At 41.3% G+C, this 135,729-nt stretch overlaps 1 protein-coding gene and 1 long non-coding RNA gene across 3 annotated transcripts; both read right to left on the bottom strand.

Moving 5' to 3' along the window:
- Nucleotides 1–24,646: 24,646 nt before the first annotated feature.
- Nucleotides 24,647–131,661, bottom strand: LOC109417294 (myosin heavy chain, non-muscle-like). Of its 2 annotated transcripts, XR_009999010.1 has the most exons (4): nt 131,051–131,661; nt 126,669–127,170; nt 25,092–25,369; nt 24,647–25,034 (listed from the first exon to the last, which is right to left on the bottom strand). XR_009999010.1 is itself a non-coding variant. In XM_062858788.1 (2 exons), exon 2 carries the CDS (start codon nt 124,753–124,755, stop codon nt 123,163–123,165), a length of 1,593 nt encoding a protein of 530 aa, XP_062714772.1. In that variant the 5' UTR covers nt 124,756–127,170; nt 131,051–131,661; the 3' UTR covers nt 122,798–123,162. The 2 variants fall into 2 exon arrangements, 1 of the variants encoding a protein (XP_062714772.1); XM_062858788.1 differs by lacking the exons at nt 24,647–25,034; nt 25,092–25,369 and having other exon boundaries at nt 122,798–127,170.
- Nucleotides 109,926–120,457, bottom strand: LOC115270423 (uncharacterized). Its single transcript, XR_009999009.1, has 6 exons — nt 120,047–120,457; nt 119,917–119,987; nt 119,247–119,844; nt 111,225–111,336; nt 111,095–111,165; nt 109,926–111,022 (listed from the first exon to the last, which is right to left on the bottom strand). It is a non-coding gene; the product is annotated as an uncharacterized LOC115270423 (long non-coding RNA).
- Nucleotides 131,662–135,729: the final 4,068 nt, after the last annotated feature.

The following is a 135,729-nucleotide window of genomic DNA, read 5'->3' as shown; positions in this document are numbered from 1 at the left end:
TGCTTAATTTCGCAATTTGGTTCTGAGATTGAAATAACTTGGTATGGTCCTAAATAATGTGAATCAAACTTTCTTCTATTTTCGTTTTTTAACCCTCCATCAGTCGCATCAAAAAAAGTTACACGAGCGGTCGCGTCGTGTACTCAGTACACGGCATACGCTTTCAATTATGGTTTATATGCTTTACTAGATACAATGTTGGTGTCTTCAGCAAAAATGTACAACTGGATAATGCGCGTCTGATAGTGGACATGTGGAACCGGTCAACACGATCTGGTCCTGTCCCAGGTGTCGGAATGGCCCTCGCGGGAACCTGTTTCGTGGACATTTCAGTTATGGCACCAAAACTAGGCATGCGACGGCTCTATCTTCATGATTTTCCATATTCATTATTTTGGTAACTATGAAAATGATCAGTGACCTCCCTGGCCAACCCGTGGCCACCGGAATGTGCCCTGGAGAAACCTGTTTCGAGGACATTTTGACCATGACACCAAAACTAGGCATGCGACGGCTCTATCTTCATGATTTTTCATATCCATCATCTTAGTAACCATGAAAATGACCAGAGACCTCTCTGGCTAAGCCGTGGCCACCGGAATGTGCCCTGGAGGAACCTGTTTCGAGGACATTTTGAACATGACACCAAAACTAGGCATGCGACGGCTCTATCTTCATGATTTTTCATAACCATCATCTTAGTAACCATGAAAATGACCAGTGACCTCCCTGACCAACCCGTGGCCACCGGAATGTGCCCTGGAGGAATCTATTTCGAGGACATTTTGGCTTTGACGCCAAAACTAGGCATGCGACGTCTTTATCTTCCTGATTTTTCATATCCATTATCTTAGTAACCATGAAAAGGACCAGTGCCCTCCCTGGCCAACCCGTGGCCACCGGAATGTGCCCTGGAGGAACCTGTTTCGTGGACATTTTGGCTTTGACGCCAAAACTAGGCATGCGACGGCTCTAGCTTCATGATTTTCCATATCCATCATCTAGGGTAAATCGCCAATTGTTACACACCTTAAATACTCGCCAATTGTTGCACACCTCATAAGAAAAGCATGGAGTGTGCAACAATTAGCGAGTTTCCAAGGTGTGCAATAATTGGCGATTTACCCTAAGTAACCGTGAAAAAGACCAGCGCTCACGGTTTCTACTCTGTATGGGGCGGTGTAAGGTAAAACCTTATCACTTTTTCTCATTTAGTAACAAGCTTGACAAATCCAATTCCACAATTCCCACGACATAACAAAATCATACGAAGATCATGAAACACAAGACCTGACAAGACGAACATGTTCTCACGACAATAAATTAACATGAACCCGCAAATGCTTAAACCAAAACCATGTCAGAAATCTGAGAAAATGCTATTAGCCTTTTCTAAAGTGCAAAATAATATTTTCCAGAACTGATTTACAAATCCCAAACACCTATTTCTATCAGTTCACACGTTCCATTCCAAACCTCTTATTTGCTCACACAAAACGGACAGTTACAAGTGTCAACGACCATAAATTCTAGACACCGATCATATTTCTACATACATGCAATAACGGAGTGATCGACTTGAACCGATCGCTTAACCGGCACCAGCAAGCACACCACCGACGAGCAATATTCCCACAGCTTAAAGATGCACCCCCGCGACAAAGCAATCCTCTCTTTCTTGCACTCAGTGCAACGAACGAAACGACAAAAGCACGTGACGATAACCGAATAGACAACGAGACTTAATTACGCCCTTTTTCCCTCTCTTCACAAAAAAACACTCTCAATTTCCCTAACTATGATGAAGTACCAGATTAAGTGAAAATTAACAAAACCAGTTTGATGAATAATAAACGCGGCAATTTTCGGGACTGATTCAAATCGAATGGTTCTTCTTTTCGACGTTGATGACAAATCCCTGTAGTGAAAGAGAACTTGTGACATGGCGACAAGTGGCAGTTGCTAAGTATTTGACTTAGCCGAAAAACAAAGTGTATTAGGCTCAGAACAAGTCAAAAAAAATCAAAGTGCTAAGTTTATCACAAGATGTGAACAAGAATAATTAGTGCAAGTGGAAAACAATTCGAAGAAAATATTCCAGAATAATGTGAAAACCAGCAAAAATCTTGAAGAATAACGTATAGATTCAACGTACGCAACCCAACTAGTGGAAGTGCAACGTCAATTACAAGAAAATTTATGATCCACGAAAAACAGTGAAAAAAAAAGAATTAACAAAATGGGATTTTTCTCCGCGGATGAGATTGTGGCAAACAATACCACGGAAAATACCGTGATAGCAGCAGCACTCGTGATGATGGTGGCAGTGCTCATCATTTTAGTGATCGCGAAAATGTACTTAAAATACATTTCGGGACGTGTTCAGGAAACCACCCGTCGTGAAATCCAATTACATAGCATGCGACAAGTGTAAAAAAAAAACAACTTTGCGGCTACTATCTTGCCGATAAAAAAAAAAACAAACAGAAGAAACTTACGAAGAAAACAAATACTATTATGGTTGCTACCTTGCCGACAAGAAGGTAAACAGTGATAAAAACTAACAAAAAAAAAATGATATCTACAACGTGACGAAGTGCTACGAAAAACGAAAGGATCGCAGTATCGATCGCAAGCTACGCAGCGGAATCCATCGCAGTTACATGAGGAGCAGCTAGCAGCAGTGCGACTGACAACAAGCTAAGTAACACCAATTTTTATTTAATTTTCTACGTGCAAAAATTTTTTTTTTGAGAAAAAAAAGATATACCAATAATAAATATTTAAAATGGATGATCCAATTAGCCCAGAACTATGGAACATAATTGATGAATTTTTAGCTACCGTAGTTGTAACTAAACAAAAATAATCAAAAAAAATATAAATATCTAATTTCATTATGGAGGACGAATGGGAAGAATTTTTGAAACTTTTAAAAGAGATAAGTGAGGGTAAAGGTACAGGATGTTTTGAGCCCTTTGGCAATAATAGAGACCCCAAAACCTGGGAAGAAATGATTACAAGAATAGAAGATCTTCCCGGAGATGAGCCAATAACCTGGCAACCAATTGATAAAAACATATCTTCAAAGGAAAATTAATCGCAATACACAATCTCTCCTTACAATGAAATGCAATCATATTTTGAGTTACAACAGCTCCATCGCTATTTCAAGAAAGCTGTAAATACTAAATTATCACACGAATTATTGAAACAAAAGGAAAAACTGAACAATTACCTTAAAACACAAATTGAACTATACCTACAACAAGAATATAAGGACACAGAAGATTCCGAGTTTCATAAAATCGTCAAGAATACACGATTATGGAGTTCGGAAATACAAGGAATAATAAATCATAAACTTGAAATTCTCAATCTACACCTACATACTGCAGTACACAAATCGAACCCAACACACACTTTAAGGGGCATTGCTAAGACTACGACCACGTACGAGCACCCTTATAAATTAAATAAACAATCACAAATTTCACCTAAAAACAAAACCATTGTCACTATAACAATGTCTGGATTTGATATGAAACAGGCGACAGCCATTGTACCTATGTACGACGGCTCAGCTGACAATTTAGATGCGTTTGTTGACGCCATCAGCCTATTGTCAGAATTAACACCAGCAGATCAATTAGTTACTGCAGTAAAATTCATTAAAACAAGATTAACTAAGAAGGCAAGATTAGGACTACCAAACAACCTAGCTACAATACAAAACATAATTGATGATTTGAAAACACGTTGTAAAAGTCAAGAGAAACCAGAATCTCTCATTGCTAAATTGAAGCAAGTAAAGAAGAGGTCAACGACTGAGCTTTGTGATGAAATTGAAAATCTCACATTACAGCTAAAAAGTCTTTATATGGAGCAGAAAGTACCAGAAAACGTTGCAAATACAATGGCAACTAGAGCTGGGTTGGAATCCCTTATAAGCGGAATTTCTTCCCACGAAACAAAGATAATATTAAAAGCCGGCAATTTCACAAACATTAAGGATGCAATCCAAAAGGTTAACGAAAATAATGAAACACAAAATGCTCAAGTACTGTTTACTAATTCAACAAACCAATATAACAAACAATTCAATCAACCGGTCCGGCATAATTCTCGATTTGGCTCATACAACAATTACCAACGCGGAAATTTGAATACCCGTAACATAAGAGCAACATTAACGGCGGCTACTATTCGAGCAACCCGCGCAGCGCTTCCATTTTGACTTAACCACCCTTTTCCACACCGGTAGCAATCAAATTAGTCACCCTCATTCGTATCGGGAGGGCTGTCATATTCCCATAGAATTTTTAGCAGCGCAACTGTCCCGCTACTATATTTGGTCACCCACCCATAGCGCTACTATTTTGCGAGCGCATCCAGCAGCGACCGGTAAAGTTTGCTGCAATGATGGAGGGCTGCCAAACAGGGTATAGAAGCGCACCGTTAAAGGTGCTCTAAGAGGCCGACAATCGTTCAACCACGGCACGCGAAATTTCCAAAACAATAATAACTATCGTCCACATCACCAACGCTACTTTAACTACAAACAGCAAAGGGGAAGTCATGTTCATATGACTAACCAAAACAATCCACATTTCAGAAGAGTTTATACAGGGGCAGCGACACAGTTACCCAACGCTCCGCATATTAACGCGTTCGCTGACTTGCAGTCTGCTCCCCAAGCACAAAATATGATGAGCCAACCAAATTTGACCGACTCATCTAATGCAAATATGAATCACCAGGTAGCACATAACGTACAACCAATGACACACTACCCACATTTTTTAGGGGGAAATCCGAACCTTCCTCAATTTATGCAATGAACTTAGGAGCTACAAACTTCATTAAATTAAATGTGCAAATGACCAACTCCCAATGTTCATTCATAATTGACTCAGGCTCGGACATTTCAGTTTTCAAGAAAGACAAGGTATCAACTTCGCAACAAATAAACCCAGCGAAACGATTTAAAGTAACAGGCATCACAGACGGTGTAACTGAAACCATCGCTGAAACTGAGACAACATTGCAATTCAACAACGGTTTCAAACTTAAACATAATTTTCAACTTGTAGATAGTACATTTCCGATCCCGACCGACGGTATACTTGGTCGTGATTTCTTTTGTAAATATAGATGCACTATCGACTATGATCAATGGTTACTGAAATCTTTAATTAATAACTATTTAGTAGAAATACCCATAGAGGATAATATAGACAACGGATTCATTGTACCTAGTAGATGTGAAATCATTAGAAATATTAGTACACTTAAAATAAATGAGGATATGGTTGTACAATCAAAAGAAGTCCATCCTGGAATATTTTGTGCTAACACCATTATCTCTCCAAAAAACCCTTGTATCAAATTTGTAAATACTACCAACAAACCAATGTATATAAACAATTTTAATCCAACTTTGGAACCACTACGCAATTATCACATTCTTAAAAGAAATACAAAGAATACCAACAACAAGGAACGTTTTGATGAGATAATTAATAACATAGATATGTCGAATATACCGAATTATGTTAAGAATGATTTTAATGAACTCATTAAATCGTATGCAGATGTATTCTGTTTACCAAATGAAACGTTATCAACAATCAATTTTTATTCACAAAATATTAATTTAAGTGATAATTCTCCTGTTTATATTCCCAATTACAAAACAATACACGCACAAAGCGACGAAATTCAAAATCAAGTAACTAAAATGCTTGAAGAAAATATTATACAACCATCGGTATCACCATACAACAGCCCAATTTTATTAGTTCCCAAAAAATCAGACAATGACACGAAGAAATGGCGTTTAGTTGTCGATTTTCGACAATTAAATAAGAAAATTTTAGCAGATAAATTTCCACTACCAAGAATTGATGCAATTTTGGACCAACTTGGCAGAGCAAAATTTTTCAGCACCCTTGACTTAATGTCAGGTTTCCACCAGATACCACTGGATGAAAATTCAAAAAAATATACCTCTTTTTCAACACAATCAGGGCATTATGAATTTACAAATTTACCATTCGGACTTAATATTAGCCCGAATAGTTTCCAAAGAATGATGTCAATAGCAATGGCAGGTTTGACACCTGAAATGGCATTCATATATATAGATGATATTATCGTGGTAGGTTGTTCGATGAAACACCACTTGTCAAATTTATCCAACGTGTTTGAAAGGTTAAGTAAATACAATTTAAAATTTAACGCGAAAAAGTGTAAATTTTTCAGCACTGAAGTAACGTATTTAGGTCATAAAATAACCGATAAAGGTATTTTACCAGACAGCTCGAAATATCAAACAATTTTAAACTACCCAATACCAAAAACCAACGATGATATAAGACGATTTGTTGCATTTTGCAACTACTATCGCAAATTTGTGCCAAACTTTGCTACATTGGCATACCCTTTGAACCAACTGTTGAAGAAAAATGCTCAATTTAATTGGTCAAACCAATGTCAACGAGCTTTTGATACGCTTCGACAATATTTGATGTCACCAACAATACTACAATTTCCAGATTTTTCGAAAACTTTCATTCTTACCACCGATGCATCCGATGTCGGATGTGGAGCGGTACTATCTCAAAACACAAACGGCTATGATCTTCCAATAGCATATGCAAGTAAAACTTTCACCAAAGGCGAAAAAAATAAAGCAGTAATTTTGAAGGAATTAACCGCTATCCATTGGGCAATTAACCACTTCAAGGCATACCTTTATGGTAGGTCATTTTTAGTAAAAACAGATCACAGACCTCTAGCTTTCTTGTTCGGAATGAAGGATCCAACATCAAAACTAACTAGAATGAGGCTTGATCTTGGAGAATATGATTTTAAAATCGAATATATAAAGGGCAAAACAAATGTAGGCGCAGACGCTTTATCACGTATTATAACCTCGTCCGATGAATTAAAACAACTAAGTGTGCTCATAGTCAACACAAGATCTATGACACGCAAACATAAACAAAATTTTATAAACAATCAAGATGAAACTACTAGCGAGACTGATCACCCCACTATGTACGACATCGAGAACCAAACAGAAACTAGATATTTACCGAAACTTGCAGTAAACATACAAAAAAATATAATTCAATTTACGATAAGCTATGGTTTTCGACATAAAAAACCAATATACGAATTTAAAACGCAAATATGCAACGGAATTCAAACACTAGAGTTTGCTCTTTCGAAGCTTGATAACGATATGAAAATTATGAACATAAAGGAAATAGCGCTCCCAAATAATGACGAAATGTTGAAATTAATGCCGGCCGGCCTTTTAAAACAATTGTGTAACAAGATACTTAAAAATATAAAAATCATCATATTCAAACCAGCAAAGTTCATAAGTGACCCTTGCGATATCCGTCAAATTTTAAAAGATAACCATGAAACACCACTTGGAGGACATATTGGACAGCACCGACTGTACAGAAAACTTCGAGAATGGTATACATGGAAAAACATGAAAAAGACTATTGCGCAATTCATAAAGGCCTGTGAATTGTGTAAAATAAACAAAGTTACAAAACACACTAGAGAGAAGTTAATCATTACGAACACCCCGTCAAAACCTTTTGAAGTAATTTCTATCGACACGATAGGACCACTTCCAAAATCCAACAAAAATAATAGATACGCTATTAGTATACAATGCGAACTATCAAAGTATATTGCTCTTATCCCAATACCAACTAAAGAGGCAAACGTGATAGCAAAAGCCTTAGTTGAAAATTTTATACTCATTTATGGGACATTTTTGGAATTGAAATCAGATCAAGGAACAGAGTATAAAAACGAAATCCTTGATCAAGTGTGTAAATTACTACAAATAAAACAGACTTTCGCTACAGCATATCATCCTCAAACCATGGGTTCACTCGAAAGGAATCACAGATGTCTCAACGAGTATCTGAGATCTTTCGTCAATGAACATCATGCGGATTGGGATGATTGGCTTCAATTTTATGCATTTAATTATAACTCAACACCACATACAGATCATGGGTATACACCTTACGAATTAATATTTGGAGTAAAACCCATTACACCATATTTACCATGCTTACATACTGGGAAAGTTGATCCAATATATAATTTTGAACTATATACAAAAGAACTAAAATATAAATTACAGAAATCACATGAATTAGCAAAACAGAAACTAAAAGAACAAAAAATTAAACGAAAAGAAATAATTGACAATACAGCCAACCCATTGAAATTAAATCCTGGAGACATTGTGTATTTGCAAAGTGAAAACAGACGTAAATTAGATTCATACTATAAAGGACCCTACACGGTGAGAAAAATAGAAGAACCCAATTGTGAAATAACACATAAATTAACAAAACATACATTCAAAGTACATAAAAATAGACTTATAAAATTTTAGAGAAACACAAAAACCTTTTTTTTTTTCAGCAGAGGAACTCATCAACAAATCTTGTTCTACTCAAACCAAAAAAAAAAAATAAATAAATAAAAAAAAAAAAAAATTTGCAATTCCCGTACATCAAAATTCTAAATTATATCAAATTATCGAGCATAATTTTAAAACACCACACATTGTAAGAGAGAAAAAACCCTTCCATTTTCACGATTTAAAACCAAATGTTGACAACAGTTGAACGATTTCACTACGTTACATCCTTCAACCTTTTTGGGGAGGAAGATGTAAGGTAAAACCTTATCACTTTTTCTCATTTAGTAACAAGCTTGACAAATCCAATTCCACAATTCCCACGACATAACAAAATCATACGAAGATCATGAAACACAAGACCTGACAAGACGAAAATGTTCTCACGACAATAAATTAACATGAACCCGCAAATGCTTAAACCAAAACCATGTCAGAAATCTGAGAAAATGCTATTAGCCTTTTCTAAAGTGCAAAATAATATTTTCCAGAACTGATTTACAAATCCCAAACACCTATTTCTATCAGTTCACACGTTCCATTCCAAACCTCTTATTTGCTCACACAAAACGGACAGTTACAAGTGTCAACGACCATAAATTCTAGACACCGATCATATTTCTACATACATGCAATAACGGAGTGATCGACTTGAACCGATCGCTTAACCGGCACCAGCAAGCACACCACCGACGAGCAATATTCCCACAGCTTAAAGATGCACCCCCACGACAAAGCAATCCTCTCTTTCTTGCACTCAGTGCAACGAACGAAACGACAAAAGCACGTGACGATAACCGAATAGACAACGAGACTTAATTACGCCCTTTTTCCCTCTCTTCACAAAAAAACACTCTCAATTTCCCTAACTATGATGAAGTACTAGATTAAGTGAAAATTAACAAAACCAGTTTGATGAATAATAAACGCGGCAATTTTCGGGATTGATTCAAATCGAATGGTTCTTCTTTTCGACGTTGATGACAAATCCCTGTAGTGAAAGAGAACCTGTGACAGCGGTCATGCTTATAACACAGACAAACAGACGTATCACTTAGAACAAAGTGCGATAAAAATCATCGTCACGCAAACATAATCGCCCAATGCTAATTTTTCTGTGGTACGCAAATCCACTGAGTAGATGGCGGTAGTGAGCAAACGTCAAACAGGAGCAAAAATGATGCGAGCGCCATGAGCGAGAGATTTGCGAACTACGGAATATTTGAATAATCTGTTAAAAAGGGAAACGATGGGAAGTAAGTAGAGTGAGACGTCTGTTTGTCTGTGCTTATAATTTTCACTTATAGCATGGTGAGTCCGTTAATTTGATACATATTTGCTTCCCAAAGTGTTATTGTATTGTATAAAAATATGTCCAATCTAGTTTTGTAATTTTCGAATAGAAAGAAATAAAAAATAGTTTTGTTTTGCTTCACGGAGCCGAAATTTTTTGTTTTGTGAATTTGATTACCAACTGATTTGTATACAGTCATACCTCGGTATAACGTAGCCTCGATATTACGTAACTCAGTATAACGTAACTTTTACCTCGATATAACGTAACTTTTTTATGGTTCCAATGTTTTGCTATTTGAATAATAAGCGTGATTCATGGAATAGTCTTTATGATATAACGCTCCTCCTGGAACCAAATCTGCTAACCAGTTTAGCGTTATACGACCACTTTCGCAGTTATATGATAGTTTTCGGTGTCAGTAATTTTGTTTAACTGCTAACTGCAACAAGTTTACGTTTCACTTAACGAATGAAATTGAGTAACTGCAACGCCTGACAGATGTCATAAAGCCATCAATTGACGTAAAATGAACGTAAACTTCATGCGACTGTTCATAGGCCAGAGGAACTTATTCACCTAGCGTGAATAAGGATGAAGCATCAGTTACTTCTGCATTTCGTTATATGAAGATCCTGCTTTTTCTCTTCGTTTAATTCATCCACATTCATTCAATTCCTCCAGCCTATTAGGGCAAACATGGCACATCATTTTGACGTTTGGTGGTGCGATAACTCCAAATTTGTTGAACTTACCGGACTTACAGGTAAAAAGCATTGCAGTTAAACCGTTTGCACCGACCGAACGTCTACTGTACTTATTCTTGACATATCATTCCTACTGAAACATAGCCTTCCAACTCCAAAAGACATGACAGTAGACAGCAGTGGAAGCAAATTCGGTTTCATGCGATACTGCGAGTTATAACGCCGGGGCAAGTCCGCCTAGTCTTAGAACAGTGGTGCTCGGGCTGAAGGATTCCGCGGGCCAAATTTACAATTCGGGATCGATCGGCGGGCCGCATAGAATATCGATGAACAAAAAAAAAACAAAAATAATTATTTTACAACACATTTATTGAAAATCTAAACCGTTCAGAACTAGTATAAGGGTCAAACTTGCTTCATGTAGTTTTTATTTTTCGTTAAGTGACAAAAATTGACTAATAACTGTGGTTCTACAATATGTTTAGCAGAACTTTAAGTTTTTTTTTCGTATTTTTAGAAAAACAAAACACAATTTAGATTCATAGGCTTGCTTTAGAAAAATGTTTGAGTTTCAAATTGAAATTTAAACAAACAATTAGGAGCCGCCTCTAGATTGCCTTGAAGCACTTCAGAAATTTCCCATGCAACTTTTATATGAATTTCTTCTGAATCGCTCCAAAAATGCTGAATCTTCTTTCGCACTTTATTCTGGAGTTGGTCCAGAAGATTTTCAAGCAATTTCTTTAACAGCTTATCTTGAAATTGCTTATTCAGAAAATTTCCTGGAGTTTCTTTTAGTATTTCTAGAATTCCCTTCGAACGCCTCCAAGAACTTTTCTTGGATTTACCTTTGGAATTGCTCTTTAAGTTACTTCACGATTTATTTATGAATCTTTTCCAAGTATTTCTTCTAGAACAGCTTCCGGATATTTCCCGAAGCTTCTCTAGAAATTTTCCTGGGTCTTTCGAAGATTTTAGTAAAGTATTTCCAAAAGTCTCTTCTAGAGTTGCAGCTAAAGATTTTTATTAAAGTCTTTTAAAAATATCTTGAAGTTTTCTATGAACTTCAACATAAACCAGAATGTTTCATAAATATTTCCCAAAGTGTCTCCAGGAATGCTCCTATAATGCTATTGAAATTTATCCTAAAGATGCTCCGGATTTTTTCTGATTGAGATTCTTTACAATTATTTCTGATAGTTTCTTAAACAATTATCTTTTAAAGTTGCTTCAAGATTAATGTTCAGATTTTCCTCAGGCGGTGCTGCAATTGATTCTGAAATCTAGTTTGAAGTTTTCAGAATATATTTTGTTGCTCCAGGAATTTCTTCTAAAGTTGTTTGAGATATTTCAGCTATAGTGGCACCGTGGCACCAGAACTATTTTTTTCGTGACTGGTTTTGTGGCTTAGCTATACGACGCCGGAATATTTCGGAGTCGTGAGTTCGAATCTTACCGGAACGGATTGTTCTTTTTGTATTTTTAACATTTCATTTGTGTTTAATGCTGGAAAAATTGATCAGATAAACTTTTTTATTCGATTTCTTAAGAACTGAACGAGTTATTCCATAAAATCGTTCAAAAATTTCTGTACGTTGAAAAGTACTCCGCGGGCCGCATCTCAAGGCTTGGAGGGCCGCATGCGGCCCGCGGGCCGCAGGATGAGCACCACTGTCTTAGAAGAACCCTGCAGAAAATCGCTCAAGAAATTCTCTGATAAATCCCTAGAGAAATTTCTTGATAAATTTCTGGCGAAATTTTGTGATATATCCCACGGATGAATTGTTTCGGTGGAAATATTGCAAAAGTATTCTATTCTTCCTAAAGGAATTCATGGAATAATCACATGAAGAATTTATGTACAAATGTCACGTGAAGTACCAGAGGGAATTTCTGGAGGGATTCAAAGCAAACTTCTAGAGGAATCACAGCAAAAATCTATGAAAAAGGGGAAATTCCTGAAAGAATCATTAAAAGAAATGCTTTGAAAGAGAATGAGGCATCCCTCTTACCAAGGGCTGAAAGTCTGTTTAATAAAGGCAAATCAATCAATGAGGCATCCCTGGAGTAATTCAACAGGGTTTCCTGGAACCAGTAATCTTTGAATTGGTCTCTGAAGAAATTCCCGGTGGTTTTGGCCGATATCCTGAGTTTTCGGAAGAATTACCGGTGAAATCCCTGAAAAAAATTTAAAAAAGAGTTCAAAATGTGCAGAATAAGTACCAGCAGGAATTACTGGGTGAGTCTCAGCAAATACTAATTGAGCAGGAAGGTATAAGAGCATTGCAGGTATGAGTGGGAGAATCCCAGTAGAAATTTTAACGGGAATGGCAGGATGAATCCTTGCAAAAATCTCTGGAATCCCATGGGTAATCCTAGAGAACCCAAAAGGAAATTCCTGGAGGAATCATATCGAGAACTTTTGGAGTAATAGGACAGATCGGTGAAGTACTAGATTTGTAGTAATGAGCTGAATTTTTGTATGGTGAGAAGTTCAATTCTCCGTTTCTGCAATTAAATGGTGCAAAAAGCGTGGGTACTATTATTCCTTGCCTAATTTGATGCAGTTTGAGCAAAAATTTGGGTAACAGTGTTGTTGTTTTTTCCATTTCTTGCAACATAAATAACATAGTTATCCATAGTTTTGCTCAAACAGCATCAAATTAGGCAAGGCATAATTATACTGCACGCTTTTTGCACTATTTCATTGCAGAAACGAAGAATTAACCTTCTCGCCATACACAAATGCAGCTCATTACTACAATTCTAGTACTTTACCAATTGTGTCCTATTTCAAAGCCCTTTTTTAGAGGAATCCTAGCAGATTAAAGCCAGTAGGAATAAATGGAGGAGTTTGAATCCTTGAAAAAAAAAAATCTAGAGGAACTCCTTCGAGAATTTCAGGATAAATTTCAGAAGGTATTTCATTAAGAGATTCCTGGGTGAATTCCCGAGTGAATTTTGGAGGAATTTCAAGAGGAATTCTAGGAGGTATTATCGTATAGGAAACTTTGATTTTTCCACTGCTGAAAATGAAATGATGTACACTCCAACGCTACCTGCTAGGGGATTTGTTACTTTTAATTACATGAACAGGTAACGTTTGACGCTTGAGCAGTTCGGAATGTAAAAATGAAAAAGAATCTTGTTTTATGCGATATTGGTTCAAATAGTTAGATATAAAAAGGTATACTATAAAGTTGACTTTTGAAGATAGGTATATAAAATACATCAATGAAAAAAAAAACATTTAAACAAGGCTAAAAATCATTGTTGAGTGAATAACATAATGAGGGGGGGGATCTTTTTTAGCTTCGATATAATGTTACTTTCATATATCGTAACGAGCATAAAAATGTTGTTACGTTATATCGAGTTGCGAATGTATACTAATATTAGTTTGGGCGATCCACGGTACTCACAGCTGCTTGAGAATAGTGAAATGTAATGTATAAAAATTACTACTGAATTCGTCAGTTCAATCATTGTTTAATATTATAGGAAAGATTTATAAAAAAAAAGTCCGAAGAGATCGTAAGGGGAAACATTTTTTGAAAAATCATAAACCAGTCACACTTATTCAAATAAGATGATAAAGTAGCATCTAAATTTTACATTTACATCGTTTTCAACTATATAAGAATTGAACACAATCAACTAAATACATGTTGGATGGTAGAGTGATGAATGCAAACGACTGAAATTAGAAAAAAAAATCAATAAACTTTATGTTACCACAACGATATCACAGTTGATTGTAGTCAAAGATTTAGACCTATGGTGGAACCACTGTGCAGCGTCCTTGCATTATAAGAAGTACGCAGTTCGCAAGCTTTTTTGGCCTATCTCGATGCGTGGAAAATTCAGGTAAGGAATCGCTCGAGAAATGAGGAAGCTTTTGATTCTTCTTGACTCCAGTACGGAACTGAGAAGATACGTCAAATCAAATGAAGCTCTTTGTGTTGAAGTTCTTGACCATTCCGGTAAAGAAAAAATAATGAACTGAACGGAAATTACTTGAGCGATACCTAGCATAAACCAGGTGAAAAAACATGAGGAGCCATGGGCAAAATGTGTTCGGAACAGGTTTCTTCAGAGCAAATTCCAGTGGCCAGAGGTTAACCAGAGAGATGACTGGCACTGTTCACAGTTACAAAGATGATGTACATGAAACATCGATTCTATACCATTACCCGGAAAACCGTTACCCGGAAAACCATTACCCGGAATGCCATTTACCGGAAAACCATTTACCGGAATGTACTATTTACCGGAATGTACCATTTACCGGAATGTACCATTTACCGGAATGTACCATTTACCGGAAAACCGTTTACCGGAAATATGTTTACCCTCAAGTCACTTATCACAGAAGAGTCACGGTGGCGCAGAGTTTTGTTGCACACAAGTCATTGGGACTTCTAGCAAGTAAGTATCTATATGTAAGAAGTATGTCACAATGACTTCTGCGCAGCATAACCCTGCGCTGCCATGACACTTCTGTGACAAGTGTGTTATTTAGGCTGTCTACCTCCGTTGGTTTGGATGACACGTCATGCAAACCAACGGGATTTATTTTTAATTTGAGCTTCTAGTAACTCTGTGGGCATAAAAAAACACACTCATGGAAATCCTTTTTGTTGTTTTGTTTTGATTCTGTGTTTCGTTTCACCCCGTTCCCTGAGTAAAATGAAGTTTGAACAAGTTTTAGTTTGAACGATGTACATATTAGCGGGGGTCAAATTTAAAATTGTTCAGATTAGATGTGGTCGAACCAACGAGGGTGGACGGTATTGAAATGTACATTTCCAGAAAAAAAATGTTTATGAGAACTTTTCTACTATACTGTATACCATATGGTCTATATTAACTCATGTACATAGTAACTACTTCTGAATGCCAATCGAGACAGGAGGTTTAGTTCTTAGTCCGAGGATCATTACATGAAGCATTTTTTTTTATTTCGTGGGTGATTACCCAGGTAACCATTAAGCACTGTTATAAGCGTTATATAGGCCGTTGACCAGCTTTTCAGTGTCAACAAGCTCTGTAAAAGATTTCCAAATGCTTACAGGCCCTGTCAATCGTAAGCCCTAATATAGGCCGTATATCGGTATATAACGCTAACTTGTAGTGCTTGTTAACCCTGTGCCTACAAGCCGAATAAGAGGGCTGTCAGTGTTGTTGGCCGGCTTAAACTACCTGACAATCTTGTCAATCAAAACTGATTTCAACCAAAACAAACTGTGGGGCAATATTGAATGTGAATGAAGTTCAGCGGAAAGGTTAGAAAACAAAAATTATTAGCGAGTACCACCGCATTCAATCGACCACGTATGTTGCTGTTTCCCTAAACGCTATTATTTATCTGGAATTGTCATTTCCAAATGTTTGTCTATTCGTTAAAAAAAAAAACAAAATACAGCTCATATTTCTCCAATATTTCTCCTCTATATGCTACGGATTCGCCTCCTCTATCTGAAACCCGCAAACCCCACTAGAACATAATCATGTTTGCTCCGGACAAAGCAACGATGGTGATCTCTCGGATTCCATCAGCTTCCCACTCGGTTTCTAATAAAACTGTTTCCTCGGCCCTCACCTCGGCCGATGCTACTGCTTTAAATTCGTCGGCTTTAAATACGGGTTTAAGAAAGCGAAATCCATGATGCGTTGGTGGAGCAGATGGGAAGCTTGATGCGAATCGACTTAAGCGGACCTTGAGGACATCGAGTGGAATCTGGATGGAGCAGCAAAAAAATCGACAGAAGCATAAGATGCCAGAAAAAGACAGAAGATAAACAAGTCATTTTATATTTTTTTCTTTCTTCTTTGACCCACTTTTGACAGCTATCTCTCTCAGAGACTCGGTACGGTGGGTTGTAGTAGGAAGTATATCAGCCGAATAATACGCCAAAAGTGGCTTTTGAGCAGCTCTATTGGAGGATATAGAACCTATTAGCTCTGTCAATCATGTTCTATATTCGACTATAGAGCTGACTTAATGCTATTTTTACGGCTTAATGGTTACTTGGGTATATTACATTGATTGACTATGGTTGGTAATGGTTGATTCAGATTATGTAATAATCTGGATAAATTAGATGAATCCAATTAATATTAGGCTAAATAGTCATCAGGCTAGATCAAAGTAAACTGAGCGAAAACAGGCATCGAAAGAACAGCCTGTTGCTAGGAGAAGGGCAAATATATAAGAGTGAAACTTACAGTTTGTTATTTAAACTATTCTGCAACAGGCTTAGTTGAAAGAACAACACATTTTTTTTAAAGGAAATATATCATACAAAGGGCCCATATAGCCGAGGCGGTAAACGCACGGGTATTCAGCATGACCATGCTGAGGGTGACGGGTTCGATTCCCGGTCGGTCCAGGATCTTTTCGTAATGGAAATTTCCTTGACTTCCTTGGGCATATAGTAACTTCGTGCCTGCCACACGATATACACATGGTCATTGGCAGAGGAAGCTCTCAGTTAAAAACTGTGGAAGTGCTCATTGAACACTAAGCTGAGAAGCAGGCTTTGTCCCAGTGAGGACGTTACGCCAAGAAGAGGAGAGGATATCATACAAAATTAATAGTTTCACCAATCACGTTTGCAACGATGCAACTTGATACAATTGAAGAAGGGCTGAACTCCTACATAAAAAAACAGCAGTTGCCAATAAACAACATGGTAAATAAACAGCTCTATAACAGTGTAAGTCAAAAGAACAACCCATTTTTTCAAAGAAGGAAAAAATACTAGATGAAATCAATAGATTGGTCGTCAACCATTTATGTAACGTGGAGCGGACCTGGTGTGATGGTTAGAACACTTGACTATCACGCCGAGGACCTGGGATCGAATCCCACTCCCGACAAACTCACAAAATGTGAGTTCTTCCTTCGGAAGGGAAGTAAAGCGTGGGTCCCGAGATGAACTAGCCTAGGGCTAAAAATCTCGTTAATACAGATACAAAAAAAAATTATGTAACGTTGCATGGTTAGAAATAACAGCCTATAAATTGAAGAAGGGCAAATCTCCTATACAGTAAGCAGTTCGACTGCCAATAAACTGCATAAATGAACCTAGAAGCACAATATTCGTCAAAAATGAAAAAAATGCCATATGGAAAAGCTACTGTTCATTCAGCCCAACGATTTTAGTTCTATTTTGCTAAGTGAACTGAACCGAGAATCTAGTTCTAGTTCTATAATCATGAAAAAATATTTAGAATATAGTTTTAAGGCTTGAGAAATGCAATATTTCTGAAAATGTCTTTCTGGGAAATAGTTAGAACTTTACGACCATAACAGTAAACCTACAAAGAACAGCTAATGTTAAAAGAAGGGCAAACATCTTCTGGGAATATTAGCAATCACATTCAGCACATTGTTTATAAACTCGTTGATGAACCACATGGCAGCTCCGTCGGTTAACCAATTTACTGCTAATCTAAATTTGGCGAAACTAGTGTTCAGCTAAATGACCGGGTTACCACAATAATCTAATCTAATCTAACACAAACGTAGCCAGTACAAGAAAGCATCCTGGAAAATAATTGAGTTAGATTACGCCCAATTATTTTTCTTGTCAATATTGAGGCTTGTAGCATATCAAAGATATGACACAAGCTTCAAAGCGGCCAGGCCTACTACGTTGTGTTTGCCGCAAAGATGATTCTTTGAAATGCTTCGAGGTCATGTTGCGAAAACATCGAAACACTTCTCGAATCTACAGGGAAGGAAGGATGCGTGGACATACCGTACCAAACGCTCCAAAATTCACAAGGTAAATGGTTATTTCGATGCGTTAAAATACAAGTTAGAATGTAATGAAACATGGAGCAATCTCACCCAATTTTGCTGCCAAGATTATCTTCTCAGGCCCAGGGATTTTCGTCTCGTTATGCCATCCTGGTTTATATTTTCAAGTATATCCAGCCACTTTGACGTTCAATTTTCTTTCTTCAGTACAGCAGAGATTTGAACATTAGTGCACACGGTAGGTGACACAACGAACAGCGAAAAACTAAATCTAATTCAGTTGGTGCGCACTAAAACTGTCGATCACTTCAGACAAACAGAAATCATAACACTTTCTTCGCTTCCTCACAAAGTGCACGACAAGAACGAAACGCGAAACACAACTCTTCTGCGGCAGGGGATCTTAGCCAGAACAATGGAAAAAGAACTTGTGGACAGTTTTCACCAAGGTTTTCACCGTCGACACACGAAAACTTCACGGGTCCGAAAATATGCACTAACGGTTTTCGTCCAAATTCCGCTACAGTTGATAGCATTAGCCCTCATCAGATCTGATTTCACGCAATATTTGGACGCTTTTTCAGAACCCCGGAAGCTGTGTGGAAGCTAAGATCTAAACCTTTAGTTACACTTTTCACTATATTATTTCACTTTATCTCCATACAACTTCTTTGAATATGGGTTTGAAAACTATCGGCGGAATGAAAAATAATGAAGAAAAATATTCCAACAAAAAATGACAGCCAATTTTTTTTCCTAAATGACCGGGTTACCACAATAGATCAAATATTGGTCGCAGTGGTTATGTCCCGAACAGAGCAAAAAAAATGACCAAATCATGGTTTGGGTCAAAAGATGACCGGCGCAAAAGGCATGGGAGCAAATGTCTAGAAATCGCTGGGCAATCTGGAAACAAATTTCGAGAAAAAATATTTTCCGATAAATGGTTTTCCGGTTAATGGTTCATTCCGGTCAATGGTACATTCCGGTAAATGGTTCATTCCGGTAAATGGTCTTTCTGGTAAATGGTTTTCCGGTAAATGGTTCATTCCGGGTAATGGTTTTCCGGCAAATGGCATTCCGGGTAATGGTTTTCCGGGTAATGTCGTAGAACCGAAACATCATGACGATAGAAAACCACTACAGGTCGGACTCGATTTATCCGGGTGACTCTAAAATTATTCCACCCCGGATAATCGAATCAATAGACCATTCCCGTCTGACCTAACCCCACTCTTTCATATTTTTTTTCGAAAGACAATGGTTTTTGATGATTATTACCGCTTTCAGATTTTTTTTATATGTGCTCCTGATTTTCTTACAAATTTTCAAAAATCGCGAATCTCACCACTTTTTAAAATAAAAATCACCATGCGAAGTAGTTTTTGGTTACCCTAACATGGTGAACTTTTTTTTCACCTCTCAGAAAATGAGGTACACTTGGTGACCCTATTCTGTCATGTTTGTTTACTCGGAAATGTCAAACTGCCAGATTCAACCAGGAAGGCCAGCACTCAAAAAGACTCCAAGAGAATCGGCAGCGAGGACGTCCCACGGCCACGGATTACTCAACGCGACCACCTCAACTGCCGACTGGATCTTAATTACAGTGGCGGTGCTGCATTTACCGGTGGTATCCGACGGGGAAGCTGATTTTGCTGCGTCCAACCCGCTCGCTGCTCAACCAGCAGATTGAATGTTTCAATCGTTTCAATGTGATGGAGATTCCGAAGGAAGATCGGCGGAAATGACGGGGACAGAGCAACAGAAGCGTTAAACCGGACTTTGACATCAGAACGAACGAGTTTTCTTGGCTGTTCTTGGCGGACGTCAACTTACCGGAGCAGAACTTCCCAGCGAACGAGGTGAAATTGGTGGACGTGAACATGGCTCACAGACGAAACACCACTACGCCTATGAGGGGTAAGAGGGATACCTCCCGCATGAGCCGGAACTTCCGGTGCCGATGCTGTCTGCGACTGATGCCTGATCCAGGGCGGAAACATCAAAAATCTTCTCATTGCGCATATCGAAGCTCGACGGAGAGTTCCTTCTTACGTCTTCCAGAAGAATATCCGGAGAGTTGTGATTCCGTTTAGGTCGAAGCTGTCTTGGACCGGGAGCAGTATTTCGAAGAAGGTAACTCGTTGTTCTAGACTGTGCTACTCATTTCATTACTATTTTTGCTTTTCCAGGGCAGAGAACTGTGTGCCACCGCACCTTGCACCGCACTCATCAAAAACGGAACCGTTCTGAGGAAACGTCGCAGACGTCCGCCGATGAATTTTCGTGGAACAACCCCATCTGGTGTTCGAGTGCTGGAAATCGATGGGAACGGCTGAAACCAATATCGCCAGCTGACGAATGTCTGCAGCATCAGGTCTTATACGCAGGATGCGGCCGGGGGCTCCCGCGAGTTGAGGACGCTTGTACCTAGCATTGGAAAAGGGCAATGCGAAATACGATGGATGCTCTAATCGAATTTTGAAAGTAAGTAGACAGTTTGAAAATGCTACTAGGGTAGGTGCATCTTGTTTGAGCTTGCAGGTATTCTGGCCAGAGTTACATGATACCAGAGTTTCCTTACAGACCTATTACATAATGTCAAATACTTAGTCAAGCAAGTTAAACATTTCTATACCAACATGTCAAAGTATCGTAAAATCTACAAGTTTACTTTCTGCCTTCCTAGGCCTACTTTCATTCTTTCATACAAACTTCTTCCCGCCTATTCCATTATAGTTATTTATGTAACGAGTTGCAAAAAGTTGATTTTTTCAGCACGAGTCGTACATTTATCCAACGAGGCTCGCCGAGTTGGATAAATACGAAGAGTGCTGAAAAAATCAAGTTTTGCAACGAGTTCCATACAAAATTTTATGCAATGATTTTTTCATAATGCAACTCATTTGAGTTGCATAATATTCATAATGCAACTCAAATGAGTTGCATTATGAACATTATACAACTATTTTTCATTATGCAACTCATTTCAGTTGCATAATGAACCAGTTCGGAAAAAATAGCCATTATGATACCAAAATGAGTTAGATAAAATGTTAATTATGATACTGAATTGCATAAACAGATTTTTTTCTGACGAGTACGCTAACTTTCAGCTCGCTGGTTTCAGGTGATGCCAAGGGTATTTGAAAAATATCCCCTGGAAAATATCCATTCTGGGCGTTTGCCTGGTAATTAAGCCACGTTAAATGAGCTGCCAAATTTTTTTGTCGCCTCCAGTTTGTTCCTTGTTACGGCTATGACGCAATGAGCCTCTGCTGTTATATGTTCTGCTTGTTTGCAGATTTCATTTCCACCCCTGTATGAGGTGTGGCGATAAAAATGATTTTCATTAGCATGAGCCTGAGCATAAACCACTGTACAATATTCGTAGTTTCAAGGCATCGCCAACAAATTTACGTCTAGGGAAAGGGGAAGTACGGCGTTGAGGCCCATACCACCAGTAGGTGACCAATCGATCAACTTGTTCACCATAGGTGGGTTAAAAAAAATTAATAGAATAATAACTTTTTACAATTTTTCTCATAAAATCTGTGTACATATATTTTTGTTATAAAAATCCGTTTCAGGCACTTCTGTCAACCATGGCTACCTGGAGCAGCTACTTCACCAGTCTCATATATCAAATGAATTTGTAATATATTTTTATGCTTTTGTATATATTATTAAAAAATACGGTGGGTGGGGTGTTTCGTTGGGATTTCTAAGCCTTCCGAAATTACATTGGGATTTTGACCAGGGTAACTCGTATGAATAACTAAAAGTTATAAACTATGTACTATGTAATTTTGAAGGTTATTAACCCTTTCCTTCCCAAGACTTTTTTCATAACTTTATTATCGAGATTTCCAGCTTATGGCTGGTTCATCTCCTGGGAGGTTTAGAGAGGGTTTCGCGGTGAGAGACCCACTTAGCGTTGATTTTGGCCGTTCGCAATGCTGTTTTATTTTGTAAATAAATAAATAAAACAGCATTGCGAACAGTCTTACTACAGACAGAGTTTTAAATTAGACACTACAGTCCAGTATACTTTAGGAATGATATTAATGATGCTTCGTTGAGGTTCGCAAGACTTTGAACAACCATTTCTATGCCAAATAACCGTTTATGAAGAAACTGTTTTTTCTAAAGTTATTCAAAATAATGTAATTTTTTTGAAATCAATGGACAAATTGTAAATCAATAGTTCTTTGTTTATCAATAGTACCACTTTTGAAACAAGTAATTGGCATGAGTTAACCATTGAGGGTACAATTACATTCTATTGCAACAACTATTGCATTATATATTCATATACATAATTTCGTTAATCTCAAGTTTGAAAATCAATGGTGCACTACAGCAATCATGTGGTCGGTGTTAAGTCATAGTGGACTAGGCGCTTTTTTCGGTAGGTAGAGATAAGCGAAGGAATTCGATAACTCGGAACTTTTGGACGTTATTTTGATGCAGATGTTTCATTTACTAAAAGATTAATAGTATTTTAGGAAATAATGGGCATGATTTGATATCCCAAGTGTATGTAGGATATTTTCCCAACATCATTGAAAAACAGATGGTCCGGTCTGACTTAACGCCGACCATGTGGAGTAGAGAGTAAAAGAAAAAAAAAAAACAAAGTATCAAGGCAAAGGTCCAAAGTCTCAGACTATAAATCACATGGAGGACATCATACATCAGCCTTTTGTATACAGTTCGTGGCATGCGGGTAAGTACATATACTTAAGTAAAATACCCAGTCTAATAAGTAAGTATATAATGTTATAACAAAAGGGTAGCAAACACAACATTATTCACTACCAACACAAAAAAATCAATTATATCTTGAAGCTATTCTAAAATTCTATGTGATATTCTTCCAACTTCATAGTAATCAGAAATTGTTAAGAAGGTTCACCAAGTCCTCTGAAGTTGTTTGGTGACGCACAATAAAGCTCCTAATTATCAGAACTTGTTGTTAAGAAGGTTCACCAAGTCCTCTGAAGTTGCTTGGTGACGCACAATAAAGCTCCTAATCTCCAGAACTTGTTAAGAAGGTTCACCAAGTCCTCTGAAGTTGTTTGGTGACGCACAATAAAGCTCCTAATCTCCAGAACTTGTTGTTAAGAAGGTTCACCAAGTCCTCTGAAGTTGCTTGGTGACGCACAATAAAGCTCCTAATCTCCAGAACTTGTTAAGAAGGTTCACCAAGTCCTCTGAAGTTGTTTGGTGACGCACAATACAGCTCCTAATCTCCAGAACTTGTTAAGAAGGTTCACCAAGTCCTCTGAAGTTGTTTGGTGACGCACAATAAAGCTCCTAATTATCAGAACTTGTTGTTAAGAAGGTTCACCAAGTCCTCTGAAGTTGCTTGGTGACGCACAATATAGCTCCTAATCTCCAGAACTTGTTAAGAAGGTTCACCAAGTCCTCTGAAGTTGTTTGGTGACGCACAATAAAGCTCCTAATTATCAGAACTTGTTGTTAAGAAGGTTCACCAAGTCCTCTGAAGTTGTTTGGTGACGCACAATAAAGCTCCTAATTATCAGAACTTGATGTTAAGAAGGTTCACCAAGTCCGCTGGAGTTGCTTGATGACGCACAATACAGCTCCTAATCTCCAGAACTTGTTAAGAAGGTTCACCAAGTCCTCTGAAGTTGTTTGGTGACGCACAATAAAGCTCCTAATCATCAGAACGTGTTGTTAAGAAGGTTCATCAAGTCCTCTGAAGTTGCTTGGTGACGCACAATAAAGCTCCTAATCTCCAGAACTTGTTAAGAAGGTTCACCAAGACCTCTGAAGTTGTTTGGTGACGCACAATAAAGCTCCTAATCATCAGAACTTGTTGTTAAGAAGGTTCACCAAGTCCTCTGAAGTTGTTTGGTGACGCACAATAAAGCTCCTAATCTCCAGAACTTGTTACGAAGGTTTATCAAGTCCGCTGGAGTTGCTTGGTGACGCACAATAAAGCTCCTAATCATCAGAACTTGTGATTAAGAAGGTTCACCAAGTCCTCTGAAGTTGTTTGGTGACGTACAATAAAGCTCCTAATCATCAGAACTTGTTGTTAAGAAGGTTCACCAAGTCCTCTGAAGTTGCTTGGTGACGCACAATAAAGCTCCTAATCTGAACTTGTTGTTAAGAAGGTTCATAAAGTCCTCTGAAGTTGTTGTATAACTGCACCCGCATTTTGTTCCAAGTGATACGTCTGTTTGTCTGTGATAAGAACTTGTTGCTTCACCAAGTCCTCTGAAGTTGCTTGGCAAACTCGTAAAACTCTTCGGATTTGTTAAGGAATTTTCCGGGCGACTAATTTCACCTTAAAATTTCCGGGGGGAGAGGGTCGGGGCGTTCTGACATGAGAGAAAATCGAAATTTGTGTCAGCGTAAAGCTCCTGAAAAAATCGGAGGCGCGTAGCTGAGTGAGTATCCGCCAGAATATTCCCCGGCAGATCGCGGTTTAGAATGAGTAGGAACAAGTTCTTCGAATGGAGGTTCATCTTTAATCATTAAAAGTTTACATTCAAATCAACCGGATTTTCCACTCACAGTAAATCTCACATTAATCCGGCTTCCGGATGATTAACCGTCGGCTGCCATCGTTTTTCAGCTCCAATACGATGCGCGTTCTGTTTCATCCGTCGTCTTTACGCTCGGTCCTCGGGAGCCTTTGATAGCGTGAAATCTTCAATCTTGTCATCGCCGTACTTTTTCATTTCCCTATCGTTGTTGAAGCCCATCTCCTTTACAATCCTTTGCCCATTTGAGGGTTATATTTGGCCATGAGATAGAATTCTAAAAAGAAATATCAGGTTTAATCACAAAAAAATCTTGTATTTATGCAAAACTTACCTCTTTTTCGTTCGGTAGCAGCTGAAATTTCTCCAGCTGGTCATCGGCATTTGGCTCAGGCTCAGATCTACTCTTATGTTGCCCGATAGAAGTGTTCCACATTAGCAATCGGGCGAAATCTTCTTCTGTGGTATGCCATTATTGTCCAGCAGGTAGAGGCCGCTTACCTGGTTGGCGGTCTCGTCCAGGTTGTCGTTACCTCCGAAGCGCTTTTAGGTCGCAGCCCCCGGGAGAAACAGCTTCCGACGGTTTTTTCAGGTTTTCTTGCTAACGGCTAGCTATCCAAAACAAAAACAAAACAATCTGAAAACGTCTGACAGCTGATCGGAAACTCACCACATCGCTGCGGCCACCCGTATAGGAGACAAAGGGGTTCGATGAAAATCGTGGGGAAATAAATAATAGGAGACTGTAGGGATAATCAATACTTCGCACGTTTTTTATTGTTTTTCAATAGTTAGAGGCTTCTAATCATATGAGTTTCTTGGGAAAGTATGATCAATAAATTGGCGGAAAGCCGTAGAACACATAAAAAATTTTCACGGGAATGGTCTATTAAAAACTGTTCGTTAAACATAGCAGCTAACATGCATGTCGTTATAGTACTTAAACTCAACGTCTGGTATTATTATAAGTTATTATTATAATTTATAACCATGTTTTTTCAAAATAATATTGTTGATGAATAATGTGAAAAAAACAAAACAATTTTCAAATAGGCTAAATCCTATTTGCAGGTGTTGTATTTGATGTTTATCACATTTTTCGACATATTGTAATCTAAAATTTTGTAAACAAAGCAAAAACAAACTTTTCCCCAGATAATCGAGCCATTTTTTCCGGATAATCGAGCCCCGGATAATCGGGCCCCGGATAATCGGGCCCCGTATAATCGGGCCCCCGGTAAATTGAATCCCCGGATAATCGAGTCCGACCTGTATATCCACAGTTGTGAAGGCGTGATTATTCAGTATATGCATGGTGATGGTGACAGGTTCGATTCGCGGTCGGTACTGGAACTTTTTGTAGAGGATTTTTCTTAGCTTCCTTCGTTATAGAGTATCTTTGTGCCTACCACACGCTGTACACATGCAAAATGATCATATGCAGAGGAAGCTCTCAGTTAATAACTGTGGAAGTGCTCATAGAACATTAAGCTGAGTATCAGGCTTTGCCCCCGTATGGACGTAACACAAAAAAGAAGAAGATGAAGATCATGGAGATAGAGCCCTTGCATGGCTGGTAGCCACGGGTTAACCAGAGAGGTCACTCGCAGTTTTTTTCGGTTACAAAGATGATGGATATGGAAAATCATGAAAATAGAACCGTTGCATGCCTAGTTTTGGTGTCATGGTCAAAATGTCCTCGAAACAGGTTCCTCCAGGGCACATTCCGGTGGCCACGGGTTGGCCAGGGAGGTCACTGGTCATTTTTATGGTTACTAAAATAATATATATGGAAAATCCTGACGATAGAGCCGTCGCATGCCTAGTTTTGGTGTCATGGTCAAAATGTCCTCGAAACAGGTTCCTCCAGGGCACATTCCGGTGGCCACGGGTTAGCCAGGGAGGTCTCTGGTCATTTTCATGGTTACTAAGATGATGAATATGAAAAATCATGAAGATAGAGCCGTCGCATGCCTAGTTTTGGTGTCATGGTCAAAATGTCCTCGAAACAGGTTCCTCCAGGGCACATTCCGGTGGCCACGGGTTGGCTAGGGAGGTCACTGGTCATTTTCATGGTTACTAAAATAATAGATATGGAAAATCATGAAGATAGAGCCGTCGCATGCCTAGTTTTGGTGTCATGGTCAAAATGTCCTCGAAACAGGTTCCTCCAGGACACATTCCGGTGGCCACGGGTTGGCCAGGGAGGTCTCTGGTCATATGCATGGTTACTAAAATGATGGTTATGAAAAATCATGAAGATAGAGCCGTCGCATGCCTAGTTTTGGTGTCATGGTCAAAATGTCCTCGAAACAGGTTCCTCCAGGGCACATTCCGGTGGCCACGGGTTGGCCAGGGAGGTCACTGGTCATATTCATGGTTACTAAGATGATGGTTATGAAAAATCATGAAGATAGAGCCGTCGCATGCCTACTTTTGGTGCCATAACTGAAATGTCCACGAAACAGGTTCCCGCGAGGGCCATTCCGATACCCGGGACAGGACCAGATGGTGTTGACCGGTTCCACATGTCCACTATCAGACGCGCATTATCCAGTTGGGCATTTTGGCCATAATTGAAAGCGTATGCCGTGTACTGAGTACACGACGCGACCGCTCGTGTAACGGTCTGGTTCACAAAAAAGTCACACCAGCGGTCGCGCCGGTGTACTGAGTACACATTCAAAATGTGAGGTTAGAATTACGTATTTTTCGAGTACTTTCCGTGCATTTTGTCATTTTTTTTCTGCATTACTAACAAGAAGAAGAGTGCATCTTGGAATAGGACCAACACCCGGTTCAATTTGGTGCGAATTTCGATTATTTTTTGCATTTTTCTGAGATGCGTGTACTCAGTACACGCAAGCGACTGATGGTGGGTTAAGAATACAATGTCTTTCATAGATATTGATAGTGGGTTAATGTTGTTGTCAAATTGTTCTTTTCTATGTTGTTTTTGTATGATTAATCTTTCTTTTGTGGTTTCTTGAGCTTTTCGTAATTTATATGTTAATTCATTTTTGTATAAATCAAAGTTATATATTGGTTCATTCGTGTTTTGAAAAATATCTTGTGAGAGATTTGCTTTTCTGCCGTAAACAAGTTTGAATGGGATGTAGCCATGTTCTGTATGCGGGGTTGTGTTGTACGAGAACTCATAGAATTTTATCCAGTCGTCCCAATCTGATTGGTGTTTATTAGTGAATGATCGTAGGTATTCGTTTAAACACCTGTGATTTCTTTCTAATGAACCAATTTATTGAGGGTGATATGGGGTTGAAAATGTCTGTTTTATTCGAAGGATTTTGCTAATCTGCTTCAGTACTTCGTTATTATACTCAGTACCTTGGTCAGATCGCATTTCCGTAAAGTGTCCATAAGACAATATAAAGTTTTCGACTAATCCTCTGGCTATTGTATTTGCTTCTTTATTTTGAATTGGGATAATTTTTATAAATTTTGTTAGATCGCATTGAATAGTATTACAATAACAATTGTTATTGACTGTTTTCGGTAATGGACCTACTGTGTCAATTGAAATTTCTTCGAATGCTTTTGATGGTGTTGTTGTTATCATCATTGGTTGTTTAGTCCTCTCTCCTCTCCTTGGCGTAACGTCCTCACTGGGACAAAGCCTGCTTCTCAGCTTAGTGTTCTATGAGCACTTCCACAGTTATTAAGAGGAAGCTCTCACTCTGCCAATGACCATTTTGCATGTGTATATCGTGTGGCAGGCACGAAGATACTCTATGCCCAAGGAAGTCAAGGAAATTTCCTTTACGAAAAGATCCTGGACCGACCGGGAATCGAACCCGTCACCCTCAGCATGGTCATGCTGAATACCCGTGCGTTTACCGCCTCGGCTATATGGGCCCGGTTGTTTAGTATGCTTGATAATTTTATTTCTTTTGCACAATTCGCAGGCCTGGACGAATTGAGCAATAGAATTTTTCATATCGTGCCATCTATATTTTTCTCGAAGTCTGAGGTACAAACGATGTTGACCTACATGACTGTGAATTTCTGCACTGTAGTTTTAGCTGACTGCTGCAACTTACCGAGGAGCGTGTTGTTGTGACGCGTGTTCACTGTTCGATCGCTGCGATGCGAAAGAGGACGGTCGTCGGCAGCGTGGTCTCTCGTGCCGAACTGGCTAGCGCCTTTGTGACGCCGACGACCATTCGCGGTCGCGCGTCGCGACGTCGCTGAGTCGCGATGTCTGATGGTGCCCGAATAGAATTGTCGCGATCGGGTCGCGGTGTTCGATAATGCTCGAATGCTGGCGACTTGCATCTCTGCGCGTAGGGTGTTCAACTGGTGTGCCACATCTTCCTTCTCCTCTCGACAAAAACACAAAAAAAAGGTTACCATCTCCCCATGTTTTAATTTTAGTACGGCCTTTGTACTAAGAAAAATAATTTCTTCAACTTTTTGATTTACCTGTGTTTTAGTATCCAGTTAAACTATTTAATTTGAACCTTATTTCAAAGGAAAGTGCCCTAATACCAATCGATTGATCCTAGGAAAACTCCTTCATCCGTTAGAAGTAATAATATTATGAGAGCTTCAGAGTTTTTAACGATCGTTAGAGTCGTGTGCCCATCACGTCGAAAATTGTTACTTGTAAGCCGGCAGAATTTGGTTCATCGATGTCCTGTACGTAATTTTACGAATAAACCGGAACTTATTTCTTACCTGCAGAACGCCGTGAAGCTCTGTTCGCATGATTGGAACCACTAGCATTTGAAAAGCTTGGAGCCTTTTCTCGCCATTTGAACACTTGAAAGTTTTGAACAAATTTATCAATGAGAACCTGGTTTCCATTATCCTCCTCCATTACTGCATAACGTTATAGGTCAAATCTTCACTCCTCCTATGTTGTAGATTGGTACTCGATCATAGCGGTATATCCGGCCGTTACTTTCGATGCTCGTGCCCTCTTCTCTTGTCTTTTCAATCCTTAATTGTTAATTTAACTTTCTTCGCTTTTGTAAATAAATAATTTCATGGATGAATGTCAGTATTCCAATCATTTCCCTGATAGATGATACATCCAGGATAGGAATTTAATTAACATAATCTATTAATTGATTCTAATTCGTAAGTTCATTTTTTTCAACTTTGACTATGACACTCCAAACATAGGCTAACTCTTAGACCTCGATGTACCGAAAAAAGAAATCTAATAATTTTGTATATCCAATCGGGTGTTCGGTAATATTCATTACGTTCATTTATTTTGCATAATTAGTCCTATGTATGAATTGAATTAAACGTGTTAAACCAATTTGACAGTAAATGGCATAATCAATAATTATGTACTAGGTACCGCGGCTCATTCACTTCTTGCGAAATTGACTGCCGAAAAATAAATGCTACCATTCCGTCGCTAGTCCAAATGCGGCATATACACAAAGACCATGCTTGGGTTCATTTACAAAAAGTATTAGTTATTTGCGTGTCTGACTGTTGTCATATCAGGAAAGGTCAGGTGCCTTTCTTTCGTCATTATACAAAGCTTGCCATAAAGCAAAGAACGCGCATGGATATGAAAGCTTTTCTAACCGATTTTTTTTCATTCAGGTAGTTATTCAATTCTTCCCCAATAACGCTTCATGAAATCAAGTCACAGATACACAACTTTTAATATTGCGTACAATTCATGGGAAAACTCGTAAACGTTAGCCTTAACTGTACACTTTATGTGTGACATAATTTCTAGAGTTTTTCACGATCAAAATGTCAAACAAAAGCCCATGTACTGGTTTATTGAAGGAGCGATAAATGCTATTCGACTCCTTGATTTTCAGATTTATAAGCATTGTACAGTTGAACCTTGAATTTACCTTTCTTTCTGAAGCCGAGATTCTTTATATTACGATGTATGTCCTGGCACATTCGGGACTTCAGTACACGCACACAATCGAACGCATAACCACGTGCGTTGAATTTCTTCCTAAGGTGTCGTTACAATTACTATTTGCTGTAGTCTTCACAACACGTATGGAAAGGCCTTTATATGCTCCCCCGCTGCTTCTTCTCGAATTAAAGAACTATACTTCTTTACAATATTCATGGTAGTCTGAAGCTGCGTACACGTGTCCATGTGTGGATTTAATTTTTGGTGGGTCTTCTCGAGCAAAAGAATGAGTTTTCATTTATCCCCTGTGAGTCGTAACTGCTCAACCGAAAAGACATCCACGTGCATAACTTCTTCAAGATCATAAGTGTTTTTTTTTTTAACCCATGCATTTCCGATGGCTTGCTCCGGTAGCACGTGTGGTTTTGTCGGTTGTCCTCACGCGTTCTAAATTTTCCAACTCATCAACGATTTTCCAGTTTGCGACGGTTCTGAAACCCTTATTTTTCTGCAATCCTCTCTGAAACTTCACAAAAATCCATGCATGGATTTTTTCATTCCAATGGTTCTCCAATCTTGTCCGGAACTTCACAAACGTACGTGTGTGAATTTTTCACTTTCCGACAGTACTCCAAACTCGTACGGAACTTCACACAAGTCCATGTGTGGATTTTTCACTTTCCTACGGTACTCCAAACTCGTACGGAGCTTCACACAAGTCCATGTGTGGATTTTTCACTTTCCGACGGTACTCCAAACTCGTTCGGAACTTCACACAAGTCCATGTGTGGATTTTTGACTTTCCGACGGTACTCCAAACTCGCCCGGAACTTCACACAAGTCCATGTGTGGATTTTTTTTACTTTCCGACGGTACTCCAAACTCGTCCGGAACATTACACAAGTCCATGTGTGGATTTTTTTTTACTTTCTGACAGTCTCCAAACTCGTCCGGAACTTCACACAAGTCCATGTGTGGATTTTTTTTACTTTCTGACAGTCTCCAAACTCGTCCGGAACTTCAAACAAGTCCATGTGTGGATTTTTCACTTTCCGACAGTACTCCAAACTCGTCCGGAACTTCACACAAGTCCATGTGTGGATTTTTTTCACTTTCCGACGGTACTCCAAACTCGTCCGGAACTTCACACAAGTCCATGTGTGGATTTTTTTTTACTTTCTGACAGTCTCCAAACTCGTCCGGAACTTCACACAAGTCCATGTGTGGATTTTTCACTTTCCGACAGTACTCCAAACTCGTCCGGAACTTCACACAAGTCCATGTGTGGATTTTTTTTCACTTTCCGACGGTACTCCAAACTCGTCCGGAACTTCACACAAGTCCATGTGTGGATTTTTTTTTACTTTCTGACAGTCTCCAAACTCGTCCGGAACTTCACACAAGTCCATGTGTGGATTTTTCACTTTCCAACAGTACTCCAAACTCGTCCGGAACTTCCCACAAGTCCATGTGTCGATTTTGCACTTTCCGACGGTACTCCAAACTCGTCCGGAACTTCACACAAGTCCATGTGTGGATTTTTCACTTTCCGACGGTACTCCAAACTCGTCTGGAACTTCACACAAGTCCATGTGTGGATTTTTTTCACTTTCTGACCGTCTCCAAACTCCTCCGGAACTTCACACAAGTCCATGTGTGGATTTTTCACTTTCCGACGGTACTCCAAACTCGTCCGGAACTTCACACAAGTCCATGTGTGGATTTTTCACTTTCCGACAGTTCTCCAAACTCATCCGGAACTTCACACAAGTCCATGTGTGGATGTTGCACTTTCCGACGGTATTCCAAACTCGTCCGGAACTTCACACAAGTCCATGTGTGGATTTTTCAATTTTCGACGGTACTCCAAACTCGTCTGGAACTTCACACAAGTCCATGTGTGGATTTTTTTCACTTTCTGACCGTCTCCAAACTCCTCCGGAACTTCACACAAGTCCATGTGTGGATTTTTCACTTTCCGACGGTACTCCAAACTCGTCCGGAACTTCACACAAGTCCATGTGTGGATTTTTCACTTTCCGACAGTTCTCCAAACTCGTCCGGAACTTCACACAAGTCCATGTGTGGATTTTGCACTTTCCGACGGTACTCCAAACTCGTCCGGAACTTCACACAATGTGTGGATTTTTCAATGAAAAAAATCTTATTAAACCACCCGTTAGATGGTTTTCCACGGTTTTACGGTTGATTTCAACCATGTTCCATACGCTACCAAAATTTTCCATCGCACGCGCTCAAGCAAAAGCACAAACCACGTCCGCAACTGGTGCTTTTTCCATTCCGGCCGCTTCATGGATTTCACACAAGTCCATGTGGAATATTCATCTGAATCAACACTCCTAACCTCACTTGCTTACCGGCGTCACCAGCGTTATTAGCACATTCATACTGCACAACTTTGAACCAGAAAAAAGACTTACGAGTTTACCATTTCGCTTATGTTTGAAAATGTTTTCAACTTTCACATGTTTATTTGCTGCTCAAAACTTTAAGCAGCAAACCTGGCAAGGAACGCCAATGTGAATTTCTGCACTGTAGTTTTAGCTGACTGCTGCAACTTACCGAGGAGCGTGTTGTTGTGACGCGTGTTCACTGTTCGATCGCTGCGATGCGAAAGAGGACGGTCGTCGGCAGCGTGGTCTCTCGTGCCGAACTGGCTAGCGCCTTTGTGACGCCGACGACCATTCGCGGTCGCGCGTCGCGACGTCGCTGAGTCGCGATGTCTGATGGTGCCCGAATAGAATTGTCGCGATCGGGTCGCGGTGTTCGATAATGCTCGAATGCTGGCGACTTGCATCTCTGCGCGTAGGGTGTTCAACTGGTATGCCACAATGACCTCCAATAGGAGTGTTATGGTGATTACTTAATATAGTATTGATATCATTTGTATTAGTTATAAAGATTGGTTCTTTATAAATTATTATTTGTAGATTTTTTAAAGTATTATTGCTATTTGTTTAAATAAGTTTATTGGTATCATTGCTTAACCCTCTAATACCCAAATTTTTATTTTGATCTAAATATCATTTTTCGTCATCTAAAATCGATTTAAACATGTTTTGGAAGATGATTCTTCTTAATTCTCGATTTCGTGAATTTCAGTTTTTGATTTTTCTAATTTTTATTTTTGAACATCCCCACACTTTTATATTTTTTCTGGAAGCCAATTTGGGGAACGGATTTTTTGAGATGAAAACATTTTGAGATTTTATGATTATTGTTGAAATATTATTTTTTTAAATTTTTTTCACAGAAAATTTTATTTTCCGTGTAATTTCAAAGAAAATAATTTTAGAGTGTATTCGATTCCCTTAAACTATTAAACAAGGATAGAATGATTTGGGAAAAATTTAAAATATGTTAATTGTAGCGATTCAATACAAAATAAACAATGACTTCTAAAAGGTGACTGAAACATCAATTTTTCAATGATTTTCAAAAAATATAAATACGCTTTTTAATACACCAAAAACCATTTTGAGATATACAAAACAGTCCTAAATATCAGCCAAAAATATAAAAATTTTGATTTTCCACGAAACAAAAATTACAAAAATGATCAAACTATACCCCGTCTGAAGGCGGGCTTGGGTATTAGAGGGTTAAATGTAATCGTCTGCAGACATAGCAATTTTGTTTGTTTTGAATCCTTTGGTAATTTTTTCAATTTCTAGAAGAGCATGCACTAATGCGTGACTTCCATTTCGAACATCTTCATGCACTTGTGCATGAAGTGTTTTGTTGTCTTTCTTTAAAATCATGAATCTCATTTTAATATTTTGTACTGCTGTCGACAGTCTCATTAATTTTCTTGTTTCATAGTAACTTTCTTCGGGGTAATGGCTTCCAGTCTCTTTTAATTAAAAACGGATTCTTATGCTTTCATCCGACGTTTCGGACACATTTATTGTGCCTTCTTCTTGGGATTAACAATGTTCCGTTTTATCGTAGTGTGAAAGTGGCGCGAAGCAGACTGCACCTCTTTTCTGCGAGCCGGATCGATTTCTGAAAAATCAGCCCATCCAGCCCACGGCCAGAACAAAGTGGGTGAATTGTCGGAGCATAAACCGTTGACAAAGGTGCCTATGCTGCAGGCCCTTAACGATAAAACGGAACATTGTTAATCCCAAGAAGAAGGCACAATAAATGTGTCCGAAACGTCGGATGAAAGCATAAGAATCCGTTTTTAATTAAAAGAGACTGGAAGCCATTACCCCGAATCAACTATCACAGTCGTATCTCTAAGATAGTAACTTTCGGTTTCATAGCACGAGAGGTGATCAGTCTCTGTGCTTTTATCATCATTTATTTTATGTTTATTAGATATGCCATCTAATTTTCTTGTCATAGACCTAGTATTTACTATTAATATATCTACTGCTTTATACGTGATAAAGCGTCAGCTGCCACGTTTTCATTACCTGCTATATACAGTGATAGACATTCGTTTAGCCGAGACCAATAAAAGTGTCAGGAAACTCATACAAAAGATTTTATGATAAAACTTTTTTATCGTAGTGATAGTATATCTAGTACTGTTTTATAAAAATGTGATACATTAAACTTACATATACACTGAAACAAAACCGAGGGTAAAAACCCTTCAAATGTCAGTTTTTGCCTAGACATTCGTTTAGCCGAGGTAAATGAAAAATTGGTTTTCATTAGATTTTTTGCAATTTCTTGAGTATATTTCGAGGATATACTCCAAGGCATTTAGTTTATGACGTGTTAGCAAGATAATTGACCTTAAAAGTTTATTTATTTGTGAAATTCAGAGAAATATTATAAAAAATGTCCCGATAAGGGAAGCGACGATAAACAAATTTTTTTGAGAAAAATGATTTCTGTAAACACTCAAACGTAAGCTAGATTAGAAGTTTTGAAAATATGGCACAGAATTATTGTTAGAAATATTCAAATTATTGCATAAAATGTCATGAAAAAACTAAGTATATTGGTTTTTGGTTGGTTAAACTTTAAAATGGGATTGATAAAAGCTAAAATAAATAGTTCTGCACTGAAATAAAGACGTGCTCTAATGCCTGTGGACTATACCTGTTTGATACTAGCATTACTACATGAGTTACAAGACTGCAAAGTGAAAGAACTGCAAGAAGTGTCAGATTTTTTGTTCCCTGTTTATCCAAACGCAGATGCTCATACAAAAATGCAAGATATGGTCAAACAATTGGCTTATTTCATTCAATCAGAAGAAATATATTATAAATGAGACTTAGTTGTGAACCACATTCATTTTTAACATGATTTATTTGAAAAAAATGTCTAAATTATGAAACAAGTAGTTCATGCTAGAAATTTGAATACTTTGGGTGCCATTTCTCGAAATATGAGCCGTTCAATGTATGTTATTTCAGACAGAATACAGTCTAGAACATATTGGAAGCTATTAGAAGACGTAATAGTAGTAAACGTTGTGATTTATGCAAGTGAAACCATCATGTTTCATCAAAACAATACTTAAATACGTGATTTTTTGAGGGTTTGCGTTATTTTTTTCTGTTAAAAACATTGGTTTTTGTAAATTTTCAAACTGCTTTGGCCATGAAACTTTCATTAGATTCTTTTGAAACATCTCCGATTAAAATAATTACATCAAATCTCAATTTGGATACATTTACAATATTATGACATATTTATATGAGATACATGCAAAATTAATATGGTAACACTTCCAAAAACGATCTAATTCATGATTTACAAGTCGATCTATAATGCAGATCGCCATACATAATGATTTTGTTGGATATTTTTCGAAATTTGATGGTTTTTTATCATGGAATTCTAAAAATTGTACAATTCGGCTAAACGAATGTCGAGGCAAAAAATGACATTTGAAGGGGTTTTACCCTCGTTTTTATTTCAGTGTATATGTAAGTGTGATGTATCACATTTTTATAAAAAAGTACTAGATATACTATTACTACGATAAAAAAGTTTTATCATAAAATCTTTTGTATGAGTTTCCTGACACTTTTTTGGAATTTTTTTAGCCTCGGCTAAACGAATGTCTATCACTGTATACAACGTCGAAATCAAACTCTTCTAAGTCGATTCGAATTCTAGTTAACTTTGATGTGGGGTTTTTCATCCCAAAAAGGTAAACAAGTGGTCTATGGTCGGTTTTTATAGTAAATTTCTTGCCATATAAGTAAGCTTTAAAGTAATTAATCGCCCAATGTATGGCTGTCAATTCTTTTAGTATAGTTTGTTTGTTCTTTTCAGCTGGCGTAAATGTTTTACTAGCAAAAGTAACTGGTCGATCTCCTGCTTCTGTAATCTGTGACAGAACTGCTCCGCATCCAATGTTAGAAGCGTCCGTTGTTAATATAAATTGTTTAGTAAAATCAGGATATTATAGTATTTTGGGAGATATTAGGCAATTTCTCAGAGTGTTGAATGCGTTTAGGCACTCTTGAGTCCAAATAAATTCAACGTTCTTCTTTAGAAGTTGATTTAATGGATACGCAATTTGAGCAAAATTTTCTATGAATTTGCGATAGTAGTTGCAAAAAGCAACGAATCTATGCACTTCGTCAGCATTTTTTGGAATGGGATAATTCTTGATTGTCTCATATTTTGATTAATCAGGTAATATTCCCTTATCTGTGATTTTGTGACCTAGATAAGTGACCTCTGTATGTATGTAAGTATGTATGTAGGTAGCCACCATCCTAGCTTGAGTCTTGCTCTGCATGCAGTTCCACTTAACAGTAAAGATTAAATTTCACTACCACTCTGAATTCAACATACCGCTGTATGAAGGGCCAAAAGGGGGTGTGGCGGACCCGTAAGTAGAGACACTTACGCGAAATCCGCGGGTTTATAAGAATCTCCTTCCAACAGTATGATCCAACAGGGTGAATAGTGAGATTCACATTACTTGTCAAGCTTTCTACGGGATGGTTTGTCACAAGAAGGGCGCGTCAAATCCATTGCAACTGTTGGGATAGTAGAACCCATCTACAAGGATGTTATAGTTACTTCTCACCACACTCCGGCTGGCAATCCATTCCGTCGTACAGTTACAACTTCAATGATGCCCTGATGCACCCTCCCAACTCCATATAGTTTTATAGACATTAGTGTTACTTATTATGATATATATAATGATGTAATATTGAAATATGGTATAGTCAAGATAATGAAATGAGTGTAATGATATTTAATGTAGCGAACTCAATAAGGTATCAATTAGTAAATTATTTTGAATAAGTATTAGTCTGTAACCTGTGGTTACAATTTTGTGTACTTTTGTTGTGTGCATTTTACCCACCTACACCACTGTGTTTTGGTTAATTTTAATTTGTTTTTTTTTATTTAGTTTTTTTTGTATCAAATTAAATTAGGGAAATTAAATCGTATATATTGTATCGGTGAGTCATTTCACCCCCAATCTCCCCCTCATTGCACACATCGACAGCAGCAGCAGCAGCAGCAGCAGAAACAATCGAGTGCGGTGTGTGGCTGTTTTGTTTTGATTCGGGAGAAAGTGTCGAACCACGAATCGCGACGGACGCAACATTTTTAACTCCGCGAAAGACGTGCCGGAACAATTAATTAGTGCCGTTTTCGTGTTGTCCGTATAGGCTGGATGGTTGTTCCCAGTCTCGTCGGGTGTGAAAAAGTGAACATTTCTACCCGATAAGTGCCGGCCCGTGGTTCGGGCACAGTGAAAAGTGCAGTGTAAAGTGCTGTGCTAGGGTGAGGACCACCGCCATTTGCGGTTCGCAAAGTGTCCAAAATCCCACCGTCTTCGCTACACGGGCTCAGCCAATAGAGCTTTGTCTCGCCCGGGTAGCTAATTGTCAAGGAAGACGAAGCAAGATAGCACAAAGGGGCGTGCTATTCTTGGGTTGGAAACTGCGGTTTCTGCCGGAACTGTTTACGGCGAGTAGACAGTTCGGTGTTTATACACCACCGTCGCTAGGGGGGATCCGACAAAGGAGCCTGCTCTTCCCCCTAGCTAATCGCCAAAGACGGCTGCTTTGCAGCCCATTTTGCCCAAAGAAGAAAAAGTGAAGAGAACAAGAAAGAAGAAGAAGGAAGAAGCTCCGCATAGTCCGTGCGGGAGCGAAACAAACGACGACCACCACCACCACCGTTTTTGCAGCAAGGGCCCCAACGTGTGACCAGCGACCAGTGCCTTGGGGAAAACGGGGCAAAACACTCCTAAGGTCAGATTAGAATATAAGTATTTAAAGTTGCACAATTATATATTTATCAATTAATTTCATCCGAAATCCAATATTTAGTGGAGGTACCCTGCTTAAGGCCGCCCTGCCGGGTAACAGCGCCCAAATTGGTACAGTGGGAGTGGAAAGTCTCTGCTTACAATTGGCGCCCAACGTAAATTTTGCGAAAAAATCTTCGATTTTTTCCACTGAGCGAGGGGTACTTCCACCAAAATTTGGATTTTGGGTGGAATAAACACAGTGGTGGGGACATTTTTCACAGTCGCGTGGTCGTTTAATTTATTTTACATTGTTGTGTGTTGTCCTAAATCGGTTATTCGTCTCGTCTGCAGAACGAATTGGTGCATTTTGGGTCTCTTTGTTCTCAGGGCGGGATTTTTGATTCTTCTGGGCCGATTTGGGGTAGCATTTGACGCAACCTGGTGACCGAGAACCATTTTGGAACCGTAAGTAAGCCGAAAACTGGTTCCTCACCGTATTTATACCTACGAAACAGTTGGTAAGTTTTAATTTCGTCCACATTTTGAAAATTTGTGTTGCTCATTCGTCAAAATGCCGATCGACATGTTGACGTTGGGGGAGTTCAACGTCGCCTACTTCCATTTGCGTGCCGATCACTTAGAAACTGACGAAATTGACTTTGAATTGAACTCCCGCGGTGTTGTTGTCCCTCCTGGATCGGGTCAATCCAGTTCCAAAATGCGTCGTCAACTGCAAGCGTTATTGGTCAGTGAGCAGAAATGCTCCGAGACCACTGTCCGCTCCTTTAAAGGGGATATTGACGCTGAATTGGAGCTTTGTCGTGGCAAATTTGAGTCCATGAAGGAGGATTTGGGGTACAGGTGTCCGAACAAGGAGGTTTACCGGAGCAGGTTGCTCCATCTGGGTGCTCGGCTCCAAATCGTCAAAAACTATGTCGTGGGGGAGGCCAATAAGACCTTTGCAGATTTGTTGGGCGATGTGGTAGCCCTCCATAACTACCACTTCGCAAATAGTTTGGTGCCTCCTCTCACGCCAACCGAGGAAGACAAAGAAGATGATGGTGAGGATTTGCTGGCTCAAATTGCCGCGGGAAAGGATGTTTCGCCGAAAGGAAACCAACTTCCAATCGTTGAAGCATCCTCCAATCAGGCGGTGGGCGAAGAAATTCGCGATGTCTTACTTGACATAAGGGCGGAGATAAAAAGGACGCAAGAGCAAATCAATCAAAGCGAAACTAGGACTGCATCCAGAGTGGATTCACTTGAAGAGGTAGTCAGAAAACTGGGTAGCGGCCTTGCATCCATTGGTACGATTGCATCCGGACTACAGAAAACTAACCGCGAAGTGCAAACACTTCGCGAGAAGATTTCTGAGTTACAGGACATCGTCAACAAAATCATTCCTAACGTAAACTCTCCGAGTTTGCCGGTAGATGCGCAAGATCTTCGATTGCAACAAAGTCCCGATCTACCGGATTTGCCTGATTTTGATCAGCAAACGTTAGAAGGTTTGGGTACTCCGGAGAACCTGCAGAAGCAAACTTCTAGTAAGAACTTTGGACTACCCAATCAACCATTTCATAGACGTTTTGACTCCCGTAGGGTGAATAATTCTAAAAGTTTTGAGAATCTCGGACCTTCGCTCAATTCCCAGCACTTTTACCAACAACACACTCTTCCGAATTTCGCGCTTCCGCATCAGTCGGCAAGCTTAGCATCGGTAGATTTCACCGGTAACCAGCGTCGGCCCCAACGGGTGGCCGATTGGAAAATCAGGAAGTATGCTGGGAATGACGAAGGAATGGGATTCAACGAATTTTTGGAATGTGTTCACCATTACGCTGAGTCAGAACAAATGTCCGAGGCAGAACTGTTTAGCTCAGCAATGCATTTGTTCACCGGTAACGCGTTGGCTTGGTTTCAAGCGATGCGTTCCCAGAAGCGGTTCTACAACTGGAACCACCTGGTGTGCGAGTTGAAGGCGAACTTCGTGCACCCGGAACTTGATGCTGCGCTGAGGATGAAAGCGTCTCAGCGGCGACAGCAGAGGAATGAATCCTTCCAAGATTTTTATCTTGAGATGGAGAAGATCTTCCGTGCTATGCCTGCGCCGCTAAGTTCCCACGAGAAGCTGGACATCCTCAAGCGAAACCTGAGGCCTGATTACAAACAGGTACTCGTCTTCAAGCCGGTGAACACATTGTCCGAGTTGATGCTCATCGGAAAAACTATTGATGCTTCCAAAACTTCCATTTACCAAAAAGTATTTGGAGTTCCCAAGGAAGCATCTACAATTTCAAGTAAGCCTGCATATGATGGTTATAAACAAAGCCAGCAGCAACAACAATCTCGTGACAATGGAAATGGGTACAAACCGCGGGTATTCTATAACAAGAATAGCCCTCCATCGTCACCAAAACGAAATAGACCTCCTCCTCTTCGTTTCAAAGAAACGGGAGGTCGACCCGAAAGAAATCTCCGAGAGAAGACTAGCCCAATCCCTAGATCTCCACAGACGCGACAAGAAGGCATAATATGTTTGAGCTCCCTGGTGGACAAACACCGTCCGCCACACTTGGGGGTGTGCTACAACTGCGGAATGCAGGGGCATGAACATGAAAAGTGTTCAAAGCCCAAGCGTGTTTTCTGCGTACTGTGTGGATTTAAGGGTTTTGAAGCTTCTCGATGCCCTTATTGTTTGGCAAATGGGATTAGATCCAATTAAACTTGTTGGCAATCTAATCCCTCTGTAAATCTTCAATAGAAAATTCCCGTAGCTCCTATCTGTACCAATTCTTCAAGTGTTGTTTCCATTAAATTTCTCATAACAAATGTTCCAAAATTGGTACAGTGGGAGTGAATATTAATTTTTACTTCAAAGATAGTAACATCTCCATCATTTTGATCCAGGCATCTGTTGCTTGCATATTGCTCAACGATGACCTGCAAGTAAACATCATATTCAGCGTGAGAATTGTGAGAAAATCTAGTGGAACACCAGAGTGAGTGTCCGATTTCTGAATCTTAGCGGCAGCCCAAGACTGTCAAACATTGGCTTGACAACCACGGTTGTCAATACTAGGACACTGGTTAGTACACTAGCTTTAATCACAATACTCACCTGAAGAAGAATGGTGTCGCCCACACAGCCTGATTGAGCCGTTGGAGGGTGACAGCAAATTTTCCCAAGCCAGCGTGAATATAAAATCTTCCAGGAGCTCCTCGGATCCACCATATCGACTTTACCAGGTTGCTCACTTGGGAGCTTCCGAAGATCGATGGATCCGGGAGCATCACGCATCACTTCACGCTGGAAATCATCTTCTTTCCTCAGGAGCCGACACCTAAATCTCTCGGCACCTGACAACTCTTCGAGGTTGTGAACCTCTAGGGGTCACTACCTCATTTCAACCTCAATACACCCCAACATAATCTTCCTTCCCTGACAGAAGGACTCAAACCCGACCGCCGATCCATTCGGGAGGTCATCTATGTATGCGCACCTGTACACTGAAAGTTATCTTCATGTTGATTTCCAGCGCATAGATGACAACACCATTTTTAACTTTTTTTAATTTGTTTGTTCTTCGTTGTTTTTATCTGCCAGAATCAGGGAAATTCGACTGATTCCAAACGGAATCAGTTCGTAATTGATCTGCATTCACGTTCGGTGTCTTGCTCAAGTATCCTTGGGAAAGGAATTACTTGTAGCGTAAAAGACAATACCTTGCGTTCATTGCCTGTTTGTTTTCGGTATTTTGTGTGATGTATGAGTGAGAAAATGTATTGTATGAGTGAAAATAATGAGTGAATGAGAATGAGTGAAAGTGTGTGAAATGGCGGGATGTTCATTCAAATGTCTTGTGTGATTGTGTGTACGCGTAGGCCAGTGATTGGGATGAATGAGTGATACACTTTGGATGAATGTGGATTGAATTGGAACCCCATTTGTGGAATAAGTATAAATACCGTCAGGACGGGAATAATGGACGTCAAAAAAAAAAAATCGAAAAATTAACAATACCACGACAACCGTTCCTCTGCTACGCTACTTCCAACTGGAGGCTAGCAGGGTTTTAGGAAGTCAGGTTGTTTTGAGTGTTATCCCGAATTGGTCTGGGGGAGTTGAAGGTTCTTAGCTCTCCCATTGAGAACCGGATGTGTCGAGGGTGGTCTGGTGCCGTTAATAGCGACGGGTCCCAGTCCTTGTCTGCAGAACAACCACGAGACGATGCACCGATTTAGCTTTTTGTTTTTGTTCGGTCGTTCTCTGATTGTTATATTTTAATCTGTGGAAAGTGTCTTTGTTTGGTTAGGTCAGGCAGATTTTTTATTTACTTTTTTTTTTATTTATTTTCATGTTAATTTATTTCCTTTTAATTCGTCATATATTATTATTGTTATCGGTGTTAGGTGTTAGGGCTAGTAAAAAAAAAATTGTTCACAATTTTTTTCTCCTCGGTGTGGGCGAGATTGTAACCTGTGGTTACAATTTTGTGTACTTTTGTTGTGTGCATTTTACCCACCTACACCACTGTGTTTTGGTTAATTTTAATTTGTTTTTTTTTTATTTAGTTTTTTTTGTATCAAATTAAATTAGGGAAATTAAATCGTATATATTGTATCGGTGAGTCATTTCACCCCCAATCTCCCCCTCATTGCACACATCGACAGCAGCAGCAGCAGCAGAAACAATCGAGTGCGGTGTGTGGCTGTTTTGTTTTGATTCGGGAGAAAGTGTCGAACCACGAATCGCGACGGACGCAACATTTTTAACTCCGCGAAAGACGTGCCGGAACAATTAATTAGTGCCGTTTTCGTGTTGTCCGTATAGGCTGGATGGTTGTTCCCAGTCTCGTCGGGTGTGAAAAAGTGAACATTTCTACCCGATAAGTGCCGGCCCGTGGTTCGGGCACAGTGAAAAGTGCAGTGTAAAGTGCTGTGCTAGGGTGAGGACCACCGCCATTTGCGGTTCGCAAAGTGTCCAAAATCCCACCGTCTTCGCTACACGGGCTCAGCCAATAGAGCTTTGTCTCGCCCGGGTAGCTAATTGTCAAGGAAGACGAAGCAAGATAGCACAAAGGGGCGTGCTATTCTTGGGTTGGAAACTGCGGTTTCTGCCGGAACTGTTTACGGCGAGTAGACAGTTCGGTGTTTATACACCACCGTCGCTAGGGGGGATCCGACAAAGGAGCCTGCTCTTCCCCCTAGCTAATCGCCAAAGACGGCTGCTTTGCAGCCCATTTTGCCCAAAGAAGAAAAAGTGAAGAGAACAAGAAAGAAGAAGAAGGAAGAAGCTCCGCATAGTCCGTGCGGGAGCGAAACAAACGACGACCACCACCACCACCGTTTTTGCAGCAAGGGCCCCAACGTGTGACCAGCGACCAGTGCCTTGGGGAAAACGGGGCAAAACACTCCTAAGGTCAGATTAGAATATAAGTATTTAAAGTTGCACAATTATATATTTATCAATTAATTTCATCCGAAATCCAATATTTAGTGGAGGTACCCTGCTTAAGGCCGCCCTGCCGGGTAACAGCGGGTAAGGGCTGAAAGACTCTCCTTACAAGTCGTTGGCGAGTCCTTCCACGATCTTGCGGGTAGGGTAGAAAATTGTTGTAGGAATAAAATGTCAACGCAATAGCTCATATATAATCAATGAGAGGAACATCATTTAAACGAATATACCTAGTATAAGGAAAGAAAAGGTATTATACATATTGAAATGAGTCTTCCGAATTCAGCATATCGCTGAATAAAGGTCCAAAAGCGAGCGTTGTTGGCCCCTAAGTATAGTCATCCGTAAATATACCTGCAGAATTAAAAGAATCAGATGTATGATCTAAAAGGGCATATATAACGATCTACAGCACTCGTTAGGATTTCTACGGTATGGTTTCAAAGTATTCTAGCGCATCAATCCATCCCTATTTACAACTGAGAGATTTGAAGAATCCTTCTACAATGATGTCAACGTGTCTTCTCTGCTTACTCTGGCAGGCAATTCACGTTATCCTCCGGATGAAACTCCAATCATGCCGTGATGCTAATAAGATATAGTTTAGTAGTTATATAATAATATTGATGATGCAGTATTATATTGAAATATGATATAATCATTTAAATATGGTATAACAAATAATCAATAATGATACATATTCTACTGTAACAAAATGAAATAAGGTATTAATTTGTAGATAATTTTAATGTTTGAATATATGTAAATCGTGAATTTAAATTGGAAATATAAATTCTAATGCACCCTCCTAACCCAATAAAGTTATCCAATCAATAATGAAATGTTCCTATTATAATACGATGAAATGTAATGAATAATAAATAATAAATAATTTAATTATAAATATAAATGACATATAATAAGGCGACAATAAACAAGATAGATGATAATCAAAAAATATTATTTGTTGACGAATTTATGGAGCTTGAAGAGTACCAATATATTATAATAATGAATATGCCATGATAACCAAAATTTGTCAGCGTATTTTTCCGTTTTTGAGCTATGTAGTTGATAATAATAATATAACTAAATAAATACTAATACCATAAAAATATTACGTTTGCCAAGACAGCTAGTAGCATATAAATATCTAAACGAAAACGCCGATAAGTAATGTGTACCATAAACATGTTGTCTGAGATGAAATAATGAATAGGATTATCCATATGATTGCATGTTGAAAACGTAGAATGTGTATCGCGAGGACTAGAATTAAAAAAATGTAATATTCAACATATAATACAAATAATGGTAATCTATATATATAAAAATGAATTTCTGTCTGCTGATCGATGTAAAATTTTGTCTGTGGGTATTTTGGGGGCCGGGGAAGGTTATTGGCCTGGGATGAGACCTCTCCGGTCTCTGGAACGGGGGGCTCCCATACAGATGATTTCGCGGGGGACGTCCCTATGGAGCTGCATGTCAAAAAACAGAGTAGGCAGGCAGTACGACGTTTGCCGGGACAGCTAGTGAATAATAATAATAACCAACCCTGCCTCATATCCCGGTTTGCCTAAATATCGTTTTGATATTGTTGGCTTAATAGGTTTATATATGTAAATGGTTCAAGCTTGGTTCAGTATCTGATTAATCTATCAAAAATGCAAAAAATAAAAGTTAAACGTCAACATAATAAAATAGTTGAATCTGATTTTAAATTTTTGTTTATTGTTGGAATACGAGAAAGCTAAGCGATTCATCCTTCTTTCAAATAATCCGCGACTTCTAAGAAAGGTTTATCTACGATATATATATAACTGACTAAACAAATTTACTGAAAAATAGTCAATCTGAAACCTCATATATCATAGAACGCTAGGACTAGTCTATATATATATAAATGAGTTTGAAGTCCCTTTGAGGCAACAAAACTCACGAACGGCTGAACAGATCGGGATGACTCTTGCAGGGTTTGATTCGTATTCATGGTGACTGTGTTTATATGTAAAAAAAAGTTACGAAAATCAACTAAAAAGAAGAGCAATTGTAAAATTACTGAAATTGTTATGAGCGGGGAAGAAATTCAAAGCGATCACAATAAAACCAATCTAGAGTGCGGTGCCAAAATGACTCCCCGGCAGTTGTCAAACAATCACAATCAAAATGGCAGTACAACGTCTGCCGGGACAGCTAGTAGTAGATAAGAAAACATCAAATAATCACAGATCAACAATACGTATCTTACCAAATTGATATGAAAAATTATATATAGAAAACGAGATGTCAATAATAAATATGAAGTATAGAAGCATAATAAATTCTGGCATCCCTGTGTACATTTCCTAAAAACACACCAACACCACCCGTACTTCATAAATGAATCTTTCTTTGCCACCCTCACCCACACACTACAGAAAAGATAAGCCGCACGTCCGAGCTCTACAATATTACTGTAATCAACCTAACCTCACGAATGGGTAAGGATTCAATGAGGGTATATTATCATTAGATTTTCATTGGTAAGGATGGCTAATATGAAACTACGCTGAAGAAAAGAAATGGAATTAGTTAAATTATGTCGTCACTGTACAAGCTCTCGGCTCCCATATTTGTCACACACAATTCACCTGCACTAAAGACACTGTATGCTAAAGACACGAAATCTGATGATTGTTGCTGTTGATGATGATTGTCGCGTCATGACGATGATGCTGTCGAGCAATGCTTTTAAGGTGAAACGGGACGCCGTGTTATTTTTCCTATCTTGCCTCTCTTTCTAACAATTTACCTCGCGATTTTGAAGATGGTAATCTCGAGTTCTATCGCACTGAAGATGCTGAAAAACAATCAGCATATGCACTGCATGTGAGCATACACAGTGATAGATTTTTGTTGCAAAATATGAAGTAGAATTACCATCTTAGTAGCAACAGAGCAATGGCGGATATTTCCCCGACCGTCCCATCCGCCCTTAAAGCGCGTTTGACAGGTCTCCTGCTCGATTGGAACGACATTGACAGCAAATTTGGAATTCCAATTGGAACATTTCGTGTCTTTGCATATAGTGTCTTTAACCTGCACCAATCTGAGCAAGCCAGACTTGCGCTTGCGCACGACCGAACCCGACCAACCGCTTGGTGGTGTTAGAAAGCTAGCTAATGATGTTGAGTAACATCCCGCGCTCGTCGCCCAACGCACACCTTCTAGCCATCGCATTTATTTACATTTATTGTGTTTGTTTTCATCGGACAACAGGGTCTAAATGAAATAGATTAATACTAGGTCTTAGGTGCTAATTAAAAATATGGGTTCTGCTCAAGCGTTGTCGGAAGGAGTCAATTGAAAAATTAAAATCAAAAACATTATAGGCTAGACGGAAATCACTACAAATCGAGTTTATCGGATCATTCGCTGCATAATCAGTATTCCTCGATGCTACCTGTATAGGTTGTCTTGTCCTTAATACACGCTCCGGAGCATACAGTTGAACGCGCTCAAGCAAAGCAGGACAATCAATCTCGTTCCGAATTATCTTCGCACCATACACAGCTCTAGTAATTCTGCGCCGGACATACAGCGGTTCGAGTCCCATTAAGGTACAACGTTGAACATAGGGTGGCAAGTTCAACGGATCACGCCAAGGCAGATTCCTCAGGGCGTATCGGACAAACCTTCGTTGTACTGCTTCTAACCTTGCAACCCAGACCGCCTCGTACGGTGACCAAACTATCGACGCAAATTCCAGGACTGATCTGACGAGAGAGCAATAAAGAGAACGGAGACACATGGGATCGTCGAATTCTTTTGACATTCTTAGGATGAAACCCAGTTGACGGTTGGCTTTGTCGATAACAGAAGAGTAGTGTAGCTTGAACGTCAATCGGGAATCAAGCAAAACACCTAGGTCTACAACTTTCTCAACGCGTTTGAGTTCCTGTCCATTTATGTTGTAGTCGTACACTATTGGAGATTTGCGGCGACAATACGAGATGACGCAGCACTTGGACACACTTACCGCTAAGAAATTTATGCGACACCAACAAGCAAAATGATCCAGAAGCTCTTGAAGTTCCTTGCAGTCTCTTAAGCTTCGTACAACCAGGAAAATTTTCAGATCATCGGCATAGATTAGCAAACCACCGTTGGCGAGCAGAATAGTCACATCATTGAAATATAACGAAAATAACAGAGGCCCAAGGTTGCTGCCCTGTGGTACACCAGAAGTAGGGGTAAAAGCTAACGATGCGGTTGATCCAATCTTAACACACAACCTTCTGTTTTTAAGGTACGAATGTAGCCAATTACACATACGCGCAGACACACCAAGACGAAGCAGTTTAGCCAAGAGAATGTCATGGTTTACAGTATCGAAAGCAGCCTTAATGTCAGTATAAACTGCGTCTGTTTGCGCCCCATCATCCATCGTACTGATGCAGGTAGAAGTGAAGTCAACTAAATTACTTTCTACTGAACGCCTTGGGTAGAATCCATGTTGAGATTCACTAATGTAACTGCTACACGAACTGAACATCACTTTATTGACAATAGTTTCCAAGCACTTCGCACCTGCTGAAAGGGAGGTTATCCCACGGTAATTGAGAACGTCAGTCTTGTCACCCTTCTTGAAAACAGGACGCATATAGGACATTTACCAAGCACTAGGAAATTGCTGAGACTGAAGCGATTTGTTAAAAATAGCTACCAGTGGAGCCACCAGAGAAGTACCACACTTTTTGAAAATACAAGACGGAATGCCATCAGGTCCAGGGCAATATGACACTTTAAGCTTCCTCAGCGCGAGCTCAACCATTGATTCGCTTACATGGAATACATCAAAGTCTAATACGTCACATGGCACGATGCGATTGGCTACATCGGTTTCGGCAGCTGTTGGAATGCGGATATCGAATGCACTTGAAAACTGTCGAGCAAAAAGCTCACATTTCTCCTCGGGGCTACTTGCCAAAATATCTCCGTGGTGCATTGTTGTTGGCAAACCACTCTCCTTGCGTTTCGTATTTACAAAATTCCAAAAACTTTTCGGATTCCGGCGAAGGTCATTCTGCTTCCTTGCGACGTAGTTTTTATACAAACGCCGATTGCATCCGCGGTAAATACGGCTAGCCTCATCCAACTGTCGTTTGGTAAACGGACACTTTCGCGAATTGTAGCGTTCAAGTAGCTTATACCGTCGACGTCGGAGATCACGAAGATGGCGATTAGACCAGATTGGTTTCCTTGGAGGTCTTACTAATGGGACTGTTTGAGCAATGAAGGTATGGAGAATGTCGTTAAAAGCTGTGACAGCACTGTTGACATCCACACAATGATAAACTTCGGACCAATCGACTTGCGACAGAAGATCATTCAAAGTATCAAATTCACCACGGCGATAATCACGTTCCGAAAGATCAATGTCGTCAAAGAAACTTATGGGGGACGTCAACTGCATAGAGATATCAAGAGCTGGATGATGGCGATCGGGAGGGACAACCTGTTCTACCGCTAACGAAGCAAATCCGTTGGTCATACTGGAATCATTACTGAACACTAGGTCTAGTATTCGATTATTGCAATTGCGAATCAAATTTCGTTGTCGCAGACCGTGAAACGCCATATTGTCAAGAAGAATTTGACTAGATATGGATATTTTGGAGTTTAGTGGATCGACAAAAGCATGGTCAATGCTCGATTGCCAAGTCAGATTACGTTGATTGAAATCTCCAAACAGGAGCACTGCACTTGAATCACTTTTCAAACGGAAAACATTGGACACCGCCTCAAGGTGGAGCTGCATAACATTTTTATCGTTGCTTCCATCAGGTGGAATGTAGAGAGCACCGATAAATACATCAGTTGTTTGAACAGTAATTTTCACCCACAGCTGTTCAATATCAGATCGAGTGTAAACAATCGACGATGAGAACTTCTGTTTGACGGCTATAAGCACACCTCCACCACGGGAACGAGAACTGTTGGAAGGACTACGGTCAACTCGGAAAACGGTATACTCTCGACAGAACAATAGACGTGATACGATGGAATCATCAAGCCACGTTTCTGTGAAAACATAAACATCGTAGTCCAATTCGGCAGTGGAGAGGAAGACATTGCAAATTTTTGTACGCAAGCCATTAACGTTCTGATAATAAATTCGCAAATCAAACGACGTATTGCTAGCAGAACTAACTGTGGAACTCAGACACCGATCAAAGGAAGACTTATGAGAACTGCGGTACAAGGTTGTGTCGGGCGATGACGGATGAATCCTAGCGTCCTGCAGGGGGAATGTGAGGTTATCACGCGACCCTACAACAGTAGTCTTGCGTCCCACGTTGTCCTGTGACGAGTTATTTACAGAGTCTGCCAAAGAGCGCCGGAGGGTATTCCCTAGTTCCGGTTGAGCCATGACTTCCGCACCAGGGGGGCCCCGGCTACCCAAGGCCTTATCTGCTATCTTCGATCCCACGAAGTCCAGAGGGGGGATTGTGAGGTTATCACGCGACCCTATCCTACAGGCGTTGTCGAGTATGGTGTCATTAGCGTCCATCAGGACGCAGTGTCGGGGCTGTATAGTGCTATTACGTGATGGCCCGGCTACCGGTAACTGAGTACTTCCAATCGCAGCCCTCCATAGGTCGTACATGCACGCGTCAGTGAGTGCGCCTTTCGGAATGCGTCCAACGTTTCCATATTCGGTATAAGATGCGAGTCGATTTCGTAAAACTCCTACCTCCAACTCCCACGCAGGACCAGAACGACAGCTGGTCGCTCGCTGAAGGGGATCGACTGCGGTGAGAGGAATAGAGGCTTCCACGTGGCTAGCGGCAAATCTTTGCCACGGTGGTGAACATCCTTGGGTTGATGATGCAGCGCTAGAAGCAATGAAGGGAACAGCGGACGAAGTGCTCAAAAAAGCAGGGTACTTGCCTGTAGTCGAGGTTCGGAAGACCCCGTATCCTAGCTCACACGCAGGACCGGGACGACTGCTGGTCGCTGGCTGGATGGGCTCGACTGCGGTGAGAGGAATAGTCAGAACGATGATGGAAAATGTCGTACCTCGCGACAAACGACACTCCGCTCAGACGACAACACCTTTGCCATCTCCTGCCTCTTGTACAAATTGATAATATATCTGTTGCGTAACGCAGCAAGCACTCTGAGTGAGTCCGCAGCATGAAACCGTTCCACCTTTTCTGTCATTCCCACTACACTTGCAAGTTGCACTCCATAGAAAGATGTCACGCGTCATCATTAAAACAAAAACAAAATAAAAATCATCGAAACCTAAACATACACTACCACAGTACCACACCTTTCGTTTCTTTCACATTCCATCCCACACACTCCTCACTTCACGCTATCAAACATCTGTGTTCACATACGCACACACTTTCATTAATTGGGAATGATCGCTTTCAACCAACACAAACATGAATATACTTCCTTTGAAAGCTCTTTTTTCGGTAGCCATATTTGATGCTGCAGAACACCCGAAATGGAAAATCACTTTTTCGTTAATTTGAGCCACTGCATTCATTTCACAACACGATCTATACACCTAGCTCAGCTTCACATGTCACTGAGGCAGTGCTCCCTAAAGATACTATAAGCAAAGATACGAAGTGTGATGATTGTTGTTGTCGATGATGATCATCCAATCATGACGATGATGCCGACGAGCAATGCTTTAAAGCACGTTTGACAGGTCTCCTGCTCGATTGGAATGACATTGACAGAAAATTTGGAATTCCAATTGGAACATTTCGTGTCTTTGCATATAGTGTCTTTAGTGCTCCCGAGTGAACTGTACCTAGATAAGTGACCTCTGTTCTGAAAAATTTACACTTTGACATATTCAATTTCAAATTATATTCTTTCAAACGATCGAATACTGTTTTTAAATTCTGTAAATGATGTTTCATAAAACATCCTATGACAATAATGTCATCTATGTAAATAAATGCACGTTCCGGCCATAGCGATGGTCATCATTCTCTGAAAACTATTCGGACTAATGTTCAATCCGAATGGTAATCGTTTAAATTGGTAATTCGAATTCGTCGAAAAGGCTGTAAATTTTTTTGAATTTTCATCTAAGGGGATTTGATGGAAACCTGACATCAAATCCAATGTACTAATATGTGCGTTTCTTAAATTTTCTGGGATTACAGATGCGAAAATTTTACAATGGTTCCATTTTTGGCCTGAAATTTGCATATGTTATGTACACTGATTCATCAGTAGTGTTTAAAAGTTTAAAAATTGGTTCTTGTTTCGATACTATTGTATTTCCACAGAAAATTCCTGGTTGAATTTCTTGTGAACATACAACCATATCTTCCTTCAAATTTAATCCTGGTACATATCGGGTTACTTCATGTCGAGAGGACAGAAATAACATTTTTTGGAAATTATCTTCAATTGGGATTGAAATTTGTTGCTGGTTTACTGTAAATGTTAACAACCATGGTTCATAATCTATTTTGCAATGGTATTTTGTTAAAAAGTCTCTTCCAATTATTCCATCAGTTGGAATAGGAAAATCATTTTCTACTATATGGAACTTCTGTTCTATGTATTCACCTTCCACCATAATTTTTGTAAAAGTGCTTCCTAAAGAGGAAATTCCATCGTGTCCGATTCCTGAAATTAAACATTTCTCGTCTAAAAAATATATTTGAGTACGTTTCACCTTATTGGCTTTTATAACAGATATACAAGGGGGTGGCCAAAATGTTTGGGATAGGCAACTTTTTTTCTCCCACAAAAAAATTCAACATGCTATAACTTTTCATAGAGTGCATCAAAAAATCTCAAACTTTGACTGTTTATCAACCTGTTATATGTGCATCATTGGTACAAATTTGGGCTCGATTGAATAGTTTTTCATGAAGTTAGAACCGTTCGAGTAAAACACTTTTTTTTAGACAACTAATTTTTGAGCTGTCATATCTCGGAAACCAGTGAACCGAATTGAATGAATTTGTTAACGTTTATCAACAATATATTGATACTTAATACGACGTTATAAAATGTAATATTTTCTCACGACGAATTAAGTTATACCAGGTTGAAATTTTTACCCATATAGAGGAAAATAAGTCAAATTTACAATACCACACAAAAATTACTAAATGTGTTCTTCCTTTAAGTTAAATTGGCTCTAATATATCTGATTAAGGATAACTTGAGAACAGAAGTGGCAAACCTTTGGACATCAACACTAAAATTTATTGACATTGACGTAAAAAAAATTACATCTTTTCGAGAAAAATCCCAAAAGTGTTTATCCATGATAACTTTTTTTAACGTTCAAAAAGTATCTATGTTTTAATAGTTTGTGAAGCATTTGTATATTGTTAGTGTACGTTCAAATTTTCTTTCAATTCGGTTCACTGGTTTCCGAGATATAACAACTGAAAAATGAATTGTCTAAAAAATAGTGTTTTACCCGAACGGTTCTAACTTTGCGAAAGATTAATCAATCGAGCCCAAATTTGTACCAATGATGCACATATAATAGGTTGACAAACAGTCAAAACTTGATATTTTTTGATGCACTCTATGAAAAGTTATAGCATGTTGAAGTTTTTTGTGAGAGAAAAAAAAAGTTGCCTATCCCAAACATTTTGGCCATCCCCTGTATCAGCACCGGTATCTACTATAAAAGTACATCTAGTGTCTGATAAATCTAAAGATAAATTTACGTAGTTAGAGACGGCTGCATTTATTGTGCCTACCGTCCAAACTGTGTGCCTAAAAAAATTTTGATTTGACATCGGTGTTTGGTGATTTGGGAAATTTTGATTTGGTAAAATTGAGAATGTTGTTGTAACAGTTGTGGTGGATGTTGTTGCTGAACCAATGTGTTCATCATTTGTGGATTGGGTTGCATAAGATAGATCGAAGGTCGTCCTCTGTGGTTCCCTTGACCTCTATTGTTCCACTGTCCTCTTGGATTCCACTGAACTCTTTGCCTGTTGTAACGGTTTTGGTCACTGTGGGGTATGAACAAAGCTGAGTAGCATTTCTCATGCGTGTATTTCCCCTAGCAAGCATCAGTGACAGCCAGCACCATGACGGGGTCGTCGTCAGTGTGATGCTGCCTCATTGACGAGTGGACTGTTGGCGGAGCTAGTCGCCATCACCGCGAGGTTCCGTATTATGCCAAGTGATTCTACTGCAGTTTGCTAAGATGGCTGGGAACGGATTGTTCCAGTGAGTTGCCCGGTATTCACATTGGCGATCCTGCCAGGAGTGCATCATAATCAATAACAAGTTAATCATAAAATAGGTAGAATCACTTGACATAAAAACAGTGAGAGAAAACAAATCGTTTTGGTGTGTGAAGTGTGTGGTGGTGCTGCAAACACAGTGAAGTGGGTGTTGCAATTCTGCGGTTCCTGACGAAAGCTAGAGCGCGGAAAGTTTTTGTTTTTCCAACGGCGTTCTGTTTTAGCCTTGGTTCTAGCACAAACACATGAACAAAGGCGCGGTGACGTGGTTGATTTTTGTTGTCGACTGGTAGCACGCTGTGGATAGGTGGTCGGTCGATGATTGCATGCATGTTTCTTCATGTTCTTGCTCGGCATGGATGGTCGCGCTTTCGTTGATTCCTCGGATCGTACATGCTCGTGTTGTTGCTCGGTTGAACGGTAAATGCAAACAGGTTGATGTGCATGATGATAGAGGTGTTTGACTATTGTGAATGTTGCCGTAAAATACTCGCGGCGTTGGTTGGTTGGGTTGGTTTTTGCTCGGGTTTTTGGTTGGGCAAATTAATGGCGTGTCGAACCGCCGAAAATTTTTCTGCATAAGGAAAATGCAGGGACGTGTAATGAAAACCGTCCAAGGAAACGGCATTTTTAGATAACCGCCGAAAATTATTCTGCATAAAGAAAATGCAGGGACGTGTAGTGAAAACCGTCCAAGATAAAGGCGTTGTTGGATAACCGCCGAAGATTTTTCTGCATAAGGAAAATGCAGGGACGTGTAATGAAAACCGTCCAAGGAAACGGCATTTTTAGGTAACCGCCGAAAATTATTCTGCATAAAGAAAATGCAGGGACGTGTAGTGAAAACCGTCCAAGGAAACGGCATTTTTAGATAACCGCCGAAAATTATTCTGCATAAAGAAAATGCAGGGACGTGTAGTGAAAACCGTCCAAGATAAAGGCGTTGTTGGATAACCGCCGAAGATTTTTCTGCATAAGGAAAATGCAGGGACGTGTAATGAAAACCGTCCAAGGAAACGGCATTTTTAGATAACCGCCGAAAATTATTCTGCATAAAGAAAATGCAGGGACGTGTAGTGAAAACCGTCCAAGGTAAAGGCGTTGTTGGATAACCGCCGACAATTTTTCTGCATAAGGAAAATGCAGGGACGTGTAATGAAAACCGTCCAAGGAAATGGCGTTATTGAAAAACTGCCGAAAATTGTTTGCATCAGGAAAATGCAGCGATGTGTAAAGAAACCCGTCTAAGGAAATGGTGTTGCATGATAACTGCCGAAAGCTGTGCGTGAGGAAAATGCAGGGACGTGTAATGAAAACCGCCAATAAAAATTGCATATCGTAAAACAGTTTAAAATTCGAAGTACGCAATGAAAACATATCTACTGAAAATATGTTGTAGAACCTCTTTCGAACTCGTTTTGTGGAATCTATTTTCGTATAATGAAGGACATTTGTGTGTTATATATGGTCCATCTGTACCATCATATTGAAGCATTTAAAATGGAGTTGTATGATATACAGAATCTTTAGTCTGATAAATCTCAAATTCGTTAATCTCTTGTTTTTTTTTTCTTTTTTGACAAATAATTCTTACAAAATATGTTCGTTTTCGTTGAATGCGTCGAATTTTCGCAATCGTGAATAACGATTGATTTGAGTGAGAGAAAAACAGGGCCGGCTACATAACGAGACGTGCGCTTGAAGGAGAGAAGACGCATCACAGAACTGCGTGTGTTGTAGTTATTTTTATTGGAGCTCGGCAAAACCCCATAGATGATCGGTTAGCATTGCAAGTTATCAATCAAATGATATAGGTTCGATATTAACAAAAGTGCGTTTACTAAACAAAAAAGTAAATGTGGCCATTCGTCTTAATTCTTGTATCTTGAAGTGTATCTTGTTGCATTGGTGCCATAAGGATGAAGAGAACGAAATTGAGGGTTTGAGCGTAAACATAACAAGCCTGCTAGTAAGAAAACTTTTTTTTTTGGAGAAGAGGGAGAATGTGGGGTATGAACAAAGCTGAGTAGCATTTCTCATGCGTGTATTTCCCCTAGCAAGCATCAGTGACAGCCAGCACCATGACGGGGTCGTCGTCAGTGTGATGCTGCCTCATTGACGAGTGGACTGTTGGCGGAGCTAGTCGCCATCACCGCGAGGTTCCGTATTATGCCAAGTGATTCTACTGCAGTTTGCTAAGATGGCTGGGAACGGATTGTTCCAGTGAGTTGCCCGGTATTCACAGTCACTTTGAAAATTAGAATGACCATAATTGAAATTTTGCCACCTTCCTGGTGCTCTGTTTGGCATTGAGTTACCTCTAAAGTTGTTGAATCTTCCACCTCGGCCACGACCTCGGTGAATTTGGCTTCTGTTCGCCATGTAGATTTGTGCGTTTGTTGATTTTGAAGAATAGTTTTCTTGAAGCTTTTGAATAGCATCATTTATTTTTGAAAAGGTACCTGCTTTCAAAATTATTTTCGAATCATGATGATCAGTTCCGTTGATCAATGATTTTACTCCAGTTTTGGTTGCCATTTGGTTTGCTTTGTCTGAGGGAATATTTTCATCTATGTAAGTTATTGCTAGTCGCTGAGTTCATTTCTCGACTTGTTCACAGAACTCCTCTATTGAGCCTTTTTGTTTCAAAGATGATAGCTTTGCTTTAACATTATCAGAGTTAAATTTTGGAGAGCATTGGATTTTGATTTTATCTAACGTGTCTGCTAGGTTTTGAGTTCTTATTATAGACTGACGTGCTACACCCGTTAATCATGTTTTTACAAATTTAAACATAGTTTCTTTGGCTGCTGTTTTCTGATCCTGTGTTGCAGTTGCGTTTTGCGTATTCTTCGTCAACTGTATCTGAAAATAATGCAACAGCGTCGAGAAACGCATTGAGATTTTCTGGAGTCCCGTCATAGACGTGGACGAGGGATGCTAATCTTCCACAAATAATTATAAATTTTACAATAGTTTTAAATTTAATTTTAGAGTTGTTTCTAGATAATCGTCTACAAAGTATTATTGTTTTACTTAATGTTTTGAAAGAGGGTTTCTTTCTTTGTAGGATTACTGATTCTTCTAATATTTTAATTGCTGCAGTATATTTCTGCTTTATTATTTCATATTTTTCACACTCAGAGTTCCATTGCTCTGACTTGAATGTGGGTTGAAGTTTATTTAAAAATAATTTATATTTGTTGAACAAATCTGTTAAGTATTTTGTTTTTTCATCAATATTTTCAAGGGATCTTGGCCTTGTTTTATTTTTTTTATAAGTTACTATATTCTTTGGAAATAGATTCATAAATTTGTATAAGTATGGTATTGATTCAAAAGCATTATTTTATGTTGATATTTTTATAATACACAAAAAATAATTAATGGTTATACATTTGCTGGTTTTCTCCTTGCCAGGAGTTACTTACTCATTGCTTACTGTTCGGTCCTAGTAAGTTGCTCCGATGATTTGTCCGGCAGTTGAATATCTGGTGAGGCACGATGCGACTGATATTCGTCTAATAAGCGATGAATTTCGCCCGTTGCATTGCATCCTTCCGCTGATGTAATTCCTCCTGTATTATTAAGAACAGCCACCAAGTCAGAGTTACTAGCACTATTATAATCACTAGTAACTTCTTCATCATGAAAAATAAATGTTTTCACAGTTTCTTCTTGATGTTGTAGTTTGAGTTTCACTTGTTTACTGTTACGGAGGCGAGTGAAACCGAGCGATTGATCGCTTCTTGCGTTTTCATACGCGATAAATTACACACAGCACTAGAATTATTACTATGCTTAGCCCGATATAGGCAAGCATTGAAGTAGCACTCGTGTTTTTTTTTTCCAAATGTGCACTTTGTTGCACGTTTGCGTTTATAATTTTAATAACGTCTTCATGCACTTTGGGCGTTTTAGGGGTAGTGTTCTCGTTCCCCATTTTTCTTCTAAATCACTTGCTCAATATACAGGGTGTTTGGTTCCGGGTTTTGGATATCTTCAGGGCTGATAGGTCTTGATGAGAGATGAAAAAGTTCCCATGGAACATAGGGTCGGAAATCACTGCTAAGTGAGTTAATCACATTTTAAGTTTTTAATTTTTGGTTATCTTTGAAGTCCTATATCTACTAAACTATCAATCGTACAAACTTTCTCAGCGCACGAATTGAAAGCTAATTACTTCTACTTTCTTAATCTCTTGGACGTAAACTTTATAAAAATAGTTGAAAAGGCCTTAAATTGAAAAATAATGCAAAATTGGTCGAAAAAATCGACTCTTTTTTTGGACATTTTTGATGATTTAAATATGAAAATAAAGCTTTTGTTAAAAAAGTTCTTCTACAAAACATGCACGAACTTGTTCCCTAAAAATGTTTCTTTGACACCAATGGTCATCACCCTATCCGTCGTGCGTTCGTGTGCTGTTGCTCCACGGCATGAGGACGACTACTGCTGCTGGCTTGGCTGCTGGTGATGTAATTGCATACAGAAAACGAGCTCGCTCTTTGTCGCGTCACATCTCCGCCTGTGGAATCATTCGAGGCGGAGTTTGGATTTACGCATACTAAGTGCGACGTTCAGTTAACTTGTTTTTCGACGGAGCGAAAGGAAAGCGCCGACGAAAGTGTATTGGGTTTCTCATTAATGTTTAGACCACTGTGATAATTTGAGAATACACTGTGCACGTGTTGACCCGAGTGGTCAAGGCGAATTTGTCATCCGACTAAAAAGACGACTGAAACCTTCCCTGTTAAAACTACTACTCATCAATTCTTTATTCAAATCTTAAGCCTTATATATAATTACAATTTTGGTTATTTTTCAACCCCCACTTAAACTTAACTTAAGCGCCTAGCGTAACATTCTCCGCTCTCGCTCTCTTTACTAAGGTACCGACATTCTAGTACTTCGAAACGTGAAATTAATGCGCGAGAGAGAAAGCTCGCGTCTCTTACTTAGTATCTAATTGGAAGCGGCTAGAAAGCATGTACTTATTTGATGCATTTCATTTTTTTATGATGTGCAAGGATAATGATTCTTCTTATTTCTTGTATAACATTCCCACTGGGACAGAGCCTGTTTCTCAGCTCAGTTGTAAAACATACAGCAATAAATTCCTTTGGAACCAATCATGGGTGATCCTTGGGAAATGATACCTTTGGGGAATCTAATCAACAAGTTGGACATTTTAGGAGAAGTTGGGGATTCTTAAGGTACATTGGGGATTGTTAGGAGATATTGGGGAGGGTAAAGGGAACTAACGAATCATGAGGATCCTTGGGAAACGATACCTTTGGGGAATCTAATCATAAAGTTGGACATTTTAGGAGAAATTGGGGATTCTTAAGGGACATTGGGGATTTTTAGGAGATATTGGGGAGGGTAAAGGGAACTTAGGAATCATGGGGATCCTTGGGAAACGATACCTTTGGGGAATCTAATCATAAAGTTGGACATTTTCGGAGAAATTGGGGATTCTTAAGGGACATTGGGGATTTTTAGGAGATATTGGGGAGGGTAAAGGAAACTTAAGAATCATAGGGGTCCTTGGGAAATGATACCTTTGGGGAATCTAATCAACAAATTGGATATTTAAGGAGAAGTTTGGGATTTTTAAGGAACATTGGGGATTTTTAGGAGATATTGGGGAGGGTAAAGGGAACTTAAGAATCATAGGGGTCCTTGGGAAATGATGCCTTTGGGGAATCTAATCAACAAGTTGGCCATTTTAGGAGAAGCTGGGCATTTATAAGGAGCATTGGGGATTTTTAGGAGATATTGGGGAGGGTATAGGGAACTTGAGAATCATAGGGGTCTTTGTAAAATGATACCTTTGGGGAATCTAATCAACAAGTTGGACATTTTAGGAGAAGTTGGGGATTCTTAAGGGACATTGGGGATTGTTAGGAGATATTGGGGAGGGTAAAGGGAACTTAGGAATCATGGGGATCCTTGGGAAACGATACCTTTGGGAAATCTAATCATAAAGTTGGACATTTAGGAGAAATTGGGGATTCTTAAGGGACATTGGGGATTTTTAGGAGATATTGGGGAGAGTAAAGGAAACTTAAAAATCATAGGGGTTCTTGGGAAATGATACCTTTGGGGAATCTAATCAACAAATTGGATATTTTAGGAGAAGTTGGGGATTTTTAAGGAACATTGGGGATTTTTAGGAGATATTGGGGAGGGTAAAGGGAACTTAAGAATCATAGGGGTCCTTGGGAAATGATACCTTTGGGGAATCTAATCAACAAATTTTCCATTTTAGGAGAAGTTGGGGATTTTTAAGGAACATTGGGGATTTTTAGGAGATATTGGGGAGGGTAAAGGGAACTTAAGAATCATAGGGGCCCTTGGGAAATGATGCCTTTGGGGAATCTAATCAACAAGTTGGCCATTTTAGGAGAAGTAGGGGATTCATAAGGAGCATTGGGGATTTTTAGGAGATATTGGGGAGGGTAAAGGGAACTTAAGAATCACAGGGGTCCTTGTAAAATGATACCTTTGGGGAATCTAATCAACAAGTTGGACATTTTAGGAAATGTTGGGGATTTTTAAGGGACATTGGGGATTGTTAGGAGATATTGGGGAGGGTAAAGGGAACTTAGGAATCGTGGGGATCCTTGGGAAACGATACCTTTGGGGAATCTATTCATAAAGTTGGACATTTTAGAAGAAATTGGGGATTCTTAAGGGACATTGGGGATTTTTAGGAGATATTGGAACGAGTAAAGGAAACTTAAGATTCATAGGGGTCCTTGGGAAACGATGCCTTTGGGGAATCTAATCAACAAATTGGATATTTTAGGAGAAGTTGGGGATTTTTAAGGTGTAATCATAAATATGAGTTACAATTAAATAAATAAGAGCGAGGAAGTATTTAGTTTGCGATTTTCAATATCTGATTGGCTTGCTTGCACCGGGGTACGGTTTGAGAACCCCTTTGCTCCGTGCAGTGCTTCCAAGAAGGGGAGGCGTATATTTTGCTCAACAGATGGCCTGTAGCGGTAGCCTGATGGATGACAGGTGTGAAGCAATTAGCGAACGGATACGGGGAAACGCAATGATCGCTTCGTGGGATGGTTGGGTCTCGAGATGGGAAAATCGGACGGCAGAGAGGACTCGAGTTGAGACTATCAAAGCGTGAACATCTCCAGAAAGTTTGACTGTGATTCGTCGTAGCGTCGAGATTCGTGATACGACCAGATACGGCCAAGCAGTGGCCTGAGTGTCCTCCTGAACCGATCGTAATTCGGCACGTTGCCAATTGAGTACAGTTGGAGCCACCCTTCATCACCAGTTCTGACCATTTTCGATTGACGAGCTGGTCCAAACCGCAAGTGATCGCCATTGCCGACCCCGTGCGGTGCCGTTGTGGGTGCTACGTTTACCACCGTCGAAGCCAGTGGTCGAGGTGGCACACCGCTTTCACCGACGTCATACGAGCCTCCTGCTGTCAGCACGGTACCCAAGAACGTCGATTTTGTCGCGGCCCTGCCCATTTTGGACGCCTGCGGGCTTCCTTTGTGACCACCTTGCACGTGGCCGTCGAAGATATCGCTCTGTTGAAAGACCGCCATTACCGAACGCCCGTCGGCACCTTCCCGGGTGCGAGCTTTGCTGCAGATCCGCCTTTGTTGGACACCAGTGCCCTTCCAAGCTAGTCGCCTTCGCCATCACACGGAAGACCGCTAGTACCAAGCACCCGTCAGGATCCTCCCTGGTGCGCGCGGCCGACCGCCTCCGTGGACAACGCTGCCAGTCACCGCCACGACTCCGTGCTGCCGTCGCGGCCAAGCGACCCGACAAGCCATCTTCGTTGCTACCACACACCGGCCTCCGACCACCACCACCGCCTCCAAGCCACCCTCAACACCTTCGCCGGTGGCCTACCGGCTACCCCGTCATCGCTACTGGATACGACCCCTCTCCGCTAAAGTGAATGCCTGCAAAGTGAGTAATATAAGTTCGAAAACTAATCCCCACAAGCTTGCTATCTAATCAGACCCGAAAACCTCCCCACTACTCGGTTAACGACCCTGGGACTCGAGGACACAAAAGAGGCCTTTTGTGCCCGCCTCGTCGGCTGCCGTTGGTCGGCCCAGCAGCCTGAGGTTTAGGTCGATTCCCCCTCTGGGTCTCGATAGGCACGTCCTCGAGGAGCGGTAACATTTGGCGCCCAACTAAAATCCTGGAAGTTTCCCAGCAAGAAAAAATATTCTCCGAATATTTTTTCTTTTTTTTTTAGGTGTGGGGGAGTTTTCGCGAAAATCGCCTTTCTCTCAAGTTTATTAGATAATCCGTCCGGCTGGCCAATCTCGCCTATATAAATATTTCGGCTAAGCTGGTAAGAGTGTTAGATCAATATCGCGTTCGTAAGGACAAAGCAAGTTATACGACGGAGTTTGTGGAGATTTTTCTTCCTGAAACCGGAACGAAAACTTCGCGAGTAGGAAAAGTTGTGCTTAGTAATAAATCACAGGATATTTAGATCAACCGACAAAATTCATGAATTCAAATCCCGTATAGCTGAATAAAATCTGTGCAAACGAGAATCGAACAAACATAATGCCGCGGTTTTCTGGCGAATCATTTTGCGCCATGTATCGTACGTTGCGCGTCGATCATTTGGAGCCTGGTGAATTAGACTATGAGCTGCTCCTTCGAAATATCGTAATCGCGGATGACGAATCGCGGTGCAAAAGGCGACGTCGGTTAAGAGAGGTCCTAAAACAAGAGCGGGAAGGTCATGAGCATATTCTGGAGTTCGATCATGATCCGGAAGTGGATCTTAATAATTGTTTGAGAATGGTCAATGAGATTAAACGTATACTTGAAACGAAGGGAAAGAACAGTAGTCATTGCAAGTTCAGATTGCTACATCTGGGTCATCGTTTGACAGTAATTAGGAACCATTGCAGTGAGGAGCTCACTGCAATATGTAGCAAAGCTTTTCAAGATGTGATTGCCCTTTTTTCAAAACATTTTTGGAATGAGAATAATTTTTTTGCTGATGCGGATTCATCGTCCTCAAGTGACAGTGAATCCCAACAAGGAGCTTCGGCATTGAAGCCTTCTTCTTCAGTGCCATATACAGGTACGAAGCCGAAGCGACCAACGACCAAATATGTGTCAAAGTTGGACTTTACATCCGCGATGAAAGAAGTAGCAGACCTTTTCAGTAATTTGACCACAGAGTTAAAAGAACTGAAGACGGAGCTAAAATCGAGAAAAGCTAGCTCAACTAGCGAGCTAGATATATCTGATTTTCTGATGGATGTCCTAGTGACGTCTGATTGCAAAGAAGGTGAAGGGAACAAACCTGCTACGAATACGCTTGCTTTTTCTAGGTCGTCGACGTGTGTAACGACAGCAATTAATCAAAGCATTCCTTTTCCCCCTCCTTCGTCAACCCAGTCGACTAGAATCTCACAAGGCAATCAACCGGCTGTTTGTCAGTTGAACTCCACCAACCCATTTCTGACAGATTGTCCCCAGGAACTACCGCCGCCCCTTGAACCAACTCGTTCTGAACCGGCCGTAACATTTACTATTCCTCAGGGGTCCAGTCGAGATGTAACGCCCCATTTAGCATCGGTATCTCAGCCGACATCAACTCAGGCCAGGTGGGGTAATCCGTCGGTCAGCTATTACCCTCGGTGGTCGGAGCCAGAAGCGCCACCACCACCGCGGGAACCTCGGGTAGAGCCTCGATTGGAGCCTCGGATGGAGCCTGCGGCGGAGCAGTGGCATATTCCAAATGCAACCTTCGCCCAGGCATATCCTCCGGTTCCGAGAGCTCAGTCGTCCCTTCCGACGGTCTCTGGAAGTCACAATTATTATCAGGGGGAAAGGCGTCAACCCGTTTTCCACCCTCGGAAAGTGATACCGGTTTCGCAGTGGAAAATTCAGAAATACAAAGCTGATGATCAAGGATTGGCCATGAATGAGTTTCTGGAAAACGTTATGCAAATGGCCCTTTCTGAACATGTGTCTGAAGAGGAGCTGTTTGACTCTGCAATCCATTTATTTGATGGGCTGGCACTCAGTTGGTATACAGCCATGAGAAGCCAAGACCGGCTTAGGAATTGGAATCACTTGATTCAGGAACTGCAAAGAGCATTCCGTCACCCCGATTTGGACGCCGTATTGAGAGTTAAAATCTATCAATATCGACAACAGCGCAACGAAACCTTGTCACCTTCCCCAAAGAAGGTCGCATGAGACGGAGACAAATTAGGTAAAAGAGGGGCTGGTGGTACTGGTTCCCTATTCTCATGTACCTTACCCAGCCTAAAATCGGTTCGAATCCAGTGGAACCACTCATGAAGAGGAATCGAATTCATCCATAGTTAAATAAAAGCATAAATTTTACATGCAAATGAAATAAATGGTGTATTTTAGTACTTACGTTTTAATTCCAGCTTAACCTACGTCTACCTAATGTGATTAGTGTGTGTGGGTGTCAGTGTAGAGTGTATCCCGCGACGACTCCTGCGTGACACTTCCGCCTGGACAGAAGTTGGCTCACCGGTGACATGCCGGCTACTCCAGGGCTGGTAGGCCATACCGACATCGCGCCAGGATTATACTCGTTCTGCCACCTCATACTTGGTCGTGAACGAAAGGCCTAATGGAATGAACATGATGGGGGCCATCAAAATCTTTCTTTACACCACATTTGGGACTTGCTTCAGGCGTTCACTCTTACCGATCTCATTGTAACACTTTCTCTACTCCATTATTGCTCTATGAGCTTCATGCAAAAAATCGTGGATCGGGGTGGCTGAATAATAAAAACTAGGTAATCAAGGCTAGCATTCTAAATATTCACTTCACTGTTACCTTGCCAAAGGCAGCCATAACTACCGCCTATCCACTTCACACACAATCGTTACTGTTGCACAATTGGAATTGTTCTATCGGTCAGGCTATTTATTTATGGGAACAACCACGAACTTTAACACGCGTTCTGCCTGCTTTGCAGTTAACCGGGAACTGATGATCTGCACTTCGATCAAATAATATCTTGCAGTGCTGAAGTGTAGTGATAGCACTCTTACATCGTGGTCAAGTGGTCATATGAGCAAACGGCAAGTAGAGAGTGAGATCCTATTCGTAGTAGAGAAGAGCGGTAGCAACTGAGGGTTCCTGATACGCAATTATCATATTTGGTGGGGAATGTTGGCGGAAGCTACGTGGATGTTGTGTTCTGTTGTGCTGTTGTAGGTGTGGTGTATTTTACATGGTAAGAAGAACCTATGCTTCCATTTATTACGGCTAGAGTGTGAGCAACATTGAAGCTCTCGCGAGGCCGTTGGTTATGAGAAGGTTACAATACCCCCATACCAGACTGCAATATGGGAGACCATCCCAATATAGCAGTTTCTTTCTTACCATGAGCAATCCACTCACACGATCGACAATTGTCAACCTAGTAAAGTAGTGTTAGGTGTCGTCAAGTGTAATCAGTTAATCCACACAAAGTACATTCTTGTCAGGGCAAAATGTTGATATCTCATATGCTGATGGACGGTTGTTTACCAGATAGGCTATTATTTTACTGGCTCGATCTCAGCTCAATCTGAACTTGAACAATAGTGGTTCACATCAACCAGGAACCGATCTGTGATCATTCGTGGTTATTTGATGTGGCCATACAGATTTAGTCTACGTTTGGTTTATGTTTTTCTCATTTCTCCGACAACTGAAAATTATTTTTCTGCTTCGCTGAAGAGCCTCAAAATTTAGGAGAAAGGAAGTAAATAAAAATTACAGACATACAGAAAACTCCAACAAAAGTTTCACTTACTTATCCAGACATTCTAAATCTACACATGCTTCACACTATTTCCTCTCAATCAACATACTCAAAGACAGATATTTTATCCGTTTATTCTCGCACACGAACTTTCACGCGTATCGATCGAGTAACGCGATTACTCGATCGAAAGTCTCATCTACATTCGAATTTATTAGTACGCAAGTGCCCGATAGTCACAAAGTTACACACTCAAACGCCACGAATCCTATTCAATCTTACGCAATCTCTCGGTTGTACACGTACTCTACACTTAATCTACGCGAACTCTCGATTATACACGAACTCTACACTTAATCTACGCGAACTCTCGGTGATCACCATTTCCTCGGACATTCAAAACGCAATCTAAATCCCTAATCATTCAAACGCACGCGATCCTCTTAGCTACACAAACATAATTTTCACAATAAACTCAAGTAAACACTACGACATTCTCACGCATCTAATACTAAATCTCACTTATTCCGGAATCAAATCTTGCGCCGCAAACACACCTATATTTCTTCCTTCTTCATCCTCCAGCTCATATGATGTGGCTCCTCTTCTAGCAATTATTTTACACGGAACATAAACGGGACCAAGTTTGGCTGAATAGTGGTCAACCGCACTTGAAATTTTAAAATTCTTTTTGTAAACTTTTTGACCAATGTTAAAAGTGGGTGGTAAACCCTTGTGTTTGCTATCGTAATTCTTTTTGTATTTCTCAAACTGTTTTTTGTTGTTTTTAATAACTTCTTCATAAACAGTACCCAAAGCTATTCTCCTCTGCTCGACGAATTGATCAGCTGATGGATCAGAAGTGTGCCTATCTTGAAGATGGTCCCTTCCATCAACTGTCGACTCATAACCGTGCACAAGAAAAAAGGGTGTAAATCCCGTAGATGAATGCTTGGTGTTATTGATAGCAAACTCAATCTCAGGAATCTGAGAATCCCAGATGCGATGATCATTCTGGCAATATGTACGAATACAAGCAAGTATGACTCGGTTCACACGTTCAACCGGGTTGTTTTGACAATGTCTTCTAGCATTTTTAAAATGATGGACATGAAATTTGGACAACAAATCTTGGAACTTATTTGCTAGGAACGTTACAGCATTATCAGAGACTAACACTTGTAGAACACCAAATTTTAAAAACCAATCACATTTAATTATCTGAGTCAAACTGTCAACACTTATTTTCTTAACAGGAAACAGACGAACATATTTAGTGAACACATCCAGACAAACCAACAAGTCACTGTTTCCTGATTTGCTACGAACAAAACCACTAATGTAGTCCATAGCGATCATTTGGAACGGACGCGTTGCATCCTTCTGTTCTCCCATTGGAGGAATTGTGGCAATAGTCGAATGTTTGGACTGCTTGCAAGTGCCGCACTTAGACAAAATCCTTTTAACATCGGTTTTCATCTTAGGCCAGTAATACTTTAGTTTAATTCGCTCTAGGGTTTTCTCTGTCCCCAGATGCATTAGTTTGGCATGTTCCTCTTCAACTAGTTGCACCATCTTGTCAGGTGGTACAACCACTTTCCATTCCAGTCGACCCATATCAAAATGAGATCTGGAAGTGACAAACTTGTATAAGTCGCCGTTTTCAATTTTAAAATTCTGATACTTTTCTGGAGTGTCACTGACTTTCTTCTTCAAATCATTGTACCATTTTGAAGTGGAATTTTCAAAGATAGCACACACAGCTCGACTCAGGGCATCACAAACCACATTATCACGCCCTTTCCTATGCTTAATGGTCATATCAAATTCCTGCAATTTTATTGACCATCGTGACAGTCTCGAACTCGGACGCCACTTTGAGTTGCAGATGAATGTTACTGCGGAGCAATCTGTTATTAAAGTAAAGTGCGAGCCTTCCACGTAGCATCTGAAATGCTCAATTGCTTCAAGAGCGGCTAAACCTTCCTTGTCGGTGGGCCCATATTTCTTTTCACAGGCACTGAGCTTTCGTGAGAAGTAGGCAATAATGTGCTCTTTACCATCCAACTCCTGCGTTAGTATGCCTGCTATTGCCACATCACTAGCGTCGGTTTGAATAGTAAATTCTTTTGTCCAGTCTGGATTGGCTAAGACTGGCTCCGAGATCAAACATTCTTTCAGTTTGATAAATGCCTGTTCGGATTTATCATTCCACCTAATCTTCTTTGGCTTGCCTTTCAGCAAGTCAGAGATAGGGGCCGCTATACCGCTAAAGTTCGGGATGAAGTTGCGGTAGTATCCCGCCATCCCTAAGAATCTGCGAATCTCCTTTGGAGTTTGCGGTCGAGCAAACTTGGAGATCGCAGTAACTCTTTCAGGGTTCGGCTGGTAACCGTTCTCTGAAAGAATAAAACCTAAATATTTTATTCTTTTCAGGCAGAATTTGCACTTAGCCAAATTTACAGAGAGGTTAGCTTCTCTTAAACAATCAGCGACTATTTTAAGATATTTAATGTGATCTTTGAAGGTTCTTGTTGCGATGATTATATCGTCGAGGTAAGAAAAAATAAATGGTTCGTAGAGCCCTTCTTTTAGAACTCTATCAAGGATCCGAGACATAGTAGCACTGCTATTGATAAGTCCAAAAGGTAGCCTTTTGTATTGAAAAAGACCCCTGCCAATAATCTTAAAACTTGTGAACTTTTTTGAGCTTTCCGCAAGCTTAACCTGCAGAAAAGATTCCTTTAGATCCAGAACCGAAAAGTAGCGATTCTTACCTAAATTGTTCAAAATTCTCATGGAACTCGCTAGAGGATACGCATCTCGAACAGTTTTGGCATTGAGCTTACGGGCATCTAGGCAAAGCCTCATATCGCCATTTTCTTTGGTAACTGGTACCACTTGCAAAGCCCAATTAGAATTTGAAGGTTCGATGATGTCCAATTCTAATAAACGATTAATTTCAACATTGACTTTTTCTTGGATTGTGGGAGACCATGGATGGGGGTTCAAATGAATTGCGTTGCTATCAGTGAGCTCAATGGTATGCTCCATAACATTGCAAGCTTCTAGAGTGCCAGGCTCTGATACTTTGAAGCTTTTCTTCACTGATTCTAGTAATTCAGTCTCTTCCGCATCGAGGATGTGAGAAGCTGGCTGAATTTCATTACTAGATTCCACATTACAAGTATTAAATTTATCAATCCCTTCAACGTCATCAAAAGTTAGCTTGATGTTGAAAAGTTTAAAAAAGTCCATTCCTAAAATGCAACGAGTTCCAAGCTCAGGGACAACTAAACAGGGCAAAATTCTTGTTGTTTGATTGACTGTAAATGGAACGTCCACAAATCCATTGATTTGCATTGGTTCCCCACTGGCAGTTGAAATTTTGATGTCTTTGTCCAGATCTTGAATTTGCAAAAAGCTGGTTAAATTTCCAAAGTGTTCTCCAACTAATGACACATTACTTCCACTGTCCAATAACCCGTGCAACTGAAATCCCAAAACGCTAAATTTCAAAAAGTATCTGGTATCATTATCCAAGTTTACAAAAATTGTCTCAATTTGATGAAAATAACCAGCAAAGTTACATGGCTGATCATGTTCATGTTCCTCAATGGTACAATCTGTATTTTTCCCAAATTTCGAAATGATTTGTTGAAATGTTTCAGTGGTTTGTGTGTTTTGACTCAAACCTGGGGGAATTTCTGAGGTTGGGAAAATCACCTCCTTTAATTTCCCCTTCTCTGGTTTTTTGCCTCACAAAATGGACATTCCTCGTAATGAAACTCAGGAAGTCCACATATGCAGCAAAATACATTGCGCCTTGAGAAACATTTTGTGAAATGATGACCAAATCTTCTGCAATTGAAACAAATTCTTCGATCTGGAACTTTGTAGTGTCTCAAAATATCCTCTAAGGACAATTCCCTCCATCCTTCATTCGGCTGGTATTCCTGCTGAAAGTTTTGGTTACTGTTGTAGTTAGGGTTGTTTCTGGGTCTATTGTTCTGTGGGTTTGCATTTTGCTGTGAGCTGTTTTGATTGTTTCTACTATTGCTTGAACTGGGTTGCTGAATTCGTTGTTGATTATTTTGATTATTGTTGGTTGCTGGGGGTCTGACATTGGAATTGTTGGGATTGCTATTGGAATTCACTTCATTAATCTTTTGATTTTCAAACGAAAGCACAAATTTGTTCATGATTGATTCATTGTTGTTATCAATCCGAGTGCACAGTTGTTCTAAAGTGTGCAAGTCCTTGACGTCTACTAAGGCCAGTCGGTCTCGGTAGATGGGCCTCATTGTGTGCCACATTATATCAAATTTATCTTCTTCAGACATTGGAGTAGTTCTGCACAAAAAGAACTGTTCCATTCGAACTAAAAAGTTCGAGAATAATTCAGATTTCGCCTGGAACATTGAAAATGAGCGAACTTTCACATAGTGATCAATGTTGCTCGGTAAGAACTGGTGCCTCAAGGCTTGTATAAAGTAATCCCAGTTTTTGTGGCGTAAGGTCGGCCATTTTGCAACAAACCAATCTTGGGCAGGCCCAACTAATAGAAAATGGGCTGATTCAAACAATTCCTCTTTGGACATTTTCTCCGAGTGAGCAAAAAATTCCACTCTACGAAGGAACAGATTCAAACCAATTCCATTGTCATTGCCGGCATACTTGATTGGCCATTGAGAAACCGGAAGTGATTTTCTGCTATGTGAAGTGTTGCTAGGAAGGTTAAAAAATAAAGGGTTATTTGACAAAGCATGATTTGAAAACTGAGATTTTATGTTAAATCCCGGTGGAAGAAATTCAACCGAATGATTTTCATCCTCGACTAGTACCACATCAGGATCAAAATTCAAATCCAAATCTGGGGCACCATTTTGCTTTTGATTTACCGGTGATTTATCGGAGGAGATCTTTTTCTTAGTACCCGTGTACTTTTCAAGCGATCTCATTTGTTCGCGATTACTAACAAAATTTTCACTGTGATTTGCGTTTTCACGTGGAATTACCGGCGGCGGCGGCGGCGGCGGAGAAGGAATCTTTTGCCTCTCCTGTTCTGCATTATTATTTCGCGCGCGGCTATCACGATCATTTTCCTTTACCGAATCCGTAGTTTGTTTCGCTTTCTGCTCGTAAACCTCATTCAATCTGTCCCGAAATGTGGGAGAGATTGTGAGTCTTCGTATTTCACGCTGACTCATTTTGCTAATGCTCATCACCGGACTGAATTCTTCCTCAAAATCAACTAAATTATTCGGAATATCTTCACTGTCTACGCTCTGCGCCATTAGTGTCCTTTCACTTTACTTGCACTTTTCTTCTCTTTAATAACCGATTCGATTAATCCTCGAATGATTTTTAATCGATTACTTCTTATCTGCGATACGATTACTTTTGATTCACTATATGATTACGTTTGAGATCGGCCAATCTATTCACTATCCTAAAAAAAAAAACTGTGTGTGTGTAAAAATGTGAAATAATGAAAGGAAGTTCAGTGAAATATATATGGAATTCAGTACGCAATGTAATAATGTAATGTTTTATAAATCTGTTTAAAATCAGCTTATTTCAATATTAAATTCATTTAGTAGATAATTCAATTCATTGTTCTAAAACTATTATTCTATTTACATATGTACAACTTCTTGCCAAAAGTTCAAAAAGATTGCAAGAATTCATTTTCTAATTTCTCCAAAATGACGATTTCAGAAATTCAATATAAAATTCAAAATGGACTTAATCTAAAGAAATCTAAAAAAACTATTATATACATATTTACAAAAGCCATCCACCATTGCATGTGAAAATTCAAAAGTTGCTTTATCATAAGCGAATGACTCCATGATAGAAAAACTTCGTCAAAATTGGTAATCCACTGTACAGTTACATTTACGTTGGGCGCCATTAGTCACCTTCCCCAAAGAAGGTCGCATGAGACGGAGACAAATTAGGTAAAAGAGGGGCTGGTGGTACTGGTTCCCTATTCTCATGTACCTTACCCAGCCTAAAATCGGTTCGAATCCAGTGGAACCACTCATGAAGAGGAATCGAATTCATCCATAGTTAAATAAAAGCATAAATTTTACATGCAAATGAAATAAATGGTGTATTTTAGTACTTACGTTTTAATTCCAGCTTAACCTACGTTTACCTAATGTGATTAGTGTGTGTGGGTGTCAGTGTAGAGTGTATCCCGCGACGACTCCTGCGTGACACTTCCGCCTGGACAGAAGTTGGCTCACCGGTGACATGCCGGCTACTCCAGGGCTGGTAGGCCATACCGACATCGCGCCAGGATTATACTCGTTCTGCCACCTCATACTTGGTCGTGAACGAAAGGCCTAATGGAATGAACATGATGGGGGCCATCAAAATCTTTCTTTACACCACATTTGGGACTTGCTTCAGGCGTTCACTCTTACCGATCTCATTGTAACACTTTCTCTACTCCATTATTGCTCTATGAGCTTCATGCAAAAAATCGTGGATCGGGGTGGCTGAATAATAAAAACTAGGTAATCAAGGCTAGCATTCTAAATATTCACTTCACTGTTACCTTGCCAAAGGCAGCCATAACTACCGCCTATCCACTTCACACACAATCGTTACTGTTGCACAATTGGAATTGTTCTATCGGTCAGGCTATTTATTTATGGGAACAACCACGAACTTTAACACGCGTTCTGCCTGCTTTGCAGTTAACCGGGAACTGATGATCTGCACTTCGATCAAATAATATCTTGCAGTGCTGAAGTGTAGTGATAGCACTCTTACATCGTGGTCAAGTGGTCATATGAGCAAACGGCAAGTAGAGAGTGAGATCCTATTCGTAGTAGAGAAGAGCGGTAGCAACTGAGGGTTCCTGATACGCATTTATCATATTTGGTGGGGAATGTTGGCGGTAGCTACGTGGATGTTGTGTTCTGTTGTGCTGTTGTAGGTGTGGTGTATTTTACATGGTAAGAAGAACCTATGCTTCCATTTATTACGGCTAGAGTGTGAGCAACATTGAAGCTCTCGCGAGGCCGTTGGTTATGAGAAGGTTACAACCTTTCAGCAATACTACTTGCATATGGAAAAACTTTTCCGCAGTATGAGCCAACCTATGTCGGAGTCAGATAAAATCGAAGTACTTAAGATGAACTTAAGGTTCGATTATCGTAAGCTGTTGGTGGGGCGGCGAATAACGTCCATTCAGACTCTGATAAATCTCGGCAACGACCTCGATGCCGCAGACTCATCGGCCTTTGCTCGGGTTTTTGGTAATCCCAAGAAGGAAACTTGTGCGCTTAGTAGTGGGAGATTTAGCCCACAAAACACGCGGGTGTTTTCGAATAAACATCAGCAAGTGGGAAAGAGCAATCAACACCCAAAGCCAGAGAAAAATACAAAAGCGTACCCAAACTCAAAATCACCCAAAGCTGAATCCCAAACCGCTGATCGATCAGAGCCAAAACTGGAGAAACATTCCTCTAATCGAGAATCCAGGGCATCGAAAGACCCGTTCTCCAAGTTGGTGAGCAACTATCGGCCACCTACACAGGGCGAATGCTTCAACTGCCGGGAAGATCATGACACGGGTAGCTGCCCCTTACCCCGACGTTTGTTCTGTCCAATCTGTGCGTTTCCAGGCGTAGAGTACAAACGGTGTCCATATTGTTCAAAAAACTCCGTACGGGAGTCCTAAAGCCGCCGGACTCTCTTCGAGCGCCTTTAAACAAGCATTTTGAGACCTTTATGGCAGATCTGGTTAACCACTATGCGCCAAGATCTGCAGACTCTGAACCTGAATACCGTCAACCCCAAGTTAATAAGATCACTCTCTCATCTCCGGATGGAGATGATGATCGACCCCACGTACACTTGAGTATTTTTGATCTACCACTCTATGCGCTGCTCGATAGTGGAAGTCATAGAACAATGTTTAACTCAGACATTTTCGATCAACTTTCGAATGTCCGGCTTCGTAAACCAGCAGAACCCATCGAGTTAGTCACCGCTAGTGGCGATCCTTTGGAAATAGCTGGAGAAGTCTTGGTACCATACACTTTCCAGGGTAAAACTCGAGTTCTGCCAACACTCTATGTCCCTGGATTAGCCGTCAATTGTATTTGTGGCATCGACTTTTGGCGTGCCTACAACATTCGACCCACCGTTTCTACCTTAGCAATAACTTCTCTCGGGACTCCCCACTATCAAGCGCCAGCCAAATCCCCAATATTGTCAGAGCAGCAAAAGAATATTTTAGACCAGGTGAAGCAATCGTTTAAGGTTGCTTCCCCTGATACACTGGACACCACCCCTCTGGTAGAGCACGAGATTGTTCTCGGGGAAGAGTTCCAAAAGGCAAAACCAGTGCGTCAATATCCTTATCCAATTTCGCCAAAAATTCAAGCGGGACTTTTTGCCGAAATTGACCGACTACAGTCCAGAGGAATCATTGAAGAGTCCAATTCCGAATGGTCGTTAAACATAGTTCCTATTCGGAAAAGCTCAGGAGACATTCGCCTCTGCCTCGATGCCCGCAAACTCAATGAGCGGACGATTCGTGATGCTTATCCCCTACCCCACCCTGGACGCATCCTTGGTCGCCTACCTCGGGCCCGGTACTTGAGCACAATCGATCTGACTGAAGCCTTTCTGCAGATCCCTTTGGCCCGTGGCTCGCGAAAATACTGTGCTTTCAGCGTCCAGGGTAAGGGGATGTTCCAGTTTACCAGGCTCCCATTCGGTCTCATCAACAGCCCAGCGACCTTGGCTAGGCTGATGAACCGGGTGCTGGGGCAGGGTATACTGGAACCAAACGTCTTCGTGTACTTAGACGATATCGTCATAGTCACGGAGACGTTTGAAGAACACATTCGTCTGCTCAATGAGGTTGCGAGGCGATTGAGGAATGCCAATTTATCAATTAAATTGGAAAAATCCCACTTTTGTGTGCCCGAAATCCCGTTTTTGGGATATATCCTGTCTCCCCGTGGTTTACAAACCAACCCGGAAAAGATCAGGCCCATATTGGAATATGAGCGACCCACCACGATCACAAAGCTTCGCCGATTTCTCGGCATGTCCAATTATTATCGGCGATTTATTGCCGACTATAGTAACATCACCGCTCCCCTTTCAGAACTTCTGAAAGTGAAATCGAAGAACTTGAAATGGAGTCAGGAAGCGGAGGAAGCTTTCCAAAGTATCAAGGAAAAGCTCATCACTACCCCCATCCTTGCAAGTGCCAATTTCGACCATGAATTCATCATTCATACCGATGCGAGCGACCAGGCTATCGCTGGTGTTCTAACCCAGAAGATAGATGGTCGTGAGCATGTAATTGAGTATTACTCAAAAAAGTTAACCACCCCAGAGCGCAATTATCATGCCACAGAGAAAGAAGCACTAGCTGCTCTTCTTTCGATTGAGCACTTCCGTGGCTACGTGGAGGGAAGTCACTTCTCGTTGGTAACTGATTCGTCCGCATTAACCTTTATAATGCGAACGAAATGGAAGACTTCGTCGCGCTTAAGTCGTTGGAGCTTGACACTCCAACAGTACGACCTCACTATACACCACCGCCGTGGAAAAGATAATGTTGTACCAGACGCGTTATCTCGAAGTGTGGCAGTAATTTCGAGGAAATCGGATTCGTCATGGTACACTACTTTAAAGCAAAAGGTGAGGGATTGTCCCGAAGATTATCCGGACTTCAAAATTGAGGATGACCAATTAATGAAGTTTGTTTTTTCCAACGACCCAGCCGACCACAGATTCGACTGGAAAATTGTTCCATCGCCAGACGCCCGAAAACCTATCATCTTGTCTACCCACGATGATGCAATGCATATAGGGGTGGACAAAACCATTGGCAAAATCCGCCAAAGATATTATTGGCCTAGACTAACCAACGATGTTCGCTCACACGTGCAGAAATGCACAGTGTGCAAAGAAATTAAACCTGCTACGGTCCCCACTGTACCTTTAATGGGTGATATGCGCATATCCAGTCAACCTTGGCAGATTATCGCCATTGATTATATTGGCCCTTTGCCAAGGACGAGGTCTGGTAAACAATACATCCTGGTGGTAATGGATTTGTTTAGTAAGTGGACACAAATACAAGCTTTTCCGAGCATCTCTGTTAGTTCACTGAAGGCAACCCTGCGTGACCATTGGTTTTTACGAAATTCTGTTCCGTCAATCCTACTGTCGGATAACGCCAGCACGTTTACATCGAGAGAATTTGGCACGTTTCTGGAAAGCTTCGGAGTGAAACACTGGCTCACGTCCCGATATCACTCCCAAGCAAATCCAGTTGAGCGGGTTAATCGATCGATCAACACAGCGATCCGATCGTATGCTCGAGATGATCAAAGATCGTGGGACACAAAGTTATCTCAAATTGAGCTGACCATAAACTCTACCATTCACACAGCTACAGGATTTTCGCCGTTTTTCGTAGCAAAAGGGCATGAAATCGTTGTGAATGGGGAAGATCACAATCGGTTCCAAAACGATGAAGAACAAACTTTAGAAGCCAGAATGGCCCGAATCAGAAATGGCAATCCTAGAATATTTGAATTGGTTTCCAAAAATCTGAAAAAGGCCTACGATTTATCTAGCCACAATTACAATTTGCGCCACCGGAAGGCGGCGAAGCCCTTTAATGTGGGAGACAAAGTTTACAAACGCAACACTAAGCAATCTAATGCCAGCGAGCATTATAACGCTAAGTTAGGAGCGCAATATCTTCCGTGCACCGTTGTGCAGAAGCATGGCACTTCATCTTATGAGCTAGCAGATGCCTCCGGTCGAAACCTTGGAGTTTGGCTGGCCAACTTGATCAAGCCTGCTTGAATCGATTTAAACAATAGATTTTGAAGGGTCAGTGACCGTAACTTCAGAAAGACCTACCGTTCTTAGTCTCTGGATATACCTGAAAAGAAAAAGGTTCCATTTTTGATTGTTACTAGTTTCGTCGATGTAGCGGTGTCTAATACGTACCAGCCGGTGAATACTCCGCTTTATTTGCTGGAACGGCCAACCGCAGGGTCCTTGTTCCTAGAAAAGCCCACATTATTCCCACCGGTAAACACACCCAGATACCCAACACATCCAACATTATCCGCGTAAATTCAAATGGGTGCACCTTACCACGTTATTTCCATGCGCGCGCGGACCATGGACCGATTTAATCGATACGCGATCAATCACTGAAGCTGGATCGACGCGCCGGCTTCGGATTGCGCAGGTAGTCGGTATTTCTTTGTATGTGTTTTGCGAAGCAACGGAAACGGCTCCGAATATCCGGAATTCAAGCAGTTATCAATAGGAAGAGAAAATTTATAGCAACTATTCTCTCAGGGTCATGCTGAGAGTAGTATAATCGCCTCACGTTCGGTTTTAGTACAAACCCCGAGTGGACGAAGGGTTCAGACTTGATCAATATTATTAGTGCCAACTCGATCGTTGGCGAGCTCGGATCGGTCTCGGTACGCGGTACGTCGCGTTGTAAATATTTTTTTTTGTAGGTATTAGGATCGTTTGTAGAAGATAGATTCGATGTCAGATTGTTTAGTGTTGAGTTCCCTTATTCAGCTTAAAGTTCATGATTATACTGCGTTGTTTTCTAAATTGCATGTGATTTTCGTTATTTTTTTCGTTCTAAATTGATTAAGAATGTTTTCGCGATGTGTTTCTAAATAGAATTATCTGTATAAAGTTCGTCTTAACGGTCGTCTAATTAGTTGTTTCATGGGTAGAATACACGCGCCAGCTTAGTTACAAGACCCAAGGTGAGAACAACACTTGAAGTGTTAGAAAAAGAAATATTCAACAATATTTCTTTTTCTTTCCAGCCTCAGGCGGATTGTAATCATAAATATGAGTTACAATTAAATAAATAAGAGCGAGGAAGTATTTAGTTTGCGATTTTCAATATCTGATTGGCTTGCTTGCACCGGGGTACGGTTTGAGAACCCCTTTGCTCCGTGCAGTGCTACCAAGAAGGGGAGGCGTATATTTTGCTCAACAGATGGCCTGTAGCGGTAGCCTGATGGATGACAGGTGTGAAGCAATTAGCGAACGGATACGGGGAAACGCAATGATCGCTTCGTGGGATGGTTGGGTCTCGAGATGGGAAAATCGGACGGCAGAGAGGACTCGAGTTGAGACTATCAAAGCGTGAACATCTCCAGAAAGTTTGACTGTGATTCGTCGTAGCGTCGAGATTCGTGATACGACCAGATACGGCCAAGCAGTGGCCTGAGTGTCCTCCTGAACCGATCGTAATTCGGCACGTTGCCAATTGAGTACAGTTGGAGCCACCCTTCATCACCAGTTCTGACCATTTTCGATTGACGAGCTGGTCCAAACCGCAAGTGATCGCCATTGCCGACCCCGTGCGGTGCCGTTGTGGGTGCTACGTTTACCACCGTCGAAGCCAGTGGTCGAGGTGGCACACCGCTTTCACCGACGTCATACGAGCCTCCTGCTGTCAGCACGGTACCCAAGAAAGTCGATTTTGTCGCGGCCCTGCCCATTTTGGACGCCTGCGGGCTTCCTTTGTGACCACCTTGCACGTGGCCGTCGAAGATATCGCTCTGTTGAAAGACCGCCATTACCGAACGCCCGTTGGCACCTTCCCGAGTGCGAGCTTTGCTGCAGATCCGCCTTTGTTGGACACCAGTGCCCTTCCAAGCTAGTCGCCTTCGCCATCACACGGAAGACCGCTAGTACCAAGCACCCGTCAGGATCCTCCCTGGTGCGCGCGGCTGACCGCCTCCGTGGACAACGCTGCCAGTCACCGCCACGACTCCGTGCTGCCGTCGCGGCCAAGCGACCCGACAAGCCATCTTCGTTGCTACCACACACCGGCCTCCGACCACCACCACCGCCTCCAAGCCACCCTCAACACCTTCGCCGGTGGCCTACCGGCTACCCCGTCATCGCTACTGGATACGACCCCTCTCCGCTAAAGTGAATGCCTGCAAAGTGAGTAATATAAGTTCGAAAACTAATCCCCACAATCTTGCTATCTAATCAGACCCGAAAACCTCCCCACTACTCGGTTAACGACCCTGGGACTCGAGGACACAAAAGAGGCCTTTTGTGCCCGCCTCGTCGGCTGCCGTTGGTCGGCCCAGCAGCCTGAGGTTTAGGTCGATTCCCCCTCTGGGTCTCGATAGGCACGTCCTCGAGGAGCGGTAACAAAGGAACATTGGGATTTTTAGGAGATATTGGGGAGGGTAAAGGGAACTTAGGAATCATAGGGGTCCTTGGGAAATGATGCCTTTGGGGAATCTAATCAACAAGTTGGCCATTTTAGGAGAAGTTGGGGATTTATAAGGAACATTGGGGATTTTTAGGTGATATGTTCTTCAGTGAGAACGGGATTGGAATGGCTTGACAAGGCTTTTTAATTAAAACGTTTATTAACTTCAAGTGCGTAACAAGGAATGAACCATTTCCATTTGTTGGCCGACTTTTATAGGCCACCGACCAAGCTGGTTGCTATGGTTGCTATGGACTGACAACTATTGTTAGGGTAAATAACACAGCGCAACATTGTTTTGTCTCAAGAGCAAACTTATGTGTCTCCGAAGGATTTTGGGCCGCTGAATCCAAATCCAGGCTCAGATTTGCTCCAACACGTCACAATTTTGAGCTATACCTCAATTTATAGGGCAAAATATGCGATTTTGGGCTTTTTTGACTGCAAGCCATTAAGCATGGAAATATTTTTTTTAAGCAATCAAAAGGTTAATTGGTCAATTAACATCTAAATTAACGACTCATGCAAAATATTTCGTTTTACCTAATCAAATTTGATAGATTTAGGCATTTTATGTTAGTATGAAAACTTGCATGCAACTTTTGGTGGGTGACTTGTATGGGAAATATCGTACCTAACATAAATCGCTTAAAGCTATCAAATTCGATTTGGTTAAACAAAATATTTTGCATGAGTCGTTAATTTAGATGTTAATTGACCAATTTATCCTTTGATTGGTTAAAAAAAATATTTCCATGCTTAATAGCTTGCAGTCAAAAAAGCCCAAAATCGCATATTTTGCCCTATAAATTGAGGTATAGCTCAAAATTGTGACGTGTTGGAGCAAATCTGAGCCCGGATTCGGATTCAGCGGCCCAAAATCTGTCAGAGACACATAAGTTTGCTCTTGAGACAAACCAAAAGGTAATTTTTGTTACGCTGTGTAATGAGTTGATGTGATCTAACATTTAATTGATGAGTTGCTGTGATCTAACATTAGGCGATATTGGGGAGGGTAAAGGGAACTTAGGAATCATAGGGGTCCTTGGGAAATGATACCTTTGGGGAATCTAATCAACAAGTTGGATATTTTAGGAGAAGTTGGGGAATTTTAAGGAATATTGGGGATTTTTAGGAGATATTGGGGAGGGTAAAGGGAACTTAATAATCATAGGGGTCCTTGGGAAATGATACCTTTGGGGAATCTAGTCAACAAGTTGGCCATTTTAGGAGAAGTTGGGGATTCATAAGGGACATTGGGGATTTTTAGGAGATATTGGGGAGAAAAAATGGAACTAAGGAATCATAGGGATCCTTGCGAAATGATACCTTTGGGGAATCTAATCAACAAGATGGACATATTAGGAGAAGTTGGGGATTCTTAAGGGACATTGGGGATTTTTAGACGATATTGGGGAGGGCAAAGGGAACTAAGGAATCATAGGGATCCTTGGGAAACGATACCTTTGGGGAATCTAATCATAAAGTTGGACATTTTAGGAGAAATTTGGGATTCTTGAGGGACATTGGGGATTTTGAGGAGATATTGGCGAGGGCAAAGGGAACTAAGGAATCATAGGGATCCTTGGAAAACGATACCTTTGGGGAATCTAATCATAAAGTTGGACATTTTAGGAGAAATTGGGGATTCTTAAGGGACTTTGGGAATTTTTGGGAAATATTGGGGAATGCAAAGGGAACTAAGGAATCATTGGGATCCTTGGGAAACGATAGCTTTGGGAAATCTAATCATAAAGTTGGACATTTTAGAAGAAGTTGGGGATTCTTAGGGGCCATTGGGGATTTTTAGGCGATATTGGGGAGGGCAAAGGGAACTAAGGAATCATGGGGATCCTTGGGAAACGATTCCTTTGGAGAATCTAATCAACAAGTTGGACATTATAAAAGAAGCTGGGGATTCTTATGGATATTGGGGATTTTTAGGAGATATAGGGGATTTTAAAGGAACATTGGGGATTTTTAGAAGACATTGGGGATTTTTAAGGAACGTTGGGGATTTTTAGGAGATATTGGGGAGGGTAAAGGGAACTTAGAAATCATGGGGGTCTTCGGGAAACGATACCTTTGAGAATATAATCAACAAGTTGGACATTTTAGGAGAAGTTGGGGATTCTTAAGGGACATTGGGGATTTTTAGGCGATATTGGGGAGGGCAAAGGGAACTAAGGAATCATGGGGATCCTTGGGAAACGATACCTTTGGGGAATCTAATCATAAAGTTGGACATTTTAGGAGAAGTTGGGGATTCTTAAGGGACATTGGGGATTTTTAGGAGATATTGGGGAGGGTAAATGGAACTTAGGAATCATAGGGATCCTTGCGAAATGGTACCTTTGGGAAATCTAATCAACAAGATGGACATATTAGGAGAAGTTGGGGATGCTTAAGGGACATTGGGGATTTTTAGGCGATATTGGGGAGTGCAAAGGGAACTAAGGAATCATGGAGATCCTTGGGAAACGATACCTTTGGGGAATCTAATCAACAAGTGGGACATTTTAGGAGAAGTTGGGGACTCTTAAGGGACATTGGGGATATTTAGAGGGAACTATGGAATCATGGGGATCCTTGGGAAACGATACCTTTGGGGAATCTAATCATAAAGTTGGACATTTTAGGAGAAATTGGGGATTCTTAAGGGACGTTGAGGATTTTTAGGAGATATTGGGGAGTGCAAAGGGAACTAAGGAATCATGGAGTTCCTTGGGAAACGATACCTTTGGGGAATCTAATCAACAAGTTGGACATTTTTGGAGAAGTTGGGGATTCTTAAGGGACATTGGGGATTTTTGGCGATATTGGGGAGGGCAAAGGGAACTAAGGAATCATGGGGATCCTTGGGAAACGATACCTTTGGGGAATCTAATCATAAAGTTGGACATTTTAGGAGAAATTTGGGATTCTTAAGGGACATTGGGGATTTTTAGGAGATATTGGGGAGGGCAAAGGGAACTAAGGAATCATGGGGATCCTTGGGAAACGATACCTTTGGGGAATCTAATCATAAAGTTGGACATTTTAGGAGAAATTGGGGATTCTTAAGGGACATTGGGGATTTTTAGGAGATATTGGGGAGTGCAAAGGGAACTAATGAACCTTGGGAAACGATACCTTTGGGGAATCTAATCATAAAGTTGGACATTTTAGGAGAAGTTGGGGATTCATAAGGATCATTGGGGATTTTTAGGAGATATTGGGGAGGGTAAATGGAACTTAGGAATCATAGGGATCCTTGCGAAATGATGCCTTTGGGGAATCTAATCAACAAGATGGACATATTAGGAGAAGTTGGGGATTCTTAAGGTACATTGGGGATTTTTAGGCGATATTGGGGAGGGTAAAGGGAACTAAGGAATCATGGGGATCCTTGGGAAACGATACCTTTGGGGAATCTAATCATAAAGTTGGTAATTTTAGGAGAAATTGGGGATTCTTAAGGGACATTGGGGATTTTTAGGCGATATTGGGGAGGGTTAACGGAACTTAGGAATCATGGAGATCCTTGGGAAACGATACCTTTGGGGAATCTAATCAACAAGTTGGACATTTTTGGAGAAGTTGGGGGTTCTTAAGGGACATTGGGGATTTTTAGGCGATATTGGAGAGGGCAAAGGGAACTAGGGAATCATGGGGATCCTTGGGAAACGATACCTTTGGGGGATCTTATCATAAAGTTGGACATTTTAGGAGAAATTTGGGATTCTTAAGGGACATTGGGGATTTTTAGGAGATATTGGGGAGGGCAAAGGGAACTAAGGAATCATGGGGATCCTTGGGAAACGATACCTTTGGGGAATCTAATCATAAAGTTGGACATTTTAGGAGAAGTTTGGGATTCTTAAGGGACATTGGGGATTTTTAGGAGATATTGGGGAGTGCAAAGGGAAATAAGTAATCTTCGGGATCCTTGGGAAACGATACCTTTGGGGAATCTAATCATAAAGTTGGACATTTTAGGAGAAATTGGGGATTCTTAAGGGACATTGGGGATTTTTAGGCGATATTAGGGAGGGCAAAGGGAACTAACGAATCATGGGGATCCTTGGGAAACGATACCTTTGGGGAATCTAATCATAAAGTTGGACATTTTAGGCAAAATTGGGGATTCTTAAGGGAATCTAGTCAACAAGTTGGCCATTTTAGGAGAAGTTGGGGATTCATAAGGGACATTGGGGATTTTTAGGAGATATTGGGGAGAAAAAATGGAACTAAGGAATCATAGGGATCCTTGCGAAATGATACCTTTGGGGAATCTAATCAACAAGATGGACATATTAGGAGAAGTTGGGGATTCTTAAGGGACATTGGGGATTTTTAGACGATATTGGGGAGGGCAAAGGGAACTAAGGAATCATAGGGATCCTTGGGAAACGATACCTTTGGGGAATCTAATCATAAAGTTGGACATTTTAGGAGAAATTTGGGATTCTTGAGGGACATTGGGGATTTTGAGGAGATATTGGCGAGGGCAAAGGGAACTAAGGAATCATAGGGATCCTTGGAAAACGATACCTTTGGGGAATCTAATCATAAAGTTGGACATTTTAGGAGAAATTGGGGATTCTTAAGGGACTTTGGGAATTTTTGGGAAATATTGGGGAATGCAAAGGGAACTAAGGAATCATTGGGATCCTTGGGAAACGATAGCTTTGGGAAATCTAATCATAAAGTTGGACATTTTAGAAGAAGTTGGGGATTCTTAGGGGCCATTGGGGATTTTTAGGCGATATTGGGGAGGGCAAAGGGAACTAAGGAATCATGGGGATCCTTGGGAAACGATTCCTTTGGAGAATCTAATCAACAAGTTGGACATTATAAAAGAAGCTGGGGATTCTTATGGATATTGGGGATTTTTAGGAGATATAGGGGATTTTAAAGGAACATTGGGGATTTTTAGAAGACATTGGGGATTTTTAAGGAACGTTGGGGATTTTTAGGAGATATTGGGGAGGGTAAAGGGAACTTAGAAATCATGGGGGTCTTCGGGAAACGATACCTTTGAGAATATAATCAACAAGTTGGACATTTTAGGAGAAGTTGGGGATTCTTAAGGGACATTGGGGATTTTTAGGCGATATTGGGGAGGGCAAAGGGAACTAAGGAATCATGGGGATCCTTGGGAAACGATACCTTTGGGGAATCTAATCATAAAGTTGGACATTTTAGGAGAAGTTGGGGATTCTTAAGGGACATTGGGGATTTTTAGGAGATATTGGGGAGGGTAAATGGAACTTAGGAATCATAGGGATCCTTGCGAAATGGTACCTTTGGGAAATCTAATCAACAAGATGGACATATTAGGAGAAGTTGGGGATGCTTAAGGGACATTGGGGATTTTTAGGCGATATTGGGGAGTGCAAAGGGAACTAAGGAATCATGGAGATCCTTGGGAAACGATACCTTTGGGGAATCTAATCAACAAGTGGGACATTTTAGGAGAAGTTGGGGACTCTTAAGGGACATTGGGGATATTTAGACGATATTGGGGAATGCAAAGGGAACTATGGAATCATGGGGATCCTTGGGAAACGATACCTTTGGGGAATCTAATCATAAAGTTGGACATTTTAGGAGAAATTGGGGATTCTTAAGGGACGTTGAGGATTTTTAGGAGATATTGGGGAGTGCAAAGGGAACTAAGGAATCATGGAGTTCCTTGGGAAACGATACCTTTGGGGAATCTAATCAACAAGTTGGACATTTTTGGAGAAGTTGGGGATTCTTAAGGGACATTGGGGATTTTTGGCGATATTGGGGAGGGCAAAGGGAACTAAGGAATCATGGGGATCCTTGGGAAACGATACCTTTGGGGAATCTAATCATAAAGTTGGACATTTTAGGAGAAATTTGGGATTCTTAAGGGACATTGGGGATTTTTAGGAGATATTGGGGAGGGCAAAGCGAACTAAGGAATCATGGGGATCCTTGGGAAACGATACCTTTGGGGAATCTAATCATAAAGTTGGACATTTTAGGAGAAATTGGGGATTCTTAAGGGACATTGGGGATTTTTAGGAGATATTGGGGAGTGCAAAGGGAACTAATGAATCATGGGGATCCTTGGGAAACGATACCTTTGGGGAATCTAATCATAAAGTTGGACATTTTAGGAGAAGTTGGGGATTCATAAGGATCATTGGGGATTTTTAGGAGATATTGGGGAGGGTAAATGGAACTTAGGAATCATAGGGATCCTTGCGAAATGATGCCTTTGGGGAATCTAATCAACAAGATGGACATATTAGGAGAAGTTGGGGATTCTTAAGGTACATTGGGGATTTTTAGGCGATATTGGGGAGGGTAAAGGGAACTAAGGAATCATGGGGATCCTTGGGAAACGATACCTTTGGGGAATCTAATCATAAAGTTGGTAATTTTAGGAGAAATTGGGGATTCTTAAGGGACATTGGGGATTTTTAGGCGATATTGGGGAGGGTTAACGGAACTTAGGAATCATGGAGATCCTTGGGAAACGATACCTTTGGGGAATCTAATCAACAAGTTGGACATTTTTGGAGAAGTTGGGGGTTCTTAAGGGACATTGGGGATTTTTAGGCGATATTGGAGAGGGCAAAGGGAACTAGGGAATCATGGGGATCCTTGGGAAACGATACCTTTGGGGGATCTTATCATAAAGTTGGACATTTTAGGAGAAATTTGGGATTCTTAAGGGACATTGGGGATTTTTAGGAGATATTGGGGAGGGCAAAGGGAACTAAGGAATCATGGGGATCCTTGGGAAACGATACCTTTGGGGAATCTAATCATAAAGTTGGACATTTTAGGAGAAGTTTGGGATTCTTAAGGGACATTGGGGATTTTTAGGAGATATTGGGGAGTGCAAAGGGAAATAAGTAATCTTCGGGATCCTTGGGAAACGATACCTTTGGGGAATCTAATCATAAAGTTGGACATTTTAGGAGAAATTGGGGATTCTTAAGGGACATTGGGGATTTTTAGGCGATATTAGGGAGGGCAAAGGGAACTAACGAATCATGGGGATCCTTGGGAAACGATACCTTTGGGGAATCTAATCATAAAGTTGGACATTTTAGGCAAAATTGGGGATTCTTAAGGGACATTGGAGATTTTTAGGCGATATTGGGGAGGGTAAACGGAACTTAGGAATCATGGAGATCCTTGGGAAACGATACCTTTGGGGAATCTAATCAACAAGTTGGACATATTAGGAGAAGTTGGGGGATTCTTAAGGGACATTGGGGATTTTTTGGCGATATTGGGGAGGGCAAAGGGAACTAAAGAATCGTGGGGATCCTTAGGAAACGACACCTTTGGGGAATCTAATCATAAAGTTAAACATTTTAGGAGAAATTGGGGATTCTTAAGGAACATTGGGGATTTTTAGGAGATGTTGGGGAGGGTAAAGGGAACTTAGGAATCATGGCCGTTCTTGGGAAATGATACCTTTGGGGAATCTAATCAACAAGCTGGATATTTTAGGAGAAGTTGGGAATTTATAAGGAACATTGGGGATTTTTAGGAGATATTGGGGAGGGTAAAGGAAACTTAGGAATCATAGGGGTCCTTATGAAATGATACCTTTGGAAAATCTAATCAACAAGTTGGACATTTTAGGAGAAGTTGGGGATTCTTAAGGTTGAAGGATTCGTCATTGACAAAACCGTCATCATTGAAAATTCGGAAGCAGTTTTCTTGCGCAAAACTTAAATGCTTGCATTGAAAATGTATTCACTGTACTACATTCTCCACCCGTAATACAGTGAATACATTGTCACTGAGAAAATTTCAGTTTTGAACGAGAAAACTGCTTTCAGATTTTCAATGATGACGATTATGTCAATGACGAATCCTTCAGCCTTAAGGGACATTGGGGATTTTTAGGCGATATTGGGGAGGGCAAAGGGAACTAAGGAATCATGCGGATCCTTGGGAAACGATACCTTTGGGGAATCTAATCAACAAGTTGGACATTTTAGGAGAAGTTAGGGATTCTTAAGGGACATTGGGGATTTTTAGGCGATATTGGGGAGGGCAAAGGGAAGGGTCAGTCGGTTTTCTCGGTAGAGCCATGCAAGCGATAGTGTGGAATGCGGAATCAGATTAGCTTGAGAATTTTCGAATGGCTGACAATTTTCAGGTAAGAGTGATGGAAGTGCGAGTTAAAAATCCGGGTTCAGAATCGCGCTACAATATTCGTTGGTCAGTCGGTTTTCTCGATAGGGCGATGGAAGTGCGAGTGAAAAATCCGGGTTCAGAATCGCGCTACAATATTCGTTGGTCAGTCGGTTTTCTCGATAGGGCAATGGAAGTGCGAGTGAAAAATCCGGGATCAGTATCGCGCTACAATATTCGTTGGTCAGTCGGTTTTCTCGGTAGGGCGATGGAAGTGCGAGTGAAAAATCCGGGTTCAGAATCGCGCTACAATATTCGTTGGTCAGTCGGTTTTCTCGATAGGGCGATGGAAGTGCGAGTGAAAAATCCGGGATCAGAATCGCGCTACAATATTCGTTGGTCAGTCGGTTTCCACGGTAGGGCGATGGAAGTGCGAGTGAAAAATCCGGGTTCAGAATCGCGCTACAATATTCGTTGGTCAGTCGGTTTTCTCGGTAGAGCCATGCAAGCGATAGTGTGGAATGCGGAATCAGATTAGCTTGAGAATTTTCGAATGGCTGACAATTTTCAGGTAAGAGTGATGGAAGTGCGAGTGAAAAATCCGGGTTCAGAATCGCGCTACAATATTCGTTGGTCAGTCGGTTTTCTCGGTAGAGCCATGCAAGCGATAGTGTGGAATGCGGAATCAGATTAGCTTGAGAATTTTCGAATGGCTGACAATTTTCAGGTAAGAGTGATGGAAGTGCGAGTAAAAAATCCGGGTTCAGAATCGCGCTACAATATTCGTTGGTCAGTCGGTTTTCTCGATAGGGCGATGGAAGTGCGAGTGAAAAATCCGGGTTCAGAATCGCGCTACAATATTCGTTGGTCAGTCGGTTTTCTCGGTAGGGCGATGGAAGTGCAAGTGAAAAATCCGGGATCAGAATCGCGCTACAATATTCGTTGGTCAGTCGGTTTCCACGGTAGGGCGATGGAAGTGCGAGTGAAAAATCCGGGTTCAGAATCGCGCTACAATATTCGTTGGTCAGTCGGTTTTCTCGATAGGGCGATGGAAGTGCGAGTGAAAAATCCGGGATCAGAATCGCGCTACAATATTAGTTGGTCAGTCGGTTTCCACGGTAGGGCGATGGAAGTGCGAGTGAAAAATCCGGGTTCAGAATCGCGCTACAATATTCGTTGGTCAGTCGGTTTCCACGGTAGGGCGATGGAAGTGCGAGTGAAAAATCCGGGTTCAGAATCGCGCTACAATATTCGTTGGTCAGTCGGTTTTCTCGATAGGGCGATGGAAGTGCGAGTGAAAAATCCGGGTTCAGAATCGCGCTACAATATTCGTTGGTCAGTCGGTTTTCTCGGTAGGGCGATGGAAGTGCGAGTGAAAAATCCGGGATCAGAATCGCGCTACAATATTCGTTGGTCAGTCGGTTTCCACGGTAGGGCGATGGAAGTGCGAGTGAAAAATCCGGGTTCAGAATCGCGCTACAATATTCGTTGGTCAGTCGGTTTTCTCGATAGGGCGATGGAAGTGCGAGTGAAAAATCCGGGTTCAGAATCGCGCTACAATATTCGTTGGTCAGTCGGTTTTCTCGGTAGGGCGATGGAAGTGCGAGTGAAAAATCCGGGTTCAGAATCGCGCTACAATATTCGTTGGTCAGTCGGTTTCCACGGTAGGGCGATGGAAGTGCGAGTGAAAAATCCGGGATCAGAATCGCGCTACAATATTCGTTGGTCAGTCGGTTTTCTCGATAGGGCGATGGAAGTGCGAGTGAAAAATCCGGGTTCAGAATCGCGCTACAATATTCGTTGGTCAGTCGGTTTTCTCGGTAGGGCGATGGAAGTGCGAGTGAAAAATCCGGGATCAGAATCGCGCTACAATATTCGTTGGTCAGTCGGTTTCCACGGTAGGGCGATGGAAGTGCGAGTGAAAAATCCGGGTTCAGAATCGCGCTACAATATTCGTTGGTCAGTCGGTTTTCTCGATAGGGCGATGGAAGTGCGAGTGAAAAATCCGGGTTCAGAATCGCGCTACAATATTCGTTGGTCAGTCGGTTTTCTCGGTAGGGCGATGGAAGTGCGAGTGAAAAATCCGGGTTCAGAATCGCGCTACAATATTCGTTGGTCAGTCGGTTTCCACGGTAGGGCGATGGAAGTGCGAGTGAAAAATCCGGGTTCAGAATCGCGCTACAATATTCGTTGGTCAGTCGGTTTTCTCGATAGGGCGATGGAAGTGCGAGTTAAAAATCCGGGTTCAGAATCGCGGTACAATATTCGTTGGTCAGTCGGTTTTCTCGGTAGGGCGATGGAAGTGCGAGTGTAAAATCCGGGATCAGAATCGCGCTACAATATTCGTTGGTCAGTCGGTTTTCTCGATAGGGCGATGGAAGTGCGAGTGAAAAATTCGGGATCAGAATCGCGCTACAATATTCGTTGGTCAGTCGGTTTTCTCGGTAGGGCGATGGAAGTGCGAGTGAAAAATCCGGGATCAGAATCGCGCTACAATATTCGTTGGTCAGTCGGTTTCCACGGTAGGGCGATGGAAGTGCGAGTGAAAAATCCGGGTTCAGAATCGCGCTACAATATTCGTTGGTCAGTCGGTTTCCACGGTAGGGCGATGGAAGTGCGAGTGAAAAATCCGGGTTCAGAATCGCGCTACAATATTCGTTGGTCAGTCGGTTTTCTCGATAGGGCGATGGAAGTGCGAGTGAAAAATCCGGGTTCAGAATCGCGCTACAATATTCGTTGGTCAGTCGGTTTTCTCGGTAGGGCGATGGAAGTGCGAGTGAAAAATCCGGGATCAGAATCGCGCTACAATATTCGTTGGTCAGTCGGTTTCCACGGTAGGGCGATGGAAGTGCGAGTGAAAAATCCGGGTTCAGAATCGCGCTACAATATTCGTTGGTCAGTCGGTTTTCTCGATAGGGCGATGGAAGTGCGAGTGAAAAATCCGGGTTCAGAATCGCGCTACAATATTCGTTGGTCAGTCGGTTTTCTCGGTAGGGCGATGGAAGTGCGAGTGAAAAATCCGGGTTCAGAATCGCGCTACAATATTCGTTGGTCAGTCGGTTTCCACGGTAGGGCGATGGAAGTGCGAGTGAAAAATCCGGGTTCAGAATCGCGCTACAATATTCGTTGGTCAGTCGGTTTTCTCGATAGGGCGATGGAAGTGCGAGTTAAAAATCCGGGTTCAGAATCGCGGTACAATATTCGTTGGTCAGTCGGTTTTCTCGGTAGGGCGATGGAAGTGCGAGTGAAAAATCCGGGATCAGAATCGCGCTACAATATTCGTTGGTCAGTCGGTTTCCTCGGTAGGGCGATGGAAGTGCGAGTCAAAAATCCGGGTTCAGAATCGCGCTACAATATTCGTTGGTCAGTCGGTTTTCTTGATAGGGCGATGGAAGTGCGAGTGAAAAATTCGGGATCAGAATCGCGCTACAATATTCGTTGGTCAGTCGGTTTTCTCGGTAGGGCGATGGAAGTGCGAGTGAAAAATCCGGGATCAGAATCGCGCTACAATATTCGTTGGTCAGTCGGTTTTCTCGATAGGGCGATGGAAGTGCGAGTGAAAAATCCGGGTTCAGAATCGCGCTACAATATTCGTTGGTCAGTCGGTTTTCTCGATAGGGCGATGGAAGTGCGAGTGAAAAATCCGGGATCAGAATCGCGCTACAATATTCGTTGGTCAGTCGGTTTTCACGGTAGGGCGATGGAAGTGCGAGTGAAAAATCCGGGTTCAGAATCGCGCTACAATATTCGTTGGTCAGTCGGTTTTCTCGATAGGGCGATGGAAGTGCGAGTGAAAAATCCGGGTTCAGAATCGCGCTACAATATTCGTTGGTCAGTCGGTTTCCACGGTAGGGCGATGGAAGTGCGAGTGAAAAATCCGGGTTCAGAATTGCGCTACAATATTCGTTGGTCACTCGGTTTTCTCGATGGGGCGATGGAAGTGCGAGTGAAAAATCCGGGTTCAGAATCGCGCTACAATATTCGTTGGTCAGTCGGTTTTCTCGATAGGGCGATGGAAGTGCGAGTGAAAAATCCGGGATCAGAATCGCGCTACAATATTCGTTGGTCAGTCGGTTTCCACGGTAGGGCGATGGAAGTGCGAGTGAAAAATCCGGGTTCAGAATCGCGCTACAATATTCGTTGGTCAGTCGGTTTTCTCGATAGGGCGATGGAAGTGCGAGTGAAAAATCCGGTTCAGAATCGCGCTACAATATTCGTTGGTCAGTCGGTTTTCTCGGTAGAGCCATGCAAGCGCGAGTGTGGAATGTGGAATCAGATTAGCTTGAGAATTTTCGAATGGCAGACAATTTTCAGGTAAGAGTGATGGGGGTGCGAGTGAAAAATCCGGGATCAGAATCGCGCTACAATATTCGTTGGTCAGTCGGTTTTCTCGGTAGGGCGATGGAAGTGCGAGTGAAAAATCCGGGTTCAGAATCGCGCTACAATAATCGTAGATCAGTCGGTTTCCACGGTAGGGCGATGGAAACGCGAGCACAAAATCCGGGATCAGTGGTCATCGTGATCAAATAAATCATAATCGTGATGAAGACCGCGATGTGTATTTCCATACATACATACATACATTTATTTGTTCTACATCATTAAGACAAGACATAATCAACAATAGTACGCCACAATACTCGGTTTGTGGCTGCCGCTCTCCATCCTCGGTCGCGCCCAATGCTCGCCAAGTCACGCTTCACCTGGTCCGCCCATCGTGCTCTCTGCGCTCCACGCCTTCTTGTGCCAACCGGATCAGTTGCAAACACCAGCTTTGCAGGGTTGTTGTCCGACATTCTTGCAACATGCCCTGCCCACCGTATCCTTCCGGCTTTGGCCACCTTCTGGATGCTGGGCTCGCCGTAAAGTGCAGCGAGCTCGTGGTTCATTCTTCTCCGCCACACACCGTTCTCCTGCACACCGCCGAAGATCGTTCTTAGCACGCGTCGCTCGAAAACTCCGAGTGCTTGTAGGTCCTCCTCGAGCATGGTCCATGTCTCGTGCCCGTAGAGGATCACCGGTCTTATTAGCGTTTTGTACATGGTGCATTTGGTGCGTGGGTGAATCTTTTTCGACCGCAGTTTCTTCTGGAGCCCGTAGTAGGCCCGACTTCCGCTGATGATGCGCCTCCGAATTTCACGGCTCACGTTGTTGTCATCCGTCAGTAAGGATCCGAGGTAGACGAATTCCTCCACCACCTCGAAAGTATCCCCGTCTATCGTAACATTACTACCCAGACGGATCCGGTCGTGTTCGGTTCCGCCTACCAGCATGTACTTTGTTTTTGAGGCATTCACCACCAGTCCGATCTTTGCTGCTTCGCGTTTCAGGCGGGTGTACAGTTCTGCCACCGTTCCAAATGTTCTAGCGATAATGTCGATGTCGTCCGCAAAGCACACAAATTGACCGGATTTTGTGAAGATCGTTCCCCGGCTGTTGAGCCCGGCTCGTCGCATCACACCTTCCAGCGCGATGTTGAAGAGTAGACATGAGAGTCCGTCACCTTGTCGCAGTCCCCGGAGAGATACGAATGAACTGGATAGTTCACCCGAAACCCTTACGCAGTTTTGCACACCGTCCATCGTTGCTTTAATCAGTCTAGTCAGCTTCCCAGGAAAGCCGTTTTTGTCCATGATTCTCCATAGCTCTGCGCGGTCGATACTATCGTATGCCGCTTTGAAGTCGATGAACAGGTGGTGCGTTGGGACCTGGTATTCACGGCATTTCTGGAGGATTTGCCGTACGGTAAAGATCTGGTCCGTTGTCGACCGGCCGTCGATGAAGCCAACTTGATAACTTCCCACGAACTCATTTGTTTTAGGTGACAGACGACGGAAGATGATCTGGGATAGCACTTTGTAGGCAGCATTCAAAATAGTGATCGCCCTGAAGTTCTCACATTCCAAATGGTCGCCTTTCTTGTGAATGGGGCAGATTACCCCTTCCTTCCACTCCTCCGGTAGCTGTTCGGTTTCCCAGATCCTGACTATCAGCCGATGCAGACAGGTGGCCAACTTTTCTGGGCCCATCTTGATGAGTTCAGCTGCGATACCATCCTTACCAGCTGCTGAATGGCATCCTTAACTTCCCTCAGCGTGGGAGTTGGTTCATTTCCGTCCTCCGCTGCACTGGCGTCGTCGTTCCTTCCGTTGCCGTGGGCTCCCGTGCCTATGTTCTCCACGCCGTTCAGGTGCTGATCGAAGTGCTGCTTCCACCTTTCGATCACCTCACGTCCGTCCGTCAAGAGGCCTCCGTCTTTATCCCTGCATATTTTGGCTCGCGGCACGAAGCCGTTGCGGGATGCGTTGAGCTTCTGATAGAACTTCCGTGTTTCTTGGGAACGGCACAGCAGCTCCATTTCTTCACACTCCGCTTCTTCCAGGCGGCGCTTTTTCTCCCGAAAGAGGCGGGTCTGCTGTTTCCGCTTCTGTTTATAACGTTCCACGTTCTGTCGAGTCCCTTGCTGCAGCATTACCGCCCTCGCTGCGTTCTTCTCCTCCAAAACCGTTCTGCACTCTTCGTCGAACCATTCGTTCCGTCGATTCCGTTCCACGTACCCGATGGTGCTCTCGGCTGCGTCGTTGATGGCTGCTTTCACTGTACTCCAGCAGTCCTCTAGAGGGGCCTCATCGAGCTCGCCCTCGTCTGGCAACGCGGCTTCGAGATTCTGCGCGTATGCTGAGGCGACATCCGGTTGCTTCAGTCGCTCTAGGTTGTACCATGGCGGTCGCCGGTACCGTACATTGTTGATAACGGAGAGTTTTGGGCGCAGTTTGACCATCACCAGATAGTGGTCGGAGTCGATGTTGGCGCCACGATAGGTCCTGACGTCGATAATGTCGGAGAAGTGCCGTCCGTCAATCAGAACGTGGTCGATTTGAGATTCCGTCTGCTGTGGTGATCTCCAGGTGTAACGATAAGGGAGGCTGTGTTGGAAAAAGGTGCTACGTATGGCCATATTTTTGGAGGCGGCGAAATCAATGCACTAAGGGCCAGAATCGCAATCTAGCGGAACAAAATTAATTACTCCAAAACTAAGCATTTCCGGCACATGGTGTCTTCGACAAAGTTGCTTGACATCAGCAGGGGCATCTATTGCTAAGAACGCAGTAGTTCGCAAATCGTCCGCATAGGGGGCGCCACCATCTAACTTCTTTGTTTTACGTCCTAGACACTTGGCGTCTTCGGCAAAGTTGTTCATTTTGACAAAATAAACAACTCTTTCTCAGACGTCAAAATTCCACAGCCTACTGTTTTCGAGTTATTTTAAAAATAAAAAACAATCGATGAAAAAACAGTTTTTCCAGCTGATTTTGGCATTTTTACTAGAAACCATGTGAGTTTAAATTTTTTCCTAATGCAAATGTGTCAAACCAAACACATTGTATGGAAATATATTCAATATTATCATTAAAAATAAAAAATAAAAATACAAATTCGAAAAAATAGTGTGATTTTCAAGCCTTAATATCTCACAAAGCGCAAAACATCGCAACTTCAAATTTTCAGCAAATACGAAGCAATACTAGGTAAACATACTGTCAAAAATTTGGAGAGGTATTTTTTGGTGTTTTTGAGATAATAGCTTTTTAGTAACACCATAAATATAAGTAGTGCCAGCATGTAACTTTTTACTGTTACACGTTAGAGTCTTTATATCTTCGAGAAAGTTGTTCATTTTGACTAAATAAACAACTATTTCTTAGACGTCAAAATTCCACGGCCTACTGTTTTCGAATTATTGTATATAAACTAGACTTTATTGATAAAAATTGTCAATAAAACACATTTTGATGCAATAGTATGAACCATTTATTTATTGTTATTGCTTTTACGATACATAGTAGGTCATGAAAATGTCAGTTTCGTGTAGCTCCCGTTTCACAATCTCTAGAGATTGATCAACGGCCTTTCCATCCAGGAACAAATCCGTGAGCTCTCGGCAATATATTTCGCTCTCTAAAATTTAAAATGATTGACCAAATAGGTTAAGCTTGAAACATTTTGAAAATAACAAACTAAAAATTAAAAGATACCTCGAGCCATGCTGACAATAGTAAACTGACATTTTCATGACCTACTATGTATCGTAAAAATTAAAACAATAAACAATAGTTCACACTATTGCATCAAAATGTGTTTTATTGACAATTTTTATCAATAAAGTCTAGTTTATATACAATTATTCGAAAACAGTAGGCCGTGGAATTTTGACGTCTAAGAAATAGTTGTTTATTTAGTCAAAATGAACAACTTTCTCGAAGACATAAACACTCTAACGTGTAACAGAAAAAAGTTACACGCTGGCACTACTTATATTTATGGTGTTACTAAAAAGCTATTATCTCAAAAACACCAAAAAATACCTCTCCAAATTTTTGACAGTATGTTCACCTAGTATTGCTTCGTATTTGCTGAAAATTTGAAGTTGCGATTTTTTGCGCTTTGTGAGATATTAAGGCTTGAAATTCACACTATTTTTTCGAACTTGTATTTTTTTTTTTTAAATGATAATAATGAATATATTTCCATACAATGTGTTTGGTTTGACACATTTGCATTAGGAAAATATTTAAACTCACATGGTTTCTATTAAAAATGCCAAAATGAGCTAAAAAAACTGTTTTTTCATTGATTGTTTTTTATTTTTAAAATAACTCGAAAACAGTTGGCTGTGGAATTTTGGCGTCTGAGAAAGAGTTGTTTATTTTGTCAAAATGAACAACTTTGCCGAAGACGCCAAGTGTCTCTAGGACGTAAAACAAAGAAGTTAGATGGTGGCGCCACCTATGCGGACAATTTGCGAACTACTACGTTCTTAGCAATAGATGCCCCTGCTGATGTCAAGCAACTTTGTCGAAGACACCATGTGCCGGAAATGCTTAGTTTTGGAGTAATTAATTTTGTTCCGCTAGATTGCGATTCTGGCCCTTAGTGCAATGAGTCGTAGGCCGTTTTCGTTCGTCTGCTGGTGGGCGCTGAACTTACCAATCGTCGGACTAAATTCCTCCTCCTGGCCTACCTGAGCGTTCAAATCTCCTATGATGATCTTGACATCGTGGCTTGGGCAGCGGTCGTACTCGCGTTCGAGCTGCGCGTAAAATGCGTCCTTGTCATCATCAGTACTTCCGGAGTGTGGGCTGTGCACTAGGGGCGGGACAGCTCTAATACTAATTAGCGATATTAGCAGTATTAGGAAACATTAATCCCAGATCCCAACCCAATTTAAACAAAGTAAGCCATGTCGATTGTTCTGAATGGTATACAAAATCAAATCAACAAAAAGGAAACAATTCAAAATATCACCGTGGCGTTTTCATTGAATTAATGCTGAATGAATAAATAGTTCTAGGCCAGAGAAACAAAATCAGCAGAATATTTCTCTCTTATCGTGCTTGAGGTGGTGGACAACTGTGAACTGCAGTGATATTGTCTGTACGTACTCCCATCACTGAAAAGTTTAGGTAGTTGTCTTATTTGTCCTGACTGTTCTAACTGTAGATCTCATACAATACTGAGATCACTCCAATGTGGAGATCACACCACCGGAGATTATAAGATGTTCGATTAGCTTAGCGTTCGACTATTGATTAGAATCTGCAGAGGTATTATAGTTCAAAAACGTCTCAGGGATATTAAACTAAACTGCTTAGCAAATAAAAACGCTCCGTCGTACGTTCAAGGGAAGCGTAAATGATAAAGTCAGTTTCACAATTCAGTTTTTTTATATTGATGAGTGTATATTGATTTGACATTGAAGTTTTGCAACCAACAGCAGTAGAAGTTTTTCTTCGAGTAATTTAAATAAGCCATTTCATTCACAGACATGAGCTTTCAATAGCTACATCCTCGATGATCTATGTTGGAGCTCAGATTATCCTCGCAGCTAAAATAATGAAGTGAAATTAAAGAACTGAATTGAACAAATTATAGAAAAGTTGCAGACATACCGTACTTGTACCTCACGCCTTCGTGACAGTTAATTGTTGAATGAAAAGTCATGACATACTATCCAAAAAATGAGTCGGCTGACGGTGAAGATTAGGACATTAATATTTATTAGGCAGTATTAGAGTCGGTATTAGACGCTGTCCCGCCCCTAGGCTGTGCACGTTTATTATGCTGAAGTTGAAGAACCGGCCCTTGATCCTCAACCTGCACATTCTTTCGTCGATCGGCCACCAACCGATCACGCGCCTCTGCATATCACCCTTCACGATGAAAGCTGTTCCCAGCTCGCGTGTGTTGCCGCAGCTCTGGTAGATGGTATGATTACCTCTAAACGTTCGCACCATGGATCCTGTCCAACACACCTCCTGCAGCGCTACGATGCCGAACCCGCGGTCCTTCAGTAGATCGGCGAGTATGCGGGTGCTCCCAATGAAGTTGAGAGATCGGCAGTTCCACGTACCGAGTTTCCAATCGCAAGTCCTTTTTGTTCGCTGGGGTCGTTGCCGTTGGTCTCGGTTCGTATTATTCTGTTGCTGATTTTCCGTTACAATGTTTTTTTACGGCTGGCTCGTAGGGCCTGACACCAACCCCCTACTTTCCGGAGGACCATAGTGCACAGTTGAGCTTAGAGTCCTTCCCTGGCACTAGGAAGTAAATCAGCCGTCCCTAACATGGCGATCAGACGCTGTTGTGAGCCGCTCCTCCTGGAGAACAGACGCTCAGGTTTGCCGAAGCAATCAGGTATCAGAAGGCCGGCTCCAGAGGCACGTTATCCTCCATTTGGGACATTTGTGCCATCGCCATACATATAAGCCTATTTCATCATTTACCTGAGGGAGAATGGGACAAGGGATGGAATGGGATTAGGAAAGGGAAAGGTGATTAAATAGGAAGGGGTACCCTAGAAGAGGGAATGAACGCATAAGCGCAATGAGAGCTCATAGCCCATACCATAATGGGTTTATTCAGTGCCCTGAAAAGGACACTGTAAAACGCATAAGCGTAAAGAGAGCCTATAGCTCATTGGAGGTAGCTTGTGACGTCATGCGACTTTCAATATGACATTGAGAGGCACGTCATCGAAAGCATCCTCAATATTCAAGAAATTACCGCAAAACCTACGTTTGAGCGAGTTCTTTCTTGAAAACATATACAACTTTGTGTAAAAGAGTCACTGTGGACATCCCAAATTGGGAGGCATGTGAGTTCACATGAGTAGGCATGTTAGCCAGACGAACATCGCAGATGTGATAATCGACAATGCGTTTCAAGCATTTCAGAAAGAACGAGGTAACCAGATAAATCTGAAACTCATTCCATCTTTATACAACGCACGCACCCTTTCGGGATAAAACTACAGAGTAATTTCACGCCATGAAAAAAACCCAAAGAAAACTACAAGAGTTCAAAACATGTTTGAAATTCTCAAATCCCTCTGCAGAAAAATAGGACAAAACCCCATTTCCTCCTGAAGATTTGAATTAAGCAGAGCTTTTTAGAGCCCACTAAGTCGATTATATAGCTATAATTCTCAAGCGGAAGCTAGAGATTCGTAACTATACAAAAAGAATGGTTTATCCGAAGATATTTTGAACTTGAACAGATCAGAGTTCCATTCAGGAATACCTCTTGCAGTCCGCACAGACTGCAGAGGACAAGCTTCTTTCAAAGCAATAGTTATGGTATGCCACAATGGAGGACGTTGTAGGTACAAAACCACAATGAAACTCTCTTGGAGTAGCAATGGAAGCGAGTTATCCACAAAATGTGGTCGCAACCAATTAGTACAGGTTTCCTAATTCGTTGAGCAGGGACGCCTGAATACGCAAATTTTGCGAAGGAACACTCAAAAGTGCAAAGAAGGTCAAATGGAGACTCGTCATCTGACACATGCCAATCAGTCAACTCATGACAAATTCTGCTCATGCAGAGATTGGTTAGGTGCAATTCTATGTTAAGTTATCCATGAACTGTAGTACCTAAGTATTCCATCAAACTGAAGCATCTCAAATTAATGTTTGAGCTACTTCAGATGATGTAATCATCGTAGCAATACTGCCAAATATCAACGAAAAAATGCTGAATACAAGAGCTTGCTTGAAGGCATCCATAAGGAAAGGTTGAAACATACTGTTAACGTTATTCTAAGATATAGCATGCTCGAGGCACGACACTTCATTTATAATGAAAGAAGCAAAACTGGGTTCACAAGGTAACCTATACAGCAGTTACCCTATGAAAATGAGCTTTTTGAAGTAGAGCCACTTAGGCCACGCACGCTTTTTACGCTGAAAATTGATCTGAGGTTTCCTAGCCGTAGCCACTACCCAAACTAGACAGGATTACACTCTTTACAATCACAGCACAAAAAGGAAACATCAACGACAAACCAAATCGGTGTCAATTGAAAAAAACGCCAATGGCGAAAACGCATTTAGCGAAACCGTAGAGGTAGTAATGTAAGCTAATTTACAACATTTGAATAATCCCGCCCTTATTTAGCCTCAAATTTGAGACTTAAGAAGGACAACTGATTATCTCGGAGAAACGCAAGGTCCACAGCACTATTGCTCCGGTTAGCGCAGTAAGGGCGTAATACTGTGGAGGACGCCCTAATTCTCCACAGGCTCCGTTTGTGGTTAGGTTTTTATTAGACCCCCCTAACCATTCATTCCTTGGCACGGTAAGCATAAAGCCGCATAACACCATGAATTAGGGGTCACCTGTTTAGTGGACTCTTACCACTGGATTAGGCGGTCCGTAGTGTTATTCTTAGCCAATTGAGACAATCGCTACCGACACTACACAGCTTTCTAGGCTGATCGGGAAAAGAAGTTAACATTGATGGCTAACTTCCGAACAAGCCCCAACAGCCCTCAATATCAGACGCTGTTGTGAGCCGCTCCTCCTGGAGAACAGACGCTCAGGTTTGCCGAAGCAAACCCCCCCTTCCCTGTCAGCCTACGACTAATGTTCCCACCGGGGTTGGTTACCCGATCTTCCCTAAGGTTGCTCATAGTTTCCGGCCGGTACCGCGTGGAGGTAGGGATAGGAGTTACTGGGCAGAGGCTAGTGGATCACAATGGGATCTGAATTGCGCAGCATACCCAGCCTTTACCGTGCCATTTCCATATAACTAGTGGATCATATCACCTAACAGAGGTGGCTCCTAGATCCACACCTTACCCTACCCTACTAACCACCATTCCTTCACGTGACAACTGTGGGGATGCTGTGGATTCCACGGTTTCTAGTAGCAACGGTTGTCGAACTAACATTCCTTCCCTTTCCTGATGACCGAAAGGACGTGGCCAGCGCCGTTATTGACTTTAAATAGCTGAACTCTCGAATTGTGCACATTGAGAATGGTTAGCTAGTTCCAAGCTTTCACATTCATTGGCTCTCTGTGCAACTTCGATTGTTCTGGTCAATCACTGAGTAGCAACTACGATGTGTACGGTTATCTTTGCTTTGCTTTGCTTTGCTTGCTTGATATTGGGGAGGGCAAAGGGAACTAAGGAATCATGGGGATTCTTGGGAAACGATACCTTTGGGGAATCTAATCATAAAGTTGGACATTTTAGGAGAAATTGGGGATTCTTAAGGAACATTGGGGATTTTTAGGAGATGTTGGGGAGGGTAAAGGGAACTCAGGAATCATGGCCGTCCTTGGGAAATGATACCTTTGGGAAATATAATCAACAAGCTGGATATTTTAGGAGAAGTTGTGAATTTATAAGGAACATTGGGGATTTTTAGGAGATATTGGGGAGGGTAAAGGAAACTTAGGAATCATAGGGGTCCTTGGGAAATGATACCTTTGGGAAATCTAATCAACAAGTTGGACATTTTAGGAGAAGTTGGGGATTCTTAAGGGACATTGGGGATTGTTAGGAGATATTGGGGAGGGTAAAGGGAACTTAGGAATCATGGGGATCCTTGGGAAATGATACCTTTGGGGAATCTAATCAACAAGTTCGACATATTAGGAGAAGTTGGGGACTCTTAAGGGACATTGGGGCTTTAAAGGCGATATTGGGGAGGGTAAAGGGAACTTTGGAATCATGGCCGTCCTTGGGAAATGATACCTTTGGGAAATCTAATCAACAAGCTGGATATTTTAGGAGAAGTTGGGGCTTCATAAGGAACATTGGGGATTTTAAGGAGATATTGGGGAGGGTAAAGGGAACTTAAGAATCATAGGAGTCCTTGGGAAATGATACCTTTGGGGAATCTAATCAACAAGTTGGACATTTTAGGAGAAGTTGGGGATTCTTAAGGAGCATGGGGGATTTTTAGGAGACATTGGGGATTTTTAAGGAACATTGGGGATTTTTACGAGATATTGGGTAGGGTAAAGGGAACTTAGGAATCATGGCGGTCCTCGGGAAATGATACCTTTGGGGATTCTAATCGACAAGTAGGACAATTTAGGAGAAGTTGGGGATTCTTAAGGGACATTGGGGATTTTTAGGAGATATTGGGGAGGGTATAGGGAACTTAGAAATCATGTCGGTCCTCGGGAAATGATACTTTTGGGAAATCTAATCAACAAGTTGGACATTTTAGGAGAAGTTGGGGATTCTGAAGGGGCATTGAAGATTTTAAGAAGATATTGGGGATTTTTAAGAAACATTGGGAACCAGGTGGAGCGTGATCTGGCGAGTGTTGGACGTGACCGACGTTGGTGAGCTGCAGCTGCAAATCGAGTATTATGGCGGCAAATTGTTGATTCAGTATTATTGTATAGCCGTGGTGGTCACGCCACTGGCTTTCTTTCGTTTCACTTGATGTAACTCTAGGTACACTGAAACAAACTACAAACACTTTATTGACTAAAGATAGGTTGTATGTATTAATAAAATCGATGCACCACACCCGCGAACCGAAACTCCAACCAAACTCACGCCGCAAACGATCCCACACGGACGACGATCCCACCGGACAACGACACCACAACAATACAACAACCGCCCCGGCGTCAATCGCGGGTCTTTTAACTTGCCGTCGCAAGAACTCATTCTCCCGATCTGAAAAGAAATAAGAGAAAAGCCAAACCGGGCGTCGTCCACTCTGGCTTCATTAGTTCGGCCACGTGACTGAGACCTTGTTGGGGTTCAGTCAGCGCTGCCGGGTGACACATACAAAAAGTTAAAACAAAAACATTTCTCCGGCATTGGAGCGAGAACGTTACATCACCGCGTCAACCAGCAACAAGCAGTAAGCATTCTCTCTGCTTGCATCGCTTGTTTCTTGGTTAACCGGCGTTGGTCTATAAACATGACCGTGAAATCCACATGTGATGTAATCCACTAATTGCGTGGAGCACCATGGGGAAATAAAGGGTCTTTCTTAGATCAATGGTGATCATTGATCTTTAGAATTATTCAATACAGGGAGGGAAATGCTTCCTTCGGTCGGCAGGACCGCTACATCCGCTCCCCCCTTAAATAAAGTTTTTATTTGTGAAGCAAAGAAATACTTGCAGTAAGCATTCGGCTAGCGTATACATTTGCGAGTTAAAGATTATCCCAAGGACTACTCTACATTATTCAATTCTACCTTTTCTAAAACAAAAATATTACTAAGTTTTTTTTCTCTTGCAAAAACGAACTTAACTAATCCTTATTTCTTTCCCTACTCTAAGATGATTCACCTTCCTCCTGACGCTCGAGTCTATCAAAATGCCGCTTCGTGTTTGTGTTGCAGTAGACGTTTCATCGACCGAAACTAGATTTCAAGCACCAAAAAGGGGTTATTTGTAGGGTTGTCCATTGAACGAAATCTCTCAACCAACCGCCATAATCTTTAAACTCGGAGTACCTCCAAAATAGTAACCAACATCCTTCCATTGCACGTAACCTTCTATCTGCACAAAGTCGTTTTCATGTGTTGAGTAGTTTTAGCTACCAATCAGCATTCCCATTCCATCGAACCACTCTCAGAGATTCGTCAAGTGTCTCTTCCATGTCACCATTCAACTCCGTGAAGTTTGTCGGATTCAGCTGGCACATGTCATATAATACTCTTGCGAAGCATTTCAGATGCCTAATGACTCCTCCCTTGGCACAGCTCGGAATATTCTTCCCATTCCAAATGCATAACTTACTCCCGAAATCAAAGACTAGGATTTCCGGTCTAACATGGCAATTTAAGCAATAACAGCCCAGCATTTCTCCATCGGCGCTAAACCATCACCTTCAAACTTGTAAACCTTGTTTGTCTTGATCGGCAACTCCCAACGGCTCGTCCTTGTCGGCATGACTAGCATCGCAGACTACCGCTCCATCATCCTTCTGACCCTATTCTGTCCCTACGAAAAATTCAAATTCCGTCTCCTATATCAATTAAGTTAATCAGTCAAATAAATAGTAAAAGAAATACTCCCTTATTTTGAAAGATTAAAAAGTACGAATTAAATACGAACTATATTTTGTGAACTTTTAAAAATGGCATTTAATTATATTTTTTTTCGAAATACTTTTTTTCCGAATGTTTTTTTTTCGAACATATCTTACTCTTTTTTCGAATATTGTTTTTTTAATATATATTTTCGAACATTGTTTTTTTTTCGAAAAATGTTTTTTTTTTGCCTTTTTTCTTAATAGGTTTAACATGTGTAATATTAATCAAATATTTCACCATGAATTGGCCTACTTCATTAGTCTTATGCCTTCGGCAAATTATGTGACAAACTTGAAAGTAAGGAAAAAAAAACAATTGATCACAATTGAAACATCTTCAGAAGATCATTTCTGTCAACCAAAAACAATTTGCATTTTATATTTCATCAAATCTGGATTTCACTATATGAATAAAAAAAAAAAAAAATTTTGAGACGCTGCCGGAGAAAAAACAAAAAACAACAAACTTACATACTACATCATAATGTTGCAGGGATGCAAAGCAATAATCTATTTATCTCTCTTGCATATCCGCAAAAAAATAAAATGAACTCACCGAGTCTCCTATACTTTTTCGTCCTTCTCCGTTTGTTGTGGCAAGTCCTTGGCTGCCGGCATTGCTCCACCCCTTTCCCTTTTGAGGTTGTAAGTTGGGCCTGTAAGTATACTCCATTTCTCTTGATTCACTTGTGTATAAAACCACATTGTAAATATCATTCCATATTATTTTTACAGAGGATATGGGTTCCTCTAATCTCTCTTAATATTTCATTATTTCGTAGAGGTTTTGGATTTCCTCTTTCGTCAAAATTTGTAGACATTTGCTTTGTCTCCTTTCTGTGTTTTAAATTTTCTCATAATTTCATTTAAATTTTCAGAGGGCTTTTGTAAATCCTCTCTTAATTCTCTTAAGTTTTCATATTCGATAAAAAAAAACGCTTAATTTTGCTCTCGTATTAGTTTCTGTACTATTAAATCATTGGAGGGTTCCTCTCCTAAATCATCTCTCCTTTCGTTCATATTTTCCGTTTATTATGTTATTAAAGGGTGTGTATTCCTTTTCTTTATTATTTTTCTTCAATTATTTCCTTGTATTTTCTGTATTTCTGGAGGGTGTGTTTTCCTCTCCTTAATTATTTATTTCTCTTTGTTGTTTGATATCTATGGCCCTTACAGAATAGTAGTTACTCTGGTTTTCCAGCCCTTCGGTACATTCAAAACTGAGTTTGACGGACGCATTCATTGTTATAAATTAGCTGTAGGCTCATAGTTTGTCAATATATTTTTTTTGTTATGTAATTCCTCTCTTACTTCCCTTTCAATGTTTCATTTTATATTTACTGAGGGTATTCTATTCCTCTCATTTTTAATTAATGTTCACTTATTTTTATAGAGGGTATGAAATTCCTCTCATTTCAATTAAATTTTCATTTTATAATTATAGAGGATATGAAATTCCTCTCCATTTCACTTTTAATTTTCATTTTGTATTTATTGAGGGTATGAAATTCCTCTCATTTTTCATTAATTCAATTTACCACTTTATCCTGAGCGGTGACAGATGAATATGATTTTCGCTCATATTTGCACTGATATTATTCATATCAATCGCTCTCTCTGTAATAGGTAATGTGTTTGGTATCATGTAGTCACTCTCTATTTTTATTTAAATTTGATCAACTAAGTTGTATAATCTATTCCTATATATGTTTTTCATAATCCTTAATTATTCGATTATGAGTGTAAATTAGACAATATCATCGACAATATTTTAACATGAGGAATAATTAACTCTCCTTTGTCAGTATGGGTATTTACAATTGTTGTAAACGAGAATAAAAAATATTTATTGTTGATAAATGTTGTTTTTGGTTCAAATCAACCGTGGTCATCCCACAGGAGTTCCGTTAGGCACTCATAGTTTTCCGAAAAGACAGAATCGAGTAGTGCATCTATCTCGTTTAAAATATTGTCGAGTGAATATAAAAGAAAATCGGGTTAAGTACGGTTCCTTTGAATTCCACTAAGAATTTGCATCCTTTGACAGATACGTATTTCGACCTCAACTGTAAGGTCGTCTTCAGTGTCTTGTACTTGACTCGACTATGGGTTAAGTACAAGACACTGAAGACGACCTTACAGTTGAGGTTGAAATACGTATCTGTCAAAGGATGCAAATTCTTAGTGGAATTCAAAGGAACCGTACTTAACCCGATTTTCTTTTATATTCACTCGACAATATTTTAAACGAGATAGATGCACTACTCGATTCTGTCTTTTCGGAAAACTATGAGTGCCTAACGGAACTCCTGTGGGATGACCACGGTTGATTTGAACCAAAAACAACATTTATCAACAATAAATATTTTTTATTCTCGTTTACAACAATTGTAAATACCCATACTGACAAAGGAGAGTTAATTATTCCTCATGTTAAAATATTGTCGATGATATTGTCTAATTTACACTCATAATCGAATCATTAAGGATTATGAAAAACATATATAGGAATAGATTATACAACTTAGTTGATCAAATTTAAATAAAAATAGAGAGTGACTACATGATACCAAACACATTACCTATTACAGAGAGAGCGATTGATATGAATAATATCAGTGCAAATATGAGCGAAAATCATATTCATCTGTCACCGCTCAGGATAAAGTGGTAAATTGAATTAATGAAAAATGAGAGGAATTTCATACCCTCAATAAATACAAAATGAAAATTAAAAGTGAAATGGAGAGGAATTTCATATCCTCTATAATTATAAAATGAAAATTTAATTGAAATGAGAGGAATTTCATACCCTCTATAAAAATAAGTGAACATTAATTAAAAATGAGAGGAATAGAATACCCTCAGTAAATATAAAATGAAACATTGAAAGGGAAGTAAGAGAGGAATTACATAACAAAAAAAATATATTGACAAACTATGAGCCTACAGCTAATTTATAACAATGAATGCGTCCGTCAAACTCAGTTTTGAATGTACCGAAGGGCTGGAAAACCAGAGTAACTACTATTCTGTAAGGGCCATAGATATCAAACAACAAAGAGAAATAAATAATTAAGGAGAGGAAAACACACCCTCCAGAAATACAGAAAATACAAGGAAATAATTGAAGAAAAATAATAAAGAAAAGGAATACACACCCTTTAATAACATAATAAACGGAAAATATGAACGAAAGGAGAGATGATTTAGGAGAGGAACCCTCCAATGATTTAATAGTACAGAAACTAATACGAGAGCAAAATTAAGCGTTTTTTTTTATCGAATATGAAAACTTAAGAGAATTAAGAGAGGATTTACAAAAGCCCTCTGAAAATTTAAATGAAATTATGAGAAAATTTAAAACACAGAAAGGAGACAAAGCAAATGTCTACAAATTTTGACGAAAGAGGAAATCCAAAACCTCTACGAAATAATGAAATATTAAGAGAGATTAGAGGAACCCATATCCTCTGTAAAAATAATATGGAATGATATTTACAATGTGGTTTTATACACAAGTGAATCAAGAGAAATGGAGTATACTTACAGGCCCAACTTACAACCTCAAAAGGGAAAGGGGTGGAGCAATGCCGGCAGCCAAGGACTTGCCACAACAAACGGAGAAGGACGAAAAAGTATAGGAGACTCGGTGAGTTCATTTTATTTTTTAACTTTTGCGGATATGCAAGAGAGATAAATAGATTATTGCTTTGCATCCCTGCAACATTATGATGTAGTATGTAAGTTTGTTGTTTTTTGTTTTTTCTCCGGCAGCGTCTCAAATTTTTTTTTTTTTTTATTCATATAGTGAAATCCAGATTTGATGGAATATAAAATGCAAATTGTTTTTGGTTGACAGAAATGATCTTCTGAAGATGTTTCAATTGTGATCAATTGTTTTTTTTTCCTTACTTTCAAGTTTGTCACATAATTTGCCGAAGGCATAAGACTAATGAAGTAGGCCAATTCATGGTGAAATATTTGATTAATATTACACATGTTAAACCTATTAAGAAAAAAGGCAAAAAAAAAACATTTTTCGAAAAAAAAACAATGTTCGAAAATATATATTAAAAAAACAATATTCGAAAAAAGAGTAAGATATGTTCGAAAAAAAACATTCGGAAAAAAAGTATTTCGAAAAAAAATATAATTAAATGCCATTTTTAAAAGTTCACAAAATATAGTTCGTATTTAATTCGTACTTTTTAATCTTTCAAAATAAGGGAGTATTTCTTTTACTATTTATTTGACTGATTAACTTAATTGATATAGGAGACGGAATTTGAATTTTTCGTAGGGACAGAATAGGGTCAGAAGGATGATGGAGCGGTAGTCTGCGATGCTAGTCATGCCGACAAGGACGAGCCGTTGGGAGTTGCCGATCAAGACAAACAAGGTTTACAAGTTTGAAGGTGATGGTTTAGCGCCGATGGAGAAATGCTGGGCTGTTATTGCTTAAATTGCCATGTTAGACCGGAAATCCTAGTCTTTGATTTCGGGAGTAAGTTATGCATTTGGAATGGGAAGAATATTCCGAGCTGTGCCAAGGGAGGAGTCATTAGGCATCTGAAATGCTTCGCAAGAGTATTATATGACATGTGCCAGCTGAATCCGACAAACTTCACGGAGTTGAATGGTGACATGGAAGAGACACTTGACGAATCTCTGAGAGTGGTTCGATGGAATGGGAATGCTGATTGGTAGCTAAAACTACTCAACACATGAAAACGACTTTGTGCAGATAGAAGGTTACGTGCAATGGAAGGATGTTGGTTACTATTTTGGAGGTACTCCGAGTTTAAAGATTATGGCGGTTGGTTGAGAGATTTCGTTCAATGGACAACCCTACAAATAACCCCTTTTTGGTGCTTGAAATCTAGTTTCGGTCGATGAAACGTCTACTGCAACACAAACACGAAGCGGCATTTTGATAGACTCGAGCGTCAGGAGGAAGGTGAATCATCTTAGAGTAGGGAAAGAAATAAGGATTAGTTAAGTTCGTTTTTGCAAGAGAAAAAAAACTTAGTAATATTTTTGTTTTAGAAAAGGTAGAATTGAATAATGTAGAGTAGTCCTTGGGATAATCTTTAACTCGCAAATGTATACGCTAGCCGAATGCTTACTGCAAGTATTTCTTTGCTTCACAAATAAAAACTTTATTTAAGGGGGGAGCGGATGTAGCGGTCCTGCCGACCGAAGGAAGCATTTCCCTCCCTGTATTGAATAATTCTAAAGATCAATGATCACCATTGATCTAAGAAAGACCCTTTATTTCCCCATGGTGCTCCACGCAATTAGTGGATTACATCACATGTGGATTTCACGGTCATGTTTATAGACCAACGCCGGTTAACCAAGAAACAAGCGATGCAAGCAGAGAGAATGCTTACTGCTTGTTGCTGGTTGACGCGGTGATGTAACGTTCTCGCTCCAATGCCGGAGAAATGTTTTTGTTTTAACTTTTTGTATGTGTCACCCGGCAGCGCTGACTGAACCCCAACAAGGTCTCAGTCACGTGGCCGAACTAATGAAGCCAGAGTGGACGACGCCCGGTTTGGCTTTTCTCTTATTTCTTTTCAGATCGGGAGAATGAGTTCTTGCGACGGCAAGTTAAAAGACCCGCGATTGACGCCGGGGCGGTTGTTGTATTGTTGTGGTGTCGTTGTCCGGTGGGATCGTCGTCCGTGTGGGATCGTTTGCGGCGTGAGTTTGGTTGGAGTTTCGGTTCGCGGGTGTGGTGCATCGATTTTATTAATACATACAACCTATCTTTAGTCAATAAAGTGTTTGTAGTTTGTTTCAGTGTACCTAGAGTTACATCAAGTGAAACGAAAGAAAGCCAGTGGCGTGACCACCACGGCTATACAATATAACAAGATAAATACGGGACAGGCCCGGTTCGACTGCGAAACTAAAAGAAACGATACGATACCTACGTCTCCGGTACGCCTGTGCCGTGGGTATCTTGGTCCCCGGGTTCGGTAACAGAAGAGAAGCGGATCTCAACAGCTAACTAAAACGGAACTGAACCTAAACAGGACTACTTTTCTGGCACGAACAGATTGACCAATGCCCTAGAAGTTAAAGTTACAAATCCGCTTAAGCGCCAACACGCCTTTCAGCGTGATGCGGAAATGCGCGTTGTAAGGTCTGCCCGGCTAACTTGCTCAGGGCGGGTCTATCGATCACGGTACCTAACTCAAAAGACTCCCAATCCAATATACTTGACGTCACCAAACGCCTAACGATACAAATCGAGTTTGGTTGTTTAAAAAACGATATTGCTTTGTATTCGTACAAATGGTGTTAGGTTAGAGGGTTAGTTTGTGTTCTACAAAGGTTTGATTAAAAACTAATTTCGTTCTGACCTTATTGTAGTTGGTAACTGCTGCTGATGCTATGCTGCTGACGCTGGAGGCGAGCGGTTCGAGGGAGGCGCACGATGCTTTACGCTGATGGGATCGGCAGGCTGAGGAGGTGGGCCTAGCCGAAGGCGGCGTACGATGCTTGACACCGAATGGCTCGGCGGGCTCTTGGACGCTCTAGACGGCGGTTCACGCACTGATTCACACCTCACGCGACGGCCACACAACTCACGTGATGTTGGATGGTTTTCAGAAAATCGCTTGCTTGGCTTCGGTGATCACCTATTCACACTTCACACTGCACAACGTGGTGCGTTGCAGCGGGGCTAGCGCGATGGCGCCGGTGAATACTCGCGACCGGAGCGTCACGTGAGGTTCGAAGGTGCAGCGGGGAATCACTTACACGAGTACGGGCGAGTCCCCACTTGCTCGGGGTGATGGCTTGGGCCCCTACGGGGAGCGCGTCTTACGATACTCGTGGGACGCGTGGCAGGACGATGACGCCACCGACTCGGAGATGGAACTATCCGCTGGGCTTCCGGTTTCTCGTGACCGTCTCGAACCTGTCCGGGATAAAAACCTTCGTTTCGAAGGTTTTCGCCTTCGAATCGAAATCGTGCTTTAGGATCACTTCAGCCTACACTTACATCACACAAGCATCGCGTTTAATTACCTTGCGCTTCAACCGCTCGATATTCACTCGGTTGAATTCTATTCCTTTTTCTTTGGATGGTATCGCACTACCTAAGAAGAGTTGGCAATTTAAACAATTGGAAAGATGATGCCACTTTCTACAAAATTACCCTGAAACTGACTATGCTTCACTTCTTCTTCCACTATCTTCGACTACTATTGATCACTTTGTATTCTGCGAACTTGCACACTTGCTGGTTGATTTTGGAATGATCAGCTTTACTAAAGCAAGTATTGAGTAGACCTCTGATGATAATGGGGAGGAATGGCATCAGCATGTGGCGCATTCCTATTGGCTAAGCCAGTAAATTAATTTGGGAGAAATTTGAGCGAAGTGTTTTCAATTGCACAAAATTTGCAGCAAACGATCCGCGTACATTGGTTCGTGTTCGAGCTAAAAATGCAGTCGGACTAAATCGGGCGTTACGCTGAGTAACGCCTTCTTAATCCTGATTCAATTAAGAAGCGATTCAAGCTAGCTAGCTTCGAACAACTTCTACGCTTCGCTACGCGATCGGTTACATATACCCCCTGTTAAGACGATGAAAAATTTAATAAAATTTCAGGTCCGAAATTTTATTAAATTTTTCGGAGAATTTTGGTCACTTTTCGATTCTTATAATTTCGCAACGAATCTCCACTTCAGTATTTCTTGGCATGCAAACAAAATAACGGGTTTCTCAATTCACTTAATTCCTAGCATTATCAACGCAAACATTTCCTTCTTCTCAAACTTAAACTGTATCATTCACATAACTTTCTATAAATTCTGCTTCATTTTAGTATTTCAATTTGCTTCTAATCACTAAAAATCAACACATCCCAAACGGCTCGAGCTCGCCGCCATCTTGATATTCTAACGATACGGTACCTCACTTCAACCTCCACTTTTTTCGTGAAGATGTTGTTATTTAATCTTGCCAAACACGATACGGTAACGAGACGAGACGATATTTACCTCAAACATATTGAGAACTTTGCGACGATACTTGAAACACGGGATAATCTGCATATATAAACTTTTCCGCGCACGCGACGACATTACGAATTGAGGCAAAAAGTTACGATAATCGCTCGACGGTTGAACTGCGAAGACTGTTCATAATCTTCGACTAAAGCGATTGCTGCGAGTTACGCATACAACCAAACGTTCAACCGATTGGTACTTAACGAAAGTCGTGTTGCCAGGACTTTCAAAATGCTGACTAAACTTGATTTAATTTATTACTATGAATCCAACTAAACGTCATACAACGGCTATAATGATAGCTCCAAAAAATATATACGACCTCTACCTTCCTATCAATTTGTTATTCTATTTCAACGGCTTAACGCAAAACATATTTTGCAAATCAATACTCCCGGTACCAAACCGAATCATCTTTTAGTCGGGATACCATTATGCTGGTACCTCCGATCATCTTATTTACTCTGGGCGAGCTTAACGAAACCGTTCTGTCACTTCATCCGATTGACAGTAACTTAACGAAAACCTACCGCGACCGCGACGACGGTGACGACGCGTATTTTTATAATCGGGAATCGGTACGAGAAAAAAAATAGTAATTTTATATTCTAATTAGTAGTGAATTTATTATTCTAAGTGCCTACGACCCGGATCTTGGTGAGGAGGTCTAAACTGATCCGTGGGAATCATCGGGATCGGTTCTATCGCGCGAAGTGAGTTTTTTTTTCTATGTGGCTATGCCCTCAGTATACACCATCCTATTCTTGGTTATTGTGGTCCAGAGAAAAACTTCTGTCTGTGGCCTTGAGAAGTGTGTGAACAAAAGAATTTTTGCCTACATAGCCGAAATTGTACGCTGGTATACGGAGGGAGTATATAACTACCCGACAAACCAGCGGAGCTAGTGTGGTGTTTATTTACCTTTTCATCAATCGGCGCAGAAGCTGCAATCATAGCCATGAAAGTGAAAGTGTTTGTTATTGTTTTTTTTAGTGAGTATGCCCTGCGACTCGAAGCTGTCGCCTATCGAGGAGGTGTTTTTTTTTGTGAGTATGTGGTAAACCTACTATAGTGCTTCGGTCATCATAGCTTTATCAGATACACCTAAATTGTTCTCTGTGTAGTTTTGTGGGAAGGAAGAGGTTTGAATTTTGTGTTTTGTTTTGCTCCATCATTCCTTCTCCACACTATTTTTTCTTAAGCTTTGAAGAATGGAAAACGCCCAGTGTTTTGCCTGTTTTGGGGTCATTTAGTTCATAGCAGTTGGTGCCAATTTTCTTGCGGATAATCGCCTCGCTATATCGCGGTGCGAGCTTTGCAGTAAAATCTTTTGATTTATCGGAAAGGAAAAAGTTTTTCTTCAAAACGACTTCACCTTCTTCAAACTGCACATCGCGTTTCGATCGGAGATTGTAATATGTGGAGTATCGATCATACGCACGTTTAAGGTTGATGCGCACAGCTTCATACAAGTGTTTAAGGTCGTCAGCTAACTTCGGTGGATTAAAGTGATCTACATTCGGGTTTGTATCGCGAAGCCGCGTATATTCATCACCTGAACTGATCATTTGTTTACCGAAGTTGATAAAGTATGGTGAGTACCCTGTTGAACTGTGTACATTATTGCGGATAGCACAGGCTATGTGCTGTATCCCCTTATCCCAATCTTTTTGAGATTTATCCATCAGTGACGCTCTAATTGCTGTTGTAATGACTCTGTTTGCTCTTTCTGTGGGGTTTGGGCCTGGGTGGTAGGCCGCAAGAGCCCAATGTTGAACATTGTATTTGGTCAAAAAATTTTCAAACTCTTTTGAGCGGAATTGCGCTCCGTTATCGGAGATTAACACGGCTGGCACCCCGAAAAGAAGGAAAACGTTGTTTTCGAGAAAAGTGATGACTGCAGAAGTTTTTGCTTGTCGCATTACTTGGACCATGGTAAATTTGGAAAAATGGTCGGTGATTACCAACACCCATGCGTTCCCTGATCTAGACCTCGTGTAGGGCCCTAAAAAATCGACAGAGATCATTTCCCAAGGACGATTACTCGTTTTTGGCTTTCCACAAGGTGGGTTTGCATTGACATTATCCGTCTTCGCCCTTTTACAGGTGATGCATGCTTTGCAGTAACGGAGTACGTCAGCGCTCATCTTTGGCCAGAAGTACTTTTGCGCTACCTCTTGAAGCGTTTTTTCGAAACCCATGTGAGCTTGATTATGGACATTTTCAATAATTTCAGCTTTCTGTATACTCGTGGGCATATATTTCCATCTGAACGTATGGTCATCATGTTTGGCCGCGTTAGTGACAAACTTATATATTTTCTCGTCAACAATTTTGTAATCTTTGTACTTTTCAGGGAACGTAATAATCAATTCTTTGAGTTTTTCGTAAGGGACGTCAGCGATTCCACTGGAAATAGGGCAAATGGATCTTGAGAGGGCGTCAGCACTCACATTGTCCTTGCCCTTCCGGTATTCAAAGTTGATATCCATGCCTTGGATTTTCATAGCCCATCTGGCTATTCGAGGACTTTTACTGTGAATCGACATTGACCTTAAAAATGTTAAGCTCATTGCATCTGTGACGATTGTAAACTTGGTTGCCTCTACAAAATGCCTGAAGTTTTCGATTGCCATCAGCATGGCCAAACACTCGCGCTCAGTGGCACTGTATTTTCTCTGTGTTGCCGAAAGTTTTTTAGAAAAATAGGCTATGCATTTTCTTTCTCCGTCTATGACCTGGGTGAGCACAGCTCCTACAGCCAAATCGGAGCTGTCTGTCTCGATTGCAAAGGGAAGGGAAAAGTTAGGGTTCGCCAATATTGGTGGGGACGTCAAAGCTGCTTTCAGTTTTAAGAGAGCTTTATCTGCTTGTTCAGTCCAGGCAAATTTGCTCTTACCCTTTTTGAGCAGATCAGATATAGGAGCTACTATATGGCTGTAGTTGGCTATAAATCTTTGGTAAAAACCAGCTAAGCCAAGTAGCCTCCTGACCTCTTTTACGGTTTTTGGAGCTGGGTATCCTAAAATTGGAGCTATTTTTGCGTTGTCAGTAGCAATTCCGTATTCGCTTAAAACGTATCCCAAATATCGCACTGACTTTTGACAAAATTTTGATTTGTCGACACTTATGGTCAAATTGGCCTGCCTCAGTCTGTTTGCGACTATCTCTAGAAGCGCGAAGTGTTCCTCGAGCGTATCTGATGTGATGATTATATCATCTAGATAAACAAAAACTCTAGGTTGAAGGTCAAACTTCAATACCTTGTTCATGAGACGGCATAAGGTGGCTCCACTGTTAAGTAGACCAAAAGGCATAGTTTTGTATCTAAATAACCCTTTACGGGTTCTAAAAGCCGTGTAGTCTCTACAATCAGGTTCTAAGATGACTTGATGGTATGCATCTTTTAAGTCAATAATTGAGAAATATTTTGACTTTTCTAGGCGTTCCAAAATGTTGACCATATTGGGGAAAGGATATTCATCCCTTTTTGTGATTTGGTTAAGTCTGCGTGCGTCGAGACATAGCCTCCAATTTCCGTTGGGTTTTCTGACGGGTAACAGTGGGTTGACGAAATCACTATTACACTCTTCGATCGCATCCATTTTAAGCAACCTTTCAATTTCTTTGTCTACTTCTTCTTCGACTTTGGGTGAATATTTATAAGATGGGATTTTTCGAGGTTTTGCGTCCGGTAGCAGCTCAATTTTGTGAGTTAACAATGTTGTTCTTCCAATTTTCCCATCATAGGATTTCGGAAAAGTGTTGATAACTTTCACTAATTTCTGCTTATCTTTGCGTGACAGTAAATGCTCGGTGATGACGGATTCTGGTGTGACCTGTTCTTCGTTTGGCGGCTCTAGGGACGGGATGTCCAGACTTTCATCAGTAGTTGGTTCACGTACGGATGCATGTGCATTATCATCTTGTGAAATGGTAAAGACGAACGGACTAAGGAACTCAATGTCTAGCATTTGGACTACCAGATTCGATGGAGAATTATCGTCTGGAATACTGCAACTGACATCTTTATTGTTGCCTATCGTGGGTCGTATGTCAAAGGCTTGCCAAAAATCGTAGCCGCATATCAACTCTTTTGAGACGTCGGGGATGACCACCGTAGGAATGACCTTGGTTACGTCATAAAAAGTAAACGGTATGTAAACAACACCAATACAATGTAGTTTTTCCCCGTTGGCTGTCTGTATTTTTAATTTAATGTTTTCAATTTTTAGATTCCATCGCTTGACCAAATCTAAGGAGCTGATTACGGAGATGCTAGCTCCTGAATCTAACAGTCCGCGCACAGGAGTGCCGAATATGTGAACCGTAATATGTGGACAGGTAATTGGGTTGAGATTCATTGTAAACACTTGGTCAAAATAGTCATAATTGGGGATCCTATCTGAATTTTGAGTAGGAAGAAGAGAGTCCCCGGTTTCTTCTCCTAATTCTCGTTTTTTGGATTGGACTGATCCAGATGGTTTTTGGGACAGGTGGCTTTGCTTACATTAGGTTCACCGCATGCATAGCAATAAACTCGTCGTGGTTGTTGGCACGCCTTAGCAAAATGTCCTGTACTCTTGCAGTTCCAGCATCGAACCATGTTATCATCCTCTTCGATAGAAGACTCAGGTTTAGATGCTAAAACAGGCGCTGAGCTTAGCTTAGAATCTCGTTTCACAAAACGATTTCGGTTTGCATATTTATTGCCGCTGTTGATGGCGTTAATCTCTTCGGAGTCTGACTCTTCTAACTTCAGATCCTCAAGTTCTTCTAGGTCCACTTGATGAACTGTTTGAGGATGTGATCGATTACTAGTTTGCGCATATAAACTTGGTTCAAGAGCATCGAACTGATAGCAATACTCCGCCAATTCATTGATCGATCTTACTGGTATCAATGCCAGGCGTCGTCTGTATGATAACTTAGTGTTATCGAAGACAAGTTTAAATTTTAAGTTAGGGTCCATTTTTCGGGTTAGACTCTGAGATAGCCGTTCCATATCCGCTAAATACGCACTGAAGCGTTCGTTCGGACGTTGTTTGCGTTCTCGCATCTCGTCTTCTATGGCTTTGTCCTTATTAGGGTTTTCAAAAGTCATTGTAAGGTAATGGACCAAGTGTTGCCACGTTACAAACTTTTCCCAATACGTAAAATACCAACGCCGTGCATCCCCTGTGAAAAAAATGTATGCTTGTTGGAGAAGCTCAGCATCACTTACGTGATTGGCTTTTGCTAGAATGGTGACCTGCCTGATAAACTCTGACACTGACGGAGATTTTGGTCCGACTTCTCCATTGAAAAACACTTGCCACTTTTCAATTTTAGTCCTCAAATTATTGAAATAATTTGGAGGAAACATCTGCTGACTTCCTTGGCGAGATGAGCCCTGAATTTGATCGTTATTCAGGAGGGACGGACTAGGTGGGGGATTGAACTGTGGCCCCGAAGTGTTGATTCCTATGTCATTTGTGATCGGATGATCTCGATCATTCCGACGAAAGCTTGAAAAACTTGGAGTGGGCATATTCGCAAACTCCTCCACGTAATCTTTAACCGCGTCTTTTACCACTTGTTGAATAAAGTTCTTCAGGTCGGCTGTTAGCACATTCATGTCTCGGTTTTCTCCTGGCAAGGCACTAGGTTGGCTTCCTTGCTGGGTTGTTACTGGTGGTTCTTTAGGTGAACGCAAATTAGCAGTGGCTTGGTTTATTTTAGATCGAGACCAAAGTGGATCCCTAATCTGATTCCAGTTAGCATTTGCTTGGTTTACTTGGGTTTCTACCATCGGTAAATTCCCAGGGAAGTTCAAATTGGCACTGATTTTGCTGGCTGGAGGTGGGATTAACGGCAGATCTCTTGGTAGATCCAAATTACCTAAAGACCTCAGATTGCGGCCAGGGGACGAAGTCATAACCGGGACAGAGAATGAGTTACTTGGGCTGGCCCTAGCTACCTGCGGTTCTGGTTGATTAAGTGAGTTCGGATGATATGGGGACGCGCGAGGATTCAGCGTGGTCGATTGTGGTTGTGCTCGTGCGTAATCCGAAATTCGCGGACCCTGGTTTACCGAGCTTAGTACTGCATTTTGATTAGGATTTGCGCTGAAGTAAGTGCTTCCAATTGCATCAATTAGAGCAACAAATGTATTCTTTGTGAGTGCATCCGAAGATGGTGCCCTGAGTACCCTATTTCTCAAACTAATTAATCTTGATTGAGCCTTCAATGATATTTTACGTTTCAATTCATCTTGAATCGATCGAATTCTACCGGCAATCCATTCCGATTCTTGTTCGAGTGTGACAGTGGTCGTATATAATTTCGGATTCTTCCTATCATCATTGATTAAAAGTCTAAGTTCGCGACGTTTGCTTTCGAGGTTTTCGTTAGACACGATACCGCGAATTCCGAGTTCATAATCTACTTCGTCTTCTTCTAGATCGTCGGCATGGTAATTGTACATATCCATGCTGAAGTGATAAGCTAATGAAAGGCTGTAGCAAAAAGAAATAAATGAACAATAGTTGTCTGTGGTTGAGAAGATGGAAATGAAATTTAGGCTATTTGATCTCTAATTGAAAAGTGGAAAACTCAAAATCTAAATCATGCAATTAATTTCGATACAAAAGATCGTGAACGGGCTTTTGAGTTGGGCGCCAATATATAACAAGATAAATACGGGACAGGCCCGGTTCGACTGCGAAACTAAAAGAAACGATACGATACCTACGTCTCCGGTACGCCTGTGCCGTGGGTATCTTGGTCCCCGGGTTCGGTAACAGAAGAGAAGCGGATCTCAACAGCTAACTAAAACGGAACTGAACCTAAACAGGACTACTTTTCTGGCACGAACAGATTGACCAATGCCCTAGAAGTTAAAGTTACAAATCCGCTTAAGCGCCAACACGCCTTTCAGCGTGATGCGGAAATGCGCGTTGTAAGGTCTGCCCGGCTAACTTGCTCAGGGCGGGTCTATCGATCACGGTACCTAACTCAAAAGACTCCCAATCCAATATACTTGACGTCACCAAACGCCTAACGATACAAATCGAGTTTGGTTGTTTAAAAAACGATATTGCTTTGTATTCGTACAAATGGTGTTAGGTTAGAGGGTTAGTTTGTGTTCTACAAAGGTTTGATTAAAAACTAATTTCGTTCTGACCTTATTGTAGTTGGTAACTGCTGCTGATGCTATGCTGCTGACGCTGGAGGCGAGCGGTTCGAGGGAGGCGCACGATGCTTTACGCTGATGGGATCGGCAGGCTGAGGAGGTGGGCCTAGCCGAAGGCGGCGTACGATGCTTGACACCGAATGGCTCGGCGGGCTCTTGGACGCTCTAGACGGCGGTTCACGCACTGATTCACACCTCACGCGACGGCCACACAACTCACGTGATGTTGGATGGTTTTCAGAAAATCGCTTGCTTGGCTTCGGTGATCACCTATTCACACTTCACACTGCACAACGTGGTGCGTTGCAGCGGGGCTAGCGCGATGGCGCCGGTGAATACTCGCGACCGGAGCGTCACGTGAGGTTCGAAGGTGCAGCGGGGAATCACTTACACGAGTACGGGCGAGTCCCCACTTGCTCGGGGTGATGGCTTGGGCCCCTACGGGGAGCGCGTCTTACGATACTCGTGGGACGCGTGGCAGGACGATGACGCCACCGACTCGGAGATGGAACTATCCGCTGGGCTTCCGGTTTCTCGTGACCGTCTCGAACCTGTCCGGGATAAAAACCTTCGTTTCGAAGGTTTTCGCCTTCGAATCGAAATCGTGCTTTAGGATCACTTCAGCCTACACTTACATCACACAAGCATCGCGTTTAATTACCTTGCGCTTCAACCGCTCGATATTCACTCGGTTGAATTCTATTCCTTTTTCTTTGGATGGTATCGCACTACCTAAGAAGAGTTGGCAATTTAAACAATTGGAAAGATGATGCCACTTTCTACTAAATTACCCTGAAACTGACTATGCTTCACTTCTTCTTCCACTATCTTCGACTACTATTGATCACTTTGTATTCTGCGAACTTGCACACTTGCTGGTTGATTTTGGAATGATCAGCTTTACTAAAGCAAGTATTGAGTAGACCTCTGATGATAATGGGGAGGAATGGCATCAGCATGTGGCGCATTCCTATTGGCTAAGCCAGTAAATTAATTTGGGAGAAATTTGAGCGAAGTGTTTTCAATTGCACAAAATTTGCAGCAAACGATCCGCGTACATTGGTTCGTGTTCGAGCTAAAAATGCAGTCGGACTAAATCGGGCGTTACGCTGAGTAACGCCTTCTTAATCCTGATTCAATTAAGAAGCGATTCAAGCTAGCTAGCTTCGAACAACTTCTACGCTTCGCTACGCGATCGGTTACAACAATAATACTGAATCAACAATTTGCCGCCATAATACTCGATTTGCAGCTGCAGCTCACCAACGTCGGTCACGTCCAACACTCGCCAGATCACGCTCCACCTGGTTCCCAATGTTTCTTAAAAATCCCCAATATCTTCTTAAAATCTTCAATGCCCCTTCAGAATCCCCAACTTCTCCTAAAATGTCCAGCTTGTTGATTAGATTTCCCAAAAGTATCATTTCCCGAGGACCGACATGATTTCTAAGTTCCCTATACCCTCCCCAATATCTCCTAAAAATCCCCAATGTCCCTTAAGAATCCCCAACTTCTCCTAAATTGTCCTACTTGTCGATTAGAATCCCCAAAGGTATCATTTCCCGAGGACCGCCATGATTCCTAAGTTCCCTTTACCCTACCCAATATCTCGTAAAAATCCCCAATGTTCCTTAAAAATCCCCAATGTCTCCTAAAAATCCCCCATGCTCCTTAAGAATCCCCAACTTCTCCTAAAATGTCCAACTTGTTGATTAGATTCCCCAAAGGTATCATTTCCCAAGGACTCCTATGATTCTTAAGTTCCCTTTACCCTCCCCAATATCTCCTTAAAATCCCCAATGTTCCTTATGAAGCCCCAACTTCTCCTAAAATATCCAGCTTGTTGATTAGATTTCCCAAAGGTATCATTTCCCAAGGACGGCCATGATTCCAAAGTTCCCTTTACCCTCCCCAATATCGCCTTTAAAGCCCCAATGTCCCTTAAGAGTCCCCAACTTCTCCTAATATGTCGAACTTGTTGATTAGATTCCCCAAAGGTATCATTTCCCAAGGATCCCCATGATTCCTAAGTTCCCTTTACCCTCCCCAATATCTCCTAACAATCCCCAATGTCCCTTAAGAATCCCCAACTTCTCCTAAAATGTCCAACTTGTTGATTAGATTTCCCAAAGGTATCATTTCCCAAGGACCCCTATGATTCCTAAGTTTCCTTTACCCTCCCCAATATCTCCTAAAAATCCCCAATGTTCCTTATAAATTCACAACTTCTCCTAAAATATCCAGCTTGTTGATTATATTTCCCAAAGGTATCATTTTCCAAGGACGGCCATGATTCCTGAGTTCCCTTTACCCTCCCCAACATCTCCTAAAAATCCCCAATGTTCCTTAAGAATCCCCAATTTCTCCTAAAATGTCCAACTTTATGATTAGATTCCCCAAAGGTATCGTTTCCCAAGAATCCCCATGATTCCTTAGTTCCCTTTGCCCTCCCCAATATCAAGCAAGCAAAGCAAAGCAAAGCAAAGATAACCGTACACATCGTAGTTGCTACTCAGTGATTGACCAGAACAATCGAAGTTGCACAGAGAGCCAATGAATGTGAAAGCTTGGAACTAGCTAACCATTCTCAATGTGCACAATTCGAGAGTTCAGCTATTTAAAGTCAATAACGGCGCTGGCCACGTCCTTACGGTCATCAGGAAAGGGAAGGAATGTTAGTTCGACAACCGTTGCTACTAGAAACCGTGGAATCCACAGCATCCCCACAGTTGTCACGTGAAGGAATGGTGGTTAGTAGGGTAGGGTAAGGTGTGGATCTAGGAGCCACCTCTGTTAGGTGATATGATCCACTAGTTATATGGAAATGGCACGGTAAAGGCTGGGTATGCTGCGCAATTCAGATCCCATTGTGATCCACTAGCCTCTGCCCAGTAACTCCTATCCCTACCTCCACGCGGTACCGGCCGGAAACTATGAGCAACCTTAGGGAAGATCGGGTAACCAACCCCGGTGGGAACATTAGTCGTAGGCTGACAGGGAAGGGGGGGTTTGCTTCGGCAAACCTGAGCGTCTGTTCTCCAGGAGGAGCGGCTCACAACAGCGTCTGATATTGAGGGCTGTTGGGGCTTGTTCGGAAGTTAGCCATCAATGTTAACTTCTTTTCCCGATCAGCCTAGAAAGCTGTGTAGTGTCGGTAGCGATTGTCTCAATTGGCTAAGAATAACACTACGGACCGCCTAATCCAGTGGTAAGAGTCCACTAAACAGGTGACCCCTAATTCATGGTGTTATGCGGCTTTATGCTTACCGTGCCAAGGAATGAATGGTTAGGGGGGTCTAATAAAAACCTAACCACAAACGGAGCCTGTGGAGAATTAGGGCGTCCTCCACAGTATTACGCCCTTACTGCGCTAACCGGAGCAATAGTGCAGTGGACCTTGCGTTTCTCCGAGATAATCAGTTGTCCTTCTTAAGTCTCAAATTTGAGGCTAAATAAGGGCGGGATTATTCAAATGTTGTAAATTAGCTTACATTACTACCTCTACGGTTTCGCTAAATGCGTTTTCTTAGTGGAATTCAAAGGAACCGTACTTAACCCGATTTTCTTTTATTTACAGATATTCCCCTAACAAGCCCAGGTTAATCATCATCATTGTCGAGTGGTTCGAAGTCTTTCCTTTTTGCGAGACTCGCAATAGTTGCTTCCTCTTTGGCATGAGCACTTTCTTGTTGTTTGATTTGGCTTTGGGATTCTTGAAAAAAGTTCTTGTTATCATAGGTAGTTTCTTGTAGCTGTTGCAATTTCAACCGAGTTTTAGTATTGCGGTATTCGCTCACTGCTTTCTCCGCATGGGCTTTCGTTAGTTGTTTCAGTGGTGAAGTCAATTTGTTCTGCATTTCCTCTTTAATTACGCAAAAATTATCAGTTGGACCTTTGAAACTTGGACCTAGCTACTGAAACATTTTGAATTTTCTTCTAGTTCTTGAACTTTAGTTGACAACGTATCCTTTTCATTGAGTAGCTTTTCCGATTTATCAATAGATTCTGGCAAGTGTTTACTAATGTCGCTCTTCTGTTGCTCCAACTTGATGATAACAGTTTTCATACGATGGTTTTCTTCTTCCAAATCCAAAATATTTCGCTCGGAATCCATTAACTTCGAAGATAGGTTATTCTTCTCTTGCTCAAGTTTATTAACAATCGTCTCCATACGATGGTTCTCCATTTCTAGATTCAAAATCTTTCGTTCGAATTTCACAAACTTCGAAGAAATGTCACTTTTCTCTTGCTCTAAATTAATGATAACCGTTTTCATGTGATGGTTCTCCTTTTCCAAATCCAAAGTCTTTTGCTCGAATTCCATAAACTTCGACTCCAACTCGTTCTGCAGTGCTTTCCGTTTCGTTTCCAGGTCCTCGATCTTCTCGTACGCTTCGTCCAGCTTCCGCGTCAACGACAACACCTTGGTTTCCTTTTCGCGAGCTTCCTGCTCGGCGGCATCGCGTTCCTGGGCATGCTGATCGTTGACGGCCTTCTCCTCGGCGAGAACTTTGTCGAAGTTCTTCTGCTTCTTTTCCAAGTCTAGCACCCTAGTACGCTGCGTCTCCAGCTCGATGGTGGCATCCTCCAGCTCCGACTGGATATTCTTTTTGCTCTTGTCCAGCCGATCGTTGGTGGCTTGCAGTTCGAAGATTCGCCGCTGCAGTACTTCGATGTCCTTGTTCATCTTCTTCTTCGCTTCCTCCAGTTCCTTCGCAATATCAGAATCTTCCACGGAACGCTTCTTCATTTCCTGGATGGTGAAGTTCAGTTCGGCCAACTTATTCTCGTAGTTCTTCTTATTGCTTTCGAGTTGCACCTTCAATTTGCGTACTTCACTTTCTTTACTTTCCAATTCGGAATTAATTGCCGTTTTGTTCTCAGCAACCGATAAAGCATGCTCTTCCTCTCGCATCTTCAGCATCGTGACTTCCTGGCTTAATGCTTTATTCAATATTTTCTCATTGCTCAGCTTAGCTTCCAAAGCTTTCAACTTGTTAACAAATTTCTTTTCTTTTGCAGCCATATCGTTAGCAGCATCCCGCCTATCTTCACAAAGTTCTTTTATGTCACGTTGAAACAGTTTTTCTAATCGAGCTTTTGATTCTTCTGATTCCTCCCATAATTCCTTATATTTCTCTGCTTCCATTGCTGCCTTATTATTGTTAACAGCATCGCTATTGTTGTTATGTTGGTTATAACCATTGTTGTTGTAGTTGTTGTGGTTGTAATTGTTGTTGTTCTGGTAGTAATTGTTGTTGTTGTGGTTGTAATTGTTGTTGTTGCGGTTGTAATTGTTGTTGTTGCTGTTGTTAGTGTTCCGGTAGTAGTTGTTGTTGTTATTGTCTCGTGGCTTATCAACCCGACCCGGTTGTAGTCGCCTATGAATGCCTCTTAATTCCTCTTCCTCATACTCTCTCTCTTCCTCAGACTCTCTCTCGAGTCTGTCTCGCGATTCTCGGAAGAATCTATCCCGTTGGGAATACCTAGGAAATGCCATTTTTTTGAAGAGCTATGGGGAGCACTATTTCATATAATAATGGCCTTCGTTGATGTTTACCAAGAGTTTAGAGTAATTCACTTTCAATACCAACATTTTTAATGGTGGATTAATTTTGTGATGGTTACTTATTCCACGCAAGTGAAAAATCCATAATCAATTACGAGAGAACTATTGAATAAAACAGAAATATTTTCCAGTCGTGCTTCTTCGTATTTAGTTTTTCCTTCAGCAAATTATTTAATTAATATTAATAGATATCAATTAATATCATCCATAAATCAAGCCGTGCCATCAACACTCCTAATATCATCACATGGCCATTAGTATGGTACACGCTTGTATGGAAAAAATAAATCCTCGCTCCAGTCGACTTTTTAGATCCCATTTGGGTCCCATATGAACTGTTCAAAATTTCAGCGCAATCGGTGAAACTATAATTTAGCGCAAGCGGTTCAAAGTTTTCATAGGATTTACTATAGGAAAAGTTACACTTTCAGATAAAAAATCCCAGAGGTCGTCCCTTGTCTCCTAAATTCAAATCGATCAATGTTTCTTGTAGAAAAATCAATTATGAAACTTTCCTTCGAAGACCGCAAAACAATTGGATGCTAGTGGAAAAAGTTATTGATTTATTATCGATTAGTGATTCAATGAACGGCTTTTTGTTTTGTTTAATTAGCAGCACTGCTGCTGCCGTTGTTGCATGGGGTGGCGGGAGGCATCACCACCCCCAGAAACAGCAGCAGCCAAGGCAGCCGCTACAGTGCTGCTAATAAAACAAAACAAAAAGCCGTTCATGGGATCACTAATCGGTAATAAATCAATAACTTTTTCCACAAGCATCCAATTGTTTTGCGGTCTTCGAAGGAAAGTTTCATAATTGATTTTTCTACAAGAAACATTGATCGATTTGAATTAAGGAGACAAGGGACGCCCTCTGGGATTTTTTATCTGAAAGTGTAACTTTTCCCATAGTAAATCCTATGAAAACTTTGAACCGCTTGCGCTAAATTATAGTTTCACCGATTGCGCTGAAATTTTGCACAGTTCATATGGGATCCAAATGGGATCTAAAAAGTCGACTGGAGCGAGGATTTGATATTTGTCCCATACTAATGGCCATCCATAAAGGCAATAATCGAAAAGCGCGAAAAATAAAGCTTCACCGATAGGGTTTGGCCGTGTTTGTCGCAGTAACACGATCTTTGCTCTCATCTCCAGCAACCTATGTTTGTTTCTAATCACACCCATGTTCATTCCAAATCCGTTAAAATAGTAGGAGAAACCAGCCGGGAAATAAATTGTTGATAGATTTTTTTGGTAGATTCGTGATTAAATCAGATGATTCATTAAAATTAAATTTTTCTTATAAATTTTGCAATATTGTACATTTTGTTTACCACCAAAATATTTTGAATTGATCAACAAATGAATAAGAAATTCATTGAGTAACACTTTATCTAATTAGTCAAAATATGTTGCTCCCGTTACTCAGGGCTGTGGATCGAATACAAGTGGTATTTATTTAATGTTTTTATGGTGTGAGAAAAGCAAAAAGGATTTATTCACAAATAATAAAACTTTTTTACATGCTTTACTAACATGATCTTGAGAAACGAAACTGCCATAAAATGTTCAAACATTCCAAAGATTGCAATATTCATAGTTCATAATCTTCAATTTGATCAAGAGTTCATGTGAAAAAGCCAACAAATATAATTATAAAAAAAGGATTTATTTACGTGCAATTTTTGTTACTTGCCTTTCTCAAACTCAAATAAAAAAGATACAGTAATAGCATTCTATTAGAATGTTGTAACTTTCATTTTGTGCTAAGAGAACCAAAATCATATACACATACGCACTTCTCTTAAAATCACTCAATTAAAAAAAATATTGATTCGACTTACCCATTATTCTGCATCATATTGCTGGGTCCGATGAAGATACTTAGTTCCTCTTGTAGGAAATGATCTGGCAGTGATCGATTTGCAAGCGGTTTGCAAATGTGCGACTCAGTAGTATCCAGTGGGTCCAACTTTTTCTCTGTTTTGACTCGATGAGTAACACAACAATTTTCGTTGAAAGGAATCCGAGATCAGCATCACACTCAAACTGTGCACGGTTCAAGAGTTCTACTCAACTGAATGATTCACACTGTTTCGCCTAATAGTTTTTTGCGCAACACTTACACGATTTCTTCTGTAGTAACCAGCTGGGTCTTAGATACTTCAATAGGTTATTATTCTTTTTCACTTTCCAGTCACAAACGGCGTGCCTGCACTTGTTTAGCGCTTTTGCGCTGTCACCAGAATGTATAGCCGTGGTGGTCACGGCACTGCACTGGCTTTCTTTCGTTTCACTTAATGTAACTCTAGGTACACTGAAACAAACTACAAACACTTTATTAACCTTCATCCAGCCAACGTACATTTTCCACCTTCGGAAAAGCACAAAAATGGTCATAACTTTTTTGTTTTTCGATGGATTTTGATGAAATTTTCACAACTTCCCGAAAAACTCTTCTAGTTTTTGATGCCGGGGACATGGGTGCCTGGTCCACATGGTTCCGGAGTTATTCCGGATTGTCTTGGGGTACCAAAATTGGCCACATACTTTGCTCAAAGTATATCTCAAGATCCCGATGAGATAGAAGTATAGTGTCTTCGGCGAATTTGTTCAGCAGGTTAAGAACTAACTAGCAACGGCGACTTTGGTTCGTAATTCGGCCGCTAGGCGGCGCCAGTGTCAAAAATGTTCAAACCCTCATATCTCAGAAACCTGATAAGATAGAATGATGCTGTCTTCGGCAAAATTCTTCAGCAAGCTCAGAACTATCTGATAGTAAACTCCTTGATTTGGGATTTATCAGCTAGGTGGCGCCTTGTGTCTGAAAAATTCAAACACGTATATCTCGATACCCTAATGAGGTACAAGCATGCCGTTTTCAGCAAAGTTGATCAGCAGGCTAAGAACTATCTGGCAATGACGTCTTTGGTTCGAGAATCGTCCGCTAGGTGGTGCCAGGGTAAAAAATGTTCAAACTTCTATATCTCAGAATCCTGATAAGATATAATGATGCCATCTTCAACAAAGTTCTTCAGCAAGCTAAAAACTGTCTGATAGTTGAGTCTTTGATTTATGATTTATTCGTTAGGTGGCACCGTGTGTATAATATTTAAACACGTGTTTCTCGTTACTGTTATATGCTAAAAACATGGCGTATTCTGTAAAATTGTTCGGCAGGTTGAGAACTGTCCGAGAATGGTGACGCTAGGGGACACTAGCAATCAAAACATTCAAACAATTTTATCTCAAAAATCGGAAAACGTCCGAAACGTTCCGAAAGTTAAGAGGAAGAAAGACGTATCTGGCGTCCTTGGTTCTGATATCATTCGATAGGTTCCGTCTAAAATTTAAAAAATACTTGTATGAACACCCTAATGAACAAGAAATATTCCATTTCCTGCATACTTGCTCAGCAAGCTAAGAACCATTTGGCAGGATAGTAGACGGTCGAGCACGGTGGTACAAGAGGCAATACTCTAACACCGTCTTTGACCCCCTGCAGACAAGTTTTGTCACCCTACAATATTGCTTCTTTTGCTCCGTTTTTTCTTCCGGGAATGTCTCCGGGAATTTATACAGGAACTCATCCGGGAATTTCTACAGGAACTCATCCGGGAATTTTTCCAGGAATTTCTCCGGGAATTCCTCCAGGAATTCCACTGGGAATTCTCCCAAGAACTTCCTCCAGCAATTTCTTCTGGAAATCTTTCGGGAATTCCTCTAGGACATCCTCCAGAAGTTCCTCCGGAAAATCCTCTAGGAAATCCCCCAGGAATTCCTCCGGGGATTCCTCCGGAAATTTCGCCAGGATTTCCTCTAGGACTCCCATCAGGAGTAGGCAATTTCTGCAGGAATTCTCCGGAGAACTTTTCCAGGAATTCCTCCGGATTTTTTTCCAAGATTTTCTCCGGAAATTTCACTGAGAATTTCCCCAAGAATTCGTCCATAAGTGCCTCCGGGAATTCCTCCACGAACTCCTCCGGGAATTTTTTTAGGAATTTCTCCAGGATGTTATTTAGGAATTTCTCCAAGAATTTCTCTAGGAATTTTTCCAGGAATATATCCGGGAATTTTCTAAGGAAAACTTTCGGTTTTTTTTTTCAAGAAAATTCTTTGGGAATTTCTCCAGGAATCTCTTCCGAAAGTCTTCCGTGATTTCATTTTCTCACAAATCCCTCTGAGAATTTCTCCCAGAATTCCTCTAGGACTTCCTTTACAAATACCTCCGGGAAATCATCCTGTAATTCCTCCGGCAATTTCTCCAGCAAATCCTCCAGGAATTCTTTGGGGAATTTCTTCTGCAAATCTTCCCGAAAATCCTCCAGGAATTCCTTCGGGGACTCTTCTGAAATACCTCCGGGGATTTTCTCAGGAAATCCTCTGGGAATTTCTCAAAGTATTCCACAGAGAATGCATCCAGGATTTCATCCAAGAATTCTTCAGGAAATTTCTCAAGGAATTCCTCCGGTAATTTCTTAAGCAATTCCTCTGGAAAACTCTTCAGGGAATACTCCTTCCTGGTGGATTCCCCGACGGAAATTCCTGGACGAATCTCTGGAGGAATCCCAGGGAGAAATCATGGAGAAATATCCAAAAGAATTCCTGGAAATATTCCCGGAAAGGTCCTTGGGAATCACCGGAGAAATTCCTAGAGGGAGTCGTAAAGAAATTCCTAGTGGAATTCCAGGAAAAATTTTGAACTATTTCCTGAAGAAATTCCTAGTGGAATTTCTGGAGAAATTCCAGGGAAAATTTCTAGAGACATCCGCGGAGGAATTTCCAGAGAAATTCCCGGCGGAATTCCTGGAGAAAACAGAGAAGGAATTCCTGGAGAAATTCCCAGAGGAATTCCTGGAGAAGTTCTCAGAGCGTTTTCTGAAAAAAGTCATGGAAGACTTCCTGAAGAAAGACTTCCTGGAGAAATTTTCAACGGATTTAAAAAAAACGGAAGTGTTCCTGAAGAAATTCCCGAAGGAATTTCTGGAAGAATTTTAGGAGGATTTCCCGGACAATTTCTTGAAGAAATTTCCGAAGCAATTCCCGGAAACATTCTCGGAGATATTCCTAGAGGAACTCCTAGAAAAATTCTCGGAGAAATCCAGTCTGGGGAAATTCTTTAAGGAATTTCTGAGGAAAATCCCGAATTCATGGAGTAATTTCCGGAGGAACTAATCGAGGTATTGCTGTGGAAAATCTCGGAGGAAATCCGAAGGAATTCCTGGAAAACTCCTGGAGAAATTCCCAGAAGGAGTTCCTGGTGTGGGTTCTAGAGGACATCCTGGACAATTTTCCAGAAGAATTCTCGGAGAAATTTCCAGAGGAATTCCTAGAGAAATTCCCGGAGAAATTCTTGGAAAAAATCCGGAAGAGTTCTTGTAGAAATTCCCGGAGACATTCCCGGAACTAAACGGAGCAATATTGTGGGGTGACAAAATTTGTCTACAGGGGGTCAAAGATGGTGTAGCGAATAACCTAACGAATAAATCACGAATCAAAGACTCAACTACCAGACAGTTTTTAGCTTGCTGAAGAACTTTGTTGAAGACGGCATCATTCTATCTTATCAGGATTCTGAGATATAAAAGTTTGAACATTTTTTACCCTGGCGCCACCTAGCGGACGATTCTCGAACCAAAGACACCATTGCTAGATAGTTCTTAGCATGCTGATCAACTTTGCTGAAAACGGCATGCTTGTACCTCATTAGGGTATCGAGATATACGTGTTTGAATTTTTCAGACACAAGGCGCCACCTAGTGGATAAATCCCAAACCAAAGACTTTACTATCAGATAGTTCTGAGCTTGCTGAATAATTTTGCCGAAGACAGCATCATTCTATCTTATCAGGTTTCTGAGATATGAGGGTTTGAACATTTTTGACACTGGCGCCGCCTAGCGGCCGAATTACGAACCAAAGTCGCCGTTGCTAGTTAGTTCTTAACCTGCTGAACAAATTCGCCGAAGACACTATACTTCTATCTCATCGGGATCTTGAGATATACTTTGCGCAAAGTATGTGGCCAATTTTGGTACCCCAGGACAATCCGGAATAACTCCGGAACCATGTGGACCAGGCACCCATGTCCCCGGCATCAAAAACTAGAAGAGTTTTTCGGGAAATTGTGAAAATTTCATCAAAATCAATCGAAAAACAAAAAAGTTATGACCATTTTTGTGCTTTTCCGAAGGTGGAAAATGTACGTTGGCTGGATGAAGGTTAACTAAAGATAGATTGTATGTAATAATAAAATCGATGCACCACACCCGCGAACCGAAACTCCAACCAAACTCACGCCGCAAACGATCCCACGCGGACGACGATCCCACCGGACAACGACACCACAACAACAATACAACAACCGCCCCGGCGTCATTCGCGGGTCTTTTAACTTGCCGTCGCAAGAACTCATTCTCCCGATCTGAAAAGAAATAAGAGAAAAGAGAAAGTCAAACCGGGCGTCGTCCACTCTGGCTTCATTAGTTCGGCCACGTGACTGAGACCTTGTTGGGGTTCAGTCAGCGCTGCCGGGTGACACATACAAAAAGTTAAAACAAAAACATTTCTCCGGCATTGGAGCGAGAACGTTACATCACCGCGTCAACCAGCAACAAGCAGTAAGCAATCTCTCTGCTTGCATCGCTTGTTTCTTGGTTAACCGGCGTTGGTCTATAAACATGACCGTGAAATCCACATGTGATGTAATCCACTAATTGCGTGGAGCACCATGGGGAAATAAAGGGTCTTTCTTAGATCAATGGTGATCATTGATCTTTAGAATTATTCAATACAGGGAGGGAAATGCTTCCTTCGGTCGGCAGGACCGCTACATTATCATGAATTTGATGTTAACTAAATAAATGGATGAATGAAGGAATATTGGGGATTTTCAGGAGATATTGGAACGGGTAAAGGGAACTTAAGAATCATTGGGGTCCTTGGGAAATGATACCTTTGGGGAATCTAATCAATAAGTTGGACATTTTAGGAGAAGTTGGGGATTCTTAAGGAACGTTGGGGATTTTTAGGAGATATTGGGGATTTTTAAGGAACATTGGGGATTTTTAAGGAACATTTGGGGATTTTTAGGAGATATTGGGAAGGGGAAAAGGGAACTTAGGAATCATGAGGGTCCTTGGGATATGATACCTTTGGGGAATCTAATCAACAAGTTGGCCATTTTAGGAGAAGTTGGGGATTCTTAAGAGACATTGGGGATTTTCAGGAGATATTGGGGATTTTTAAGGAACATTGGGGATTTTTAAGGAACATTGGGTATATTTATCCGATATTGAGGATTTTTAAGATACATTGGGAATTTTTATTAGGTATTGGGGATTTTTAAGGAACATTGGGGATTTTTAGGAGATATTGGGGATTTTTTAGGGACATTGGGATTTGTTTTTGGAGATATTGGGGATTTTTAAGGAACATTGGGGATTTTTACGGGCACGGTAAAGGCTGGGTATGCTGCGCAATTCAGATCCCATTGTGATCCACTAGCCTCTGCCCAGCAACTCCTATCCCTACCTCCACGCGGTACCGGCCGGAAACTATGAGCAACCTTAGGGAAGATCGGGTAACCAACCCCGGTGGTACCTTTGGTCGTAGGCTGACAGTTAAGGGGGGGTTTGCTTCGGCAAACCTGAGCGTCTGTTCTCCAGGAGGAGCGGCTCACAACAGCGTCTGATCCCCATGTTAGGGGCGGCTGATCTACGTCCGAGTGCCAGGGAAGGACTCTAAGCTTAACTGTGCACTATGGTTCTCCGGAAAGTAGGGGGTTGGTGTCAGGCCCTACGAGCCAGCCGTAAAAACCCATTGTAACGGAAAATCAGCAACAGAATAATACGAACCGAGACCAACGGCAACGACCCCAGCGAACAAAAAGGAGTTGCGATTGGAAACTCGGTACGTGGAACTGCCGATCTCTCAACTTCATTGGGAGCACCCGCATACTCGCCGATCTACTGAAGGACCGCGGGTTCGGCATCGTAGCGCTGCAGGAGGTGTGTTGGACAGAATCCATGGTGCGAACGTTTAGAGGTAATCATACCATCTACCAGAGCTGCGGCAACACAAGCGAGCTGGGAACAGCTTTCATCGTGATGGGTGATATGCAGAGGCGCGTGATCGGTTGGTGGCCGATCGACGAAAGAATGTGCAGGTTGAGGATCAAGGGCCGATTCTTCAACTTCAGCATAATAAACGTGCACAGCCCACACTCCGGAAGTACTGATGATGACAAGGACGCATTTTACGCGCAGCTCGAACGCGAGTACGACCGCTGCCCAAGCCACGACGTCAAGATCATCATAGGAGATTTGAACGCTCAGGTAGGCCAGGAGGAGGAATTCAGACCGACGATTGGTAAGTTTAGCGCCCACCAGCAAACGAACGAAAACGGCCTACGACTCATTGATTTCGCCGCCTAGAAAAATATGGCCATACGTAGCACCTTTTTCCAACACAGCCTCCCTTATCGTTACACCTGGAGATCACCACAGCAGACGGAATCTCAATTCGACCACGTTCTGATTGACGGACGGCACTTCTCCGACATTATCGACGTCAGGACCTATCGTGGCGCCAATATTGACTCTTACCACTATCTGGTGATGGTCAAACTGCGCCCAAAACTCTCCGTCATCAACAATGTACGGTACCGGCGACCGCCACGGTACAACCTAGAGCGACTGAAGCAACCGGATGTCGCCTCAGCATACGCGCAGAATCTCGAAGCCGCATTGCCAGACGAGGGCGAGCTCGATGAGGCCCCTCTAGAGGACTGCTGGAGTACAGTGAAAGCAGCCATCAACGACGCAGCCGAGAGCACCATCGGGTACGTGGAATGGAATCGACGAGACGAATGGTTCGACGAAGAGTGCAGAACGGTTTTGGAGGAGAAGAACGCAGCGAGGGCGGTAATGCTGCAGCAAGGGACTCGACAGAACGTGGAACGTTACAAACAGAACCGGAAACAGCAGACCCGCCTCTTTCGGGAGAAAAAGCGCCGCCTGGAAGAAGCGGAGTGTGAAGAAATGGTACTGCTGTGCCGTTCCCAAGAAACACGGAAGTTCTATCAGAAACTCAACGCATCCCGCAACGGCTTCGTGCCGCGAGCCGAAATATGCAGGGATAAAGACGGAGGCCTCTTGACGGACGGACGTGAGGTGATCGAAAGGTGGAAGCAGCACTTCGATCAGCACCTGAACGGCGTGGAGAACGTAGGCACGGGAGCCCACGGCAACGGAAGGAACGACGACGCCAGTGCAGCGGAGAACGGAAATGAACCAACTCCCACGCTGAGGGAAGTTAAGGATGCCATTCAGCAGCTGGTAAGGATGGTATCGCAGCTGAACTCATCAAGATGGGCCCAGAAAAGTTGGCCACCTGTCTGCATCGGCTGATAGTCAGGATCTGGGAAACCGAACAGCGGAACAGTGGAAGGAAGGGGTAATCTGCCCCATTCACAAGAAAGGCGACCATTTGGAATGTGAGAACTTCAGGGCGATCACTATTTTGAATGCTGCCTACAAAGTGCTATCCCAGATCATCTTCCGTAGTCTGTCACCTAAAACATTTGGAACGGTGTCAGAACTGTACACCCGCCTGAAACGCGAAGCAGCAAAGGTCGGACTGGTGGTGAATGCCTCAAAAACAAAGTACATGCTGGTAGGCGGAACCGAACACGACCGGATCCGTCTGGGTAGCAATGTTACGATAGACGGGGATACTTTCGAGGTGGTGAAGGAATTCGTCTACCTCGGATCCTTACTGACGGATGACAACAACGTGAGCCGTGAAATTCGGAGGCGCATCATCAGCGGAAGTCGGGCCTACTACGGGCTCCAGAAGAAACTGCGGTCGAAAAAGATTCACCCACGCACCAAATGCACCATGTACAAAACGTTAATAAGACCGGTAATCCTCTACGGGCACGAGACATGGACCATGCTCGAGGAGGACCTACAAGCACTCGGAGTTTTCGAGCGACGCGTGCTAAGAACGATCTTCGGCGGTGTGCAGGAGAACGGTGTGTGGCGGAGAAGGATGAACCACGAGCTCACTGCACTTTACGACGAACCCAGCATCCAGAAGGTGGCCAAAGCCGGAAGGATACGGTGGGCAGGGCATGTTGCAAGAATGCCAAACAACAACCCTGCAAAGCTGGTGTTTGCAACGGATCCGGTTGGCACAAGAAGGCGTGGAGCGCAGAGAGCACGATGGGCGGACCAGGTGGAGCGTGACTTGGCGAGCATTGGGCGTGACCGAGGATGGAGAGCGGCAGCCACAAACCGAGTATTGTGGCGTACTATTGTTGATTATGTCATGTCTTAATGATGTGGAACAAATAAATGTATGTATGTATGGGGATTTTTACGAGATATTGGGTAGGGTAAAGGGAATTTAGGAATCATGGGGGTCCTTTAGAAGTGATACCTTTGGGGAATCTAATCAACAAGTTGGACATTTTAGAAGAAATTGGGGATTATTAAGGATTATTGGGGATTTTTAGGAGATATTAGGGATTTTTAAGGAACATTGGGGATTTTTAAGGCACATTGGGTATTTTTAGGAGATACTGGGGAGGGTACAGGGAATTTAGGAAATATGGGTTTCCTTGGGAAATGATACCTTTGGGGAATCTAATCAACAAGTTGGACATTTTAGGAGAAGTTGGGGATTCTTAAGGAACATTGGGCATTTTTAGGAGATATTGGGGATTTTTAAGGAACATTGGGGATTTTTAAGGAATATTGGGGATTTTTAGGCGATATTGGGGAGGGCAAAGGGAACTAAGGAATGATGGGGGTGCTTGGGAAATGATACCTTTGGGGAATCTAATCAACAAGTTAGACATTTTAGGAGAATTTGCTAATTCTTAAGGAACATTGGGAATTTT

The sequence above is a fragment of the Aedes albopictus genome, chromosome 3, assembly GCF_035046485.1.
Source record: "Aedes albopictus strain Foshan chromosome 3, AalbF5, whole genome shotgun sequence".
Lineage (NCBI taxonomy): Eukaryota > Metazoa > Arthropoda > Insecta > Diptera > Culicidae > Aedes > Aedes albopictus.
Note: the sequence above shows the minus strand (reverse complement) of the source record. Positions and strands in the feature narration are given on the sequence as shown.

Bases quoted from the DNA above. Each gene is read 5' to 3' on its own strand.
- LOC109417294 (XM_062858788.1), bottom strand. From the start codon at position 124,755: ATGGCATTTCCTAGGTATTCCCAACGGGATAGATTCTTCCGAGAATCG.